We start from the raw sequence: 130,028 nt of genomic DNA on the forward strand, positions 1-130,028 counted from the left end.
GAAAGAGTGGGACACAGAAGCTTGGTTTCTCTCACAGCCAATTACAAAGCAGTGTGTAAAGAGGCGGGGATTCAAATGCTTCCTGCTTCCTCAGAGCTCTTTATTTTATTTTATTTTTTGAATTATAATTCAACTTTTATTACAAGGTACAATGAAATTACAAAGGAAGGTCTCCCAACCTTACAAAAATCTTTAATCCATTATGCAATGCCAAGTCAGAAGCCTAAAATCAAAACCAAGTTATCAAAAGTGCACAGCGCCAACACAGACCAACCAAATTAGGGAAAAGGCAAACAGATCAGACAATATATTTGAAGCTGTAGGTATTGTCACAAGACAGTCTTTTGCCCTTGCAACGGCCACACAGCTCTTGATGGTGGGGCCTCTTGAGGTCGATGTGCCTTTTCCTCTGGGGGCAGGAGCAGCGAGTCTTGGAAAAAAGCTGGCGCTGGATTGCTTCCACCTTATAAGGATTGAAGCCCTTTGGAGACGGGGAAAGGGGACGAGGAGAAGGAAGAGAGGCTGAGGAAGAAAAAGAAGAGCTGCCGGGAGAAGACCCTGGCGAAGAATCCGCCTCGCGGCAGGAATGGAAGGGAGAAGCGGCCAAGAAAGGCGGTGACGGGGCAGGAGGAGAAGGCAAAACAGTCGCCTTCCAGTTCCTGGAGCAGAAATATGGCTACTTCCATAGCAATGACTGTAAGACCAGATGGGAGAGTGCTTATGTATGGTGCATTTCTGGAACTAATAAGGTTTACTTCAAACAGCTCCTCAGAGCTCTTTCTGAGCAGAAGAAAGGCTTTTTAAAACCGAGGCTTGGATTTCTCTCCTTCCCCCCCTTTAGTATTGCTCCGTTTTTTGTTCTTAAAATGCTTTTTTGTGCAGCAATTGGGTTTGGGGAGGAAATTTTCTCTCACAGTAAACTCTCCAAAGTAAGCCAATTACAAAGCAGCATTTAAAGGGGCGGGGACTTGATTTGAGCTTGGAGGCTGCTGGTGCAGAGATTCCTAACAGGAAAGGGTGGGTCCAGTGAGCAACGAACCTCAGGTAAAACTCCCAGGCATAAACGACCTGCGTCCTTTAACTCGATTATCTGTGACAGATAATCTGATTTAAATACCCTAGTTTCAACAATTACCAATGAAGCCAAACTTGAAAGAACAAATGAAAGGGCTCAGCTGGATCATCAGGTTCAATTTTATCCATGAGAAATTTTGTCGTCCCCCCCTTTTTTTTAGAAATGTGTTTGACCCAAATGAATTTGCTGCCCAAAACTCTTCTGTGGTGCAGCTAAATCTGGAACAACAACAACAAAAGGGGGAAATCAAATTAAACTCATTACAAATATATAAATTTTAATATGGGGCACAGTAAAGTTAAAAACATAAGGCCTATAACATAGGCAAGTCATTCACAGTCGATAGATACATGAAACTCACACACATTCGATGTAAAAACTTACAATGACCAAAGTAGGACCCAATAAGGACCAAAAGCGTTTCAGCCTCAAAAAGGCCTTCCTCAGTGGTCAGACATAGAATTTATTTATTAGACTTAGAATTGTAGTCTAGTACACATCCTGTGTGTGTGTAAAGTGCCTTCAAGTTGCAGCTGACTTATGGCGGCCCCTTTTGGGGTTTTCATGGCAAGAGACTAACAGAGGTGGTTTGCCAGTGCCTTCCTCTGCACAGCAACCCTGGACTTCCTTGGTGGTCTCCCATCCAAATACTAACCAGGGCTGACCCTGCTTAGCTTCTGAGATCTGACGAGATCAGGCTAGCCTGGGCCATCCAGGTCAGGGCAACAATATAATAATATTGTTTGAGGTATACACATCCTTAGAAGCCAGGCATGAAATGCAAGGTGGGACACGGGAGCCATGTTCTAGTATACTACAAGACGCCTCATTATACTAGAAGGGCTTGTATGTATTTTCTACCTTGCATTATGATATTATTATATTGTTAGGATGTGTACTAGACTACAATTCTATGTCTGACCGCCGAGGAAGACCTTTTTGAGGCCTAAACGCGTTTGGTCCTTATTGGGTCCTACTTTGCTCATTGTAAGATTTTACATCGAATGTGTGTGAGTTTCATGTATTTATTGACTGTGAAAGATTCACCTATGTTACAGGCCTTATGTTTTTAACTTTACTGTGCAGCTATTTCTGGGCAACAATTTGTGCCGCAAGTAATGCTCTTGCTTTCTGTTTGAGTAAAGTTCTACCCAGGCCAAAGGCCTCCCACGACCCCATTCTGCCAAGAACCCTTTCGCCAGCAAGGAAGTTCCACAGTTGCTTATTCACCTTCCCCATCAGTTTCTGGAGCCCTGGGAGAAGAACAGGGAGGGTGAATCCAAGACTTTGAAAACACCTGGCCTGCTGCCTTTTGCCAGGTATCAGTGCTGGCTATCAACCCTCTGAAGATTTTAAGATGCTGTCATTCAACACAGGGGCCAGACCTGCTTCCAGAAACGGAATAAAGAAATTGGCACTGGAACTCTTCAGTTCGAGTCCAGACACCCTAGAATGCTGCAAGTTTGAGCCATTGTTTTATTCACGGATAATAACTAGTGTTCATTTCATTCTCTGCCCGAAAAAGAAGTAATTTGTTTGTCCTTTTCACCAAAACTTGCTAGAGCTGATTGGGTGACAATCCTTCTGGTACGGAGCAAACAGGTCACATGTTTCTGGCTTCAGCTTCACACCAGGAACCGCAAACACAGATTGTGCTATGGGAACAAACAAACAAACCCAAAGGTATCGTTAGCAACATGGGAAGGCTACACTGGTTGAAAACGTATCGTTAGCAACATAGAAAGGCTACTACGCTGGATGAAACCTAGGCAGTGACTAACATCAAATGTTTCAGAAGGAAAGTCTTTGGTGTAATGAGTAATTACATCTGAGGACCATAACATCTCTAAGATTCTTCATTTGTGTGCCCTGCCCTAGATTGATTGGAAAGGAAAGCGTACACATTTGCTATGTTGCTCCAGTAGCAAGGATACTGGATTACTAGTGAAGGTTTGTGGCAAATGCATCTGTAGTTGTCCCAAATCCCCATAATTTAACCAGTAGACTTATAAGAAGTGCCCCAAAGTGGAAGCCTGAATACCTCATGAATCTGCTGTTTTTGCACATGGGGGGTGGCATGTGAGACTTTTAAAAGTGATGGTGTCAGTCGCTCGCTATGATCCCCGGAGGGAAGAGAGTTGTTGAACTGCTTCACCTGGTTCCTTTTCCAATTGTTTATCAAACTGAACTACCAAGGTATTTGGCCTTTATTTTCTTTTATGGGTTACATGAACACATAAAGCTGCCTTATACGGAATCAGACCCTTGGTCCATCAAAGTATTGTCTACTCAGACTGGCAGCGGCGCTCCAGGGTCTCAGGCAGAGAAAGGTCTTTCACATCACCTACTTGCCTAGTCCCTTTAACTGGAGATGCTGGGGATTGAACCTGGGACCTTCTGCGTGCCAAGCAGAGGATCTACCCCTGAGCCATGGTCCCTCCCCTATGTTGATCTTCCTATGCTGATGGCTCTTCTGGCAATGGCGTGCTGGTGCCCTTCCTGAGGATAAAAGCTTCCAGGTCAGACCCAGCCCTTTGCTTGGGGAAACAGTTTACTGAGGCTCAGTGCTCAAGCACTTCCTTTAGGGAAGGGCTGTGGCTCAGTGGTAGAGCATCTGCTTGGCATGCAGAAGGCCCCAGGTTCAATCCCCGGCATCTCCAGTTAAAGGGACCAGGCGAGTAGGTGATGTGAAAGACCTCTGCCTGAGACCCTGGAGAGCTGCTACCGGTCTGAGTAGACAATGCTGACTTTGATGGACCAAGAGTCTGATTCAGTATAAGGCAGCTTCATGTGTTCATGTGTTCTTGAGAAGAGGCTTCTTGGCCTTGGTCCCTGTCCTGCTTGGCTGCATCCTCATGCTGTTTCTAGGGTTGCCAACTGCAGGTCTTGAAATTCCTGGAGATTGGGGGATAGAGCCTGTGGAGGGTAGTGTGGGGGACAGGAGGGACTCAGCAGGGTATAACACCATAGAATCCATCCTCCAAAGCAGACATTTTCTCCAGGGGACCTAGGATTGCCTACTTCCAGGTACTAGCTGGAGGTCTCCTGCTATTACAACTGAGCTCCAGCTGATAGAGACCAGTTTGCCTGGAGAAAATGGCTACTTTGGCAATTGGACTATGGAATTGAAGTCCCTCCCCTCCCCAAACCCCGCCCTCCTCAGGCGCTGTCACAGATATCTCCAGGTATTTCCCAACCTGGAGCTGGCAACCCTAAGGGAAACTGATTTATGTCATTAGTTGTAGTTCCAGGGAAATCCCCAAGTCCCACCTGGAAGTTGGCAACCAGAGTTGCTTCATACTTCTCCGGGTTGTCAACTGAGCTGTGATCCTGGCAACTCATGACCCCAGCTGTGGTTTTCTTTCAACTTGCCACTTTCATGGAATCCTGGCTATCCTGTGCCATTTCCTACAGGCTATTCTTCCCTGGTTCACCAGATACATCCGGTTGGCAGATGCTATTCCCCCCGCCCCCGGGGGGGATTCTGGTTCTGCAGAGGTGTTTTGAGAGGTTAAATAACACTGGGGGTTACCACACTTTGTATTCCCAGCAATGTATTAAGAATTTGAAAATACTGTAAAAAACATTGCTTTAAAAGGGTTTTTGGATACTACGGCTTATAAATGGTTGGAAGACTTCTTCACAGCTAAAGGGGCCAAACAAAGTGCGAATAATATTTTTTATAACGTTTTCAAACTCTTAATACATCGGTGGGAATACATAGAAAGTGCGAACAGTATTATTTTATAACATTTTCAAACTCTTAATACATTGCTGGGAATACAAGTGCGGTAACAGCCACTGTCAAATACTTCCTGTAACATGCAAAGCAATTGCAGAAAGAAGAAGACAAAGAGTTGGTTTTTATATGCCAACTTTCTCTACCACTTAAGGAAGAATCAAACTGGCTTACAATCACCTTCCCTTCCCCTCCCCACAACAGACACCCTGTGAGATAGGTGGGGCTGAGAGAGTTTAGACTAGCCCAAAGTCACCCAACTTGCTTCGTGTGTAGGAGTGGGGAAATAAATCCAGTTCACCAGATTAGCTTCCACCGCTCATGTGGAGGAGTGGGGAATTGAACCTGGTTCTCCAGATCAGAGACCACTGCTCCAAAGAGGATTCTGATTGCAGCAATCCTATATATATGCTGCTCACATTGAGCCAACTGTCATAATTCTTTGTCTACTTTGGTCTTATATCAGTATTTTCCTAGTCTCATAATATAACGTAGTTCAAAAACTTCCATTCACAAGTTTCCTTTCTCCATTACTTTGGTGTCTCTCTCTCTGTGTGTGTGTGTGTGCAGAATGTGGAAAAGAGAAGGAAAAGTTAGGATTTTCTGACACTGGCTCCTGTCCTTGTAGAATTCTTATCTAGAAATTCTCTTTTCAAAATGCCAAGAGCCCTAGAAAAAAAAATAATTTGGCATAACAGTAGTGGGAATGCAGCCTGCTAATCAAAAGGATTCAAATCTTTCTATGTGCTGCCAAGCTCTCTTCTTCCTACTCAGCGGAGGGCAGGGAGGGGGGTAGACAAAAAGACAGAACCAAGGCCTGGAAGGGGCTCTTCTTCTTCTTCGGCAATCTTAACAAATGCAAAAGCTTCCACTCCACTGACTCCTCATTAACTTACCGAATCTGACAGGCTAATTATCGCAGCTGCTTTGCGCTCCGAATAAATAAATATGAAAGTGGATGTTTAAAGAAAACGAGAAGGGGAAAAATGCCGTCATCCAGACAGTCAACAGAGAGAGTGAGAGAGAGAGTTTGTTTAAAAAATTCATATTCATACACATTTAGAGCATTTGGGGGGAAAGATAATGAGATAGTTGTCTTTCAGCCTAATTGAGTCCCTTCATTTGCGGATGCCTGCCTGTCACCCCTCTCCAGCTTTAAACTGTGCAACTTTTGTGTTCCCCGCTAAATCTGCTCACTGCATCTCTATTTTCGGCTTCTCTGCAGATGGGCAGACTGTGGCGGGGCTCCCATCTAGCAGCTACATGGTCTGTGTGCCCCCAGAATCCCTGTGGGAGGGGCCGTGGCTCAGTGGCAGAGCATCTGCTTGGCATGCAGAAGGCCCCAGGTTCAATCCCCGGCATCTCCAGTTAAAGGGACTAGGCAAGTAGGTGATGTGAAAGACCTCCGCCTGAGACCCTGGAGAGCTGCTGCCGGTCTGAGTAGACAATACTGACTTTGATGGACCAAGGGGCTGATGGTCTAAGAGCAATACAATAAGGGGTCTAGACTCTGTTAAGAGGCTAAACTCCTAGCAGAGACACTCCAGGTGGAAAGGTCACAGCTGAGACACCAGAATAACCCCCTTCAGGGATCAATGGCCGCATCAGCAGAAGATAACAGACAGTTCCAATTGTGATAGGGTTGCCAACCTGATCTCCAGGTGATAGAAATCAGTTCCCCTGGAGAAAATGTTCACTTTGGCAATTGGACTCTATGGCATTGAAGTCCCTCCCTCCTCAAACCCCGCCTTCCTCAGACTCCACCCCAAATCTCCTGGTATTTCCCACCCAGAGCTGGCAATCCTAAATGGTGATAGGGGTGGAGGACTCCTTGAAGGGTAGCTACTGGGCAGCAGCAGTAGTGTAAGGTGACACTGGCGGAGGATCTTTTGTAGACAACGGCAGTGCCACTTCAGCTAATCCTAGTTAGTACTGGTTAGTACATTCATAGTGCCAAATACAACCTAAGCAACATTCCTGAAGAGTGTAAAGACCATGTAAAGAACAGATTTGCATTACTAAGTTCAAGTGAATGTGAACCAGAAGAACTATGGGTTGAAACCAAAGATATTATCAAAGAAGAATGTGCAAAAACTATTCCTGTAGCCAAAAGAAGTGAAAAGCCTCGATTCATGACTGAGAAAACTCTTTAAATTGCTAAAGATAGACGAGAAGCAAAAGTAAATGCGACAGAAACAGAATCAAAAGTCTAAATGCAGTGTTCCAGTGTCTCACACGTAGAGACAAAGAGAACTATTATAATAACCAGTGTGAAGAAATAGAACAGCATAAAAGGAAGAACAAAAGATCTGTTCCACAAGATCCAAGAAATCAAAGGGAAATTTTTAAAGCACAGTTAGGCATGCTGAAAGATTGACATGGAAATACATAAACTGAACAGGACAAAATAAAGAAAAGATGGGAACAATACACTGAAGAACTATTGGTGGAAGGACATCAACAATTTGAGATATGCAGATGACACCATAATTGTATGCAGTTAAGTGCCATCATGTCGCTTCCGACTCATGGCGACCCCATGAATCAATGTCCTCCAAAATGTCCTGTCATTAACAGCCTTACACAACATTACTGGCAGAAAACAGTGAAGTCTTGAAACGATTACTAACTAAGGTTAAAACAGAAAGTGCCAAAGCAGGATTACAGCTGAATATCATGAAGACAAAAGCAATGATTACAGTGGAATTACATAATTTAAGACTGACGATGAAGAAATAGAAATTGTTCAAGATTTTCTATTCCTTGGCTCCATCATCAACCAAAAGGGAGACTGCAGCCAAGAAATCAGAAGGAGATTGAGACTGGGAAGTGCAGCCATGGAGGAGCTAGAAAAGATTCTTAAGTGTAAGGAGGTGACCAAGACTGGGACCTGGGTAACCCAGGTTCAAATACCCACTCACGCCATGGAAGCTTGCTGGATGACCTTGGGGCAGTCACATACTCTCAGCCCTGACCCTGGCTAGTATTTGGATGGGAGACCTCCAAAGAATACCAGGGTCATGACACGGAGGCAGACAATGGCAAACCACTTCCGAACATCTCTTGCCTTAAAAACCCTACGAGGTGGCCATACGTTAGCTGTGACTTGACGGCAACAACAACAAAAAAGCATGAGTGTGAAAGTTGGACAATGAAGAAAACTGACAGGAAGAAAGCTGATTCCTTTGAAATGTGGTGTTGGAAAAGAGTTTTACGGATACTGTAGACTGCCAAAAAGACAAATCAGTGGGTCCTAGATCAAATCAAGCCTGAACTTTCCCTAGAAGCTAAAATGACTAAACTGAGGCTATTGTACTATGGTCACACTATGAAAAGACGAGAGTCACCAGAAAAGACAATAACCTTAGTAAAAGCTGAAGGCAGCAGGAAAAGAGGAAGACCCAACATGAGATGGATCAACTCAATAAACGAAGCCACGGCTCTCGGTTTGCAAGAACAGAGCAAGGCTGTTAATGACAGGACATTTTGGAGGACATTGATTCACAAGGTCGCCATAAGTCAGAAATGACTTGACAGCACAAGACACACACATAGTTCGTGTCCATGACTGGCTATAAACGTACCAGGACTTTCATTCATAGGGTCGCCATGAGTTGGAAGCGACTTGACGGCACTTAACACACACACAAAACATGAAAACCCCAGTTCAATTACCTTTCTCCCATGAATTAACCTGTTGGTTTTAGGCAAGCCCCCTCCCTGTATTATTACTGGCATAATAATGATTTATTATTATTTATTTACGGATTTATTATGAGGATTATTTAAGAAAGCATCTGTGAAACAGCTTTTAAACAACTGTATAAATACTAAATGGTATTAAGTATTCCTAGTGAGATAGAAGCAGAACATATCTTTATGACCTGTCTTTTCGCTTGAGTATTTTGGTTCATCAGAATTTCTCCGTTGTCCACACTTAAGGAGAAGGAATTTCAAATGCTGTTATGGTAGGATTTTCCTCTCCCAGAAAAACAAACACATTTTGAGTCTGCTCCACATGTGAAGCCTACTTAGAAGTCAATCCTATTTTATTCAGTGAGGTTTACTCCCAGGAAAGTTTTCTTAGGACTGCAGCTGTAACTACAAATCACCTTAAGCTTCTCTTTGTGATACTCTTTGACATGTGAAGGTGGATAATACACGCCATGTAACAAGAAAAGAAGTCACATGTGCATGCTAGCCAATGTAGTCTTTACATTCCCATTAAGCATAAACAGATCCAAACTTCACATGTGAAAATGCCCAAAGACAACATTTCACTCCAGCCAGGGCCTTATAGAAGGCAGATCAAAGTAAAACCAAGGCTATGTGGAATTGCATTATGGACCCCAAGGGAGGGACCTCGGGGCCATGCAAAATTTTTTTTTAAGCTTTCTCACTGGTTCCAAGCGGTAATCAATCATCAGGCCAAGTGAAAAGGCAGACAGCACTGATGTTATTATGCTTAAGAGGCGGAGGAAGGCACATGTTTACACAAGGACATGAAGAAAAGTAAGTGAGGTGGTCAGAAAGGAATGTTTGCTTCTTCTATGAAGAGCCTGTGGCCCCTTAGAGTAGACTGTCTTAAAGTTGGGCTGACTATGTAGATCTTGACCGCTACACAGCCTGAGACCTTTCAGATCATTTATGACCTGATCCTCTGAACTGAAGATGCCAGGGATTGAACCTGGGACCATCTGCATGCCAAGCCAGCGTGGTGTAGTGGTTAAGAGCGGTGGACTCTAATCAGGAGAACCGGGTTGGTTTCCCCACTCCTCCACATGAAGCCTGCTGGGTGACCTTGGGCTAGTCACAGTTCTCTCAGAACTCTCTCAGCCTCACCTACCTGGGGAGGGGAAGGGAAGGTGATTTTAAGCCGGTTTGGTTCTCCTTAAAAGGTAGAGAAAATCAGCATATAAAAACCAACTCTTCTCCTTCTCCTCTTCCTCCTCCTCCTCCTCTACCACCACAGCCCCAGGCCAATCTTCATAGTGAATAAGGGCAAGAGTCCAGTCATTCTAGCTGTATCTGAAGAAGCGAGCTGTGGCTCACGAAAGCTCATACCCTACCAGAAAATATATTTTTGTTAGTCTTTAAGGGGCTACTGGACTCTTGCCCTTTTTGACTACTGCAAACAGACTAACACGGCTACCCACTGTGAATTATCTTCATAGTGAATGTAATATGTAGGGTAAGACTCGTACAAGTTGAGCATCAGGTATAAGTTGCTGTTTCATAGCCAATCACCATTCCAAAATAATGAAGTTTTAATTAGGGGGGAGGGATGGCCAAATACTGTGAAAGAAGTTAGAAGCTTTTACAGCATTAACAGAGTTGAGAGTACCTCGGATAGTTTCTTCCTGAGTGATTTTTAAGCGAGAGAAATCAACAGTTGTAGCTTACAGCCACAATTTACTGTTTCACCCAGACTACTTGAGGAGAAAATCATATTCTTGCTGTCTGACTCCAATGAGTATATTTCTCATAGAACATCATTGTTTGCTCTGGCAGCAAGGAAAATAAGAGCTAAGATAGTTAGCTCTAGAGCAGAATCCCACAAATGATGTTGTTTTTGGTGCTTCGTATCCATGTTAACCCTACTAGATTTTATTTTCTTGTACATGTCTTTTTTAAATATTGTATTACTTTGTGGACGATGTTTTGTGAAGGCCTATGGACACATACAAATAAATTTCTCTCTCTCTCTCTCTCTCTCTCTCTACTTGAGGAAAGCTCACATCAAAGTCAGACTCTCCAATGAACAGACCATTTGAGGTCAGCTTGAATTCTGACAGGATAGGGAATCAGTTCCTCATCTGTATACACTTAACGTAGCTGTAAAAATGGCTTTCTTTCAACTGTTTTAGTCCAGAAGAGGGGCCCCTGCTTTGATTCACCATTGCTGCTGCAAATGCAGGCTCCAGAACTCCAGAAAAGGAAAGTTGATCGCCAGCATCCTCCCCATCAAGGTTGGATCCCCATCTTCTGAGGTACCATGGCACCCAGAATTCTAAACTTATACAATTAAATCAACTCAGATGACCCTGGAAACCAGAGGCCCTGCATGATTCAAAAGTCGAGTCAGATATGCTGGGAATTATTTTGAAATTGCCACATTTTGGGGGGGGGTAAAGCTTAATGAGTCATTCATGAATAAGAGCTTGCTGAAGCGGTGGAACGGTGGAGTCTGATCTGGAGAACCGGGTTTGATTCCCCGCTCCTCCACATGAGCGGCGGACTCTAATCTGGTGAACTGGATTTGTTTCCCCACTCCTCCACACGAAACCAGCTGGGTGGCCTTGGGCTAGTCACAGCTCTCTCAGCCTCACCTACCTCACAGGGTGTCTGTTGTGGGGAAGAGAAGGGAAGGTGATTGTAAGCCAGTTTGATCCTACCTTAAGTGGTAGATAAAGTCAGCATATAAAAACCAACTCTTCTTCTTCTTCTTGAATCAGAAATCGTAACCATTTCTGCCTAAAAGGCAGGAGGTTGGCTGTCATGCAAACCCAACGTCCCTTCTAGTTCACGAGGCCCCACTGGTTGCAGTGGGGTGAAATATCAGATGTCATTTGTGGGAGGGGGGAATCCCAGAGTGCTAATATTCCAACCCAGGGGGACCGGGAATAAATTCCTCAGATGGAAATGATCCCTCTCGTCCCGCAGAGTGACACGGTGTTATGCCAATCTGGTGTCTCCTTCCCTCTCTCCCTTCCCTCCCTTTCTCCTTCAGCCTCTCTGCTCTCTGTACCTGTTTTATTTTTCCACTCTCTCTCTCTCCCTTCCCTGCCTTTTGGCAAGGCCACTTTCATCTCCTCCTTCGGGGATTGGAGATGTCACCGCAGGAAGTGCTTCTCTGCCTCTCTGGCAGCGGCAGAGCCCCGCAGCTTTGACAAACCTCGTTTAATTGGGAGGAAGTCGGGAGGGTTTGAAAGAACTGAAACCATCCAGGAAACTCCTTTTATCAGGCATAATTTAAACTCTGCATGGGGAAAAAAACCCCTATATGTATAAAGAAAAGTCAACTTCCCTCCTGCTGCGAGTCCTTCCCTCCTCGGCTCCCTCCCCATCCCCCGGCTCTGGCAAGATTCCATCATTTCGATTTTCTAAAAAGTGTCAAAGTTGATCCTGTGCGCTGTGGATGGCTGGGCAGAAAGGGAATGTAGATTTTGCAGTCTTTCTCTTCCCTCATGCGCCATGAGCACCCATGGACAATCGATCCTGACACGACAGTGTGTTTAGAGCTTCGGCTCTGCCCCTGGTCGAGTAATGGCGGTCCAGTCTGAACCACAAAAGGCAGAACTTTTCCCTTACATAACATAAAAACATAAGAAAGGTCCTGCTGGATCAGACCGAGGCCCATCATGTCCAGCTGTCTGTTCACACAGTGGCCAACCAGGTGCCTCCGGGAAGCCCACAAACAAGACGGCTGCAGCAGCATTATCTTGCCTGTGTTCCACAGCACCTAATATAATAGGCATGCTCCTCTGGTCCTGGAGAGAATAGGCAATCCTGGAGGTTGGCAACCTTACTCTGCATGAACCTCTGTGCCAACTATTTATTTGTTTATTTGATTCATTTCTACCCTCCCAAAGCAGCTTACGTCATTCTCCTCTCATTCTTTTTATCCTCGCAACAACCCTGCGAGGTAGGTTAGGCTGAAAGAGTGGGACTGGCCAGAGGTTACCCAGCGAGCTCCCATGGCACGAGTGGGGATTCGAAACCTGAGTCTTCCAGATACTAGTTCAACACTCTTAACCACCACTACCCATTAGGCAGCTCCTGCTTACTATGCTACCTTCTAAAAGTGTTCATTCCCCCGTGGCCCTTTGCTGTCGCGGCCCCCCTGCCTTGTAGAACGACATCTTGGAAGGAGTTTTTATTATGCGTAGTGTAGTGAAAGCTAGATTAGTCTCCTCCTTCCTGACCTAATACCATAGATATTTTTGCTCAGAGATTTTTTTGCACCTAAGCAGAGTATAAAGGAATGCGTTCTTGTACGGAGACTATACGATGTGCCCGTCTGCACATTTGAATAGGCTGTTATTTTTACAGTAGATTACTAAGCTAGTGATGAGATCATTTGACCCCCGCCCATCTGTATAGCAGCTAAAATGCTACAAGGATGGGAAATGATCAAGTAGCCAGAGTCTGTAGCTTATAAGAGCTTTTTTGTGTGTTTAAAGTGTTTTCTTTAGAATGTTTTAACCAAAAAAAAAAAAAAAAACACAACCTTACAGGAAGTTGTTGGCATTGTAATTTTATACATATGCTTTGGGTGTGTCCAGTAATTCGGTTTTTCTGGGAAGAGGTTATTACTCATAATTTTGTATTAGAATGTTCATTAAGTTTTGAGGATGTTTATGTACTTTTAAATGATCTGCCCATCTCTTGGAGGCTAACCAATGGTCAATGAAAATGGACCATCTGTGCCCTTACTACAGCTTGTATTATGACATTGGAAAGATAAAAGCCTACCTCCACTAAATCAATGAATTGGTACCTTAGAACTCTATAAATATATGAACTAGGGTTGCTAGGTCCCTCTTCGCCACTGGCGGGAAGTTTTTGGGGCAGAGCCTGAGGAGGGTGGGGTTTGGGGAGGGAAGGGACCTCAATGACATAGAGTCCAATGGCCAAAGCAGCCATTTTCTCCAGGTGAACTGATCTATATTGGCTGGAGAGCAGCTGTAATAGCAGGAGATCTCCAGCTAGTACCTGGAGGTTGGCAACCCTAATATGAACTCATGGTACACAGACAATTGCGTATGGACTTATGTCTAGATATTAGGAAACTTTTTATAGAAACTTATGTGTAGATCTGCCACCACTGTTATATTTTTGTCTCTAGGCACGTCTTTTCCCCCCTTTCTTTTTAAAACTCTACTCAGTTGCTGGATCTTATGTTTTTTTCCCTTGTCCCCTCCCCCCAATTTTAAACAAACAAACAAACAAAACAAAACAAAACAACTTGCAGGAAGTAGGTTGAGATACCATTGCAGTTAAAATGGAAAAAGGTACTTCATACCATCAGAAAGCTGGTATAGCTGAGAGGGCAAAGGACGGAAGAAGTGATGAACTAGGGCCTCTTGTGCAGAGATCCTCTCCCGTGGACAAATTTTTAACATTCTTGCTACCAAATCTTCAATTTCAGGTTCCCTTTCCAGCCTAGAATACAAGAGAAATAATCAACACTGGAGCAAGAGCTTTGAGCCACAGACAAATAGAGAAATACACACACACATACACCATGCAAAATAGTGAATTTCTGTTCAGAATGGGATGGGTTTGGAAATTCTTTATTTGGGAATTGGTTCAAACCAGTTTCCGGCACTTCTACTTCCCATCTTTAGAGGATTCTGAGGAGAGGAAGAAATGCAAAGCTTCTTGAACAAATTCTCTATTTTCATTTGGCCTTACTGTAGACCCCGATGTTAGCACGCCTAGGATGCAGATATTGCAATTTTTTTAGCTGTATGTATCCATGTATTAGGGTTGCTAAGTCCCTCTTCGCCACCAGCCGGAGGTTTTTGGGGTGGAGCCTGAGGAGGGCAGGGTTTGGGGAGGGACTTCAATGCCATAAAGTCGAATGGCCAAAGCGACCATTTTCTCTAAGGGAACTGATCTCTATCGGCTGAAGATCAGCTGTAATAGCAAGAGATCTCCAGCCGATACCTGGAGGTTGTAGTAGTTGTAAAAAAGACTCACTATACTGTTAACATCAATATTGTAAGAAAAAATTTAAGTTGTACTGTTTTTTTCTTACGATACCTGGAGGTTGGCAACCCTACTATGTATGTACGCACACACGCGTGTGTGTGTGTATTTCTCCCAAAAGAAAGTTGTGTTGCTCAAACAACTGTTTGAAACCCCTTGCAGTTAAAACTGCCTTAAAAAAAAACTTGGTGATTATTTGAATGCATTGGATTGAACAGCTAGATTTCTACGTGCTACACAAGGGCAGGTTCTACTAAATTAGAATCATAAGCCATTTATGCATGGGAGGTTTTGCCTTGGATTTGCTGCTCTGTAGATGCACATTTTCCCCATCCAAGTTATCAAAACTCAACAATAAGCCCCCATGCAGGGTTTTGAGAATTCGGATGGGGAAAATGTGCATATACAGAGCGGCAAATCCAAGGCAAATCCTCCCATGCATAAATGGCCATAGAGTTGGAAGGGACCACCAAGGTCATTCTAGACCAACCCCCTGCACAATGCAGGAAATTCACAACCACCTCCCCCCCACACCTCCAGCGGCCCCTACTCCAGGCCCAGAATATGGCCAAGATGCCCTCCCTCTCATCATCTGCCTAAGGACATAGAATCACCACTGCTGACAGACGGCCATCTAACCTCTTCTTAAAAACCTCCAGGGAAGGAGAGCTTACCACCTCCTGAGGAAGCCTGTTCCACTGAGTATGAGTCCAGGGTGGGGGGAGGGACACGTCCACAACAGGGCCAAACTACCAAAAAAGACTACAGTGAGGAGTTAAAACTTGGTGCCCTAACCTGGATGACTAGCCTGATTTTGTCAGATCTCAGAAGCTAAGCAGGGTCGGCCCCAGCTAGTACTTGGATGGGAGACCAGCAAGGAATACCAAGGCTATGCAGAAAGTGGCAATGGCAAACCACCTCTGAATGTCTCCTGCCTTGAAAACCCTACAGGAGTTGGCACAAGTTGGCTGCGACTTGACAGCACTTTACACACACACACACACACACACACACACACACACACACACACACACACACGATAAAGCTCTAAACTCAAGCTATTTTCCAACTGTAAGTTTCTATTGACAGCTACTGACTCAGAGCTAAGCTTGTTTAAGATTTCTGGCAGCTGATGACTGGATGATTTGATAGGTTTCAAATCTTCCCATGAAATGGATTTCGTAATAAGTTATGTTTTTGACTCCGGATCTCATTCGAACTGCCTGCAGGCCGCGCCGTGGCCTTCTATCACAATTAACTACGCCATCGAAATGCGCAATTCTATTGTTTGTTAAGGCTGTTTTTTAGCCTATTGTTTTATTGTGATTTTGAGGTTTTATTGTATATTTATTATTATGTGAGTCGCCCTGAGCCCAGCTTCTGCTGGGGAGGGCAGGCTATACGAATGACGAAACAAACAAACAAATAACCATCATTGTAAGCTGCCTTGAGTCCAGCTTTGGAGAAAGGTGGGTTAAAGATGTCTTAAAATACAAGTATTGTGTTCTTTACAGTAGATTTTGTAACGCTAGACTCCATATCTGAGACCTCTAGTGAGTTGGAATACAAAGATAGGAAAACACTCTCCAAAGGAGCCCAAGTACAGGCAGAAAATCATGCCATGGGTCCCTAGCAGTAGAAACATCATTTTATCTATAGCTAGGGGTGCCTGCTCCGGGTTGGGAAATACCTGGAGATTTTGGGGGCAGAGCCTGAGGAGGGCAGGGTTTGGGGAGGGACTTCAATGCCATAGAGTCCAATTGCCAAAGCAGCCATTTTCTCCAGGGGAACTGATCTCTGTCAGCTGGAGATCAGTGGTAATAGCAGGAGATCTCCAGCTAGTATCTGGAGGTTGGCAACACTACCTCTGAGAGAAAGAGAACTCATGTGTTTCTCAATGGTGCTGCCAAACTGACAGAAAACTGGGAAGGTCGGTTTAGGAGCACTCAAATTAGCGGGAAGTCGTCCCAGGTTGGTTTTTTTAAGGAGAGTTTTGGGAGTCATTTGGCGAAAGCTCTTACCCATGTCAACGTGGCTGCTCGCCAAACTGCCTCACCAGAAAAATCAGTTCATGCTGACTTCATTTTATCATTACCATATTTTAATGTGCGTTTGTTTTGTTTTGTTTTTTAAAAAAACCTTCATCGCTTCCCGAGTTCCACGGGGTTGAAACGCCAAAAACATGTTTTGAAAGCATCGTTTCTATGAATGGGGCATAGTTTGTTGTTCCTGCTGCACCCTTGAGGTCGGCCATTGATGTACAACAGCTTTCATGTCCACAAATGTGTGCGCCGCCCGCATCCCCTCCCCTCCCTCAACAATGTCTGGCAAACAAGAACCCAATGCCAAGTGTCCGGCTTCTGGGAAATTGGGAGGGGGGCCCAAGCAAGCAAGCAAACAAACCACCGCTCTTGAGTTTTATAGCTTTTAATCGGCTTGTTTGTTCCAAGTGTCGGGTGGCCCATTAGAACCCGGCCTGCTGTGTTTCTGCTCACACCCACCCCCGGCGCATTTCCCTTCCTGGCGACATCACCCTGCCGGGATCTGCTCCCGTTCGTTCTCCATCTCCGAGGCCAACACGCGTAAAGCTGGGCTTGGAGTGGAGAACGAATAAATCCCACCAGTTCCTTCTTTAGAGGAGGTGGGAAGGGAGAAAAGGTGACAGGACCCACTCGCATGCAGAGGACGCTGACAGCATCCTAACTCCTAACGTCACTGCAATGTGATGTACACCTGAGCTAATGCGCTGGGAATCCAGGTGTGGCAAACCGAGACCTGTCACTCAGCGTTAGTAAAGCTGTAACCACATTGGGACAGGAAAAGAATAAGAAAGGTCAGAGATGGCGTTGTCAACCTCCAGGTGGTAGCTGGAGACCTCCCGCTATTACAACTGATCTCCAGCTGATAGAAATTAGTTCCCCTGGAGAAAATGGTCGCTTTGGCCGTTGGACTCTATGGCATTGAAGTCCCTCCCCTCTCCAAACCCCACCCTCCTCAGGCTCCACCCCCAAAATCTCCAGGTATTTCCCAACCTGGAGCAGGCAACCCTTGTTTATAGGGTCGCCAGGTCCCTCTTCGCCACTGGCAGGAGGTTTTTGGGGCGGAGCCTGAGGAGGGTGGGGTTTTGGGGGGAGGGACTTCAATGCCATAGAGTCCAATTGCCAAAGCAGCCATTTTCTCCAGGAGACCTGATCTCTATTGGCTGGAGTTCAGTTGGAATAGCAGGGAATCTCCAGCTGGTACCTGGAGGTTGGCAACCCTACTTGTTTAGATTCATTTTTGGATATGACGAGAAGCTGTTTGTTTGCCTAGAAAAGAAAAGCAGCCTAATAATGTCAGTGTTTACTTTTGTATGGATAAGTCCTTCTATGTGCCTTAGGAACGGTTCTCCCCACAATTGAGGAAGGGCTTCCTCCCGCATCAAAGAAGGAAGTGCAAAGTCCTGGGCATCTGCGTGGGGTGTGCAGACCCTCGAGCAAAGGAGACAGACAAATGGGGAAGGAAATCGCAGCTGTTCCCTTCTCCCGCACACCCTCACACCACAAGTGCGGCTGAAAACAAACGGTCCTGACAGTGTATAGTCTCTGACTCAGTGATGTAATCTCTGGCAATGGAGTAAGGGGGGTTACTGTCTGGTGAATGGGAAGAAGAGGCCCATAGAAAAGGCACAAAAATCTCAAGGGATACCTGGGGTGGGGCTGGGGTACTTGGCTCAGCTACTTCTTCTCTGCCATATTTCTGTTTCCTGACCCCCAGCTAATGGAACAGGTAACCTCAAAGACTTATAAGATCACCGCATCTGTACAAAGGAACCCAGGAACTCCCCCGCTCTCCTCAAATCCAGTTATCGTATATCTTATTCCAGAACATGTCCCTGCCCTGCATGTAGGGTCGCCAACTTCCAGGTACTAGCTGGAGATCTCCTGCTATTACAACTGATCTCCAGCCGATAGAGATCCCCACCCTCCCCAGGCTCCACATCCCAAATATCCAGGAATCTCCCAACCCAGAGCTGGCAACCCCATGAAGTGGGTTAGGCTGAGAGTACGTGACTGGCCCAAGGTAGCTTACCTTTCACAGATGATTCTGAGTTTTCGAGGTCTACTGGTGAAGAACCTCCCTGTAAAGTTAATACGCAGTAGCTGGATTAAACAAAAACCAAGGAAGCAGCCAGTAAAGTGTGCTTGGAATTTCAAATCATCCTATAGCATCTGTCACTCCAGTATTTATAAAAAGTAAATGTTACGAACCACTGATGATAATATCATTCTATAGTGCTGTTTAGTTATTCCTTGAATTCAAGAAATTCTAAATACTGCAATCAGTTCTCCCAGATTCTGCAACTGGAATGGATTGTGCCAATTCTGTATCCAGAAGGATAATTCAAGTACGGTAGTTCTTAATCCATTACTCACTCCCCAATACCTAACAATATCATGGAAATACCAACCTAAATGCCTTTATTAATTAACATATTTATATGCCACCTTTTCCTCGAACCCACAGCAGCTCAAAGTGGCTTACAAAAAGAATCCATCTATACAACTTTCCCTTAAATTAATACTATCCTTATAAACATAACTACAAAATGCCCACCTAAAAAGAACACATATCTTGTCACATTCACCATACGTTGTTTTTTAAAAGGGATATCTGTGCACACTTGCACAGTGCTCTGCTGCTAGAGAATTACAAATAAAGAAAAAATAAATGTTTTAAAATACCACAGAAGGGGAATTGTGTCGCTCATCCCTCATCATTTTACAGGTATTATCCAGTAGGAATTCATGACACTCTTGCACATACACACACAAACCCTACTATCGGGGGGAGGGAGGAAGCAAGAGGCAGCCTACGAAATTGGCTGTCGCTGCCTTCCCCATGCAACGCTGGGATCGGGTGGGCCAGATAGAACCCTTCCGGCACTGGGCTGGCATGGCCCAGGTAGGGGGGAGGCCATTGGCCCACCAGGAAACATCCTGGTACATATAACATCCCACCCACCCCTGGCTGCTGGTCCCAGATGAGGAGGTCTGCCAGGTCCCTCTTCACCACCGGCAAGAGGTTTTTGGGGTGGAGCCTGAGGAGGGAAGGGTTTGGGGAGGGGAGGGACTTCAATGCCATAGAGTCCAATTGCCAAAGCGGCCTGATTTTCTCCAGGGGAACTGATCTCTATCGGCTGGAGATCAGTTGTAATAGCGGGAGATCCCCAGGTACTACCTGGGGTTGCCTTAGCTGGCTCGCGGGCAGTACAAGAGCTTTCAAGGGGCTGGATCTGGTTCACGGGGCTTATGTGTGACACCCCTGTCTTAGTGTATGCTTACATAGGCTGTTGGTAAAATTGCTCCAAAATTCCCTTGGAGCTCTCTGAGGTAAATGAAGAAGCTCTTTTGCATCTGCCAAATTGCAAGACACTATGACTACTGCTTGGAGATAAGTGATTTTTTTAAAAGAAAAGTTACCAGACAGGATAGATACGATAAATTATATCTGTGAATTTAAAATGTCTGATAAAAAAGCAAATCACAGCTCTGTAAATATGCAGATGGCAGAGGGCGTGCGTACAATCACACACTCATCTGTACATGGGTTGACTGTCAACACAAGAATTACTCAATGCGTGTATAAAGAAAAACATATCAAGCGTACACTGTAAAAGGATTGTACGTGCGTTCCCTAAAACTTGTGAACAGGGCAACTGTTAACTCCTGACCCATGATTAGAAGAGAAATATATGATTGGAAGAGAAATGTATATGTAATAAGAACAACAGAGAGCCTATACATATGCCCTAACTGCCCAAAGGCAAGGTCTCTGACTGTTAGGGTTTCCAACTCCGTGTTGGGAAATACCTGGAGGTTATGGGGGTGCAGCCTTAGGAGGGCGGGGTTTGGAGTGGGGAGGGACTTCAATGCCATAGAGCCCAACTGCCAAAGTGGCCATTTTCTCCAGGTGATCTCTGTCGGCTGGAGATAAGTTGTGATAGCAGGAGATCTCCAGCTACTACCTGGAGGTTGGCAACCCTACTGACTGTAGGACAGCTTGATCATCTGTGCAGTCATGCCAAGTGGTAAGGGGAATGTTACCAATTGTAAGGGCCAGATGTGTAGTAGAACATGGAAGAAGGCTGATGTGCCTGAATATGGGCCTCTACCTTGATTTCACTGATCTGGCCACCGGGATCCATGTCATGGTAGCACTTAGTCTAGACTATTATAACACACTCTACATAGGCCTCCCCTCAGAGTTAACTCAGAGACTCCAGATGGTCCAGAATGCCACGGCTCAGTTATTATCAAGAGCGAGGCAGACTATTTATATTTCACTGCTGCCACTCCATTGGCTGTCATCAATGAGTGAATTAAACTTAAGGTATTGTCTATCACACTGGTTCCCAACCAGGGGTCTGTGGACCCCCAGGGGTCCGCAAGAACTAAATTAAGGTCCACGAAACAAAGTTATAAACCCATAATAAATTAATATTTTCAATTAAAAGTTCTCTGTTATAAATATATATATTCAAATATTATTCTAAGCTTAATGTTTAACTAACAGTTATGATTAAAGTTTATTTTCAAATTCTCCGAATTTTTATTTTGAACCTTGGGGTCCCTGCACTGAACAAAAAAGTCCTAGTGGTCCCTGGTCAAAAAAAGGTTGGGAACCACTGGTTTATCAGATACAAAGCCTTTCGTGGCCTTGGACCCTCATAGCTGCCGGCCCCCTCTTCCCCTATGCTCCACCAAAACAGCTTTGCTTATCTCCACAGGGCCTTCTCAAGGGGCCACTCCACAATAGTGCAAGATCATGGCCACCACATTATGGAATGGGGCAAGTGGGGCTTTTGCCCAGCAGGGCTTCTGATTGGCCACTGGAGATCGAATTGACTATGCAGATTATAGGAGCTTTGGAGGACTCCATGGCATCCAATGCCCACTGAGCTCTCTCTTCTCCCGAAACTCTGTCCATCTCACCCATCCATCCACCCCAGATCTCCATGAATTTCTGAAGTCAGAGTTGACCCACCCTAAAGTTCATACACACACGCCCCAACCAATCTGGCTATGAACGCAAACCAGGTGGCCAGAATGAAACGAAAGGAGGTTAAACAAACGGAACTAAAAGCAGCTAAAGGGCACCAATAGGGTTGCCACGTCCCTCTTCGCCACCAGTGGGAGGTTTTTGAGGCGGAGTCTGAGATGGGCGGGGTTTGGGGAGGGGAGGGACTTCAATGCCGTAGAGTCTAATTGCCAAAGGGGCCATTTTCTCCAGGTGATCTGATCTCCATCGGCTGGAGCTCAGTTGTAATAGCAGGAGATCTCTAGTTGTTTCCTGAAGGCTGGTGACCTTAGGCTCCAATCAATCCTCCAACTTTTAGAAACAGACAAATTCTTCCACCAATTGGTCTTGGGCAGCACGCTAACAGAGTAATACTAGGCAGAGTATTCCAGTCCAAAACAACTGGAGTAACTCTGCCTAGGATTGTGCTGCCAAGATACTTTTGGGGAAAAGGATGGGCTCGCCACTGATCTTATTAAACAAGACTGCAACTAATTTTCGGTGAGGAGCACACAGCCCTTTGGATTTTTGGCATGCTGCCGGCGATTGTGGCAGGGGCTGAAACAAGTTCCACAGGATTGCGCTGATAGAGGGTGTTCTACTCTGGGCCAAGAACAACGAGCCACCCAATTATTTTGTCTGTCGAGTGTGAACCCGCAAGAGAAAATTAACTTTGGGGAGAGCATGAAAAAAAGGACAGAAAAATAAAGTTTTCGAGCAAACTGGTCTGTAGATAAAACGTTTGCTGCTGAATCAAGCCAATACATTTTTTTAAAAGACTGAATAATACCTTAGAACCAACCCAAGTGTTACAAAATAGTCAATAAATTTCCTTTCTTCTTTGGGCTTACATTAAAAATAGCAAGGGGGCGGGAGTGGGGTTGGTGTATAGAAAAAGAGCCCGAGTATGGGCCATGGTGTAATTTTAGAAAAGTATAAAAGATAATTTCAGAATTATGGGATCATCTCATATGAGTGAGATGGGGGTTGTGTTACAAATACTGAGACCCCAGAAAGGATGCTTAGCTCCTGCACATTCCAGAAATGTCTGATCTGGCCTGCTTCCCTATTGAAGACAATTTTCTGTGTAGATCTTTCCGCTGCTATGAATGCAGAGGTATCTGCATCAGCAATGGCATTAGAACACTCACATTATAGCTTTGCATGAACTTTTCTTGCCCCGAACTCTCTTCAGCTACCATTTCCCCCATAAAGCTCTTTCTAAATAATGAGAATCATTTTGAACTCTAAAGGATTGCAACGTTATAATGATCTGTTGGCATGATCTACTCATTTCCAGCTTTTATTCATCAAAAAGGCAAGCCTCTGATCCTTTTCATTACAGAGTTATAATGGGAAATATGTAGTCTGCACTTCCCCTTGTAACTCCGTAACGAAAAGGGCTAGAGACTTACTTTTTAGAAAATGAAAGCTGGGCAGTGGTAGATTGCATCAATAGAGTGTTCTGCTTCTTTTACAGCCCTCTGATGTAGGGCAAATGGCAGCTGCAGAGGCTGGGGCAAAGAAAATGGCATCAATGAGGGCAGGACCTCAAAAAAATGTCCACCTTTCCACCCCCTGGTATCAAAAGGCCATTTGATCTGACTACAGTCTTTCCAGAAAGATTGTACCAAACCATATTTGGGAAAGATCACAGCAAAACAGAGAAATGACAGTGGACAGTTAGAGGATGACATCATATAGATACTCCTGAAAACAAATCAAGATGGAAGGAATCCAAGGTAAAGCACAACCACCATATTGCTTAGAGCATGGGTGTCAAACTAAATTGTTACGAGGGCCAGATATGACATAAATGTCACTTGGTTGGGCCAGGCCATGCTTCACCAGCCCAGATTGAGGAGGAGGAAGAGGAGGAGAAGAAGAAAAGTTGGTTTTTATATGCCGACTTTCTCTACCACTTAAGGGAGAATCAAACCGGCTTACGATCACCTTCCCTTCCCTTCCCCACAACAGACACCCTGTGAGTTAGGTGGGGCTGAGAGAGTGTGACTAGCCCAAGGTCAGCCAGCTGGCTTTGTGTGTAGGCGTGGGGAAACCAACCCAGTTCACCAGATTACCATCCGCCGCTCATGTAGAGGAGTGGGGAATCAAACCACCGCTCTTAACCACTACACCACGCTGGCTCTCGGGCCAGATAAGAGCTCCCAAGGGGCCGGATCTGGCCCGGGGGCCTTATGTTTGACGCCCCTAGCTTAGAGTGTCAGTCTTGGATATGAGAAACCCAGGTTCAAATCCCCACTCTGCCTTGGAACTTCGCTGGGTAACGTTGGGATAAAATGGAAGAGAAAGAAAAACGGAAGAGAGAACAATGTAAGCTGCTTTGTGTCCCTGTAGGGGAGGATAAACAAAACACCTGTGTGGAAACAGCTTTCCATCCCAACATGTCAACAAAACTATGATGTTACGTTTTAATAGTAAAAACAAACTGGGGAAATGTCAGTTTCAGGCGTCTGTCCCTAGCATCCCATAAGCAAACTCATCCAGGCAGGTAGCTCCGAAGCAGTAATACTTTATTAGGAGCAAAAAGACAGATAAAAGGACTGACTGCCTACAGGCAGGTGAGGCTGGTAATGGGGAACACAGGCAGGTTACATGCTAAAGACACTACGGACTGAAAAGGTAAACATTGCTAGGCAACCCCGAGATAAGCGGTTCCCAGGAAGACAGACTAAACATTACCACAGCTGCAGAAAACAGAATGAGCGAAACTGTACACAGACGTTCATAGGCATGAGAGCCAAGGACTTGACGTGTGGCCAGAACTGGGCCTGACTCATGTCAAGAGCCTTTGCTCCAGCAAAAAAAGGCAAAGGCCTGACAGGAAACACCCAAAATTTTAAAGATCACATCAGTACTCAAATGACTTTATCACGGGTGCTACGTGAGCTCCGATAATGGTTTCATTTAACCCACACAACAACCTTGCAAGGGAACGTGGGCTGAGAGACAGCTACTTACTCAAGGCTTCACCATGAGTTTCATGGCGGAGTGTGGAAAGATCCGACCTGGAACTTCCTACAGCCAAACTACCGATGGTTGATTATTTTAAATAACAGGAATGGAAAGCTTTTTGTGTTTGCCACTGCACAGTGTAACTTTGTGTCCATCCATTAAATAAGACTTCCCCTAGACCAAAAAGAGAGCCAGTGTGGTGTGGTGGTTAAGGTGTCGGACTAGGACCTGGGAAACCCAGGTTCATTGAATCATAGAATCAGAGTTGGAAGGGACCACCAGGGTTATCTAGTCCAACCCCCTGCACAATGCAGGAAATTCACAACTACCTCCCCCCCACACACACACCCAGTGACCCCCTACTCCATGCCCAGAAGATGGCCAAGATGCCCTCCCTCTCATCATTGCTGACAGATGGCCATCTAGCCTCTGCTTAAAAACCTCCATGGAAGTAGAGCTCACCACCTCCCAAGGAAGCCTGTTCCACTGAGGAACCGCTCTAACTGTTAGAAAATTCTCCCTAATGTCTAGACGGAAACTCTTTTGATTTAATTTCAACCCATTGGTTCTGGTCCGACCTTCTGGGGCAACAGAAAACAACTCAGCACCCTCCTGTATGTGACAGCCCTTCAAGTACTTGAAGATGCTTATCGTATCCCCTCTCCATCTTCTCCTCTTCAGGCTAAATATAATCAGGTTCGAATCCCCACTTGCGCCATGGAAGCTTGCTGGGTGACCTTGGGCCAGTCACCCACCCTCAGCCCTGACCCTGGCTAGTATTTGGATGCAGAGGCAGGCAATGGCAAACCACCTCTGAAGGCCTCTTGCCTTGAAAAGTCTACAGGGTTGCCATAAGTCGGCTGTGACTTGACGGCAAAAAGAAAAGAAAAGAAAAAAGGCCACAGTAGATAGCCAACTCCCATGTTGACACGCATACACCCACAATGGCTATGGTAGATTTTAGACCCAAATGCTCTTATGACTGTGGAGGTGGGGAATACATGCCCCACCTTCCTCTGATTTACAGGATGGGGGTTTTTTTTGGGGGGGGAGAGGTGCAAGAGCACTCCCGTTGTGATGCTGACGCTTCTGGGGTAAACCCAAAGTGAAGTCATTGCGTCACGCGTGTGAGATCGCCGCTGCGAGCAGCCCGGTTAACTGGCGGGCAATCGGATGGCGGAACCAGCAACTTGGTAAGCCTACCAGGGGACGGCTCCCTCTCCACAACAGCCGCCAATCAAGGAGGACACCACCTGGACCCCCCCTCCCAACAATGGCAAGAAAGATTTCCTTCCTTCTCGAATTCCGTTTCTTTCTCCTCCATAGAGATGTCTTTTAAAACGAAGCATCAGTACTGAAAAGCAGGTTCAAAATCTTATGCGGCGTTTGTTTTAAAATGCCCTCTTGTTGTTGGCAAGGCAGTGCTTGCTGTTGGTTGCTTCCATCTGCTGGTAGAAAATAAAAAAGCCAGGAGGGGGACTGAAAAAAGAGGTTTGATTTACCTCAACTATGGAACAAGTTGATAAGGACGTCTTCAAAATTCCTCTTTGGAGCCTTCACATTTATTTTCTTCTAAAGGACCTCTGTGCGCTTTTTTTCTTTGTGGTTTTCAAACTACCCAGAGAGAACTTTTCCCCTGTTGATTTCTCTGCAGAGAAACTCCTGTGCATTGCCCAGGAATCTCAGTGGGGTATCCTCGGGGGGGGGGGCAAAAGGCAGGGTTGCCAACCTCCAGGTACTAACAAAAACAAACACTCCTATGCTGAACTTACTCAAGTTATGGAAATAGACAGCACGTGGGCTCAAACTGTAGCACACCTACTTTATGTTCACAAAAAACTACCAAGCACAATTTAGAGTCCCTGATGAAGGGAGCTTTGAATCTTGAAAGCTAAAATCTTATTGGTCTTCATGATGATACTGGACTCCTCTCCTGCAGACCAGTACAGCTGCCCTCTGAAACCATCTTTAAAAACTGGGGGAGGGGGGGGCTGCTGTAGCACATGCCATTAGCTTTTAAAAGAAATGATAAATACAGGCATCATTTCTGCCAGCAAGGTCATTGGCGATTCCTTGTCGCTGCCTAGCAATGCTCCCACATTTCATGATTTTTAAAAATATGAGCTGGTTCCCAAAAGGTTACACTGGGTCATTTATGAATGGGCACTTGGACTCAAGTCAGCCCCGGTCTGACTTGGTTGTTCCTTGGAGCTCTGCACGAGTTCTCCATCCATTAGAGATGACTTCACTGCCAGCCCTTGTAATGGCCGGGTCTTCCCATTCCTCTGTTGATCTGGCTTTTCCCTCTAACCTGAGCTCAGCCAGGCTGAAATCTCTTGTGCAGATGGCAAAACCAGGCCACAAAAAGATTTTGGTTTCTCTCACAGCCAATCACAAAGCAGCGTGTAAAGAGGCGGGGATTCAAATACTTCCTGCTTCCTCGGAGCTCTTTCTGAGCAAAAGAAAGGAGTTTTAAAATGGAGGTTTGGATTTCTCCCCTCCCCACTTCCTTTCAGATTGCTCTGTTTTTTGTTGATTGTTCTTAAAATGCTTTTTTATGCGGCAATTGGGTTTTGGGGGAGGGAATCGTCTCTCACAGTGAGCACTGCAATTACAAAGCAGCATTTAAAGGGGTGGGGACTTGGAGGCTGCTGGTGCAGAGATTCCCAACAGGAAAGCGTGGGTCCAGCCAGCAACGAACCTCCCATGCATAAATGACCCAGGAGAGGCTTTGCCCACTGTCTCTTCTGTTTCGAACCAGAGTGTACATCTCCTCTGATTTTGCTTAAAATGGGAGTACTGCAGGAATTGGGATGGGAAGGGAGATGCCAGCGCAGACCCTGGCCTGCTGGAGAATGCAGCACGTTCTCACTTCAGGCCGGTTTGATTAATGAGTCTCGGCTAATTGTGCGAAAGATTCCAGGCCTTTACAACGCAAGTTCTGCTGATTGTTTCGCTAATCGCGGCCAGCATGTGAAAGTGAGAGATGCTTAGTGTCCAAGCGCTGGAGCCAAAAGAAGGCCGTTAGGAGCAAGGGAAACGCCCACTTCTTTGAAACACCCACTTCTTTGAAAAGGCGTTACTATGCTCTGCCAAACCTATAACCTCTGACTGAAAATGTTCCCCCCTTTCTTGTCTCTCCTGGTTTTCAAACAGATCGTATCCACCCCCCTCCATCTCCCCAAGCAAAGGCAAGGCATGTTGGCTAGTGTGCAGCTGGACAGACTGCACATTTCAGGGTTTTAAATATTTCACTTTTATAATGATTTCCCAGAGAACGATCCTGCTGAGAGGCTGAGGAATGGTGCTTGTTCTTCCCTCCACCCCACCCGCTCCGACACTTGGGTATACGACTGAAAGGTATCCCGTGAGAAAATATTAAACAATATGGGGGGAAAGGAAGGGGAAAGGAAGCCTGCTTTTCAGAGGATGCTTCTCATTCTGCCCACCACTTCAAAATGAGACACAACCGGCCCTTGGGAGTTCAGGACACAGAACTCGCACCCCGTCTACTTGGTAAGCAAAGAAACTGGCTTTATAAATCACACGTGTGGCTGTGCATTCACACAACACATGCCCAGAGTGTTTTTGTCTTGGCCACCTGACAATCAGGAGCAGAAGAACATAAGAAAGGCCATGCTGGATCAGGGCCATCAAGTCCAGCAGTCTGTTCCCACAGTGGCCAACCAGGGGCCTCCAGGAAGCCCACAAACAAGACAGCTGCAGCAGCATCGTCCTGCCTGTGTTCCAAAGCACCTAATATAATACACATTCTCCATTGATACAGGAGAGAATAGGTATGCATCATGACTAGTGTCCATTTTTACTAGTAACCATGAATAACCCTATCATAAGAACATAAGAAAAGCCCTGCTGGATCAGACCAAGGTCCATCAAGTCCAGCAGTCTTCTCACACATTGGCCAACCAGGTGCCTCTAAGAAGCCCACAAACAAGACGGCTGCAGGAGCATTATCCTGCCTGTGTTCCAAAGCACCTAATATAATAGGTTATGCTCCTCTGATACTGGAGAGAATGGGTATGTATCCTGACTAGTAGCCATGGATAGCCTTCTCCTCCATGAACATTTCCACTCCCCTCTTAAAGCCTTCCAAGTTGGCAGCCATCACCACATCTTGGGGCAGGGAGTTCCACAATTTAAGGTTTTAAGGGAGTTTATAACTAGAGACAACACCCATAAGAAATGTACACTAATTACAGAATTCTGAATAAAAGAGGATACGTTAGACCTGTATAAGGTCTGCGGGCTTGCTATATCTGTAGTACCAAAGACAATCAAGCACAAACCAAAAGATAAGATTGGCACAAACATACAGGAACTAGCATACAGCATCCTTTGAAGCTCAGGGCACTGGTGTGCAATTGAAACGTTCAGATCTGGACATCTAAGGTTGCCAAGCTATGCCTAGCAACTACTGGGAGCTTGAGGGGGGTGGGGACATGAGATATGACAATGCTTCCAGGAAAAACTGAAAGCGGTGTCATGTCGCTCTAGGAACTGCCAAAAACTCTATGGCAAAACTATAGAATTCCTAGTGATTCCTAGAGAAGTGAGATATCACTTCCATGCTTTCCCCAGAAGTGCTGTCACGCTGTCCGTGATGCCAGTGTTTAAAAAAACAAATCTTCCAACCGCTGCTCAGAGTGGCAGCAGGCAATGAGGGTTGCCAATGGGATATCTTCCACCACAGCGGGAAACCTAGTAACTAACCCTAGTGACATCCATCTGTTGACTCTTGACAGTATGTAATCCCTGCAGAATAGAGACAATGTGCCAGTGTGCTAGGGTTGCCAACTATAGCTTGGGATGTTCCTGGAGATTTTGGGGTCCTATCTGGGGAACTTGGGGAAGGGACTGAGTTCAGCAGAGATGTAATTCCATGGAATCTGTTCTCTGAAGCTGCCATATCCCTCGGGAGACTAATCATTGTAATCTGGAGATCAGCTGGAATTCTGGGAACACTCCAGGACCCACCTTGAGGTTGGTAACCTTACTGTGTGCACGTGTACAGAGCCTGGCAAAACAGCTCCGTAATCTATGGAAGGGGCAGGCCATGCCCCCAGCCTGCCCGTGTGTTAACCTTCCTGACCTCCCTGCCTAGTGCAGTCCCACACTGCCGCCGTGTGTGGCGTGTGACAATCGGCCTTTTCCAAAAGGAAATGGAAAAGAAATAGGGTTGCCAGCTCTGAGTTGGGAAATACCTGGAGGTTTTGGGGGTGGAGCCTGATAAGGGAGGGGTTCGGGCAGGAGAGGGACTTCAATGCCATCGAGTCCAATTGCCATAGCGGCCAGGTTCTCCAGGTGAGCTGCTCTCTATTGGCTGGAGATCAGTTGTAATAACAGGAGATCTCCAGCTAGTACCTGGAGATTGGCAACCCTAGGCCAATGGCATGACGTCCTTTCTGGGAAAAACCAGCATAGAACTGCTTTCAGAAGGGGAACCTGAGAGCTCTTTAAGTGTCCTGAACTTTAGGAAGCCGTGATGGATTTACTCCTGTGAAAAGCAGTTTCGATTAGCATTCCTGGGCTGTTAGCACTTTGAAGTAGCAGCCAGTCTGCCCATACCTGGCCTGTAGTGGCGAAGCTTCGAAACTCCAGGCCAGGTTTTCTCCGTTGGGACTCCCAGTACCTGTACAGAGGCAAGAGAGAAAAACAAATAAAAAAATCAATGTTGCTTCTAAAATCATGAGTGTAGATTCCATTCTAGTCCTGATTTACTCCTGGAGAGGGACTCTAAAAGCTTTTTGTATCAGGGAAGCTGGGAATATAAATCCACTTGACTGGCAGCTCTGACAGGTGCCATTTCCAATAGATCTGTGGCGGCCCAAACCACCCCACGCTCTTATTTACCGCCAAGGCTCTGCCCTAGAGACCAAGACGGCAGCGACGAGTGATTCTCTACGGTCGCAATTCCCCCCCAAAATGATAGGCATTCGGAAGCCGTGCACTACTGTGGCTGTGATCCAAACCCCTGCTGCTATGAGATGAAAAGGAATAGCGCGTCAACGGATCTTCTGACAGGTGTTCAAAAACAATTCAGGGCACAAGCCGGAGTCGCAGGGGGCCTGAGAAACGCTGCACCACAGTGAGGTGGTCTGAGCTCACCGCAGGACTATGCCCTCGAGCAAACAAATGCTGGCCGGGGAAGATGAAACGCCCCAAAGCAAGATTTTTTGCCACTGGCTGAATGCAAGGTACTCTTCTCTTTGGCACTGGAATTGCAGTTCTTTGCATCAGTGTTTGGCAATCATGGCCCTTTCTTGAGTGCCCAGGGAGTGCCAATTGCCACTTTGGGGTCAGGAAGCAATTTCCCTCCAGGCCAGATATCCTGGAGGGTTTTTTTTGGGCCATCTTCTGGATGTGAAGTAGGGTCACTGGGGTGTGAGTGGGGGAGGTAGTTGTGAATTTCCTGCATTGTGCAGGGGGTTGGACTAGATGGCCCTGGAGGTCCCTTCCAACTCTATGATTCTGTGATTCTATAAGTCTATTTTAAGGTTGGTTCAGCAAACTCTTGCTGCAGTCCTGTGGATCTGTATCGACTCTGGCATTGCCAGCCCCCAAGTGGGCCTGGAGAGCTCCCAGAATTGCACCTGATCTGAGAGCCAGCGTGGTGTAGTGGTTATGAGAGGTGGTTTGGAATGGTGGACTCTGATCTGGAGAACCGGGTTTGATTCCCCCACTCCTACACATGAGTGGCGGAGGCTAATCTGGTGAACTGGATTTGTTTCCCCACTCCTATACATGAAGCCAGCTGGATGACCCTGGGCTAGTCACATTCTCTCAGTCCCACCTACCTCACAGGGTTTCTGTTGTGGGGAGGGGAAGGGAAGGTGATTGTAAACCGGTTTGATTCTTCCTTAAGTGGCAGAGAAAGTCGGTGTATGAAAAGCAACTCTTCTCTTTCTTCCTACAGAGATCAGTTTTCCTGGAGAAACTTGCTGCTTTGGAGGGTGGATTTTACAGCATTACATCCCGCTGCAGTCCCCCCCCCCACCTCTCCAAACTTTGCCTTCCCCAGACTCTACCCTCAAATCTCCAGAAATTTCCCAACCTAGATTTGATAACCCTAATTGACTCAAATGGACTTGCTGGGATATTATTATTTTTTACGCTTATATCCCGCCCTCCCCTTTCATAGCAGGGCTCAGGGAGGCTAACAACAGTGTTTACAATAAATACACATGAAAGGGGCAGTGGTAGAGCATCTGCTTGGCATGCAGAAGGTCCCGGGTTCAATCCCAGCATCTCCAGTTAAAGGGACTAGGCAAGTAGGTGATGGGAAAGACCTCTGCCTGAGACCCTGGAGAGCTGCTGCCGGTCTGAGTAGACAATACTGATTTGGATGGACCGAGGGTCTCATTCCGTATAAGGCAGCTTCGTGTGTTCATGTGTTTAAAAACAGACTTGTTAAAATACAATAATTCAAAACATTACATCTTAAAAAAAACCATAGTGATGGTGCTTAAGGATCAAAAATCAGAACAGCATCCCCACCTAAAAACATAGTATTAAACTGCAATGGAAACCAGGGTGCACAGCAACCAACAACAGCCAGTTCATAACCGAGAAGAGCTGACATGGGACAGGTGGAAAGGGAAGGGGGGACCAGGTGGCAGAAGCGGAGGGAGGTCGCCACAGTCCGGGCCACCAGTCGATTTTAACCATTTTAAACCATGGTGATGGAAAGTGCCGTCAAGTCACAGCTGACTTATAGTGACCCCATAGGGGTTTCAAGGCAAGAGACCTTCAGGAGTGGTTAGCCATTGCCTGCCTCCGTGTGGGCCAAAAGAGTTCTGAGAGAACTGTGACTGGCCCAAGGTCACCCAGCAGGCTTCATGTGGAGGAGTGGGGAATCGAACCTGCTTCTCCAGATTGGAGTCCACTAATCTTAACCACGACACCACGCTTGCTGTCTGTTTTAAACCATCACTGTCCTCAACTATAGGCCTGGCAGAACAACTCCATCTTGCAGGCGCAGTGAAATTGAACCAGATGTTTTATGGCCCGGACCTCCGACAAGCAGGGTACGGCCAGATGAGACAGGACCTTTTATTTAGTACACGTACAATTGCCATTGACTTACATGGATGCATTTGGGAATGATTTGGAGGTCTAAATCATTCCCAAATGCATCCATGTAAGTCAAATGTTTGAAACAGATTGTGTGTGTGTGTAAAGTGCCATCAAGTCGCAGCTGATTTATGGCGACCCCTTTTTGGGGTTTTCATGGCAAGAGACTAAGGGAAGTATATTTCATGCTGCATACCATATACTAAATAGTTCCTATGATCAGAAATATTCCCGCTTAGCCACAAAGCTCATTGAATGACCTTGGACCAGTCTCTCTCTCTCTCTCTCTCTTAGCCTAACTTACCTCACAGGGTCTTTGGGAGAACAAAGAAAAGAGGGGGAAATTACCCAGCTCTCCTTGGTGGAAAAGGTGGGACAAAAAGTAGATAAGTAGTATGAAACTTGAAGCAAGGATTCAGACCAAACTATACAGTGGAGGATTATGAATCACGCACATCAGTTTGGCCCTCAAAGTTTTGAAAAACAGGGATCCAGTTTTCAATGGGGCTTTTGAGTGTATCGCATCCTGCTTGATTATTTTATCTTTTTAATACTTAATGGATTGCAATTTTATTTAGTGGGCCTTGATTAATGTTTCTTAATGTGCTGCTGCAGATTGGATGTGTGTTGAGAAAGCAATAAAGTAAAAGTTTAAAATATGAGCTCCTACATATACAGGGCTAATATTGCTATGACGTGACTACTGACAGGAATAAGGATGTTTCCTGGGATTGTTCTCGAGGAAGCACATAACAATCAATGATGCTGAACGATATTAGTCGCTCTTCAAGAGAGGCCACAATTCCACTTGAAGTGGCGTAACAAGACTTGAAACTTCTCTGTCCCTCCTTCAACTCGCTGTCAATCTAACTGGCTTTAAATTTTGGATGAGACAAGACAGACATCAAAGCGAAGTCCCTTTGATTGATCTTAGTGTTTAAAGGAAAGTTGCCAAATATAGATTGGCTTGTTGGATAAAAACCCTAAACTTAACACATTGGATTGGGTTGGAGGATTTCGATCAAACTCTTTTTTTGCTGGGCCCAGCCGCCGTCATCACAACTTACCCCAAAAGGTGTGTGTGTGAGGAGGGGGGAACGTTAGCTGACCCTTTAAAATGCAAATAATTTTTAATTCCATGTTCCTGATATATCATTATATTTACCTCCCAGATTTTCTCCAGCTGTTCAAAGGTGTTGTGAACCCCTGGAAACAGTGGCTGACCCTGAAGCATCTCAACAAATATGCAGCCTGCACCCCTGCAGGGGGGAAAGGGGTATTATCTTCATTTACTCATTCATGCAATACAGATATTAAACATGTAGAGATACATACGTACATACAGAGCGAGATAAAATAAAATTACATATTTTCAATCGAAAGCAAAAGTGTATGTGAAAACGTTGGTAGATGGCATGTGACAAGTATCCATTTTGCCATAAGCTTCCCACAAGTTTATGGCAGCGCTGATGGTTACCTGAATCCCTACTCTTTGTGCTGGCAGAAAGTGCCATCAAGCCACAACCAACTTATGGTGACCCCATAGGGTTTCCAAGGCAAGAGACAAACAGAGGTGTTTTGCCATTGCCTGCCGTGTAGCAACAGTGGACTTCCTTGGGATTCTCCCATCCAAGTACTAACCAGGGCTGACCTTGCTTAGCCACTGAGATCTGACAAAATTGGGCTAGACTGAGCTATCCAGGACAGGGCAAGAGACAAACAGAGGTGGTTTGCCATTGCCTGCCTCTGCATAGAAACCCAGGGCTTCCTTGGTGGTCTCCCTTCCAAATACTAACCAGCACCAGCCTTGCTTAGCTACTGAGATCTGACGAGATCAAGCTAGACTGGACCATCCAGGACAGGGCAAGAAATGAACAGAGGTGGTTTGCCATTGCCTGCCTCTGTGTTCCAACCCAGAGCTTCATCAGCTGTCTCCCATCCAAGTACTAACCAGAGCTGACCCTGCTTAGCTACTGAGATCTGACAAGATTGGGCTAAACTGGGACATCCAGGACAGGGCAAGAGACGAACAGAGGTGGTTTGCCATTGCCCGCCTCTGCGTAGCAACCCAGGGCTTCCTTGGTGGTCTTCCTTCCAAGTACTAACCACGGCCGGTCTTGCTTAGCTTCCGAGATCTGATGAGTTCAGGATAGCCTGAGCCATCCAGGTCAGGGCTCCTCCCCTTAAGGGTTATTTAAGAAATGCAGGCAATGGTTGCAATAGAGCTGCTCCCCCACCGTGCCTTCTTGTGCCGTCGTGGTCCTCGCGAGGTGGCCAAAAAGGGGAGAAGCCCTTTCTGTGGCTCACCATGCAGACACCACCACTAGCCAAAGTTGGCTCTCACCAGATATCCACCTCGGAAGAATACTCAGTGGCTCCCATCAGCACTTCGGGAGGCCGATAGCCCAGTGTCACCACCTCAGCAGAGTAGGTCTGACCAGGAATGGACTTGGCACGAGCAAGACCTGCCAGGAGAGGGGGACAAAATCAGTCACCTTTAAAGCTCATACAACATTTCAATTCTATGGTTGTTTATGCATGGGTACTTTCACTAGGGTTGCCAACAGAGTTCCCCTGGAGAAAATGTCTGCTTTGGCAATTGGACTCTACGGCATTGAAGTCCCTCCCCTGAGGAGTCTGAGGAGGGCAGGGTTTGGGGAAGGGTTTCTTCATCTTGCTTCAAGGACCTTGAGTCTCATGGACTATCGTTGCAAACTAATATAGGACCGTACGAGGTTCATTTTTTATATTTGTGACTGTATAATTGACTTAAATGCTTGTTTACTTTACTGTTTGTGCTTATGCTTGTGCATAGAATACAGTTTGAATATACGCACGATTGCGTTTGCTTTTTGCCATAAGTGCCTGAGATTTTCCAGTAACGACCTGGAGGTTGGCAACCCTACTCACAGGGTTGTTGTGAGGATACAATGGGAGAACCATGTAAGCTACCCTCAGCTCCTTGGCAGAAGGCTGAGATTTAAAAAATGTACTCGGCAGCAAGGAAAATTCTCATTTTAAGTGAATTGGTTTCATCTTGCTGTGCCTGGAATCATTTAAATTAAATTATCTGTGTATCCTTTTACAGAAAGACTCCAAAGATGGGCTACAGCAGGGATGGGGAACGTCAGGCCCGGGGGCCGTTTAAGACCTGCGAAATCATTTGGTCTGGCCCTCTGTGGGTCCTGGCAGATCTCTAGCTCAGAAGGATCTAAGACTGGCAATCCGCCCCCTCTCGCGGACAGGAATAGCCTCTATTCAAGGCAGATGTGAGTTTGTTTTGCCGGGAAAAGAAACCTTCTCCTCCCCCCTTGCAGAAGAGTTGTTAGCTATGGAGTGGCTAGGACCGCCCAAGACACTGTGTTAACCCTTTCCCACCCGGGCCACGGAGAAACGTATTCCCTCTGTACTACAAGAGGACTGGGGGCAGAAGTGGCGACAATGGAGGGGTTAAAGGGGGCAGGGCCAGAATGTGCAGGGGGGGGGGAGTTCTTAGCCAGTGTGTCCTCATTTCATTCCCGCAGGAGGAGGTAGCAGGAGCCGGCTGTAGAATCCGGCCCCGACCATGCGGAGCATGAGCAACTCCGGCGTGCAGCTGGACGGCTACGCCCGGCTGGTGCAACAGACCATCCTGTGCCACCAGGTGGGCGAGTGCGCCACTGGTTGGATGCCTGCCTGCTTGCCCATGTGTGTGGGGGGTCATCTGGGGCAACTGCCTGCTTGGGGCTTGGTCGACTAATTTTTAAGTTGATAATTTTGTATGGCCCGCAAATGATGTTGCAAACTTCCAAGTGGCCCTTGGCGGAAGAATGGTTCTCCACCCCTGGGCTACAGGAACATATCCCCGCCCCCCCCCCGCCCCCCGCGACAAACACTGCACATTCGATGAGAGAAAAGCTGGGGGGGCTTTCCATTCACGGTCATGCAGAAGCCTGGCTGAGACTCACCGAAGTCCGCTAACTTGAGCTCTCCAAGGCAACTGAGGAGCAAGTTTGGAGGTTTCAGGTCCCGGTGAAGGATGTGGTGTTGATGGATATAAGCCAGGGCTCTCAGAAGTTGAAACATAAAGAGCTGGGGGTGCGGGAGAGAGATAGAGAGGGAGAAACCAGACGGCTGGGGTTAGCGATTGATCAGTTACCACGGCATGTCAGGGAAAAGCCTCCGATATGAAAGGGAGAGGTAGGCAGGAGAGGTGGGGGGGAAGCATCCTTAAAACTCCCTTGCAATCAACAGTGCAGGCCAGAGAAGCAGATTGTTGCGGGCGGCTTCACACTGGAACAAGTGAAAGGATTTTAAGCATGGCTCCGCTGGGAGTTTGGCTGCCTGCAGCTTCTCAACAGCATTTCAAAACCTCACTTTATTAAAAAAGAAGAAGAAGAAGAAGAAGAAGAAGCCAACCGATAACTTGCAAATGTTTGTAATAACTAGCAGCTCAGGCAGGCAACCTGGCACAAAATGGAGCGCACCAAAGCCTTATGCTGTCTTTGAAGCATTTGCTTTATTTCAGGCAGAGAGGCAGCCCCTCTGGACAGCAAATCTGCTTCCCCACCTCAGACCCCGAGAGAGAGAGAGAGAGAGAGAGAGAGAGAGAGAGAGAGAGAGAGAGAGAGAGAGAGAGAGGTTGCATTCTCAGAATCCTTCAACTAGGCTTACAGGCCCTGCCTGTTTGCTTCTGTCTGGAGAACCAGCATGGTGTAGTGGCAGACTCTAATCTGGAGAACCGGGTTTGATTCCCCACTCCTCCACATGAGCGGCAGACTCTAATCTGGTGAACTGAGTTGGTTTCCCCACTCCTACACATGAAGCCAGCTGGGTGACCTTGGGCTAGTCACAGCTCTCTCAGCCCCACCTACCTCACAGGGTGTCTGTTGTGGGGAGGGAAAGGTGATTGTAAGCCAATTTGATTCTCCTTCTCCTCCTCCTCTTCTCTAGGAATCTGAAGTGTTTCAGACACACACACCCTCCCTTCAGCTGAGAGGATCACATCTAAGCCCCTCAGGGTGTCAGGTTGCTACACACTTTCCAAAACTTGTATTCAGCAGGGTCCACTCTCTTGACACAAATGTTAATCAATTAAAAACAACATCAGAACCAATATCCATTTGCCCAACCTTGGCAGAATTGTTTTCTATCAGCAGGTCAGAAGAAACAAAGAGGATGCTGAAAGAGGAGGTTTTCAAATTCCCACAGTGTCTGAATATGTTAACAGGTGTAAAGGTAAGGCACCTGGTTCTCTCAGGCCATTTTTGCATGGTAATTAGCAGCGCGTTCCAGGCTGGATTGCCCCGCATTTTTTTAATTTTTCACGCTGAACCGTCATTCCGGAAGTGACTGTGAAGCCAGTGCTTACCTGCTTTGCATTACTAGAGAGCACATTTAACGCAACCTTTGGTGTTTGCCGTGAAGAATCCCCCTGAAGGAACCATGCAAAATAACAGCGGCGGGTTAGCTATGCACATGCGAATGGCTATGCAAACAGGAAAAAAGGAGCAGGCGAGTGGGGGTGGAATTTCTCCTTTTGCGTCGGGACCGCGAACGGGCATTTTTGAAGTTGCATTTTTAAAAAAGCTTTGAGCGAGCATCAAAATTGACCATGCATAAACGGCCTCAGAGATACAGGACACCTGAGGGATGTTTTCTGCAGAAATAACTGGAAGTGAAGGCCAAGAGTTAAAGAGCTTCCTGCATTGAGTGTGTGTTTTTAGGGTTGTTTAAAACGACCAAACCAAAAATGCTAACCTTTGTATTGTAGTTTATTTTAGTAGCTGCTATTTAAACAGAAATTAGAACCTAGGTTTCTTAAGCCCAACCATCTGTCCCAGGGGTGTCGAACTCAATCATTACAAGGGCCGGATATGACATAAATGTCACTTGGTCGGACTGGGCCATGCCTCGCCAGCCCAGACTGAGAGTGGTGTGTGTGTGGCTGCCTTGGCTGGCCGGATAAGAGCTCTCAAGGGGCCGGATCTGGCCCGCAGGCTTTGTGTTTGACACCCCTGATGTATCCACTGCAGCCTTCTGGCTCTTGGAACCTGATCTTTGCATACCGAAGAAGTGTTTGGCCCTGCAGGGCTTACCATGGCATTATGAAAATGAATCCCCCCTGGATGCCGGGACATGTACTGAGCCAAGTCTGTGTCCTAAACAGGCATGGAAGAGAGAAAGAAAAACAGAAAATCTAGTCCTCTGAGAGCTTATCCACAGGATCTGATCATTAGGTTCAACCACATTTTAGAACAAGAGACCAACAAAGCTACCCTCTGAAATGATTTTAGAACACATACAAGATTTCCACAAGCCCATTGTTTATTTAAACAGCACAATATTCCGTCTTCTGACAAGGGACGGGGGAATAACCTTCCTACAGGAAAGTCAGACATCCAACCATGCTGCCTCTTCCCTTTGAAAAAAATGTCTGGCCAGGTGTGTGCCGCAGGGCAAAGGGTTAAAAATTGGTAGGGCTCAGTTGTGGGAACAAGGGAAGGGGCAAGGCTTGCTAGACCTCACACTGGAGTCAGCTAGCAGGGAAAGCACAACCTCAAGTCACAGGTCTTTGACCACTGCTATAGGCTCTGTTGTGACGTGTTGGGTCACAATCTGATGACTGGTGGCAAAAAATCCTATTGAATTCAGTTAGGGTTGCCAGGTCTGTCCTGGCAACTGGTGGGAGCTTTGTAGGTGGCAGGGATCCACACTCCTAGGGTTGCCAGGTCCCTCTTCACCACTGGCAGGAGGTTTTGGGAGCAGAGCCTGAGGAGGGCGGGGTTCGAGGAGGGGAGGGACTTCAATGCCATAGAGCCCAATTGCCAAAGCAGCCATTTTCTAAAGGTGAACTGATCTCTATTGGCTGGAGATCAGTTGTAATAGTGGGAGATCTCCAGCTAGTACCTGGAGGTTGGCAACCCTATCCAGAATCAATCATAATTCCAGATCTCTAGGCCCAACCTGGAGGTTGGCAAACCTAAGTGGAATGGGGAGAACAAGCAAGAAGCACCAGTCATGATAATGTACTCCTTATACCTCAATTATAGTTTAAAAAACTTCACAAGATTGCAAAAATGTACATGGTATTCTCATTGGCTTACAGATGTTCACAAAGTGTAGACAGCAACTCACCACGTACTCCAAAACCAACGTCAGGGTCTCCTTCGTCTGGATAATGTCATGTAGCAGCACAATATTGGCATGTTTTAGACCCTTGAGGAGGGAAGCTAAAGAAACACAGTGAACGGCAGTCAGGTCAAGAGCTGCTGTGTGAAAGGAAATAGCTTAAGGCCATGGTTTCTGCAGCAGTGTCAAGGCAATGTTGAATTCAACAGTTTGGGATTAACAGCCTGGGATTCGGAGCGAGGGCCGTAAATGACAGGATTTGTGTTCTTCCCAACAGAAGTTGACAGGGAAGTTAAAATTATGAGTGTGCGTCCCCCACCCCCAACACGGTCTGCTTTTCTTATTGGCATTACAAAGTGCAGGTCATGCCCTTAGAGAGGGTGAACAGTTGCCTGATAAATTCTAGGACAGGCCAAAGATCAGTTCAGATGCTGGCATGAAAGAATGCCTCGACGACTAACTCTAATTTATATTAGAATCCAATCCCATTCTTAAAAACTCGTTGTCCTGGTAGAGTGTCTGTTTCACCCAGGACCACTTTGAAATGCAGTTTTTTTTGGGCGGGGGGATTGAGACACAATGGGCATTTAAGTCTATAGGCTGGCCTGGTAGGCAGGCAGTTGTTTTACACACTCACACATATACACACACAAGCCCTCCTTTCACCTTAGTGTGGGAAAAGATTAGTGTGGCCCACTGGGACCTCAAGGCAGACTAAAGAACTAGTCTTTGTAGTAAATTAAACAAAGTGTTTTGGATATTACATTTGTCTGGATCATCTATCCAAAGGCCTGATGGGAATATGCTTGAGCAAACGCGTGAATCAGAGACATCAAGAGAACTTCAGACATGTTGTCCAGTACTGTGACTTTTCCTGGCCATCAAAAAAAGAGCAGAGGGGGAGAATGAGGAAAAGAGCATCCTCTAGGGTTGCCAACTCTAGGTGGGGAAATTTCTGGAGATTTGGGGGGGTGGAGCCCAGCTGGAGAGGGAAGAGTGGGGGAGGGGAGGGACCTCAGCAGGGTTTAATGCCATAGAGTCACCCCTCCAAAGCAGCCATTTTCTCCCAAAGATCTGATCTCTGTTGTGATTCTGGGAGATCTCCTGGAGATCTGGCCACTTCCATAGTCTGGAACTACTGGATGAATGTGTTAGTTTTCTAAAATCAAGGGAAAAATGAATTGCAAAAGTTAGCAATTAATGCAGTGTAGTGTGCACATCTTGAATTCCCCCCGCAATCAAGTCTCAGCTGACTTATGCTGACCCCGTAGGGTTTTCAAGGCAAGAGGTGTCTTGTCATTGCCTGCCTCCACATCCTGACCCTGGTATTCTTTGGAGGTCTCCCATCCACATACTAGCCAGTGTCAGGGCTGAGAGTGTGTGACTGGGCCAAGGTACCGTAACCCAATGGGCTTCCATGGCGCAAGTGGGGATTTGAACCTTGGTTTTCCAGGTCCCAGTCTGACATTTTAACCACTACTGGCGCTAACTCTTGATGGGTATGGGTACTTAATTTCTAACAAGACAGAAAAAGAGAGGAAGGGAAGGGCACTCTCTACATTCCCAGAAGTAGTTTACTTTTACAGCTAGGGTTGCCAGGTTCCTCTTCGCCACCATTTTTAGGGCGGATCCTGAGGAGTGCGAGGGTTGGGGAGGGGAGGGACTTCAATGTAGGGTTGCCAACCTCCAAGTAGTGGCAAAATATATATATACAGCTCTTATGGCTAAATTGTAGTCAAACACAAACACAGAAGCTATGTGTTTTACTACAATTTAGCCATAAGAGCTTTATATATTTTTTGCCATAGACTTTCAAACCTCCAGTTAGTAGCTGGAGATCTCCTGCTATTACAACTGATCTCCAGCCAAGAGAGATCAGTTCACCTGGAGAAAATGGCCGCTTTGGCAATTGGTCTCTATGGCATTGATGTCCCTCCCCAAATCCCCCCTCCTCTGGCTCCGCCCCCAAAAACCCCACCGGTGGGGAAGAGGAACCTGGCAACCCTACTTCAATGCCCTAAAATCCAATTGCCAAAGCGGCCATTTTCTCCAGGGGAACTGATCTCTGTCGCCTGGAGATCAGTTGTAATAGCAGGAGATCTCCAGCTACTACCTGGAGGTTGGCAACCCCATTTACATCCCATATTATAGGATCCAGGCCCCAGTACTAGGGTTGCCAACTCTGAGTTTGGAAACACCTGGAGATTTGGGGGTGGAGCCTGGGGAGGGCAGGGTATATTGCTACAGACTCCATCCTCCAAGTCAGCCATCTTCTCCAGGGAAACTGATCTCGGTCGCCTGGAGATCAGTTGTAATTCCAGGAGACCTCTGGACCTCTGGGCTCCACTTGGAGGCTGGCAACCGTACCCAATACTAAAGATGGATTTGTACATTGAAGCCCTGGCACAGATTAAGCCCTAGTGCTTCTTACCTTCTCTTATGGTTGTAAAAGGCACCCCTTCTTCAGTCTTCAGTCGGATGACTTTCAAAGCTACCAGCTGTCCATATATCCTAATGAGACAGATGACAATGGCGTGCGCCACTCAGTGTATGTACGATCCAAAGTCCTCATGGCTACCACAAAGACGAGATTAATTTACTTCATTTATATCCTGCCCCAGTGGGGACTCAAAGCAGTTTACATCATTCTCCCTCCTCCTTTTTATCTTCACAACAACAACCCTGTCAGGTTAGTTAGAATCATAGAATTGGAAGGGGCCAAACAGGCCATCTAGTCCAACCCCCTGCTTAATGAAGAATCAGCCTAGAGCATCCCTGACAAGTGCTTGTCCAGCCTCTGCTTAAAGACTGGCAGTGAGGGGGAGCTCACCACCTCCCTAGGGAGCTGATTCCACTGTCGGACAACTCTTACTGTAACAAAAAGAATTTTGCTAATATCCAGCTGGTACCTTTCCATCTGCAATTTAAACCCATTATTGTGAGTCCTATCCTCTGCTGCCAACAGGAACAGCTCCCTGCCCTCCTCCAAGTGACAGCCCTTCAAATACTTAAAAAAGAGGAACCATGTCCCCCCTCAACCTCCTCTTCTCCAGAGTAAACATTCTAAAGTCCCAAGGCTGGCCCAAGACGACCCAGTGAGCTTCCATGGCGGAATGGATATTGGAACCTGGGTCTCCCAGGCATTAGTTAGAGACTCTAACCACTACACAATGTTGTCTCTCCTTTATAATCTGTGAATCAGCCTTCATTTCATTGTGGTCAATTGCTTCCTGGCACATTGAGTCACCATCACGGTCTCAAAGTACAGCTGTTTCCTGTAAAAAAACAACAACCACCCACCTGCTGATCCCCTTGTATACAGTAGAGTAAGAACCTTCATTCAGCTTCTCAAGATTCAAGTAGGATGCAGCATTTCCAAAAGAGAGAGCCCTTCTTTGCTTATATGGGATGGGGAGAAAAGTATGAATTCAGTTCTACTTTTACTAGAGATCATTTCCACAACGAGAAGAAAGTGTTATTATCCAAGAATAAAAAATAAATGGAAATTTGTTACTGGATCAGTTTGACTTTACACAGAAGTTAGCAGTTTCATCAGCAAAACTGGACAGGCAGATAATATTCACCAGATTAAAAGATGTTTATTTATTAATTTACAAAATGAAACGTGAAATGGACTAGCATCCAGGAAGGGTGCTAGTACTGTTGATCTTTGTTACACTGTTCAGTTTTTCATAAAGAAGTATGCTAACTTTAAAGAGGACATGCTGGTGATTACATTTGTGGACTTCAAGGATGCTTTTGTCTCAATTCCTAGAAAGAGGATCTGGGATAAATTGAGGAATACTTCTACGGCTTTATTTTGCTGTTAAGTCAACAGCTGACTTATGGCGACCTCGTAGGGTTTTTAAGGCAAAAGTCATTCGGAGGTGCTTTGCCATTGCCTGCCTCTGCGTCACACCCCTGGTATTCCTTGGAGGTCTCCCATCCAAGTACTTGCCAGAGGTGAAGCTGAGAGCGTATGACTGGCCCAAGGTCACCTAGCAAGTTTCCAGAGTGGGGCTTCCTGGCCGCCGCAGAGGGGGGAAAGCCTTTTTTCCGATATAAAAATCTGCCTCAGCCCCATAGAATCTACCTGCTTTGGAGGTCTCCCATCCATCATACCCTGTTACGTTTCCTCCCCTCCCCAAAACTCACCCTCCCCAGGCTCCCCCAGATCTCCAGGAATTTCCCAACCTGGAGTTGGCAGCCCTGCCTCTGGTGACTCAAGTAACCAGCAAGGGTCATACATACAGGTGGATAGGTAGGGTTGCCAGGTCCTCTTCGCTACTGGCAGGAGGGTTTTGGGGTGGAGCCTGAGGAGGGTGGGGTTTGGGGGAGGGGAGGGACTTCAGTGTCATGGAATCCAATTGCCAAAGCGGCCATTTTCTCCAGGGGAACTGATCTCTATTGGCTGGAGATCAGTTGTAACAGCACCACATTGTTATTTCAGCACTGATGGCTATTAAACACTATGATTCATATAGTATCATTCTAGTCTACCGTCAAGTGCTCCAAGCCTTTGGGATTGGTTTGGATACTCATTCAGATTCAGAAATGACAATAAAACTAAGAACTCATTCTATGCACTTCTCACTCACCCACTGGAATCTCTCAGGAAAATCTTGCTCTTGGGACGGGGTGCTGAAACGGCGTTGCTTTATGCTTGTACCTTTTTTAATCTGGAGCGAATGGAACCATTGAGGCTCTGAAGAACTCTCAGGCTGTGATATTCTCCGTGGCTCTGTTAACTGGCAGGGTGAAAAGGCAACCAACTTTAGAGCAATGATATCTACCATTATATCCCTATCCTGTCAGATTTCAGCTTAAGTTTATAAAGAAGACGAAAAAGAAGAGTTGGTTTTTATATGCCGACTTTCTCTACCACTTAAGGAAGAATCGAACCAGCTTACAATCACCTTCCCCTCCCCACAACAGACACTTTGTGAGGTAGGTGGGGCTGAGAGAGTTCAGAGAGAGCTGTGAGTAGCCCAAGGTCACCCAGCTGGCTTCATGTGTAGGAGTGGGGGAAATCCACCCGATTCACCAGATTAGACTCTGCCGCTCATGTGGAGGAGTGGGGAATCAAACCCGGCTCTCCAGATTAGAGTCCACCGCTCCAAACCACCACTCTTAATCACTACACCATGCTGGCTCTCAATACACCGGTTCAGGGTTTCTTCAGCCTCCCTGCGATCAGCTGGAAGAGCAAGATAGAGCTGAATGTCCTCCATATTTGGGTAACGCAGCTCAGATTTCCAGAAGACCTCTCCCAGCGGTTTCATGTAGAGGTTAAAGAGCACAGGGGACAAGATGGAACCTTGCAGGACTCTACAGGTCAAAGGCCAAGGAGCTGAGCTGCAGTCCTCCAGCACCACCTTCTGAAACATCCTCTTAGGGCTGAAACCTCTGCAAAACAGTGCCTTCCCAATCCTAGCCCGGAAAGGCAGTCCAGAAGGATCCATGATCGATGGTATTGGAAGCTACTGAGAATTCCAGGACAATCAGCAGAGTTGAACTCCCTCAGTCTATCTCCCAGCACAGGTGATCCACCAGGATGACTGATCCAGTCCCTTGGCAAGGCCTAAAACCAGTGTGGAAACGATCTAAACAATTTACCTCATCCAGAAAAGCTTGAAGTTGTCCAGCCATCACCTGTTCAATCACCTTGGTAAAGAAGAGAACATTTGAGACTGCTGGTCGATAATTATTGATATCACCTGGGTCTAGGGTAGGCTTCTTTAGAAGTGGATGCACCACAGCCTGTTTCAGGGTTGGGGCAAACACCCCCCCTCTCAAGAGTCCAGGAGTCCCATAACATTAACTGCCTCTCAGCCTGGAGATCTCCCATAATTACGGCTGCTTTAGAGGGTAGATTCTAAGCCATTATACCCTGTTAAGGTTCCTCCCATCCCCAAAACCCACCCTCCCCAGGCTCCCCCAGATCTCCAGGAATTTCCCAACCCAGAGTTGGCAACCCTGCCTCTGGTGATTCAAGTAACCAGCAAGGGTCATACATACAGGTGATAGGCCTAGGGATGCCAACCTCCAGGTACTAGCTGGAGATCTGCTATTACAACTGATCTCCAGATGATAGAGATCAGTTCACCTGGAGAAAATGGCCGCTTTGGCAATTGGCAAATGGCACTGAAGTCCCTCCCCTCCCCAAACCCTGCCCTTCTCAGGCGCTGCCCCAAAAACCTCCCGCCAGGGGCAAAGAGGGACCTGGCAGCCCTAGATAGGCCTCAGACCTCCAAGGATCCCGTCAAAATCCTCCGACTGAATAAAACGAAAAGTATCCCAAACAACTGGATGGGTAGGAACCCTGACTCTCCTAACGTAGAGTCCAACTCAGAACAGCCGTGAGTTAGTTTGTTAATTCCAGAGGACTAACCCCCCACGCCACTCTGCCTCATCATTGGACAAACTTAAATAACACAGAGGCCAAAGACTTGATTAAAAACTGATCTGTTAGTGTATGAAAGCTCTTTCCTTCAGAGGCCCCACTAACACCAAGTCCCTTCCAGAAGCAATACAAGACCTTTCATTTACGGTATTCAAGAATTTAGTGGCCATGGCTTCTGTGGCCATTCTTTCTACTTAATTAATGCTGTTATCATTTTTGCAGTGCTCTAATCAACTCCAAGTCTTCAGTACTAGGGCAGGTAACAATTCTACCTTCAGAAACAAACATATCCAGCAGTGCTAGGAGTGAACTGGTCCAGCAATAGAATGGGTTGCCCATGTGATCGGTGAAAGCCTTCCAAAAGGACTTGTGTAAACATCCAATGTAGCCAAGCCATAAAGTTGGCTTGACAGTAGAAAGTTCTAGCCATACCTTACTTTCCTGACATTTCTGTTTCTTTGGAACTAATATTGGTACTGAGACTCTAATCTGGAAATCTCTGTATCTTCCATGGAGAATTTGACTCTTATCCCAAAAGAAAACCAGATTCCGGCATCTGGCTGGAGTAATACACACCTTCCTAAAAGATTCTACTCCCTCAGGCCGAACCGTGTCTTGTTGTGTTGAGTCTTCAGTCTCTTTGCAACGTTTGAAAGCATTTCCACAGAGAACGTCTCCCATGTTCTTCTGTCCTCTGACTGCCGGATCTTTTCCCTCCCTCTTCTGACTGTTTCCTCGCAGTTTGCGAGACTAGAAATGCATGAATGCTCATATGACTTGCATGAGGCCTCTGCCCCAAGTCCCATGACTCAAGAACAGTTTTTCTCCATATTCCCATGTTTCAAATTCATCCAAATAAACACAGAAAGAAGCTTATTATAAGGCATTTGTTCAGGTCCTCATGAGTTCTCAATGACCAGCAACCCCCAACCTGGTCATATGGCACCAGGGTACTGATATTTTTTTCCTATTGTCTGCTTGCTACCTCACTTCCTGACCTACCATAATCCTTTTCAAGTTACTTTCTTCACTAGGCCCTCGTTCTTGTTCACACTTCCTCTTCTGTCAATCTTTTGTATTCCTACCTTCCGCTTCCTCTTGAGTCTCTCTGTCCTTCATTCCTAGCTTATGCGTTTTTTAGGTGTGCTAGATGTGATGGGAAGAAAGAGATTGTGCTGGTGTGATGGGGGGGGGTCAGGAGGCACGGAGCTCAGAATTAAACAGTTTTTATTTTTCACATTTTATTTTACGCCTCTGTAAAATAAATGTTGAGCGCATTTCTTTCCTGCTTACTGCTCAGACATATTTTGCCTTTCACGGCGATACAGTATTTTCCCTTGTACATAATGCATATGTAATATGAACACTGGAAGCATTTTTTATCCTAGTGTCTCAAAGTGCAGGGAGATGCAAGAAAGGTTCTTCAAATGATCACAAGCCTTCCATGACTTCTCACGTCACAAAGCAACGAGGGGCAATAATGCACAGTCATAAATGACAGCAAAGATACTGTAAAGACGTTGCCCACCAGAGCCACTGACAGCACAATTCTCAACAGATTGACTGATCCACTGAAGTCAATGAGCCTAGAAGGGTGCAATTCCACTTAGGAGCGCACTGTTGCCTGACAGGAAAATATGAGTAACTACCAGGCTTTACTGCGTCACAGCCTTAAACAAGTGTAAACTGCTATGACTTCCTCTAGGCAGCTACGGAAACTATACCTGGGGATAGATCACGATGGGTAGCCGTGTTAGTCTGTCACTAGCAGTAGAAAAGAGCAGGAGTCCAGTAGCACCTTAAACAAAATTGTCCAAGGTACAAGCTTTTGTGACCTACACTGCTTGACGTATCCACATCCTTAAGAGCCCGGCATACAACAGAAGGTGAGACAGTGAAGCCAGGTTTTAACATATAAGAAGTAAAGAAATTTACAGGGAGCTTCACTGTACTAGAAGGGCTTTTAGATATTTCTTACTGCCCATTAGGATATGATTGTATTATTAGGATGTGTGATAAGTTATAATTTTATACTGACCACTGAGGAAGGCCTTTCCAGGCCGAAACGCGTCTGGTCCTTTTTGTATCTCATATTGGTCAATGCAAGATTGTACATCGCAGTTGTACATGTTTGTATATATTGAATGTGTTAGTTTTTGTCTTTACTAGGAGTTTTATGCTTTTAATCTATATGTGCACCTTATTAAAATTTATATATTTGTAATTTTAAAAAGCTTTTGTGAGCCAAAGCTCACATTTTCAGGTGAAAGGAAAATCCTTCTTCCGGGCAGGATTGATAGGTATTCTTTCTTTATTCTTTCACGTAGAAGGCTTAGACATGTGTTACTAGCAGTACAAATTTTTCGGGCGTTCTTTCATCCACCATGCCTCCTGTCATGAAGCTGTCCAAAGCCGAGCAATCTTACTGCATGGGCATGCTGGGCTTTTGCCCGGGGGGCCCACGAGCATAGGGGCCCCATGCTAATCTATGTATCTTGTGACTTCCTGTCAATGAATAAATACTATACTAAACTATAAATATTTGTTATTGGAATATTTGTTATTGGAAGTGTGTGTTTTGAGTTATCATTTATATGTTGAAATTTTTTGTTTTTTTCAAGGCTCATGTTATACTGTTCAAACGTTTGTGTTGATTAGTCTTTAGCAGACCACATTTTTAGATGTTTAAACACTAAGGCTGCCAACCTCCAGGTCCTAGCTGGAGATCTCCCACTATTACAACTGATCTCCAGCCAACAGGGATCAGTTCCCCTGGAGAAAGTGGCCGCTCTGGCAATTGGACTCTATGGCACGGAAGTCCCTCCTTTCCCAAAACCCCGCCCTCCTCAGGCTCCGCCCCAAAATCCTCCTGCGGGTGGCAAAGAGGGGCCTGGCAACCCTATTAAGCACTGATTTTGTTGGATAATTCACAGTGGGTAGCCGTGTTAGTCTGTCTGCAGTAGTAGAAAAGGGCAAGAGTCCAGTAGCACCTTAAAGACTAACAAGAATATTGTCTGGGAGGGTGTGAGCTTTCGTGAGCCACAGCTCACTTCTTCAGATACAGCTAGAATGTGAATCCATCCGTCTTTAAGTAGAGGAGAGTGAATTCAGACAAGCATTAGTATGTAAATGTTAACAGTATGTAAATGTGAATAGCAGGTGTGATGGGATTGTGTGTGTGTTAAGTGCCGTCAAGTCGCTTCCGACTCAAGGCGACCCTATGAATGAAAGCCCTCCAAAATGTCCTGTCTTTGACAGCCTTGCTCAGATCCTGCAAATTGAAGGCTGTGGCTTCCTTTATTGAGTCATGATGGGATTAGGTGTGCTAATCCCATCACGCCTGCTATTCACATTGACATACTGTTAACATTTACATACTAATGCTTGTCTGAATTCACTCTCCTCTACTTAGACAGATGGATTCACATTCTAGCCGTATCTGAAGAAGTGAGCTGTGGCTCACGAAAGCTCGCACCCTGCCAGAAAATATTCTTGTCAGTCTTTAAGGTGCTACTGGACTCTTGCCCTTTTCTACTACTGATTTTGTTGGAAGCAGCAGTAAATAGATCTTGAATTTTATCCACCATTTACCTTTATATTCCTGTGAGTGGTTGAGTAGGAAGGGGCCCCGGGCACTGATTTCCCCGGGGGGGGGGGCTATAATGCTGTTAAGACGGCCCTGGTCCAAAAGGCTCTTGTTTTTGCCTGAAGCCGTTTGAATCGTCGCAAAATGTGACATTTGTTTCCATAGCTTTAGCCGCTTGGGAGGCGCCTCAGCTGGCTGGAGCTGTGGCAAGCGCCCCAGACAAGGCCCGCCAAGGCAGGCAGGCACGGCCTTGCCAGCCAAAACGACGCGGACCTGGAGCCGCCGATGCCACCCCGCCTGGCAACCATCACCCACACAGAAGAGGCCGTTTCCCCCCCCCCCGGCAGTTTTTTTTAACTTAACGCTTTTTGTTACATTTGTCCCACTCGAGGCCCCGTCCGCTCGCTCAACTCGTCCTAGTCCCTCCCGCGCGCCTCTTTACAGCCCGAGGCTGGCCGAGTAGCTCCTCCCACTCGCTCCGACAGGCCCCGCCTCTTTACGTGAATCAGCTGATTTGAGCGTCCCTAGAAGCCGGCGAGGATCTTGGCGGTTGAAGGGAGGGCGCGCGGCTGCAGGTGAGACCGGGGGGGGGGGGCGGCGGCTGGGGGGAAGCGCGGGATTTCGAACGGTCGGGCTTCCATCTGCCAATCACCTTCTCCCCTGCCCGCCCCTCCCCGCGCGGTCTTGGGGGAGCCCCAGCTGGGGAGTGAAACTTCAGTCACGTGCTTCTGTCCGGGGGGGGGGTGTCGCCTCGTACTTGGAGCAGCCTCACCTGTGTGTCGTCATCGCTGCTGTCAGCATCCCGCCTGGCGCTCTGGGCTGCCTTGTCGCGTCTTGTCTCCTCAGCCTGGCTGTCGTACAGCCTCGTTATATGACATTATGTGCATATGCTTTTGCATACTGTCACCAAGGGCAGGGCTCTCCCGCCCTACCTTGTTTTCCTTCTAAACTGAAGCAAAAAAACCCCCCCAAAACCCAGCATTGTGTCATTTGACCATTTTGTCAGGGCTCAGTTTGTAGAGCATCTGCTTGGCATGCAGAAGGCCCCAGGTTCACTCCCCAGCATCTCCAGTTAAAGCGACTAGGCAAGTAGGGGATGGGAAAGGCCACTGCCTGAGACCCTGGAGAGCCACGCTGGTCTGAGTAGATAATACTGACTTTGTTGGACCAAGGGTCTGATTCAGTAGAAGGCAGCTTCATGTGTCTAAGGCACTGGTTCCCAACCGGGGGTCCATGGACCCCCAGGGGTCCGCGAGAACTAAATTAAGGTCCGCAAAACAAAGTTATAAACCCATAATAAATTAATATTTTCAATTAAAAGTTCTCTATTATATAAAAAAAATCAAATATTATTCTAAGTTTAATGTTTAACTAACAGTTATGATTAAAGTTTATTTTCAAATTCTCTGAATTTTTATTTTGAACCTTGGGGTCCCTGCACCGAACAAAAAAGTCCTAGTGGTCCCTGGTCAAAAAATGGTTGGGAACCACTGGTCTAAGGGGAGAGGCCGTGGCTCAGTGGTAGAGCCTCTGCTTGGCGTGCAGAAGGCCCCAGGTTCAATCCCCGGCATCTTCAGTTAAAGGGACTAGACAAGTAGGTGATGTGAAAGACTTCAGCCTGAGACCCTGGAGAGCTGCTGCCAGTCTGAGTAGTAGACAGTACTGACTTTGATGGACCAAGGGTCTGATTCAATATAAGGCAGCTTCATGTGTTCATGACCCATCTTGAAAGGGGGAGGGGACACACACACGCGCAATAAACTGTTTCTTCAGTCTCTCCCCCCCCACCCCGGCAATGTTTATGACAAGCTGGAGAGGAGGCTTCCCCTGATTGAAAATATGAGTTTAGCTTAAAAAGCATGTGTGTGTATGTGCATATATATGTTTCAGAGGGTAGCTGCCTTGGTCTGGAGTAGAACAGCCAGATCTGAGTCCAGTAGCGCCTTAGAGATGGAAGAGGTTTTGGGGGGATGAGCTTTCGAGAGTCAAAGCTCTTTTCACCAGATACTGTGAAGGGAGCTCTGACTTTGGAAAACTTATACCTGAAAATCTTGTTGGTCTCTAATGTGCTACTGAAGTCAAATCTTCATCACACGATGAAGGCAACAGGTAACGTGCAATTACTGCTTTGCTTTGACCCATAGCTACAGGTGTAGCCATAACTGGCACTGCCAGGACTTTCAAACAAGCAGCTGCTGAGCTTTTTAAACCAACCAGCAATACTCAGTATATTGTCGAAGGCTTTCACGGTCAGAGTTCATTGGTTCTTGTAGGTTATCCGGGCTGTGTAACCGTGGTCTTGGAATTTTCTTTCCTGACGTTTCGCCAGCAACTGTGGCAGGCATCTTCAGAGTAGTAGCACTGAAGGACTGTCCTTCAGTGTTACTACTCTGAAGATGCCTGCCACAGTTGCTGGCGAAACATCAGGAAAGAAAATTCCAAGACCACGGTTACACAGCCCGGATAACCTACAAGAACCAATACTCAGTATGTGTGTGTGCTCATACCTGTAGCTTATGGGTCAAAGCAAGACAGTAGTTGTACGTTACCTGTTGCCTTCATCGTTTTCTTTTTCCTCATAAGCCTATGATTGCTAACTGCCCGGAGAAAAAAAATATGTCCTGCCCCTTTAATAGAGGACTAACAAGATGTTGTTTAACCGGGTGATGTTATTTGTCTCTTTGTCACGAAGAGCTTCAGCTGCCCCATTTCCACATATTAACTTTCTATTAAAGGGACAGGACTTTTTTTCCAGGCAACTGTACAGAAGCCAAATGTATTTGACAGTGTGGTGTAGGTGCCCCCCCCCCATTAACACAAGCATAAACTGGCAAAGTATCAACAGGTGTGTTTAGATCCTTTTTATCAGCTGTGGCTACGGGCCTTTCCAAATGGAACTTGTTTTTTCCAGAGTGACTATTTGCTATTTTACTGACAGTAGCCAGAATGGATGCTACCTCTGCCCCCAGCCTTATTGCAAACCTTACAAACATATTTTGCAAAATATATGAGGCCCACCACTGGGCACAGTTTCCAAAAAATTCAGAATTTGGCATAACTGTAGCAGGATGCAAGGAAGGATCTGTTCTCACGTTTTACATTGTCCTGGGCTACATGGGACTTCTCTTCCTCATCAGCTTGACTGTAGCTTTCCAAGCCAGGAAGTTGCCAGATAGCTTTAACGAAGCCAAGTTTATCACCATCAGCATAATCTTTTGTAGTGTTTGGGTGTCTTTTATTCCAACCAATCAGCACCAAACGGAAATTCATTGGAGGTTGTAGAAATCTTCTCTATCTCAGCTTCCAGTGTTGGGTTACTGGCTTGTATCTTTTCACCTAAATGCTATATTATTTTCCTAAGACCTGAATTGAACAATAGGGAACTGCTCGTAAAAAGAAGGAATAAAAGAAATAAATAGTGACTATTTAATTGACTTATACATGGTTGTGTTCATACTGGATGTGAGCCTCCTGGAGCCCAGCCTTGGTTGGGGAGGGGTGGGATATAAATTTAATAAACGAATAAACAAACAAGAAGAGGGTCTTTAGACGGTGACGCCATGGGTGCCATCTTGCACAGTGGTGCTCATTCTGTGACTCATGGAGAGCTACATTCACCATCAACCAAGAGAAGAAGAGTTCGTTTTTATATGCCGACTTTCTCTAGTGCTTAAGGGAGACTCAAACCGGCTTACAATCACCTTCTCTTCCCCTCCCCACAACAGACACCCTGTGAGGTAGGTGGGGCTGAGAGAGCTCTTAATAGAACTGTGACTAGCCCAAGGTCACCCAGCTGGCTTCATGTGTAGGAGTGAGGAAACAAATCCAGTTCACCAGCTTAGCCTCCGCCGCTCATGTGGAGTAGTGGGGAATCAAACCCAGTTCTCCAGAACAGAGTCCACCGCTCCAAACCACTGCTCTTAATCACTAAACCATGTTGACTTCCACCTCCGGCCTGAGGTCTGTGTTTCATGGAGGCTCCCAGCTTACCCATTCCTCTGGCAGCTGCTGTTTCAAGGTGGGAACCCCCTGCCAATCACAAGCCCTGCCAGGCAAGGGTCCTGCCTGCTCACCTGAAACATGGGGCTGGTGCCACATTGGGGGACGGTGCTCAGAACAGCCACAAGTGATGTCAAAGAGCCGTATGCGGCTCACGATCCACTGAGTGTCACTGAGCTAGCAGGTATCTGTGATTAGCACACGGCACGTGCTCTTGTCCTTTCAGCCCAGCCGGAGCAACAGTACTGCCTGTTGCGTCCAAGAACTGATGGCGCTACTGCAAAATTATTGATGTGGTGTTGAGAAAACAAGCTAGTTTCTCCAGGATGGTAGGAGTCCAGGAGAGGGCTTGGGGGGGGGGGGGTGCTGCTGCTTCCAGTTTGTAACCCCCCCCCCATCCCACAGGAGCTGAGGAGCTGTTTCCCTGAAGGTCTTGTGGATAGGTCTGAAGCACCTTTGTGTATGATTGGTGTTGCCTCAGGGGGAAGCAGACAGTTGGCACCACTGAAAATTGCTCGATTTGTGATGTCTTGAAATGGTGTTTAATGATATATCTTACTGAGCATTTTGTAAACTTGCCTTGGGGACTTTGTTTTTTAGTTGAAAGGCATCCTGTAAATAAACAGATATATGCATGTCGTTGGGGTGATGGAATCATTCTAAACAAAGTTGTCACAGAACAACCACGGTATCTCAGAAGGCTGTTAAACCCAAATGTTACAATCATGCGGTCTGATATTCACAATAACAACAGGGACTTGGGATTTGATATCAAGTTTCTGATTGGCCTTCTGATGATAGTCATGTGTCCCACGGTGCTGTTTGACCTTTCTCTCCTCATTTAGACATATACCATTAGCCTCTACCTTTGTTTTTTAAAAAAGTTTCTATTCAAGTCCCCACCTGCTTTAAGTGCAGTGCTACTCTCTAGCTTCCCCTTTATTTCCGTCTGAGGCTTTCAAATTCAAAAGACCAATCCTCCAATTTTTGGCACAGCTGTTATGTTTTGTACCGGAGGGTGGGGTTAGAAATTTTTTTGAGACAGGCCTCTCGATTGCAAAGGCTGACTTGATTCAGTCAGCAGTGGATGTAATGCTGCCTACAACCCACACAAAACTTATTTTGCCTTCAGTGCCTTATGAAAGTTAATCACGTTGCTCTAATTCTTTGTGTTCTTGTGAAGGCTGTATCCCCATGTTACCTTTCCTTGGTTGTCATTTTAAAAATACGAGTAGGGAAATTGCATCTTGGCCATCTTCTGGGCATGGAGTAGGTGTGTGTGTGTGGGGGGGAGATAGTTTGGAATTTCCTGCATTGTGCAGGGGGTTGGACTAGATGACCTTGGTGGTCCCTTCCAACTCTATGATTCTATGCTGAAGGTGCCCATCTTTCATGTTAGAACGGTGCTATGCTGCTGGGTAAAAATGGAGAAACTTGGACAGAGAGAAAGCAGGAAGTATCAATTTGCTAAGTACCTTGGTGACCCTTGTGAGGGCTGAAAGGTGGGATATAAATTTTGTAAACCAGAACAGATCAGAATCAGTCACATTCTACATTTATACTAAAAAAAATATCAATCGCAGTTTAAAACTCTTCTCTATAATGATACGGCACCCCTAATGTTGTCGCTGGATAAAAACTTCAAGGGGATGAGAGTGGGAGACCCAGGCCATTTATGCAGGGCTGATTCCCTTACGGTCACCCCGCAGGCTGCTCCGGTACTTCGTTTTGATTATGCATGCCTTTCCCGACCATCAGAGGTCGGCTCGCTCTCCCCACACTTTTCCACTCATTTTGCCTGTGTTTTCTGGATGCTGTTTTAGTGACAGAAAACGTGAGCGAAAAGCGTGAAAATGCACAGAGAGAGCGAGGCGACCTCTGACAGTCAGGAAAGGCATGCATAATCAAAACGAAACTCCAGAGCAATCGGCGGAGATGTCCGTAGGGAAACAGCCCTGCATAAATGGCCCCAGTGAACGAATGGAGATACTGTATTTCTCGACCGGGTCCAACAAGGAAGCAGAACCAATGGATTGACATTAGATCAAAAGAGTTTCTGTCTAAACATTAGGAAGAACTTGCTAACAGTTAGAGCGGTTCCTCAGTGGAACAGGCTTCCTCGGGAGGTGGTGAGCTCTCCTTCCCTGGAGGTTTTCAAGCAGAGGCTAGATGGCCATCTGTCATCAATGCTGATTCTATGACCTTAGGCAGATCATGAGAGGGAGGGCATCTTGGCCATCTTCTGGGCATGGAGTAGGGGTCACTGGGTGTGTGTGTGGGGGGGGGGAGGTAGTTGTGAATTTCCTGTATTGTGCAGGGGGTTGGACTAGATGACCCTGGTGGTCCCTTCCCACTCTATGATTCTATAAGGAAAGGTTAAAGGGAGGGGAAGAAGGGAAAAGAAGAAAGGGAAAAGAGAGAAGAAACAGTGGAGAGAGGAAGAAGGGGGAAAGGAAAAGGATGGAGGAAAGAGGGGGAAAGGAAACTTCCATGCACGTGTAAGCCTTGTAAAAAAAATATTATTATTTAAATGTGTGCTGCGTGTTTTCACCTGCATAGTTGTCCCTATCCTGGAAACACCGCAGGTGTGGCGCTACAGAGGAGGCAGGGTGAATGGTTGCCTGGCAACAGGTCAGGGGGGATGAGGGAGAAATTCCAAGAGGGAGAAGCGGCCAAAGAAAGAAGCTGGGGCGTTTTTTCTCCCTCTCAAACGTTGAGAGAGTGTGGCTTCTCACTATCTGTGAGGGACAGTGGCTAGAAGACTTCCTCCTCTTTTCTTGCCCTAAGTTTGGGGCTGCCTTTATAATTTTTATTCACTTTGATCGTTAAAGCCCCCAGTCTGACCTTATTGTTTCCCTCCCCTTTCAATAAACGTTACTTTTTAAAGTGTCTTCAGGTTTTGAATGGGGGCATCCACACCTATGTGGCCACCAAACTGGCCCTTTTACAACTAAAAGGGTTACACGGGCATTGTAGGGATGCTGTGTTGCCTACGGCTTGCCCCGCCATGGCGCACAGGTGTCGTGAGAAAGTGTGTGTTGTTCTCTTGCTTGCGTTGCATGAGGACACGTGGAGCTGCCATATACTGAGTCAGACCCTTGGTCCATCAGGGTCAGTATTGTTGCCTCAGACCGGCAGTGGCTCTCCAGGGTCCCTGACAGAGGTCTTTCTCATCACCTACTACTTGATCCTTTTTAACTGGAGGTGCCGGGGATTGAACCGGGGACCTTCTGCGTGCGACGAAGGGGCTCTTCCACTGAACCACAGCCCCCTCTCTCTTGACTTCTCTACAGTTCATATTTTCTGCTTTGCAAGTAGACTCATATTTATGAAAATTGTGAGATCCAGCCCTATATATTGTTCTTGTGGGCTTCCTAGAGGCACCTGGTTGGCCATTGTGCGAACAGGCTGCTGGACTTGATGGGCCTGGGTCCGATCCAGCAGGGCTTTTCTTATGTTCTGCTATGGCAGAAGGGTCAAAAACAATGTTGTTTTTCTCCGTGAAGAAAACGTTGAATGAACGTAACTCTTCTGAGCGTTTCAGCAATTTTAATTGCAGGCCTTTTTTGCAACTAATAATAGGAGTGGTGCTGGCTAGAAACGTCCAAAAGTATTGTGGGTGGTTTCTGTTGCAAACAGCTTTTGTTCTAACAGCGCCGGGGCCTATCACAGGACCTGTGGGCAGACTGAGTCTTACTGCTGAGCTCTTGTTTGCTAGTTTGTTATAAAATAGTTGGGATATTTTTTTACACATTCCACTGTTGTGTGGATGTTCATTCAATTAGGTATCTGGAATGACCGCTGTTTCCTTGTCCTCTTCAGTGATTCTGCACCACAGAAGCATCAGCTGCTGATTTTGTCTTTTGCTGCCAACTTGATGGTGTTAAAACTATTCAATTCTCGGAGGAATAATTTTGTGATGGGGTATTTTTACTGACTAATGGACTCAACGGAGAAAAGGTAAGGCCGTCCGATGATGAATCTGTATAGATTTTACATAGTTTTGAAACTTAATAAGGATCTTGTAAATATCCGTTAACATATGGCACTTGTAGATCCAGGCAATGGGTAGTAGATAAATAGAAAACAGCAACAGAAACCGACTAGTAGCTTGGCAGCAGCCTTTTTCTATGGTCATAGGGATCATACCACTCCAGTCTTGTTCCATTTATACTGGCTTACAGTTTGCTTTGGGGCTCAATTCAAGGTATTGGTATTATGCTGGGGTCGCCATAAGTCGGCTGCGACTTGACGGCGCTTTACACACACACACACATGCTGGAAAGTCCTGACTCGGATGGCCCGGGCTAGCCCAATGTTGTCTAAATCTCAGAAGCTAATTAGGGCCGGCCCTGATTAGTAGTTGGATGGGAGGCCACCAAGGAAGTCCAGGGTTGCTAGACAGAGGCGGACAATGGCAAACCACCTCTGAACGTCTCTTGCCTTGAAAACCCTACGGGGTCGCCATAATTCATCTGGGACTTGATGGCACTTTAAACACACAGGTATGCTTGTGGCATATAGTTTAGGGCTTTAAAAATCAAAACCAACATTTTAAATTGGGCCCCAAAACAGACTGGAAGACAGTGGAACTGTATCAGAAGCAGCTTGTCCCCCCCCTGTAACCAGGCAGCTTCTTTCATATCCACTGACATTTCCAAGAACTTTTCGAAAGTAGTTCTGCAACAAAAGTCCAATCTGGAAGTCACCAAGACATGTGCAACTATGACGTTGCCTGGCTTCTCCAGAAAGCTTGCAGAGGAGGAAAATTACTTGCATTCATTTAAATCTGGGCAGGTGGACTTGGGGAAAAAAGAACCAGAGTATAGAGAACAGGGGCTGCACAGAATTTCCACCCACCTACGGGTTCTTTAGCACTTGGTCGAAATGGAGAACTTTGCTTCTCTTCATACTCTTTCTGCTACAGTGCCCTTTACACAGACTTCTGTATCTTGGCTGTGTATTCAATAGTGAATGCTGGAAACAGGCACACTGGGCTCTTTCCAGGTTTGCATTGACGGGTGGTGGGGTCATGCAGACGTAGGCTTGGACGGTCCTACAACTGCATTTTGTGATTGATTACTTGACATTAGCCATGGATAGTGAGCAATGAAGTGCAAATGATGTGTGTTAGTGTGTGTGTGAGAGAGAAAATATCAGTGTAACTTGTGTGTGTGTGTAGAAGAATTAAGCTGTGCGAATTTATTTCGGCTTCTTCAACAGCTCATCAGAGCAAGAAGGAACGAGAGAGAGGGGCCTGGTCTATATGTGGCAGGCCGGCTGCTGTTGTCCAGCTCCTGAAAGCCTCCCTGGTTGGAGTGGAAAGTCAGTATTGCAGGTGGCACTTGGTGCAAACCATGGTGTGCTTCTGTCAGAAGGTATGGAATAATTATTATCCTTAAATGAACACCAATATTATTTGGGGGGAGGGTTCATATAGGATGAAAAATACAAACAGAAGAGGTCCTTCACAAACATCTCATCACATGTTTTTTCTACATTGTTTATTTCAGCGTGTGTGTTTTTCTGCTGTCTGTCCATGGCAAATGTTCAAGGCAGCTCCCAACAGATTCCAGCCAGCAGAATTAAAGCCCAGGAATAAATAGGCTGAGGCCGGAAGGGCTGTAGGCAAGGGAGCTAAATTGAGCTTATGGGTAGGGAGTTGCAAAGATTGAGGGCAGCCACTGAGAAGAGGAGTTGGTTTTTATATGCTGACTTTCTCTACCACTTAAGGAAGAATCAAACTGGCTTACAAGCAGCTTCCCTCCCACTCCCCACAACAGACACCCTGTGAGGTAGGTGGGGCTGAGAGAGTTCAGAGAGAACTATGACTAGGCCAAGGTCGCCCAGCTGGCTTCATGTGTAGGAGTGGGGAAACCAACTTGGTTCACCAGATTAGCCTACGCTGCTCATATGAAGGAGTGGGGAATCAAACCTGGTTCTCCAGATTAGAGTCCACTGTTCCAAACCACCGCTCATAACCACTACACCACACTGGCTTTTGTACGGTTTCTCACTAAGTGCCCCTGTCATGGCTTTCCACAACAGAGTCCCATCAAACAGTCTGGGAGCAAGAGATGGGGCGAATGAGTGGAGGCTTAAAAATGTAGAAGGATTGAGAACTTGGATCGAGGACCGCTGTTTCAGCTTCCCTAGAGTTAATAAAGTGGACTTAGATGAAAGAGTGGCAAATGTGTATTCATTTAATGAGATGTGCAGCATTGTACCTGACCTCTTCAAAACTTTGCTTTAGTTTTGTGTGGGATTTTTTCCTAGACATACACTTTACTGTGCATTGTAAGCCATATACATTTTGCTGATGGTGGGGGGAGTGTATTCCTCTCTGTGTTGCTTTCTGCCTCTGAGGGTCCCTTTATCTCTGGAAATGCCCTTTTAGAAGGGGTGGGGTATACAGGAGGCTGTTAGGGAAAAGGGAACATCTGCTTCCACTAGTGAAACATCCGTAGAACCAGAGGGTAGCCGTGTTGATCTGCAGTAGAACAGCTGGATTCGAGTCCAGTAGCACCTTAGAGACCGACAAGATTTTTGAGGTATAACCTTTTGAGAGTCAAAGCTCTCTGATAAAACCCCCCCAAAAATCTTTTTGTCCTCTAAGATGCTACTGGGCTAGAATCTAGCAATCCGTAGTACCATGCTTTGGGGCAAATTAGTTCCCTGTATGTTTGCCTTCGAAGTTATGACAATTACTGTATTAGTCACTTAGTCATGTAATAATTGTGCTTTCGTATTGCACTTCCATGTTAACATGATATTTTTTTTCCTTTCTAAATTTATGACATTTCTTTTTGGCTTTCTTTTTCGCCTTCCAGGTGGTGAGGTTTACAGCTTTGGCAAGCTTCCCTGGAAAGTTGGGCTAGAAGACACCTGTACCGATTGCCCCATCTTGGAAAAGGCTTTGAGCGGGCAACGCGTTGTCAGTGTGGCGGCTGGCAGCTTCCATAATGGGGCAGTGACCGAGAACGGCGGGGTGTACACGTGGGGGGCGAATTCCGCCGGCCAGTGTGCGGTGGCCGGTCAGGCCTCCGTTCCTGAACCGAACCCCGTCAGTATTTCCGACTCTGAAACTAGCCCTCTGCTGCCAATAAAGATCTTGCAGCTGGCATGTGGGGAGGAACATACCCTGGCGCTCTCGCTGAGCAGGGAGATATGGGCTTGGGGCAGCGGCTGCCAGTTGGGACTCATAACCACCGCTTTCCCCGTGACCAAACCCCAAAAGGTGGAGCACCTGGCAGGGCGGGTCGTGCTCCAGATTGCTTGTGGGGCCTACCACAGCCTGGCTCTTGTCCAGTGTCTCCCCAACCAAGATATGAAGCCTATCCCGGAGCGATGCAACCATTGCAGTCAGCTGCTGATCACCATGACTGACAAAGAAGACCATGTCATTATTTCTGATAGCCACTGCTGCCCTTTAGGAGTGGTCCTGGCCGACTCCCAAACTGGAAGCCTCGTCTCTTCCTCCTCGTTGGAAACATCCGATGGGAAGAACGTAACGGGCAGCCAAGAGGAGGACTGTCAGAAAGCACTTGCAGGAGAACACGCGCTGGTTGGTGCAGAGTGCGATGCGACCAGCGTGTGTTCCAACAGCGATGGTCAGGAAGACAGCGGCATTTCCAGCCCGGGACACCCCTTGGCGACGGACAAAATGGCATCAAAGCAACACTCGGTGGGTCTTTCGGATCATCCGTTGAATGAAAGCGGGGAGAAGCAAATCAGCACAGAACTCGAACAGGTACTTGCTTCTGTTGGGTTGTATTTACTTTGCTACTGTTTGTACGGTCTTGTGATTCTCTTAGGCCAGGGGTGTCAGACATAAGGCCCGTGGGCCGGCTCCGGCCCCTTGAGAGCTCTCATCCAGCCTGCGAGCAAGCTGAGGCAGCTACACACACTCCACACTTGATCTGGGCTGGCGAGGCATGGCCTGGCCCGACCAAGTGACATTTATGTCATTATCCGGCCCATGTAGCAAATTGAGTTCAACAGCCCTGTCTTTAGGCTCTTACAATTCTTAGGAATGTAATTTTAAGCCAGAGATGCAGCTCCAAAAAAGCAGAGTTTCAGTCTTGCTCTTAGGCAGTAATCTAAAGGTACATACGTAGATTGGAACTGTGCCTCCTGCTGTAATTTTTTTGAAGATTTCATTGTAGCAGTTCCCATTATCAAAAGAACTTTAAACAAACAAACCATGAACAGAGTCTTTTCCTGACACTTTGTCGCTCATTTTCAAACTTCCTGCCTTTTGCAAACAGTTTTTATAACCGCTTACTTGCACGTGAATCTTTGCCCACCTGCCACAAAACCCCAGCATGTTTCAGAGGGCTCTACAAAAAGCTCCACTCAGTTCATGCGAGGTCAGGTCTGTTGACCTTGCAGTTGTCCTGATTTGAACGGTTAATGCCATCTGGTACGCATGCTTCTGCACTTACCCATTGCAGGGGAAGATCAGTCGTTCTGGGGACAGCTGCCTTTCCTTCATAACTGATCATATGATCAATGAGCTCCTGATAAGCTTATGAGGAACCCCCGGGAGGAGTTTCCTAGAATGCGTTTCGAAAGCACTGCTTTGTGCGATGCATGCAGTCTGTGTTCACCGAAGTACAGAAAGTGTGTTGTGACTAACTAGTGCAGTCTCCTGATCAATGTTCAATAGAAGGCGGCTGAGGGGAGACATGATAGAGGTCTATAAAATTATGCATGGTTTGGAGAGAGTGGACAGGGAGACGTTTTTCTCCCTCTCCCATAATACTAGAACACGGGGTCATCTGCTAAAGCTGGAGGGTGAGAGATTCAAAACAGATAAAAGGAAGTATTTTTTCACACAACGCATAGTTAAATTGTGGAACTCCCTGCCCCAGGATGTGGGGATGGCTGCCAGCTTGGAGGGCTTTAAGAGGGGAGTGGACATATTCATGGAGGAGAGGGGTATTCATGGCTGTTAGTTAGAATGGATACTAATCATGCTGCATACCTATTCTCCCTAATATCAGAGGAGCATGCCTATTATTTTGGGTGCAGTGGAGCACAGGCAGGATGGTGCTGCTGCACTCGTCTTGTTAGCGGCTTTTTAGAGGCACCTGGTTGGCCACTGTGTGAACAGACTGCTGGACTTGATGGGCCTTGGTCTGATCCAGCAGGGCCTTTCTTATGTTCTTATGTTCTTAATATAAATGCAGCAGCTCCCTCTTTATTGCCTGAGTTGCTTTGTTATAAACTGTGAAAGTGAAGGAGCAGACGGATAGCTTAATTTGGGCTTACCCCAGAATCATAGAGTTGGAAGGGACCACCAGGGTTATCTAGTTCAACCCCCTGCGCAATGAAGAAAATTCGAGGGCTGTGCTGGCACCGCAGTCTGGGGGCACCACTGTAAATGCCCCTACGCTGGCGTCCATGCCAGTTTGCATGGCGCAAGTGGCACAGCCGCCAGCGTAGGGGTCATAGTGCCTTCTAAGGTGATTCGGCCCCCAACCTCAATGCACTGTCACTTTTCACTTAGGAATTCCATATAGATTACAAACGCAGGGTGTGGTTGGCTATCCTTACAGTGTTATGGCATAGACCGTTCAGTGTCAGAGGGAAAAGAGGTAATCTACACTGTCTTGCATATCTGAAAAGGCATTCCACTTTCATTATGTCTGGCTGGTAGGCTAGTTAATGCTCTTTTCTCCTTTCTGATTTAAGCCAAAACCTAGGAATTCGTTAGTCTCATGGCACTAAATCTGGGTAATTCTATCTACTTTCAAGATGCAGTGTTAGGAACCGTGTCAGGCTTGCTTTTCTCTAACGACGAGAGAGTAGCAACCTCCTTCTAATACCTGTTCTCTTGATGTGCTGCTAATGCTTCCGGCTGTGAGGAAATTAGGTTGACCTATTCTGTAAGGATGTGTTCGAAACAGTTTTTCTTGGTGGAAAGGCCATTGCAGTTTAACCTGCCCTGCTTCTTACTGCGAAGAGTCTTGTGCTGTGTGTTATGCTTTGTGCGCGGTTTGAGGGTTCCCCCCCCCCAGCTGCAGTTGTACATATGCAATTAAGCCACATGGGCCGTGCGTGATGTTCAGTATAGGGCAGTGTGGTTCAATCACCTGCAGATCTTGTTTTACACTTTGGCTTGCTATCGGGACGTCGAATCCCAATATAGCTCAACAGTTTTTCAGATCAGTGAATGATATTGCCTATTCTGCACGTAGCTGGCACCCCTAAAACTATACTTCAAAGATTAGTGTGACACTGGATTTCATTCTTCTGATACAGTAGTATCTTCTCTATATTTAATTGGGATGACTATCCTTACCTCCTTGGGATTTTTATGCTTATCCAAAAACCCTGTAAAGTTACCGGAAGTATTCCTCTAATGAAACACTTTCAGGAAAAGATCTACACATACCTCCCATATAAAGAGGCCTTCCCTCCAGATACACATGAACACATGAAGCTGCCTTATACTGAATCAGACCCTTGGTCCATCAAAGTCAGTATTGTCTACTCAGGCTGGCAGCGGCTCTCCAGGGTCTCAGGCAGAGGTCTTTCACATCACCTACTTGCCTAGTCCCTTTAACTGGAGATGCCGGGGATTGAACCTGAGACCTTCTGCATGCCAAGCAGATGCTCTACAAACTGAGCCACAGCCCTTTCCCAAAGTCAGTATTGTCTACTCAGACCGGCAGCGGCTCTCAGGCAGAGGTCTTTCACATCACCTACTCGCCTAGTCCCTTTAACTGGAGATGCTGGGGATTGAACCAGGGACCTTCTGCATGCCAAGCAGATGCTCTACAAACTGAGCCACAGACCCTCCCCATTTTGCTACGGTCTGATACAGTCTAGCTATGGTTGAGCCTAGCCATGGTTGAGTTGTATATTCACTACTACTACTAAGAAAACCCCAGTGAAGGATCCTGAGGGTATGTGGAACTGTTGAAGAGAGAGTGTTCTTTAAATATAATAATCGCTCCAAGTGCAGATAGCTTGTTTTCTTCAAGATGAGGAATTAATCTCTTCCTGTAACATCCTCCACCTGGAACTTTGTTGGAAAACTGCCTCTCTTTCCCAGAAACATGAGGTATAACATCACTTGACTAGTAATACTAGTCCACATGTCCACATACCCATGGTTTCCCCGCGAGCGAGGTAAACAAGCGCGGCATCTGGGTACAAGGAAATATGAGCTTTGCAATGAGACACCACTCTTGGTGGGGGGAGAGAGAGGAATTTGGGTTTGTTATTTTATTTTTGGTTTTAGCTGGGGATGTTTTACCTACTATTGTAAGCCGCCTTGAAGAATGAGGGAAGGCCAGGATATAAATGTGTAAATCAATAAATGGAACTCTTTGGCGACTGAGATTTTTCATTATTACGGTAATTTAATTCAGAGATAGTTGTAATTTCAGAGGTTTTCCTAAAGCAATTTCTGGGATGCATTCTTCTAATTCCCTTTGAATGTTGTCTGAAGCCCTAAAAATGCTGACAGTGTGTTTAGCTGACAGGGTATCAGTAGTTCATTTTTATTTGTCTACAATGAGCCAATGAATATAGCAACTGGCTCTCTAATAAAACGGAAACTTTAATTTGATTGGAAGCTAAACTTTTAAGAATAAGTGGGTTAAAATGTAAATAAACAGATATTGTGGTGTATAATCAAAACTTAAACCCTTCCTTTTATTTGTATGGATACATAACATGATTGATGTATTCAGTTTTGGGTGCTAGCTGAAGAATATGGCGCTGATAGTTCTGGTGACGTAAAGAAAGACTGATGATCTTTCTTACTAGAGGAGAAACTCATAAGGAAGGGAAATTTGCTTTTCCTCTGCCTCTTTGCCCCACCGCCTTTGGCCTGCCTCCCCTCTACGTCCTTGTTGCTTTAGCTCACCTCTCCCAGCCTGCTTACGGTTTCCTCTCTCTGTATGATCGGTAGTTCCAGGGTCTCCTGCTGCTGCTTTTTTGCTTGCCATTTTGTGTTGCTATGGCAACACATAATGCTGCCTAGACTCCACATTTTTAGGGATTCCTCCCCCCCCAAAAAAACAAAATCAAAGATATTTCTGCCAACCTGGGAATTCTGGTGGATTTGTAGGATCCAGTTTCATAGCCCCAAGTGGCCTATTGCCTAGATTTGTGTATCCACAGAAGGTCAGGCCTTGGATAGCTTACATACCCAAACATTAATCTTCTGACTTCATATTGTTAATAAAGGCTACCTCTGAGTAGGATTTTTTTTTTAAATGTACAGATTTTCTTCTGCTCAAAGTGTCATACGAAGTAAAATATACAAACAATACATATACAACCCACCAGGCCCCAGTACAAATTTAAACCAGGTAGAGGGACCATGGCTAAAGTTGCCAGGTCTCCCTTCTCCAACAGCGGGAGGTTTTGGGGGGCTAGGCTGGGGCTGCAACTGCACACATGGCTGCGCACGATGAGATTACATCATTTCTGGGGGTAAACCCAAAAGCGCCGCATTGCAAAGGGACACTGTCACTCAAACCCCTAGAATGCTAGCAGAAGTGACGTAATTGCATTGCGCGCAGCCGTGTGTGCAATCGCTGCTCCAAGCAACGTGGAGGATTGGCGGGCAATTGCCTATCAAAAGCGCCAGCCTGGCAACCCTAGGCCATGGCTCGGTGGTTGAATATCTGCTCAGCATGCATAAGGTCCCAGGTCCGATCCCTGGCATCTCCAGTTTAAAGAATCTGACAGTATGTGATGTTAAGGACCTCTGCATAAAATCCAGAAGAGCCGCTGCCAGTCTGAGGAGACAATGCTGACTTTGATGGACCAAGGGTCTGATTCAGCATAAGGCAGCTTCATGTGATCAGCAGCCTGTGGCCGCTTCCGATGGCGTGACTTGTGCAGGGTCCCAAGTTTCAAGCTGTGGGCTAACAGCAATGAGCTCTTTGGTCCTTGTGACAATTGCCTCTGGGCTAGCCCAGGCTCTAAATACCTGCAAAAAGGGGAGGGGACAGGTGCTCAGCTCAGATCTTATTCAGCTTGCTCAAATGTTCTGAGTTTGGCTGCAGAGAGCATGTCTTCCATTGTCAGGAGCGGTCAGTGGTATCCACATTGGCAAGACCATGTAACGTCAAACAATAGGGCATTCCTTTTATTGGCAGATAAGTTATAAATAAGCAGTAGAGTGCTGGTAGATTTCTGGGTAGATGTTTACCCAAGAGTTGGTAGCTTGAAAGTCAGGCCCTTTGTTGCTTGGGTGGAATGCTTGTGGTAGCACCAACCCAAGTGCAGCAACAGAAGCGCTTTGCTGAGAGGAGTCCAGTCCATGGGTTTTGTTTAATTAATGTAAACTTTTGGTTAAATTAAGTTTTTTTTAAATAAAATTCTGCTCTTATACTTGTGAATCTGGTTACAGTGTTGGTGGACAATCCTTCTGTCAGAACAATAGGCATACATTACAGAATGCAAGCAATTTAACCGAATAGCTAATCCTCCAATCTGGCTTGGAAATGTTATGAGAAGTACACATGTGCATCTAGGTATTATTTTTATTTATTTATTTGCTGTCAAGTCACAGCTAACTTATAATGATCCCGCATGGCTTTTCAGGCAAGAAACATTCAGAGGTGGTTTGCCATTGGCTGCCTCCACGTCATGCCCCTGGTATTCCTTGGAAGTCGCCGATCCAAATGCTTGCCAGCATCGAGGCAGAGTACGTGTGACTGGCCCAAGGTTACCCAGCAAGCTCCCATGGCTCGAGTGGGGATTTGAACCTGGGTTTCCCAGATCTTAGTCCGGCACCTTAACCACTACACCACTCTGGCTTTCATTTTTTTATATTATAGTATCATAAAATCAAGCAGTAGCCAGAGTTGTCTGACCTTGTTTTGAAACTCCCTGATTCTAGGTTGCCCAGTACAAGAGACTTCTTGAGTTTCTTTTACTATATTTCTAGCAATCTCAAGAAGAGGATCTCATCGCTTGCTTACCTGGCCCAACCGGTCCCGGTACATCTGCCCTTAACAGCCTGGTTGTCTCTTGTGCATCAGCAGTTGGTGTGAGAGTAGCTGCTACCTATGAAGCCTTGTCTCTGAAGAAGGTAATTAACTTCTATGGCACAACCCCTGGTGATGCAGCATCTCCATCTAGCAGTGGTTCTCCAGGCCCAGATGGGCTGAAAGAGAGCCGAGAGGAGCAGGTCAAGCTGGAGTCCATGCAGGGTAAGAAGAGTTCCAGCTTGGTGGACATTCGAGAAGAGGAGTCCGAAGGAGTCTGTCGCAGGCTTTCCCTACCTGGTTTGTTGTCGCAAGGTAAGGTATTTGGAGATGGTTCTTTAAACAATTGTGCATTTGGTGGTGGTGGAAAGTACTCTCAAGTTGCAACCGACTTATGGCGACTTGGGTTGCCTACCTTCAGGTACTAGCTGGAGATCTCCCGGGATTACAACTGATCTCCAACTGATAGAGATCAGTTCACCTGGAGAAAATGGCCACTTTGGAAAGGTGGATTGTATGGCATTATACCCCATTGAAGTCCCTCTGCTCCCCACACCCCACCCTTCTCAGGTCCCGCTCCCAAAATCTCCAGGTATTTTCCAACCCGGAGCTGGCAGCCCTAATGGCGACCCCCATGGGGTTTTCAAGGCAAGAGACTAACGGAAGTGGTTTGCCATTGCCCGCCTCTGCATAGCAACCCTGGGCATCCTTGGGGGTCTCCCATCCAAATACTAGCCAGAGTCAGGACTGAGAGCGTGTTATTGGTCCAAGGTCACCCAATGGGTTTTCACGGTGCAGTGGGGATTTGAACTTGGGTTTCCCAGGTCCTAAACCGACACCTGACCTGGATGGCCCAGGCTAGCCTGATCTCGTCAGATCTCAGAAGCTAAGCAGGGTCAGCCCTGGTTAGTATTTGGATGGGAGACCACCAAGGAATACCAGGGTTGCTGTTCAGAGGAAGGCACTGGCAAACCACCTCTGATAGTCTCTTGCCATGAAAACCCCAAAAGGGGTCGCCATAAGTCGGCTGCGACTTGACGGCACTTCACACACACACACAAACCGACACCTTAACCACTACACCATGCTGGCTCTCTAAATCCAAGTATTTAATTTAAAACAGTGAAATCTTGCCTATGACTTCTAAAAAATTAACTGGATTGACTATGTGTGATCAACAATTTTGCTCTGATAATGCTGAACCCTTTTGTAGCTGAAAAAAGACTCGTTTGCTGGACGTAGGCATTTAGCTGTTAACAGTAAGGCCACACTTTGTAAAGTAGGCCACACAACTCCTTTCAAAACTTTATCCTTCCTGACCAGCATCATCCCTACCTTGTCACTCTGCTAATTATGTTTTCCGTTCCAAAACACAGATGTGTGTGTGTTAAGTGCCGTCAAGTCACTTCCGACTCATGACAACCCTATGAATCAAAGTCCTCCAAAAGGTCCTATCTTTGACAGCCTTGCTCAGATCTTGCAAATTGAGGGCTGTGGCTTCCTTGATAGAGTCAATCCATCTCTTGTTAGGTCTTCCTCTTTTCCTGCTGCCCTTAACTTTTCCTAGCATGATTATCTTTTCCAGTGACTCTTCTCATAACGTGACCAAAAACACAGATAGCTAATGTGAAATATGATTGTCCCTCCTCCTACAAATTCCATGGAAGAAGGCTTCTGTTTTCAGCCTGGCTGGATTTAGATTGTAGCCCATTTGTGTGGTAGCCTGTTTACACATGTTGTTCTGGGGACATTGTGGAGCACTCTTGGCTCTGATCTGGTCCTGGCCTTCCCAAGACTAGCAGGTGTCATGGAAAATAGCCCTTGATGGGATCTGAACTGTGGATTTGAGAAGTTCTGGGGACTCTTTAAAAATGCTTCTGTATTCTGGCTTAGTTGATCTGGAAATGCTTGTCAGGTGAAACTTTGTTCTTCCTTTCTAACTTAGATAAACTAAAATACTGTAGTGAATTACTTACTTTTAAATTACTTTAATGATACTGTTCATATGGCCAATTTGGCCCTGAATAGTGTTACACTAAGATCAAAATCACCACCAGTGTAGTATTAAAATCCACCCCTGCTAAAAGAACCCTCCGATTATGCAATTCACAGACAGATTCCCAGATAAAAGGCTTTATCCATCCGTCTCTAACTTCGTCGAGCAGATCGCAGCTAAACAAGGAATGCTGAAGAGTGTCTGTTTGGCCAGAACCACATTGACACAGTCCCTTACAGTTCCAGACCCTATTTAAACGACCCATTAACTCCCCTGATGGAATGGCATTCAGTCTAGCAGACATAAATAATCATCTGTATCATGGGATATTATAGTGAATTGCTAAAATGACTGCTCGGTAATGGGCCCAGCCACAGATGTTCTGAGATGTTGTGATGGCTCTGGGGGTCCTTTGTATTTGGCCACAGAAATAATTTGGATTTTTTTTTGTGTTTGTTTGTTTGTTTGCTTCCTTTTGTAAAAGTTTCCCCGAGGCTCTTGAGGAAAGTGGGACGGGCTAAAATGAGGACGGTGGCTCTCACACCGACCTACAGTGGTGAAGCTGATGCGCTTCTCCCGTCCTTACGAACGGAGGTGTGGAGCTGGGGAAAGGGAAAAGCAGGGCAGCTAGGACATGGCGATGTCTTACCAAGGTAAGGAGTTCCTGAGGAAAGCTGTTCCATGCCAGGTGTTTTCAGTGCCCAGTGGTCTGGTACAACCTTTGTTGTTCGTAAATTGGTATGTTACCTGTTTTACCTGTGCTGGTCATTGACCATAATAAAGTATTTGTATTTGTAACCTTTGTTGTTGATGGGATATTAGCTAAGAGCCGCTGGTGAGAGCCATGGGGAGGGGTTGTGGCTGGTGGAGATCCTGTCCTCTTATCCCATGATTGCTAAGTTTACTCAAAAGCCTTTGGTAAGGGACCTTGGTCAAAAGCCCTTTTGAAGTCAATAGGGGGAAGGGGAAGAAAAACAAGCGAAGAATAGGGTGAAGGTGAGGAACACCTATTATGTGTAGGTTTATTATGTGTGTCTTTGCTGTGGTTCTTTCATACTATTACATCAAGGGGAAGGGCTGTGGCTCAGCGGTAGAGCCTCTGCTTGGCATGCAGAAGGTCCTAGGTTCAATCCCCGGCATCTCCAATTAAAGGGACTAGGCAAGAAGGTGATGTGAAAGACCCCTGCCTGAGACCCTGGAGCGCCGCTGCTGGTTTTAGACAATACTGACATTGATGGACTCAGGGTCTGATTCAGTATAAGGCAGCTTCATGTATTCATATGTTTACAGAATTCATTATATTAAGCCCATCTGTAATGAGGGGACGACCTGATGTCAAAATGGTCATGACGTTCTCCTCTATGTCACTGATAATATTTTAAATCGTTTTTCGTTAAACACTCGTGCAATGATACGTGCTACATGTTCACATTGAAGAACCTGATTTCATTTTGTGGGTTCACAGGCTCCAACCGTTATGTGTAAAAAGTCTTGATGGTAAAGAAGTAATTCATTTGTCCGCTGGTGGGCATCATTCCTTGGCGCTCACTGCCAAGTCGCAGGTATGTGGATAGAATATTATTCGCTGCTCATGCTTCCATAGCGCTGTTTGATCTCCCTGGGTTCCCACTCCCCTGGTCAAACTCTGACATGATTCCAGGCTTGTGTTGAAAAGAAACTCTCAAGCAACATGCGTAACAGCTTTTGGTACAAATGCGTGTACATCTTTGTAAAAAAGTATAAATGAATGCATTTGGTTTTAAGCTGAAGAATGCACATCTGTATGAGGACATTCCCCCTGACCTGAATAGCCCTCACTAGCTCGATCTCATCAGATCTCGGAAGCTAAGCAGGGCCAGCCCTGGCTAGTGTTTGGATGGGTGACCTCTACTGCAGAAGAACGAAAATGCCCATTTTGTCCGGATCAAATAGACTCCCTAGCCCACATTGTTTTAGCATGTCCACAAAATAATATTGCATGAAATAAATACATCACTCCCTGGATAAAACAGCTAAAGACACTTTCTGAAAGGCGGATGCTGCGTTGTCTGCTGTCAAATAGTTTGGTCAGTTGCGTGAGAGATGTGGCAACTTTTCTCTATATAGTGTCAAGGGAAAACTAAATTTCATTTCTCCTTTTTAAAGTGTGAAGTGGTTGATGGGTAGCCAGTGGCTGTTAAATCCAGGGAAAGGAGAAAGGATTGGTGACCTCCAAGGAATTCTAGGGTTGTGAGATGGAGGCAGGCAATGGCAAACCACCTCTGAACATCTCTTGCCTTGAAAACCTTATGGGGTCAGCTGTGACTTGTCAGCACTTTCCACCCCCATGAGGACATTTCACTGAAATGTAGACAGCATGCTCCTCTTAAAGTGAGGAGTGAAGAGCATTTGACGGCTTGTGGGCAGGATCTGGACTGTTTCCAGGCAGGAGTGTCCCTGCCTGTCCCCTGCTCCTTGATCGAGTCATCATGAATTCATTTCTCTCCAGGAGATAAGTCGGCCGCAACAAGGAAAGGAGAGGCAAAGTAAAGTGAAAGGGAAAGAAATGCTAAGAAATAGAGTGGTAAGGGTTACAGCAAGTGCAGAATGTGTGGGTGGGGGGATGAAAAGCTAGTAATGCCAACGATTCCCCGATCATTGACCAAAGTGTACAAAGGAGTGGGAAGAAACAACATGCAAGAAAGATGTGCATGCCTAAGGAGCAGAAGAGAAAAACAGATATGGAAAGTTGTACTGAAGACACTAACCAATACTCTTAAGTCCCAGGAGGCCTTCCAAGTAGTCGTTGTGAGGCTCTGGTGGTGAGGGAAGGGCAGTCTATGCATCTCCCCCCCCCTTGGTGCTACAGAGCACATAAGTGGACTGACATTGAGGTCAGAGGTGCCAAACTGAGCATCAGAAAGTGGTCATGTCTGAAGAACAACCCTCTGTAAGAGGGTGAGAGATTCAAAATAAATAAAAAGAAGTATTTCTTCACACAACAGATAGTTAAATTGTGGAACTCCCTGCCCCAGGATGTGGTGATGGCTGCCAACTTGGAAGGCTTGAAGAGGGGAGTGGACATGTTCACGGAGGAGAGGGCTATCCATGGCTACTAGTAAAAATGGATACTAGTCATGATGCATGCCTTTTCTCTCTAGTATCAGAGGAGCATGCCCATTATATTAGGTGCTTTGGAACACAGGCAGGATAATGCTCCTGCAGCCGTCTTGTTTGGGGGCTTCCTAGAGGCACCTGGTTGGTCACTGTGTGAACAGACTGCTGGACTTGATGGGCCTTGGTCTGGTCAAGCAGGGCTTTTCTTATGTTCTTAAAACCTAGAAAATATATGAGTAACAGTTGGGTGGCATTGATTGAGATGTAATAATTCACTGTCTTGGAATTAAATATTATGAAGTAGCTGTTCTTTTCCCCCTTCTGCCCATGTTTTTGACACAGGTGTATTCATGGGGCAGTAATACTTTTGGACAACTTTGTCACTTAAATTCTCCAACCACAGTCCCTCGTCTTGCAAAGGTACTTCTTATGATTTAATTTTTCTGTTTGCTAATTATATTTAGCTAAATTTGAAAGCTAGGGTCATCTCCACTTTTTTTAAAAAAAAGTAAAAGGCATTTTCCTTTGCATCATAGATGTTTCCAAGTAAGCATAAATGGTGCAATAGTGTATCGGCTGTATTAATCCAATTTAAGTCAGTCTTATTTAAACAGCATAACTGTGTGGAAGATTGCAGCTTAAAAAATATTTCCAAATTCTTGAATGACAGGTGTTGAATGACCCATGTTATATTTCTGCAATCCTCAGGGTTCCCCTATGTTTGCAGAAATATCCCACCTATCAGAACATGGCCTTATTTTGCACATTTTTCAATCCGCATCGTAGGGCAATTGTTCAGAATTACATATATGATATTTTGACAGCTGAGTCTTATGCACTTGAGGGTGATATGCTAATTTCTTTATTTTTTTTAATTAGGAAGGCTCCTTACTTTAATTAAAAGCGACAGAGAGAAGCTTTCAAATTTCCATGTGCAACAGAAGAAATCTGTTTTAGATAAAATCTTCTATAAGCCCTTTCTTTATATCATCAAGAAGTCCCCTTTATCCTTCTAATAGGTATTTATTTCTCCTTTTCTGTGATTTGTGTGTGTGTGTGTGTGGCTTCCAGGTAAACAATGACAAAAACGTCTGGCATACTGTAGCAGGTCCAGATTATTCACTGTTTCTGGTAGATGGAGAAGATTTCCAGCCTTTATTATATTATAGTGGTCAAGAAGAAAGAAAAGAAGGGGGTGTCTCATCTGAAGATAACTGCTTAAAGAGTCCGACACTGTTGCTCTCCTGTAGTAAGGTATGGATTATTTTTCTGCTTGGTAGCAGTAGAAAGTTTTGCGACCTGGTAGTAGTCTTTGGAAATGGAAACTTCTTGCCTCCAAGGAACCCGTTACAAATTGAGCTCCAGACCCTATAAAAGTTCAGACTCACTTCATAATGGGCTTGTATTAACACCCTTCTCTTCCCTCATCACTTTCTTTCCAGTTTAAACTTACCCCAAACCAGCAGGAAAACCTTCTGTTATGGCCTCCCATTAGGCTCTTGACCCTTCTTCAGCAGGTACAGAAAGCATGGGAATTGTAGTCCTTCTCAGGAACTCTGGGAATTACCTTTCCCATGGTTCTTCATGGACCTGTGGTGCTGATTTGGAGGGCTAAACAAGGGGTTTATCACAGGGGTCATTTATGCATAGGTGTTTTACCCGAGGTTCGTTGCTCGCTGGACCCACGCTTTCCTGTTGGGAGTCTATGCACCAGCAGTCTCCAAGCTCAAATCAGGAAGTACTTGAATCCCCACCCCTTGAAATACTGCTTTATATTTGGCTGTAGTGAGAGAAAAGTTCCCTCCCCCCCGAAACCCAACTGCTGCATAAAAAAGCATTTTAAGAACAAAAACAAAAAAACGGAGCTATTTGAAAAGAACGGGGAGAAACCCAACCCTCGTTTTTAAAAGTCTGCTGCTCAGAAAGAACTCTGAGGAAGCAGGAAGTATTTGAAGCCCCACCCCTTGACATGCTGCTTTGTTATTGGCTGTCTACTTGCTGTGAGAGAAACCAAGCTTCTGTGTCCTGTGCTTTGCTTTATGCATGGGGATTTCAAGCGAGCTGAGCTCAGGGGAGAGGGAAGAACTGGCTTAATAGAGGGATGGGAAGTCCCAGGATTTGTGAAGGCTGGCAGCGAGGTCATCTCTAATGGAGGGAAAACTCATATATAACTCCAAGGAATCACCGAGACAGATGGGGGGTGGTGAACGTGAGTGAAAGTACCCATGCATAAATGACCACGGTCTCCTACTTGATGCTGCCAGATAAATGTGGAGGATGTAGTAGTAGGCTAGAAATTATGAAATTCATGAAGATCCGCATCTGTATGTTTTATTCTATAAAGTAGAAGATGCCTATAGCATCCTGAATAGGCCTGACTAATCCAAGCTCCTCAGAGCACGGAAGCTAAACAGGGTCCACCATGGTTGGTATTTGGATGGGATGCCAGGGGAGACATGGGTTGCTGTGCAGACGAAGGCAATGGCGGCAAACTATCCCTGTTCACCTCTGGCCTTTCAAATCCTACTGGGTTGCCATAAAATCAGCTGTGTCTTGACAGCACATAATTGTTATAATTGAGAAGGTAAAAGGTAAAGGTAGTCCCCTGTGCAAGCACCAGGTCATTCCTGACCCATGGGGTGACGTCACATCCCGACGTTTACTGGGAAGACTGTGTTTATGGGGTGGTTTGCCAGTGCCTTCCCCAGTCAGCTACACTTTACCCCCAGCAAGCTGGGTACTTACTTTACCTACCTCAGAAGTAAGGAAGGCTGAGTCAACCTTGAGCCAGCTACCTAAAACCGACTTCCGTTGGGATCGAACTCAGGTTGTGAGCAGAGCTTTTGACTGCAGTACTGCAGCGTACCACTCTGCGCCACAGGGGTCCATAAATCAAGAAGATATATATGTAAATTAGAGTTAACTGTAATTTTTTCCTTAGGTTTTTAAAAATAGTTTGTCTTCCTTTCAGCTGGGGTATATAAGCAGTGTGGCGGCAGGGGGAGCAAACTGTTTGGCACTGGTGGATAAAAACATTATGGGCTACATTGCCAGTCTGCATGAGTTGGCTTCGACAGAAAGACAATTCTACACCAAACTGAGTGCTGTAAAATCGCAAGTCCTTAGACCTCTCTTGGGAATAGGTAAGGCGTTTCTTCACAGCGTCATCTTCTGTATCTGACTAACTTTTAAAATCTAGCTTCCTTTTTTGTCTTAATGAGATTGCCATTGATAATCTTCTGCCTTAATACCAATTAAAACCTCTCTCGACGGGTATCCCCCTCTTACGTCAGCCATGCGCTGCAGTTGCTGAGAGGTTCAGATAAGGGGAAGACAGCAAGCTGCCTTTGCTCTCCCTTTTTAGCATGATGCTAGCTCTCCTGCTGTTTCAGGACATAACACAGCTTCTGTAGTGTTTAATATACCAAAAGCTTCCCTGCCAGGCGAGCCGCTGGGTTCAATGGGTATGGCTGCACTATAAAAGTAGCAGCAGCAGAATTCCAGACTTCTGTTGCTCGTTCTATGGCTGACCCCTTAGCTCTATGCTACATGCTTGCTTTCTTCATGGCCACCCAGATTCTCCCCAAGGATCCCTCAGGCATCCTGATCTCTTGCTTCTTTCCCAAGGAACCCTCCTTTATCCAGGCAAATGGTGTATCGCCCGAGTCTGCATGGCAGCTAAACTGTTTTGTCCTGCTAGTATATAAAGTGCTAGTATATAAAGAAGCTAAAATGACTAAACTAAGGCTATCATATTTTGGACCATTATGAGAAGACAAGAGTCACTGGAAACGACAGCCATGCTAGGAAAAGTTGAGGGCGGCAGGAAAAGAGGAAGACCCAACAAGAGATGGAGTGACTCAATAAAGGAAGCCACGGCCCTCAATTTGCAAGATCTGAGCAAGGCTGTCAAAGTAGGACATTTTGGAGGACATTGATTCATAGGGTCGCCCTGAGTCAGAAACGACTTGACGGCACTTAACACACACACACACACAGTATATAAAGTGCAGTGGCGGTTGATAATTATTTTTCTGTCTGCAGCACATGTGTTCAGGTAGGAGAATCAACATTTGTCCATTAGTTAAATGGCATTCTTTGAAATCATGCCTAAAATTAGTATTTGGTGTGTTAGAAGAAGGAGAGTTGGTTTTTATACCTCTACCTTTAGGAGTCTCAAGGCTTACAATCACCTCCCACCCCCCGCAACAGGCAACTTGTGAGGTAGATGGGGCTGAGAGAGTTCAGAGAGAACTGTGTCTGGCCCAAGGTCACCCAGCAGGCTTCATGTGGAGGAGTGGGGAAACCAACCCGGTTCACCAGATTAGAGTTTGCCGCTCTTGTGGAGGAGTGGGGAATCGAACCCATTTGCCAGATTAGAATCCACTGCTCTTAACCTCTACACTACGCTGGCTCTCAATAGAAACCGGAATTAGTCTAGGCTGGTGTATATAAAACCAGATTAGTGTTAGAAACCAGAATTAATCTAGGATGGTGTATTGAAGCAGTAGTGTTCCTACCTGCTGGTATACCTGTGCACCGTTACCTGGTATAATGGTGTGTTTTTTAACCTGTGCAGATAATTTAGGTGCTATATCAGCGATCCAGCTATTGCAGGAAGTGGCAAGCATGTTTAGCAAGCTGTGTTACCTGACCGGCCAGCACGGAGCCTCTTTGACTAGCTTTCTTCAGGGATCAAAAGAGGCAAAGAACTTGGCTATCGTGAAGCATTCAAGCCTTTTCTTGGAAAGTTACACTGAGCAAGTATCTAATTCTGTCTTTGTATTATGGGGAGGCAAATTGTATAGCGGAAAACGTTATAACGGAGGGAAAAAACTGAAATGTGAAAAAATACTTGAAGCCTTATGCTTGTTCAAGGTTCAAATTTATTGCGTATGGCCAAAGGCTCATTACAAAAATTAATCCCAAAACTCTATAAATCCAGGTAACAAAACTTTTTTCTAATTAAATGTTTATTTTCCAAACAACACATACAACATACACTCCATATACATAATCAATGCTCCATGTCTGAAACAAGATCTTCATCCACAACGCTATGAGCAGAGATACATCGTTCTATACTATCTAGCATTAATTTTTAAATCTTAAAAGTAAAAAAATATTTGAACGAAACGAGGGACATATATAATTATCCTCACACCTCAAGCAAATTAACAACATTACGAAACTTGATAGCTATTGCATAATACTTGTATCATTTACTATATCATCTACTATAATAGCTAAAAAGTGAGTATACAAATTTGATATTGTTAACTCTGAACAAATTATGCATATACATATATAAGTTAAAGGTAAAGGTCGCCTGTGCAAGCACCGGGTCATTCCTGACCCATGGGGTGACGTCACATCCCGACGTTTCCTAGGCAGACTTGTTTATGGGGTGGTTTGCCATTGCCTTCCCCAGTCATCTTCCCTTTACCCCCAGCAAGCTGGGTACTCATTTTACCAACCTCGGAAGGATGGAAGGCTGAGTCAACCTTGAGCTGGCTACCCAAAACCGACTTCCATCGGGATCGAACTCAGGTCGTGAGCAGAGCTTGGACTGCAGTACTGCAGCTTACCACTCTGCGCCATGGGGCTCCTATATATATACCAGATAATGAACCTTGATAACAACAAATATGTTTCTCTAACCTGCCGAAATAGGTCAAAATGCTGAATATAAAACATTGTTAAAAATTTAACATCTAAAATTATCTAAAATTCAAATGACTACCGGTAACTGAAATTGACTGACTTGCAATAACCAGCAGAACCACTCAGAACTTGGCATGCTTTATGCTTGTTATCTACAAGATTGCCTTGTATTCTAAAACCTGTGAACCAAACTACACATTCAACAAAATGGCAAGCTAGGACTTGCTAGTGGAGGAGTTGCCTTTTTTTTTTTAAGGCTTTGTCGCTAAGTTAGCGCTGAAAGGAAACCACTGGGCCTTTTGAATCTTCAGAGACAAACACTGACATACCGCTGGATTGAAAACAAAAATGGAATCTTAATGCGGCTGCTCCTTCCTTAAAGATGCATCCCGCCAAGCATCCACAACGTGAAGTTTCAGTGTGGCTCATCAAAGTCATCTGTGCAAAACTTGTTTGAAATGGGCATTGTGTAAAAGGAGCGCTTGAAAAAACGTACATTTTTACTAACTCTTCCATCACCGTTGTACACACTGTGACCCTCTCGTCACATTAAATCTTGTGCGCAAGCGGATGCTGCGTCGCTGCTTCAGTGGGATGCGCTGGGCCACGTTGGGAGGGCCCCTGCAGTGGCTTGGGTCCTAAGAAGTGTAAATTGGAGTCCCACTAGAGCATTGTTTCTCAACCTTTTTTGCTCCGTTCCCCCCTTTCACCATTGTTCAGAATATAATTCCCCCCCTTCCCAAGATAGTCATAAACTTTACTGAATGTCTCAGATTAAATTAAAAACAAACTACAATTTTACAGATTGTACATAATCTACAGGACATCACGCTTTGCTGAATAGTGGTCCCAATTCCCCGCCCCCCCGGAACCCTAAAATCCCCCCCCCTGTTGAGAACCCACTCACTAGAGCAAAGCTTCTTAAACTGTGGGTCACGACCCCGTATGGGGATGCGTAACTGAATGTGGGGGGGGGGGGTTGCGAAAAAATTGTATGTATACCAAAGAATTGTTTTAAAATAAATGTCTTTATGATTATTATCAGTAAATATTTGATTTGTATACCTATTTTATATACCTATATACCCAGCGTTGCGTAAAACTTTCTCGGGCAAAAAGGGGTCGCGAGTGGAAAAAGTTTAAGAACCTCTGCCCTAGAGGAAGGTCCCTGGTTCCCCTCACACACACACTCTGCATTCCCCCCCCCAGCATCATGTTCTGCAGTTTTCATAAAGTACCGTATCTTTTGTTCTCAAAGAGATGCAGGAAGGTGAATTCTCAAATTACCAAAGTAATGTTAGTGGCGGAGAGAGGGAAGGCTGTCTTCCACTTTTCGTATTGTTTCAGCTTTCCACCCTTATCCAGCATAGGCTTGCAAGCTCTGGGTTGGGAACTCCTGCAGATTTGGGGTTGGATCCAGGGGAGGGTGGTGTTTGGGGGGAGGGGAGGAGCCTCAGCTGGGTATAATGCCATGAAATCTACCCTCCAAAGAAGGCATTATCTCTAGGGGAACTGATCTCTGTGGTCTGGAGATCAGTTGTCATTCCAGGGGATCTCCATGCACTCCCTGGCGGTTGGCAACCCTAACCCGACAAGTTCTTGAGGGTGTTTTAAATTTTGAAATCAATTTGTTTTAACTTTTCCTTCCAACTTCTCTGGTTTTAGGTATTGTACTTCCTTGACAAACTTCCTAGTGATGGGAGGATTTGCGCTTCTGTCCAAACCAGCAATGTAAGTTAAAGTTTCCTAATATTGATGATGATTGGCGTAATGTCTATAAACCTCTTAATTTGAATCCCTAGCAACGTGCCGCAGTTCGTTTTAGCACTGCACAGAGCCACCTAGAGGAGGTGGAAAAAAACACTTTGCACTCCCACAGACTCATTGCCAGCATTTCCTGGGCTTGCCTGGGTTCCTGGTTTGGTGAAATGATAGAGGCAGCACATTACTTCTGTGCATGCTTCTTAAATGTTCTGACTTTCATGTTCTCTTTGGCAATAGCGGAGACGATTCCTCCTGTACTGTGTATTCCTTTCTTCTCTCCAGGTATTCTTCAACGTGGTGTAGTGGTTTGGAGCGGCGGACTCTGATCTGGAGAACCGGGTTTGATTCCCCACTCCTCCACATGAGCGGCAGAGGCTAATCATCTTATGTGTTTTGAAAACCACTGAAATGTTTGTCCCATTATGGATTTCAAAGCCAGCAAGAAACATTTCTGTGGGTAACGCTTTTGTGTTTAGCATGACTGATTCAGATGGTGAAACCTTTTCAGCAAGATAGTGATTGTCCGTGGTTAATGATACCAGATGGGCTTCTCTGACTATTCCTCAGGATCTCCTTTTAAGCAATTCGGCTTCAAGGGGAAGAAGTAACTCACCAGGATTCCTCATTGTCAGGGAACTTTTGCAGGGTTTCCTTTTGAGATATTAGCTGAGACTTGGTCTTACGGCATTTCTGATCCTCCTTGATGCTGATTTTGTGCCTTCCAAGTTTGCTCTCAAAGCGCTTTAAAAATGCAAGCTATCCAGATGGTTAGTCTTAGCGGCAGAGAAAAGGAATTTTCTGATAGAGGATCCTTTTTTCCCCCCACTTCGAGCTGGTTAGAAAATGAGGAGTCAAGAAACTAGGCAAGGTACCTTCGTTTGATGTTTCCGTGGCAGCGCCTCGTTAATCATGTAGAGTGGCCCTGCTGTTTAGTGCGCTAAGCTTCTCCTTTGTTCCCAAACCTTTGATTTCCCTGCCTTCTGTACCTTGCTTGTTCCTTTCCAAATTAAAAAAAAAACTTATTTCATCACCGTATAAATATGTCGATAGGGACACATTATCATTGCAAAAGGCGATGGAGAGGAATAAAAAAATTAGTACATTTTGTGTTTCACCTTTGCATTCCGGTGTAATCGCCTTTGAACATCTTTCCCGCTACTTTGAACTTACTGCCTCTTGAAAAGCACACTGAAAAGTTAATAAGTCCGGGGGCGGGGGGCGCACGATGGCCTCCTAATTGGAACTTTCTTGAACTTTCTTTCGCGATACGGTAAATATACTCGGACATTTATTTATTATTTGCCTCAAGGTTCCCAGCCCGCTTTTCAGCTGCTGTTCCCAAAGCGTGTGCAAAGCCATGCCATAAAATCACACATTAAAACTGAGGTTTTAGAAAATGGATGTAGACCTAAAAGAACACCAGTGAAAGTAGCAAAAGGGCTAAAAGCCACAAAGAATGGCCGTGGACGCATGAAGCTGCCTTATACTGAATCAGATCCTTGGTCCATCAAAGTCAGTACTGTCTACTCAGACTGGCAGTGGCTCTCCAGGATCTCAGGCAGAGGTCTTTCATATCACCTACTCACCTAGTCCCTTTAACTGGAGATGGTGGGGATTGAACCTGTTACCTTCTGCATGCCAAGCAGATGCTCTACCACTGAGCCATGGCCCCACGGCCATGAGAGGGGGAGCCGAAGGGTCACTCCTCCTGAGAGTACTGGAGTGAAATCTCTGGGGCGGAGTTCAATAGAGTTTGTGTGTCAATGGAAACCAATGTTGCATTTCCTGGGGATGGAACTTGAAGTATGGTTTAAGTGGGAGGCCTTAAAATTTTAGCTATGGGCTAAACCTATGGCTGAGGGCAGCGACGATATCCATCTGAAGCTGGTTTCCCTTCCCCTCTTCCCCTTTTTCCTTTCCCTTTTCCTACCCACCCCTTCCCAGTTTTTCCCTTCCTTTTCCCCATCTGTATCTTTTCCTCGTGTTGATCTTGTCTTCCGTCTCTTTCCCCCTGAGGTATGACATCAAACAGAATGGTGGAGTGACCGTTGCCGAAACAACATCTCTTCTTATAGGGAAAATTAATATGGCACCATTCATAGATACATTTGTTGTTCAGCTTTGGTCTGTTTTAAAAATTGTTTATATATATATACTCGTGATGTTAGCCGCCCTGAACCCGGCTTTACTGTGGGAGGGCGGGATACAAATAACATTTCTATTCTAAATGGAAATAAGTGTAGTTACTTCTCTTTTCAAGGTATGGCATATTGTTTCTCACCTGTTACCTTTGTAGAAGTTGGCTCAAATGGAGGGCAGATAAGTCACCCGACCCTATATCTCACTTAAACATTGTTCTGAAGAAACATGATGCAATTCCTCTGCTAAAATGAAGCATACCAGGAAGGGAAGCAACCTAGGAATAATATGTAACTGCTCTGAGGTCCTTGGAGAAAGAACAGAGAGCAAATGAAGCACACAAATAGCTCTTCAGAGTGACTGTGTTGCCAGCATAAAACCCCATCGAACTATTGCCTTACTTTTTACTTAACAGGAGAATGAATTCTTCGCCCTCTTTGGATTTGTCTCAGTCTCCAGTGGTTTATGATTCCACAGAACAATAATGTCTCTGTTTCAGCACTGAAAGCGAGCCTTCTAACTCACGCCCATCTTTTGCCTACAGGGACTTCATAAGTAAAAACCAAGCATTACTTCAGGATTTGTCGGAGACAAATGAGGAAGCTTATCCTTTGGTGGAAGTGCTGAACGCTTTATTTTTCCTGCCCATCAGAAGACTTCAGAATTATGCTAAAGTTTTGCTAAAGCTTGCTACTTGTTTTGAAGTGGTAAGTTGCTAGATGCAAAAGCTTTGGTTGGGATGTAATTCTTTGGTTACTTGAGGGCTAACAAAGCATGACCTTTAATGCTAGCATTCATAGTACCGTTGAGAGCCAGTGTTGCATAGTGGTTAGATTGTCAGACTAGGATCTGGGAGAATCCAGGTTCGAATCCCCACTCTGCCATGGAAGCGTGCTGGGAGACCTTGGGCCAGTCACACCCTAACCTACCTCACAGGGTTGTTGTGAGGATGGCATGGAGGAGAGGAGAATGATGTAAGCCACTTTAAAGTCCCTCTGGGGAGGAAGGTAGGGTGTAAATGAAGTAAATCAATAAATAATTTTAACCTTCTTGTGTGTGTGAACATAAGAAAGGCCATGCTGGATCAGACTAAGGCCCATCAAGTCCAGCAGTCTGTTCACACAGTGGCCAACCAGGTGCCTCTAGGAAGCCACAAACAAGACGAGTGCAGCAGCTTTATCCTGCCTGTGTTCCACAGCACCTAAGATAATAAGCATGCTCCTCTGATCCCGGAAAGAATAGGTATGCATCATGACTAGTATCCATTTTGATTAGTAGCCATGGATAGAACTCTCCTCCATAAACATGTCCACTCCCCTCTGAAAGCCTTCCAAATTGGCAGCCTTCCAAGTTGGCAGCCTACACCACATCTTGGGGCTGGCAGTTCCACAGTTTATGCGTTGTGAGAAGAAATACTTCCTTTTATTGTTTTGAATCTGTCACCCTCCAGCTTGAACAAATGACCCCGGATTCTGGTATTACGAGAGAGGGAGAAAAGCTTCTCCCTGTCCACTCTCTTCATACCATGCATAATTTTATAGACCTCTATCATGTCTCCCCTTAACAGCCTTCTTCCCAAGCTAAACAGCAAAAAAAAAAAATCTGTTGTATCCTACCAGCGCACACAGCTGGGGGTGGGGAACACATTCCATGGATGCAAAATGCATTCCACCAGTGTCTGAGGCTCTAGGTCAGGTGGGGTGGAACATGTGGTGGCAGAATATGCTAGGGACTCACCCTCTTCACCTCCACGTAGTGATAAAATACAACCCTATGTCTTTAATTACGCATTGAGAGAAATACAAGGGTAAGGGAAATTGCACTCCTTTTAATAACTAAGCATGTTTTATCCTTCACAGGGCAGGAGATAAGTGCAAATCATTAAAAAATTAATTATGTAAAAAAACAACCCTTGAATTTTAGGAACCTCATTTGCATGGCTGTAGGTTTTCAGTTGCCTGTTTAACTATAAATGTTAAGTGCCTTAGGTATCAATCTGCGCTAATCATACTAATTACCGCAAGCTGTTAAGCAACTTGGCCTTACAATTAGTTGAACTTCTTGAATCAAGATGCTTAACTTACCATGTACCACACATCATGTGCTGTGACTTGATTGACCTTATCGCACTCTTAAAATATGTCCCTTTCCCAATATAGGCAATATGAACTCTTTGTAATAAAATGTTGGGATAAGTCTCTGGAAATGATCTTTTTTTCAATTTTTCTTCCTCCGCAGACATCTCCAGAATACCAGAGCCTTCAGGATTCCAGTTCTTGTTATGAGTCCCTGGCTGTCCATCTTGGCAGGAAAAGAAAAGAAGCCGAATACACTCTAAGCTTCTGGAAAACCTTTCCTGGAAAAATGACAGTATGTTGACAGCAGCTTCCTGTTCTCTGCTAGCACAACCCTGGCACCTCGTGCTTCCATTAGTTTTAACGCAGCAATTTCCTTCCCCTTCCATGCCTTCTTATCATCTGGCAGTACTTCCAGTTTCAGAAAGGAAAAAATCTATCAGCCTAATCAGTGAGTGAAAAATCCACTGAACACGTTGGACTTTAGTTTCAAGAGAACATTAACAAGTTAGGTGGGCTCTATTGTTTTAATTTAAGGTCTTGTGTTCACAGTCATTGTCACGTTTAAATGTTCTGGACTGCAATTGTAAATCCATTAGGAAAGAAATCTCACTGAACTCAACGGGATTTACCTCCACGTAAATATGATTAACAGCGCATTCCTGAAATGCACTGGCAGCACTTACCAAAGCCCCTAGGAGGCCAACGAAGGCCTCCGCCGGTGCAGGGGCCCACACCACCGGCACCTGGATGGCACACGCCAGCGTGAGTGGCCCCAGCACTGGCTTGCAGGCCCGGCCGTCGGTCCCCAGCTGCCACCATGGCAGCGCTGGGCCCGGCCGCCGCCTCAGACTCCTGCCAGCACAGGCTGCGGCGGCAAGCCGGGAGGTGTTCCGGCATCCCAGGAGGTTTTTCCGGGGCGTTCCGCAGCCAGCCAGGGGGCGGGGCCATGTTAGTCAGCCTCCCGAGCCATTTCAGCTCGGGAACGCCCCTTTTTGTTTTTCTAAAGGGTTTGCACGGGTTTTTGAGGGTTTGCATGGGTTTTTATGAGGGTTGCACGGGTTTTTGGCACTGGGTAAAGGTTTCATCGGTGCCATTGCCTCCTAAGCCCAGTGCAGGCATTCCTTTCAGGAATGCGCTGTTAGATTAGGAACCCGGAGCCTTTGCCAGAGGACGTTTCTCTCTTTCCCTCTTTAAATAAATTAGCTCTTCCTCTATCATATTCTTTACCACTGAATTATTGGTGATTGCAATTGGGCATTTCACACAAAGCAATTGCAAGGTGTCCAAGTTCAGCCATTGTCTGCACGCATAATTTGAGTTGATGATATCAGGCTTGTATTCGTCTGTCTGTCATTGATAAGCTGATTTGCGGTGGTCTCTTTCACTTGATGGTAGGATTCCTTGAGGAAACCAGAACGACGATTAATCTGTGAAAGCAGCAATCGAGGATTGTCTTTACAGCATGCTGGGAGATTCTCGGTGAACTGGTTCATCCTGTTTAATGATGCTTTGGTCCATGCCCAGGTGAGCTCACACTTGGCACCTGTGTGGGTGTCAAGTGCTGTCAAATCGCTTCCAACTTATGGTGACCCTATGAATTAATGACCTCCAGAACATCCTTTTGTTAACAGCCTGGCTCAGGTCTTGCAAACTGAGGACCGTGGCTTCCTTTATACAGTCCCCTTTCTGTGTGGGAGGGGCACCCAGAAGGAAGGAGCTTCGCCATGTAGACACAACTAAGAGAGCAGTTCTAAACAGGCAGTTCTGCTCAGAATCTGCTGAATGGGGCTTATTCCCAGGAAAGCATTTTTAGAATTGTACAGTAAAGATCTGTAATCTGGTTCTTAGCAGAACAAATAGTGAAAGAGTATTTATAATGAGTGAATCTAATGTGCAGTTTTCCTTCCTTCCTTCTTTTCTTCTTCTTCTTCCTCTTCTTTTTTTGGTAGTTCTCAACTCATCACATTTTTTCCTTGTCCACACTGTGGGTTGAGCCTGTTTCTGAAGAGCCTGGCAATATGTAAGTATTTCTAGACCCTCTTTCAAGTGTAACTTGATTTGCAGAACCTTTTTCTTTCTTTTTTTTAATAAAAGCCTACTTTCCTTGACAATGTAGCCCTGTTGCATCTTCTGGGATGTCAGAATAATATCATTTGACGCCAGTATATATGTTTAAATATAATGCTTTGGGTTAGTGACGCGACGCTGTCACAGCAGCAGACTTGGCCTTTTTAGAGCGTTTATTGGTTGGTGCAGCAACTCTTAAGGAGAAGTGCCAGTATTTGTTGGAGACCTTTTATAGATGACTTATCAGTAGACTTGCTACCATTTTAGTTATATTTTGATCTGTTTTTTTATTTATTTCCGTTTGGGGGTTTAAATAGAAGTTTAAAAAACTAGAAAAATAAAAGGAGTAGTGCTGGTAGGATGAATCAGTTAAATCTTCTAAACCATTATTCTTTATAGAAGTCATATTGAATTGTTCTGTAGCTCTGAATGACTTATATAAAGAATAGTGTTACGACAGTTTCTTGTGTCTAGATAAAGGGTGTCGAACACATTTGTTACAAGGGCCTGATATGACATAAATGTCACTTGGTTGGGGCCGGGCCTCTCCAGCAGGCTGGATAAGAGGTCTCAAGGGGCCAGGTCTTATGTTTGACACACCTCGTCTAGATAAAAATAAGACAGATTCAATAATTTATGTACATAGGATAGAAAATCGTAAATTTTGTATTGGGCGTCATCCTCAACATCCTGAGAATGCACGCGTTTGGAGCTCATACAAGTGTGAAGTTAGTTCTGCACATAAGCGAGCAAAGCTTGGTGAATTCTCAGAAGCATGAGGAGCGGCTGAATAGGAATGAAAGATTCTAGGGTTGCAAGAGAAGTAAAATATTCTGTTTCCTCTGCATTCTTTGAACAAAATACTTTGTCCAAAATAGAGAAACCAAATTGGCTTTTGGACATTGATCAAATGGGCACATTTCATCTTGGCCAGATTCAAGAAGAAAGAGGGGTAGAAAGTGCTATTGGAGGCCCATAAACTTGCTTTAGTATACATTTCTTCCTGTACTACAGTAGTTTTTTGCCTTCCTCTGGGCATAGAACAGGAGTCACAGGGGGAGTGGGGGGGCAGTTGTATATTTCCTGCGTTGTCTGGGGGGTTGGACTAGATGACCCTTGGGATCCCTTCCAGCTCTATGTTTTTATGTTTCTAGTTCTAATTTGTTCAGTCATTTTTAATCTTTTCTTGCTATGTGTGTGTGTTTTATAAACCAAATTAAATTAGTTTATTTCTCTGGATTAGAGTGTTCTGAACATGGATGATTTATTTTCTGTTTTCCTATTAGAAACGGTTTGCGAATCACTACACCTGAGGAGCAGTTTATTCTTATTTCGTCAACGCCACAGGAAAAGGTAGGCAAAGAGACTGATTTGTCATGCTAGCCCGATGGGCTAATGACCTAAGGAGGTGGTTACTTTCCCATAGAATACAGATGGGCTTACTTCCCAGAGCTATGTCAATCATTTTCCTTAGCTACTATTTTGATAGCTAAAGGGTGGGGTGCTTAATAATCTGATCTCTGCTTCTTCTGCACTATAATTGGGCTTATTTGGTAGGGGGTAAGTATGTAGTGTGGATGTTGTTGATATTCAGTCTCCTGCCACAGGAGAAGGATTGGACTAGATTGTTGGTCTTCAGATGATGGTTTGTGACCCATAACCAGGTACTCGTTGACCTAAGATCTTGCATCAGTCGCATCACTGCTAATTCCTTCTTTTAAAATGGGTTTAAGGAATGTTTAATTGGGATAAAGATGGAAAGAGACGGAGGATATATATGGTAAATAACATTAAATAACATTTGATGGTCTTGAGATTTCTGCAGTCCTGTGATCTTTATTGTGGTTGGATCCATGATTAGTCATATGTAGGTTTATGGGGCAAACTTGGTATTGTTCCTTCATCCTTGGAGCTGTGGACTCTGGTCTGGAGAACCGGGTTTGATTCCCCACTCCTCCAAATGAGCCGGCAGACTCTAATCTGGTGAACTGAGGTGGTTTCCCCACTCCTCCAAATGAAGCCAGCTGGGTGACCTTGGGCTAGCCACAGTTCTCTTAGAGCTCTCTCAGCCTCACCTACCTCACAGGGTGTCTGCTGTGGGGAGGGGAAGGGAAGGTGATTGTAAGCCGGCTTGATTCTTCCTTAAGTGGTAGAGAAAGTCAGCATATAAAAACCAATTCTTCTTCTTCATCCTTTCTATAAGAGTAACGGGGGGGGGGGAACAGTTAACAAGGTAACACAAAGAGTAGGCAAGTATATGAATACTTTCACTGAAATTGTTTCAGACAAAGTGGTTGAGATCTATAACTCAAGCAGTGGATCAGGCCTTAAAGGGGACAACTGACTTGCCGCCTTACGTGAGTGGTGGAAATATTCAGAGGCAAGAGCCCCCCATCTCCCGGAGCGCAAAATACACTTTTTACAAGGATCCTCGGCTTAAGGACGCCACGTACGACGGACGTTGGCTTTCTGGGAAACCACATGGAAGGTGAAAATTGTATTTATGTATGAATTTGATAAGAGGAAATTACCTACACTTACATCAGCTAGTAAACAAAAGCGGGGGAATGCTCTTAGGAGCTCGCTTGACCCCGACGCTGACATTCATGCCACTTGCAGCATGCATACTGTCACGGACACCAGTGTAGAGCCACTTAAGTCGGTCCTCCTGGACCATGGTGGCAGCATGACCCTTGGGTTCCCACACTGGTGTCCCCGGGAGGCGTTCCAGGGGGCAGAGCTGCCTTTAGGCAGCTTCCTAACCCCATTTGTGCTGGGAACGCCCCCTAACTTGTTTGTTTTTGAAAGCTGCGGTAATCCTACATAAGCTGTGTTAGGCGGCTCTGAATGGTCTATCTGTTGTGCTCCTATATGTTGCAGAGGAGTCTTAAAATGGTCGGATGGAAGGATGTATTCTGGCATGTTCCGGAATGGCCTGGAAGATGGGTAAGGACAAAGAGCAAGACCAGTTGAGGGATGGAGAGGAGGGAACCTATTTACTGTTAAATAATTATTTGGCATCACCTAGGTGCTAAGTGATATGCCTGTCCCTGTGTGCAGGAAAAAAAATCTGTGTTGATTCTAGATGTTTTGTGGTATAAGTTCATACTATTAGCCTGATTTTTGTTATGGTGGGACCAGAAGTAAATCTTGGGCAGGTTGTAAAGTATATTTGGCATTGCAGTATAAAATGAGACGCTGACTTTTTGCGTCTCCCGTACTTTTTCTAAAAACTGTTCAGTGGATGGGAGTTCTTTGTCGACTTCAGCCTAAATGTTGAGGGTATTTACTCTCTTGACATAACTGATTTGTATCCTTATCAAAATATACATGACATTTCGTATTGCTTTTTTTTCTAGAACGTGCTACCAAAAATGCAAAACCCCTCAAAACTGGCATGAAACCAAAAAATTACAGATACATATTAACTTGCAATCAGTGTATACTTGTATTTATATACCCACCACTTTCAACTTCTTGGCTAGGAAAGTCACTGGCACATTTTATATGTGGTGCTGTGGCTCAGTGGTAGAGCACTGCTTGGCATGTAGAAGGTCCCAGGTTCAATCCCCGGCATCTCCAGTTAAAGGGACTAGGCAAGTAGGTGATGTGAAAGACCTCTACCTGAGACCCTGGAGAGCCACTGCTGGTCTGAGAAGACAATAGTGACTTTGATGGACCAAGGGTCTGATTCAGTATAAGGCAGCTTCATGTGTTCATGTGTTTATATGCTGTCAATCTTTTTTCTTCAACAGTAAGACATGAACTAAATTTTCAGTGCTGTCCTGTACACCTATGTATATCTATCTGTATCTGTCTATATATTTTTTCTTGAGGAGGGGAGATCCACTGAACTCAGTAGTTCTTGCTCACAGGACTGCAGCCGGAGTTTATAGACATGATTGTAGGACGTAATCTTGGGTTACTCCCTGAACTTCATTTTTTTTCTCTTACTTGTTCACGTCTGTGGTCTTCACGTCGGCAGGCACGGCGAATATAAAGTACCAAACAAAGCGCTGAACAAAAGCGACCGCTATGTTGGGTATTGGAAGGAGGGTAAAATGTGCGGCCAGGGAGTCTACAGGTAAAATGCGGACAATGCATATGTGATTTGGAAGGATGTTCTGTACTGTCAATGAGAGAATAGTTGTTTGTTTAAATTATTTATATTATCCCCTTTCAGCTGAGACTTCTAAGTGAGACTTCATTTCACAGTATTCTTCACAATATTCTTTCCCAGCGTGGTGTAGTGGTTAAGAGCGGTGGTTTGGAACGGTGGACTCTGATCTGGAGAACCGGGTTTGATTCCCCGCTCCTCCACTTGAGCGGCGGAGGCTAATCTGGCGAACTGAGTTGGTTTCCCCACTCCTCCAAATGAAGCCAGCTGGGTGAACTTGGGCTAGTCACAGGTCTCTTAAAGCTCTCTCAGCCCCACCCACCTCACAGGGTGTCTGTTGTGGGGAGGGGAAGGGAAGGTGATTCGTAAGCTGGTTTGATTCTTCCTTAAGTTGTAGAGAAAGTCGGCATATAAAAACCAACTCTTCTTCTACTACTACTTCTATCTGACAAACCGCATGAAATGGATGCTTAGATAAGGCAGTTGCTTACATGGGAATTTCTCCATATTTATATATGGCAGAAGCTACACTTGGCCCTGTGGGTCATCTACGTGCCATCTTCATACTGGTTTCTGCAGGGATTCATAATTGTCCTCCCCAAGGAGGCTATTGATGTGGGAAGTACATGGAGTTGGACCCAGTGATGCAGAAACATAGACAGACTTAGTGCGGTTCCACTTGTGTGAGATCTTGTACACAACACCTAGCTCTAATGTCCGGAGTTGGTGTGCATGAGATGTTGTGCAAGCAGAAACGCAAGTGGGGATACAATGCGCTTGACTTAGCGCGAGCGTCTGGTGGTGGAAAGTGCTGTCAAGTTGCAGCCGACTTACAGCGACCTGGGAGGATTATCAAGGCAAGAGACGTTCAGAGGTGGTTTGCCATTGTCTGCCTCTGCATCATGACCCTGGATCTCCTCAGTGGCCTCCCGTCCAAATACTAACCAGAGCCAACCCTGCTTAGCTTCCGAGATCTGGTGCCTGGGCCATCCAGGTCAGGGCACAAGTGGCTACCGTGGCATTTCTCTTACGTTTCCACTTGCACAAGATCTCTAAAGCAAGAGGAAATTTTGTCCTATATCAAACCCATAACCCTCAGCACAGTAATACAAATCCAGTAGTGATAACCATCACTCATATTCATTACTGAAAATAATCTACCTCAGTTTTTACATTCCTGCCAAATATGTTAGTGTATCTATGTGTATCTGCACATGAGTTGTCTCCATATCGATGGTGCTGCGGCTCCCTTTCATTTATGACACTTTCCCTTGAAATTCATCCCATATTTTTTTCATGAGGCGGGTGGGAGTGAGGAAGAAAGGAAGCCTTTAAAGAAGAAAAAGTAAATAGTGAGCAATCAAATGGCCCTTCTGTCACTCTAGTTTCAAGTATGGAAGCAGTTTTAAAGAAAATGGGGGATAATGTATTCCCTGTCCCCCACAAAAATCTTCCAATTCCATATAGAGAGTCCAAAACATTATTTCTTGCAGTTATGCCACTGGAGAAGTGTATGAAGGTAGCTTTCAAGACAACATGCGTCATGGCCACGGGCTCCTGCGCAGCGGGAAACTGACCTCTTCCTCTCCCAGCATGTTCATTGGTCAGTGGGTGATGGATAAGAAGACTGGCTACGGAGTGTTTGATGACATCACGAGGTAAATGCATCCCTCACATGGCCTCGTGGAACTCCCTTTCCGGGATCTTAAAGAATTCCACAGGATCTGTAAAACGGAGATATTCCGCCAGGCCTATAGTTGAGGGTAGCAACGGTTTTCATCAGAGCTGGCCTCCCGACCCCCTCTATGCTGTTTTCAGTGAAAATTGGGGGGCTCTGTCTGTTTTTCCAGGCCCACTGTGGCCCTGTGCTTTAGTGCTGAGTGCCACTTGTTTTAATTATAGATTGATTAATATTTGGAGAGTTGGTTTTAAAAAAATTAAGGTTCATGTTTATTGTAGTTTTATTGTATTGGATGTTGTTTGATGATGTTAGCCACCCTGAGCCCATCCTAGGCTGGGGAGGGGTCGTGGCGCAGTGGTAGAGCATCTGCTTGGCATGCAGAAGGTCCCATGCTCAATCCCCAGCATCTCCAGTAAAAGGGTCTAGGTGAGTAGGTGATGTGAAAGACCCCTACCTGAGAACCCGGAGAGCCTTGGAGAGGGACTGTGGCTCAGTGGTAGAGCCTCTGCTTGGCATGCAGAAGGTCCCAGATTCAATCCCCAGCATCTCCAGTTAAAGGGACTAAGCAGGTAGGTGATGTGAAAGATCCCTGCCTGAAACCCTGGAGAGCGGCTGCCAGTCGGAGTAGACAATACTGACTTCAATGGATCTGATTCAGTATAAGGCAGCTTCATGTGTCCACAGCAAGGTTTGACAGAGGGCAGGATGTAAATAAAAAAACAGAAACAATCAAGTATGCCAAGTAACGTAATATGAAGGACAATACCTGGTTAGAAGCTTTTATTTTTGTGCAGGTTCTAAAACTTTTGCTGGCTTCACTTAAGGAGTCTGCTAAACAAGAGATTTTAGAAAGTTGTTGCTTTATTAAAAAAGAGATCACAAAACAATGGCGTGCTTATTCTCATGAAGATAATACAAAAAGTGCTTATTTTGTTTGTGAGAACCATTCCTGTCTAGGGTTGCCAGCCTCCAGATGGGGTTTAGAGATCTCCTGTAATCCAACTGATCTCCCAACTACAGAGATCAGTTCCCCTGAAGCAAATGGCTGCTTTGGAGGGTGGACTCTATGGCATTATCCCCTGCTCAGGTCCATCCCCTTTTCAAACCCTGCCCTCCCCAGGCTCCACTCCCAAATATCCAGGTATTTTCCAATCACCTGGATTTCTCCACAAATCCAGGTGATTCAAGTGGCATAAGCAGATTCTTTTGAACTTGAAAGGCAAAGGTTCCATCTGAAAGAATATTTCAGTCATCTGAATAATTCATTTGTTTATGCATAGAAAGTCTAATTTCTGCTTGAGACAAGGATTTTGTTACCTGTTTTTTTTTCTTCATCTTTTTTCATACTCTAGATTGGTATATCTTTTATCTCATTTTATTGTAAGCCACGTTAAGGGGTGGAATGGTCAAAAAGATGAGGTAAAATATATGAATTGTAAATACTCATGTTTGTGAAGATGACTTGTGTCCAGGTAATTCCTTCCGTTCAATTCAGTTCAGGATTGCAGCTTTGATTTTAAAAAGGGTTTTAGCAGAAATGTCATAGCCCAAAAGCTAGATTCGTGTCCACTAGCACCTTAGAGATCAACAAAATTTTCAGTGTATGCGCTTTCTCGAAAGTTCTTTTTGGGAATGTGGCAAGACGAAAGTTTCTCAAAAGCTCATACCCCGAAAATCTTGTTGGTCTTTAAGATGCTAATAGACTAGAATCTAGCTGTTCTACTACAGACCAACATAGCTACCCTCTGAAAAGTCCAAGTTTAATTTACTCATGATTTCTAAATCTATGCGTGGATTCTTTTCAGGAGCTAAATTCAGTGTTTTCACCCTGAAGATAACAATTTCAGAATGAATAGAGGACTGTGTTTGGCCATCTACCATCATCAAGAAAATTATGTACTCACATGCCGTTAAAACATGCAGTGGTTTGTGGTCATTGGACGCAAGACAGCTTTTTAAAGGCATGATCCTAGTAATTGGCGGAACAGGCTTGCTTAATGGTGTGTGGCAGAAGACCGAAATCCACCGCAAAACACTTGAGTGGCCCAAAGAGAAGATAACACCGTGAGCCTTAAAAAAAATAAAGCTCCCTTGGACAATAACGCCTTCTTGTCTTTCCAGGGGAGAAAAATATATGGGAATGTGGCAAGATGACCTTTGCCAAGGCAATGGTGTGGTGGTGACCCAGTTCGGGCTGTATTATGAAGGAGCCTTTAACAACAACAAAATGATGGTAAGTTGCGTCCAAGCTGTCTTTCTTTGCAATTCACAATGTCGAAGTAAAAATGCAACTACTTCCTTAAAAGTTAACGTTTATACTGACTGTTCGGGAGCTTTGGGTCGTGACTCCTGGAACGGTGCGCACCACCTTGCCATTTTTCTTTGCTGATGTCAGCCAACGTGTATATGAAAGCTGCTTCTAACACGCTTTGTATTGATTGTGATATCTGTTTGATGCAGGGGACTGGAGTCTTGCTTTCGGAGGACGATACAATATACGAAGGGGAGTTTTCAGACAATTGGACCCTTAACGGGAAGGTTGTAATTTTGTATTTTGGGGTGTTTACTTCCTTATAGGCAAAGAGTTTATTATGAGCGATTCCATTATTTTTACTTGCTTTTTCTCCCCTCCCCCCTTGTCTTCCCCCAAGGGAACTCTGGCTTTGCCAAACGGAGACTGTATTGAAGGTACCTTCAGTGGAGAATGGGGGTCTGGGATAAAGATTACTGGAACCTACTTTAAACCCAGTGTATATGATCATGAGAAGGACCGACCCAAAACTCTGTGAGTGGATACAGCTCTCTTAGAGCTCTCTCAGCCCCACCTACTTCACAGGGTGTCTGTTGTGGGGAGGGGAAGGGAAGGGGATTGTAAGCCAGTGATTGTAAGATGGACTAGATGACCCTGATGGTCCCTTCCAACTCTATGATTCTATGATTCTTCCTTAACTGGTTATGAAAGTCGACATATAAAAACCAACTCTTCTTCTTCTTGTCCTTGTCCTTCTCTTCCTTCTCCTCCTCCTCATATAAACAAAACTGTAAATGTATATTTGTCATAAAAAAGTAGCTCCAGAAACACATTTGATCCAAGAGGAATACTTTCAGTCACTCCTGTAAATCATTGGAGAGCTACTGTTGGGGAATAGGTAGCATGTCTAACCCGTCCATCGTGCATGATTTGTCACTTCGAAAGAGCTTTGGTGTGACAGTTGATTTAAATCATAGCCGCGATTGTTTTATTATTAAGCAGAACGTGTATATTTCTATGGGCCATACAACCCCATATGGGTTTTTTTTTCTTCCTGGCTTCTCTTTATGTTCTCAAAAACATTTGCTGTTACATTAATTTGTTTTGACATCGCTGACTCCCGCACTAGGGTGTGAAACAGGCTTCCCTGCTGAACTGAACACAAATTCTGAGGAGCTGCTTCTCACACCACTAGGGGGTCTATGAATAAATGCATGTAGGTGTCTGTGCAGCTGTAATTGTTAAGCATCCTTAAGTTCAGAATTATTTTTTTGTGAGCGGTTGCCTTTTTTTTCCCTTAAGGAAAGGACTGGGCTCAGAAATCTAGGGCACTGAGGTTACTTCAGAATTGCGGGATAAGATGGTGCTGGTTTTAATTCTAAATTTATTTGATCCTTTCTAGTTCGTCTTTCGTCCAGGGTGAAAGTGCTGCCTTGGTTGTTGACAGGAGAAATAATTTCATGGTGTAGTGGTTAAGAGTGGTGGTTTGGAGTGGTGGACTCTAATCTGGAGAACCGGGTTTGATTCCCCACTCCTCCACATGAGCAGCAGACACTAAATCTGGTGAACTGGGTTGGTTTCCTTGGGCTAGTCACAGCTCTCTTAGGGCTCTCTCAGCCTCACCTACCTCACAAGGTGTCTGTTGTGGGGAGGGGAAGGGAAGGTGATTGTAAGCTGATTTGATTCTTTCTTAAGTGGCAGAGAAAGTTGGCATATAAAAACTTTCTCCTTCTCTTCCTAGACCACTACTAAAGAGGATGAATAAAATTAAGCTGATAAAGCTCTAAGCAACCCAGGTCAAGCGTGTATTGGGGAGCACCTTTCTTGCATGTGAGCCTGCCAAACTAATAATGTTGACTGAGGAAGTCCTAATCCAGCTATTTGGTCATGACCTCTAGCAGAATTTAGGAGCAGGGCATTCTCCACAGTGGCCCCGTCATTGTGAAGATCTTTCCCTACCAATGCCAGACCACATCACATGAAGCTGCCTTATACTGAATCAGACCCTTGGTCCATCAAAGTCGGTATTGTCTACTCAGACCAGCAGTGGCTCTCCATGATCTCAGGCAGAAGTCTTTCATGTCACTTACTTGCCTAGTCCTTTTAACTGGAGATGCTGGGGATTGAACCTGGGACCTTCTGCATGCCAAGCAGATGCTCCACCACTGAGCCACGGCCCCTCCCATCCTCTGCTCAGGAAGGCTTTATAGATGCATGTATGTGTAAAGTACCGTCAAGCTGCAGCTGACTTATGGCGACCCTGTAGGGTTTTCAAGGCAAGAGGCATTCAGAGGCAGTTTGCCTGCCTTTGCATAGCGACCTTGGACTTCCTTGGTGGTGTCCCATCCAAGCACTAACCAGGGCTGGCCAGGCTTAGCATCCGAGACCTGAAGAGATTGGGCTAGCCTGGGCCATCTAGGTCATGATGGCAAACTACTGGGTATTCTTATGTTTTTAATCCCTTTTCCTTTATCTATTTGTTGTACTTGGGAGCTTCGTCATATAGTACCATTGTGGCTGAGAGAGACAGAAAAAACCTTTAAATATGTCCTACTGTCGCCACTGGCAGGACTCATTGACAACCAAGCTGTTCCACCAGGCCTACGGTTGAGGGCAGCTACAGTTCTTCCAACATAGCTGGCCACCCTTCCCTTCCTCCTGCTGCTTACTAAGACCTGGATTAGGAGACCTGGCTGCTTTCAAGGCCGGCCTGACCCTTGGCCTCAGTGTACTATACTGAGAGCCGTCTGGCTTTTAATTTGAGATTGATGGTTTTAATTCAAATAATTTTATATGTTGTTATTTTTATGTTGTTTTATCTGTTGGGAGCCGCCCTGAGACCGGCTTCGGCCGAGAAAAGGGCGGGATATAAGACTCAAGATAGATAAATAAATAAATAAACTACAGCTTATGGGGAGTAGCAGAGGTGGACTGCATCTTCAGAAACAATATTAACATAAGAACACAAGAAAGGCCATGCTGGATCAGACCAAGGCCCATCGAGTCCAGCAGTCTGTTCACACAGTGGCCAACCAGGTGCCTCTAGGAAGCCCCCAAACAAGACGACGGCAGCAGCATTGTCCTGCCTGTGTTCCAAATTGCACCTAATATAATAGGCATGCTCCTCTGATCCTGGAGAGAATAGGTCTGCATCATGACTAGTATCCATTTTGACTAGTAGCCACGCATAGCCCTCTCCTCCATGAACATGTCCACTCCCCTCTTAAAGCCTTCCAAGTTGGCAGCCATCACCACATCCTGGGGCAGGGAGTTCCGCAATTTAACTATGCATTGTGTGAAGAAATACTTACTTTTATCTGTTTCAATATTCTGCATTTAGGGAGACTAACATACTTGAAATTAAGCTTACCAAGCACACCTGCTAGTTAACGTGCCACGCTAATTATTTCCAATAATTTTGTTGTGGGAAAATTGTAGCTTTGAAAAAGTAGCGTTGAGAAACATACAGGAAAGAGTCATAGCCTAAGACTCTGTAAACTCGTGCTGTGTGTTTGCCCAGTGCCAAAGCTGACACTGGCATTGGTCACAGAACACAGCATTCTGGAGCAAGCATGCATGATAAGATAATTCCAGGAGTTGCAATTATTGCTAAATGTTACCAGGCGGAAGCTTGGGCTCCTTGCCGTCCCCGCAGATGAGAAGTGGAAGGCGGTCTTCGAAGAATGCTGGCACCAGTTAGGCTGTGAGCATCCTGGCCAAGGGGACAGATGGAAAGCTTGGGACAACATCGCTGTTGCCTTGACAACCAATCGGCGTCAACACAAAGACAGGTCAGTAGCTAAAAAAGCAAATGCGATCTTGGCCTATATCAACAGAAGTATAGTGTCCAGATCACGCGAAGTGATGGTATCGCTTTACTCTGCTCTGGTTAGACCTGACCCGGAGTATTGTGTTCGGTTTTGGGCACCGCAGTTTAAGAAGGATGTAGAGAAGCTGGAACGAGTCCAGAGGAGGGCAACAAAGATGGTGAGGGGTCTGGAGACCAAGTCCTTTGAGGAAAGGTTGAAGGAGCTGGGTATGTTTAGCCTGGAGAGGAGACGACTGAGAGGGGATATGATAACCATCTTCAAGTACTTGAAGGGCTGTCATATAGCGGATTGTGCTGAGTTGTTTTCTGTTGCCCCAGAAGGTCGGACTACACCAACAAGTTGAAATTAAATCAAAAAAAATTCCGTATAGACATTAGGAAGAATTTTCTAACAGTTAGAGTAGTTCCTCGGTGGCACAGGCTTCCTCGGGAGGTGGTGAGCTCTCCTTCCCTGGAGGTTTTTAAGCAGAGGCTAGACGGCCATCTGTCAGAAAGAAAGGCCATGCAGCATCTTGCCTGTGTTCCAAAGCACCTCATATAATAGGCATGCTCCTCTGACCCTGGAGAGAATAGGTATGCATCATGACTAGTAACCATTTTCACTAGTAGCCACGAATAGCCCTCTCCTCTGTGAACATGTCCACTCCCCTCTTAAAGCCTTCCAAGTTAGCAGCCACCACCACATCCTGGGGCAGGGAGTTTTGTAAGATCATGGAATTCAGCTGTTTTAACCTGACAGTTATTTAAAAAAAAAATCTTTGGTTGCTAGGAGTTTCCTTGGGACATATACTGGACTATGCGCAACTTCCTTTCATTTATGCATGAGTTGTTGCTTTTTTAATGTCCCTTGTGCTTTCAGAAGCTTTGCCATTCTAGGATGATATGAAATTACTGATAGAATACAAGTATGCCAGTGTAAGGCTGGACAGAGGAAATTAGCTCAAGGTTTCCCAACGTGGTGTCTGTGGGCAACGTGCTGTCTGTGGGCACAGTGGTGCCTGCCAAGCTATACTGCTGATGTGTTAGAAACAGAAAGCCATATATTTACTTGCCTCTCTCCTGAGATAGGAATCAGAGGACCTGCCCTGTGTGCCCCACATGCTGAAGCTAGGGAGGGATGCATTACAGTCAGGGCCTTTTCGGTGGTGGTGTCTGCATTGTGGAACTCCTTCTCCACAGGCACTCACCTGGCACCAAGTCTATATTTCTTTAGTCACCCAAGTGAAGAAGTTTTATCCCCCCTCCAAGGGATTTAGATCACTAGAGTTGGTTTTGGACCTGTTCTGGTCACCGAACCCCCTCTCTCTTTCTTTTTTTGTTAACACTTTTAATGCTGGCTCTTTTTTTAAAAATGTATTTAATTACTTGGCAAATACCAACCTTTTGGTGGTCCCCGGCCCGAGGAGTGTCCGTCTGGCCTGGGCCAGGGCTTTCGCTTTCCTGGCCCCTGCCTGGTAGAACAGCCTCTCTGGTGAGACCAGGGCCCTGTGGGACCTTAAAGAGTTCCACAGGGCCTGTAAAACAGAGCTATTCCCCCAGGCCTATGGCTGAGGCCAACTATGGTCCCCTTATGTATAAATGCTGGCCTCTCCTAACCCCCACTGCTACTACTCTCTCCCTATTCAATCGGGTTGTTATCCATCTGTTCGCCTAGATGCAGCTTTATGTTAACATTTTAGAGGCGCCTTTAGAAAAATTAAGACATTATTGATATGATAGTTTTATAGGGCTTTTAAATGGTTGTTTTAAGGTTTTATTTATGTAACAGGATGCTTCCCCTGTAAGCCGCTCAGGGCCTGGCCTTTGGCCAGGATAATAAATTGAAATAATAAATAAATATATTGGCGGCTCCTTGTTTAGGTTCTTTTAGACTTGACGGTGTGGGTGTGTTAAGGATTTTAGTGTTATAATTTTCAATATGTTGCAAGCAGCTTCAGTTACCATTTTGTAAAGGAGTGGGTGTAAATATTTTAAATTTAAAAATAAAAACGTTGTTTTGTGCACTTAATCTGTAGTGCTGTGATTTTTTAAAAACTATAAATTGTTGGCAGAGGGAAGGAAGTGCAGTGAAAGCTGTAAAACTATGACTAGATGATGGAGAAACGGTATGTTTAGGGTTAAATCAATTTCTCAAGTACATGTTTTTTGTTTTTCCAGATCATTTAGCTCTTAAGACATGCAGTTTTATTCTATATGTTTTTAAGTTTTTCATTTTTAGCTTTTTGCTGAAAACGTTTCTAGATACTTGGTCCATGTATGTATCTGTGCTTTCTGTTGTTATTTACAGTCCAGAACTTCTGAGTAGATCACATACTCAGACACTGGAAAGTCTGGAATTCATTCCGCAACATGTTGGTGCCTTCACACTGGAAAAATATGAGAACATTAAGAAGTATCTAATAAAGGTACCTTGACTGTGAATTAGTAAAAAAAGGTAAAGGTCCCCTGTGCAAGCACCAGGACATTCCTGACCCATGCGGTGACGTCACATCCCGACGTTTTATAGGCAGATTTTGTTTGCGGGGTGGTTTGCCAGTGCCTTCCCCAGTCATCTTCCCTTTACCCCCAGCAAGCTGGGTACTCATTTCACCGACCTCGGAAGGATGGAAGGCTGAGTCAATCTTGAGCCGGCTACCTGAAACCAACTTCTGTTGGGATCGAACTCAGGTCGTGAGCAGAGCTTGGACTGCAGTACTGCAGCTTACTACTCTGTGCCCGGGGCTCCTCATTTGTGGTATTAGCATTCACATTTTGCCCCGTTCATTGACTGAGCTGATCTCGCAATCAGTATTAAAGTACAATAAATAGTTGTTGTCCCTGAGAGAAGTGTCCCTGTGAGAAAAAGTTCCTTTCCAGGAGAAGTCCTACCCTGAAATCCTGTCAAGTGCCCTTCTATGTATTCTAACTCAAATTCTTCATCTTGTGCCCATTGCACACTACTGATTATAAGAGCACCATATCTAGTTCTTCCCCAGCCCTGCTATGAATTCTTAAGAATTACTAGAGTTTGATATAACAAGAATATTAATTTAGAACAGCTGGGTCTGATTTAGGTGACCTGAATATGTGATATGTCTGCCCATCTTAATAACTGTGGAATGTATAGTATTTAAGAACCCTAAATGTGCAGTTTGCAATTGCAACCTCTCTTCTCTATGTGACTGTCTGGGTCTTTAATATTCCTCATTTTTTTTCAGGCATGTGATACCCCTCTACATCCTTTGGGAAAACTTGTGGAGACTCTAGTAGCTGTGTACCGAATGACCTATGTAGGAGTAGGAGCCAATCGGCGGCTGTTACAAGAAGCCGTCAGGGAAACTAAATCGTACCTCAAGCGCATATTTCAGTTGATCAGGTAAGGAACGACAGGGGAGATTTACAATGCAGCTTCTTAAAATTTGTGGCTGTCCCCCCCCCCCCCTTTGCAAAGAGTTGTGTACTGTGCAAAGGGGGGGAAATTGCAACTCTTTAATGATTCTCACGATTGTGATTTTGGAAGTATGGTTACAGTTATGTATGCTTTGGTTTCAAGATTCCTCTTCCCTGACCTCCCTGAGGAGGGCAGCACAATTCCGCTTTTGGTAACTGAGACCAAAGGAAGGCGATCCTTCTGCAGTGGAAAAAGCAACTCCAGGCCAGAGTCTCCAGAACCGGGGTCTGTAGATTTTAAAAATATGTCTATATTTTTGTTAGTTGAGAGATGGGCTCAGTGGGAACCCAATTTTAGTGAGTAATTTTGGAGCAAGAGTTTGACAAGACAGATCTGGGAAACAAAATTGGGTCATTGTTTCTCCCTCAGGATGCCTCACCTCCTCCCTCACGTGTGCTTTAAATAGGTACAGGAGTGCCTAATTCTGTCGAAAAATTGTGGTTTTGTCAGTTTGCATCAAAAAACAAACCCTCAAGCTCAACCAGTAGAACTTTGAGGCTTGTGAAGCACGGGAAGCCCATTCCTGAGCCTAAAGTACTTTGGAGGCCAGGAAGGGGCTGTGCTGGCATTCGGGGCCCTTGTGCCAGCATTACTTACGCCTGCGGGGATGGTCTCCCGGTGCCGCCCAGAGATGCCAGTTGGGCCTTCCACCGGTGTCCCACTGGTACAAAGGCCTGTGGCAGCATCCCAGGGGGCGTTCCCAGGGCGTGCTGGGGGGTGGAGCTTCCTGTCCCCTTTTGGCCCGGCACACCAACGGGGAGAACAGCATTGCTGCGCCTGCCTTGCTGTTCTCAGTGGGGCAGAATGCCCCATTTAAAATTTTAAAACCTGGCGAAAGTCTTTTTAAAGCCTTTCGGCTGCCGGGAAACAGTTTTGGAGGCGCCGTGGCAGCGCCTCTGCCACGCCGTCCCCGGCCACTGAAAGGTAAGAAATGGGCTGTAAGTCAGTGAGCCTTCCTTGCCTATTGGCTGAGCTATTGTGAAGTCAGCAGAGTCCAGGTGACCAGTGATAAACCTAAGTTTGTTGAAATGATCCTCCTCCTCCTCACAGGCTTAGGTGATGTGGTGCCATGGAATGCTCATGAATATTCAAACAATTCAGGAATAACTTGCTAGTACACAATTTCAGTGATGTCAGAGTAATTTGCTCTTGTTGGAGTGAGGTGCAGAAGATGGAATTTCTGATGTCCTTCGTTTTCTCAGTGTGTGCTGTGCCTGACCAGTTCGTGCTGTTGATAGGCATGAGCGAATATGTTTAAACTGTCAGTCTTTCTGTGAGTTTTCACAGGCTTCTGTTACATTCAGTGTAAATCCTAAAACATTTTTATTCAATTTTGTCCTTTTAAGCTATGTGGTCACCAGCTCTGGGTTGCTTCTTCCTGTGTTACTACCCCGGCTCTACCCTCCTCTGTTTATGCTGTACGCCTTGGACAATGAACGAGAAGAAGATGTTTATTGGGAGTGTGTTCTGCGTCTAAACAAACAGCCAGACGTGGCTCTGTTGAGCTTTCTGGGAGTACAGATGTAAGTGTTCCTTGAGATGCCATCGAAAATATTGATTGTAACACTAAAGCAAGATGCAATATTTCCATTCTTTAGTTGTACTGTTCTTCATTGTGTTGAGGCCAAATGCTGACTCTCGGCTTTGAGAGCAGTCATTTTCTGGGGTGATTTGGTTACAAGATTGACATTTCCTTGCCTCAGAAGTTTCCTTATGATTAGACCCCTCTCTCAGGCCTGGTTATGGAAGTTCAGCCTGGCTCTTGAGACTGAGAAGCAGCTTCTGTAGAATCAAAGGCATCTGTTGTGGCGGGAGCAGTTCTGGGGGTCAGAGGTTGTGCCAAGAACACCCTTGTATCCCTGAAATACCTCCGCTACTCCGATGCATCCAGTGCCAAATCTTGGAGAGCCAGCGTGGAGTAGTGGTTAAGAGAGGTGGTTTGGGGTGGTGGACTCTGATCTGGAGAACCGGGTTTGATTCCCCACTCCTCCACATGAGCAGAGGAGGCTAATCTGGTGAAGTGGATTGGTTTCCCCGCTCCTATGCACAAAGCCAGCTGAGTGACCTTGGGCTAGTCACAGCTCTCTCAGCCCCACCTACCTCACAGGGTGTTTGTTGTGGGGAGGGGGAGAGAAGGTGATTGTCAGCCTGTTTGATTCTTCCTTAAGTGGTAGAGAAAGTCAGCATATAAAAACCAACTCTTCTTCTTGGTCTCACAAGCTGGTTCACTTCCTTGCACAAATTGGGCCTTCAAAAACGAGTATTTTGTTTGCTTTATAAGTTTGTGGAGGGGATTTAAAGCCCTTTCTTCTGTGACAGATCTATCTTTAACACTACTTATGGTGTGTCTTTTAGGAAATTTTGGCCAACAACTGTGCCCGTCCTTGGTGAAAATAAAAAGGTATGTTAAATTTCATTTACAGGTTTCTTACCTGAGTGTTACCTTTGTGTGATAAGCCTTTGAATTGAATAGCGAGACTGGACAGGTATAAATAAATTTGTTGTTTTTTTTTGTTAGTATGCAAGATGTTTTCTTTTAATTTTATGTCAATCATTTTTTACATTATACAGTTCTTCCAGTGACACTTAATTCATATTTCCAGATTCATGGCTCCAAAAACATGTAATATTTATAATTTTCTCCCGTTTTTAATCTCATTTCTGTAACTGTTAAATGATCCTCAGATTTATGTGCTTGACCTAATCACACAATCTGAAAAATTGTTACTTTTGGTGAAGGAGATGTCCCCTCTCTGTGTGTCTGTACACATTGGCTGTTTCGTTTTAAATGTTAGCGTTCTGAGAATCGATTAAAGGCTACATCCTCTCTCAAAAGCCCAGGAGCCTGCCCTCATGTATGGAGGCTGGAAAGCGCAGGTGTGCCGCAGGTGCCCCATCTCCATGCCTGATCTGGTCCATGGCATTGTCACTTAGCACTGTGAGAAAGGGAGGAAGGCTCAGCTGCACAGTGAAGATGCTGCATCTGTAAATTGGATGCCTTTGGGCTGCAGTGTGGTGTAGAGAGCCAGTGTGATGTAGTGGTTAAGAGCTGTGGTTTGAAGCAGTGGAGTCTGATCTGGAGAACCGGGTTTGATTCCTCACTCCTCCACATGAGCGGCAGAAGCTAATCTGGTGAACCGGGTTGGTTTCACCACTCCACATGAAGCCAGCTGGGTGACCTTGGGCTAGTCACACTCAGCCCCACCCACCTCGCAGGGTGTTTGTTGTGGGGAGGGGAAGGGAAGGTGATTGTAAGCCAGTATGATTCTCCCTTAAGTGGTAGAGAAACTTGGCATATAAAAACCAGCTCTTCTTCTGCAGTGCCCAATGACATCCTCACTTTGCTGGAGGCAAGAACACCTGTGGTCCTGTCTAGCTCCCCCCCCCCCCCCGGCCTCTGGCACTGCTTAGTTTCTGGATTTATACACAAGCCCTTTTCTCTGCCAAGCCAGTTTTGCCATTTGGTTACCGGTACCCAAGCCAGTGTGGTGTAGTGGTTAAGAGCGGCAGGACTCTAATCTGTCGAACCAGTTCAATTCCCCACTCCTCCACATGAAGCCTGCTGGGTGACCTTGGGCCAGACACAGTTCTGATAGAGCTCTCTCAGCCCTGCGGAGGCAGGCAATGGCAAACCACCTCCAAACGTCGCTTCCCTTGAAAATCCTACAATGTTGCCATATGTCAGCCGTGACTTGACAGCGCACACATAACCAGTACCCAGACTCTGTGGGCAGCCATGCACACTTTAGGCTGCAGTTGCATAGCCCAGTAGGCAGTGATCTCAGCCAATGATCCAGGACTGGCAGAAATATCTGTGGCATTGTGTCACGCTAGGGTGCAGCAGAATGTGTACAAGTGGCTCACTGCCAATAGTACATGGTGATGGAAAGTGCCGTCAAGTAACAACTGACTCCTGATGACCCTGTAAGGTTTTCAAGGCAAGAGGCATTCAGAGGTGGTTCACCATTGCCTGCCTCTGCGATGCAACCCTGGGCTACCTCAGTAGTCTCCCATCCAAGTACTAACCAGGACCGACCCTGCTTAGCTTCCGAGATCTGACGAGATCAGGCTAGCCTGGGCTAACCAGGTCAGAGCAAATAGTACATACCCAGACCCTGGCATGTCACAGCTTCATCAGAAGAAGAGTCGGTTTTTATATGCTGATTTTCTGTACCACTTAAGGAAGAATCAAACCGGCTTACAATCGCCTTCCCTTCCCCTCCCCACAACAGACACCCTGTGAGGTGGGTGGGGCTGAGAGAGCTGTGACTAGCCCAAGGTTACCCAGCTGGCTTCATGTGTAGGAGTGGGGAAACCAATCCAGTTCACCAGATTAGCCTCCGCTGCTCATGTGGAGGAGTGGGGGAATCAAACCCGGTTCTCTAGATTAGAGTCCATCGCTCCAAACCACCGCTCTTAACCACTACACCATGCTGGCTCTACAGAACAATGATACTAATTTTAAAATGTTGATGGTCTCAATTCTGTTTCATGTAGACAATGATCCATTAGCATTTTTAAAAATTTTCTCATCTTAGATTTTCTTTGACAGTTGGCAGGGATTGAAAAAAAAATCAAAACCAGGACACATAATCACTTAAAAAAAATTTAGTTAACCATCTGCTTTTAATACATTTGAATTACTCATTAGCAAAACTTCAGTTTTAGTGGCGTCTGGGTATACTGAAGATACAGCTTGCTATTCAATAAATAAAAGCTATCACTTTTAATTAGAAGAATTCATCTGTTTTTTTAAAAAAAACCTCTAAAAACATATCAAACCAAAATAGTTTTAAAAGCTAAATGTGCCCTCAACTCGTAATCCTGCAGATGGTTCAACTATGGTTTAGCTGATCTGCCAAATTAAAATTTAAGGCTTTGCAGTTCTAATCAAAACCAATTGAAATTCCCACCTTTTGGCCTCTCCAAGGTATTCTATCAGAATTGGGATTTACTCAATAGTACAATCATGGTGTGTAGAAGTGGAGATTTCTGGTGATCTTAATCCACTTTTCCTTATTTCTGAAACGGTTGTGGTTCAGCTACTTTGATAGCTCATCTAGCAGTAACCATCAATGCTCTTCCTTTCGTTTAGGTCTTGCCAAATACAAAAAATGCCTGTTTTGCTTCAGCAGTGGAGTGTTTACAACAGATCAGGTAATCTCAAAGTTGGACTCCTTGCCTTGCCTTCCAGCCCTTATAGACATCAGTCGGATGGCCTCAAACTGCTGAACTGAGAACGGTGCATGTAGTGTTAAGTGGCACTCAAATGACATTGTTAAGAATTAGCTTTGAATGTGGCTCTTTGGCGTCCCTCTTGGTTTGACAAATTAAAAAATTGCAAATTTATCCAGGTGAGGTTAATTAAAATGGGGTGGGGCTTGGTGCAAAACGTCTCATAATTCTGAAAAAAAAAAGCCTGGTGAAAAATGTATTGGCTGAAAGGAATATGCCTGCAGTCATTATTGGATATTGGTCACATTATGAGAAGACAAGAGTCACTAGAAAAGACAGTCATGCTAGGAAAAGTTGGGTCTTCCTCTTTTCCTGCTGCCTTCAACAAGCGATGGATTGACTCAGTAAAGGAAGCCACGGCCCTCAATTTGTAAGACCTGAGCAAGGCTGTCAAAGATAGGACATTTTGGTTGGAGGACATTGATTCATAGAGTCGCCATGAGTCGGAAGAGACTTGACAGCACTTAACACACACATACATTATTGGAACTCACTGAAATGATTATATAGGGCCTGTTCTTCTATGGCTACACTGAGCTTCCAGGCTCAATTCAACATGCTGATCTTGAACATCAATTCCCTTAAATAGCTTTGGCCTCATGGACCTTCTCCAGTATCAACCAGCCCAAGCGCTCTGATCACTGAGTGAGGTCTTCCTGCAGTAGCCTGCATTGTCCGAGACAAGACTGGCTGGGGGACAAGTAGCAGGGCCTTTTTGGTTGCTGCCCCCAGGCTGCCGAACTTCCCCCTCTGGAAAGCGAAACTGGTGCCATCAGTATAGGCCTTAAAGAATAAGTTCAAAAGATGCTGCTGTTCTTGGACGTTGACTCATCCTCTTTCACCGTATCCAGGGGATGATTTTGTGACTATGAATGAATGTTAGCGGCTTTATTGTTCTTATTATTGGAATTGGCTTCCTTGGGGACCCAACAGCAGCATGCAAATGACTTAAATATCTTCGTTTTGCTCTCCCATCCCCACAACAGTACCACTTTTACACCGGCTGACAAACTAAAGGTGATCCAGCAGACCTTTGAGGAGATATCGCAGAGTGTACTGGAGACTCTCCATGAAGATTTCCTATGGTCCATGGACGATCTGTTTCCTGTGTTTCTGTATGTGGTGTTGCGTGCCAGGTGGGCAGCTTCAGTTCGAAAAGCACTGCAAAACCCTATTATTAGTGAATGCGGCAACAATCCGATCCCAGGTTCACTCTCAAATCAAACAGAACTTTGGATTGGGCTGTATTCAGGTAAAGGTGAAAAATTCTTTAGGGTTTGCAGGAAGTTCTAAAATCGTTAACAGATTTTCCACCAGCGTGGGGAGCCAGCGTGGTGTAGTGGTTAAGAGTACACATGAACACATGAAGCTGCCTTATACTGAATCAGACCCTTGGTCCATCAAAGTCAGTATTGTCTGCTCAGACCGGCAGCGGCTCTCCAGGGTCTCAGGCAGAGGTCTTTCACTTCAGTATATGACCCATGCCATGTATAAACATTATTTTTCCACCCTGGTGAATATGGTGAAATATGACTTCTCACTGAAGGGGGGGGCGTTCTGGCCAAGATCTTGTGAAATAGCGTGCAATTAAATTGAGTGTGTTTTCCCTTTTGTGGCAGGATAAGGAATTTAGGGTCTGAAGTACATTTGATTGAGGACCTGATGGATCCCTATCTCCAGCATGGCGAACAAGGCATCATGTTCACTACTCTGAAGGCAAGCCTGGAATTATCGCATCAATTAATTGTCCACCTTCTGTCATTTATTCTCTGTACAGTGTCATTCGCCAGAGATGCTCGCTCACCGGAACAATTCCGTTTATTTTGTTTTGGTTACTTTATTGATAGTCCGCCTTCCTCACTTGGACTCAAGGCAGATCACAGTAGAGCGAGTCGATACAATCAACAGGATGGGGCGTTCAGTGAACAATGCAGTAGGAATTTAGGGTTGCAGAACCAACCAGAAGTCTAAAAACAGAACTAAAGCATAAGCTTTAACATGACGCATTAAATGATGCAGAAATTACACAGTGGGATCTTAGTTTCAGCAAGCTGTACACAGTAGCATTGACCACAGTCCCTAACAATTTATCCAAGTAAATTTGTGGACTAATTTGTACAGTGTAACCCTGTTTACCTGCACAGAAAAGCCCTCTTGAATCATTCAGTTTTGCATAGTTTGCAGAAAGCCAGGAGAGTGGGAGGCCACCCTGACCTCCTCAGGCAGGCCGTTCCACAAGGTGGGGGCCACAACAGAGAAGGTGCATGTGCGGGCAGTGGTTGATTTTGCCCATTTGCAGATTGACACCTACAGAAGCTCCAGCTCCGATGAGTGAAGGTGTCAAGCTATCTGCGAACTGCAACCGGTGCAATTCAGCTGTCGACAAATAGTTTATACATGCACACTCTCAGAGTTGTTTCCTGTGGCCTTCTCTCCTGTTCCTGCTATGGCGAGAGCCTTAGTGTATGTAGGACAGCTAAGTTTCCTAGCAGGTGGCTTGCTGATATGAGGTGTCTCCCTCTGCATTTACCACTGTCTGGTCTGGTGTTCATTAAGAAGAAAGGCAGGCAAACTGTCCAGGCTGAGAATCATGGGGGCAGGTGTGTTCTTGCGAGCCTTTGTCATACCTCTCCCTTTATCAAAACATTTTCTGCCCGAAGAAAAATGCTGCCCAATGCCGGGGGTGTCCCAGCGTCCTGGGAGGCATACCCGGGGCTTTCTGGGGGGCAGGGCTGCCTATACGCATCCTCCTGTTCCCTTTCGCCCCGGGTACACCACCAGGACGAACAGCGTTGCTGCATGTTCTTTTTAGTAGGCGCAGCCTTGCTGTTTTCAGTGGGGCGAAAAGACCCATTTAAAAAACAAGCCTATAAGAGGCTCTTTTCAAGCTTTCGGCATCTGGGAAACAGGTTAGGAAGCGCTGCGGCGATGCCTCGTCCATGCTGTCCCCAGCTGTCAACAGCTCAGGAATGGGCTGCATATGTGAAGGAAAAGAGCATAGAAGTTCAAATTGTATTATATTTTCACAGAAAATAATGCATTGTGCTAATTTTTTAAAAATTTGCATCCAGGCATGTTATTACCAGATTCAACATGAAAAGCTCACTTAAGGCATTCCCTTGCCACCTGAATGGAAGACCCTGCTGAGAAGAGCTTGATCCTTGTTCCCTGGGATGGCACCTTAAAACGGAGAGAGTATTGATCGCGCTGTGGATGTTATTCGTAGGCCTTCTCAAAGGACAGAAAACCCCTAAAATCAGCTGAAAACAAAACAAAAAAGACAGCAAAGGCAGCTTTGCTGGGCAACAAAAAGAAATGCATTCTTCGAAGTGACGAGATTGATTTATTCTTCCCCAGATAGCAACGATGCTAAAATGACTTGGCAATACCATCGACGTGGAATTCACATGCAAGCAGGCTCGGGGGAGGCACCAAGAGGCCCTGAACTTGCGTGCCACTGAAGGATCGTGATGCACTATAGAACCACTCAGTGTCTTTCTGCATTCAACTGCCTAAGCTAAAAAGAGGAGAAAAGTTCTCCTTAGTTGCCTGCTGCACGTCTCACTCAAAAAGGTTAGAGAACTCTTCTCTGTGTAGGTAAAGTTCCAGGCGGCAGCCAGGAGAACTGCTGTGCTCCTCTTGGCTGCGTGGTTTCGTAGTGGTAAAGACATAGGAGCCGACAGCAGTTCTTGTTTCATTTGTTTGCTAACTGTTCACTAGCAAAGCACTGGCCACTGCGAACTTCAACACTAAAACTGGTGTTTAATATGTTTACAGAACTCACGGTTTTCGTTCTTCCGAGCCTCGGCTGCCCAAGATGAATGAAAGATACAAGCTATTAACGGATCAGTAGCCTTGTGTGACAGCCAGGCCTGAGTAAATGTGTGCTAGGTCAAAATCATGACATAAGCTTAATATCGAGAGACGAGCAGCTCCTATTTCTTCTGTAACTGTTCGGCAAGAAGAAAACCTTTTTAATGCTATTTTTTTGGAAGTATTACGTATACGTCGCACTCAAAATGCTCATGTCATTGTTCTAGTGTGTCCTCCTGTGACTTTTTTCTTCATTTATACAGATAATGTTTGCTGATGTCTTGAATAAAACAGGTGCTGTTCTTTATTATGCCTGTCACAGATGAGTGGGGAGATACAGAAAATAGCCTCCTGGCTAAAATTAACTTGGGTTGGTATAGCCAATGCAAAGGGAAAAAAATCACTTCTGGAGATTTGAATCATGGCTTATGTGTAACTTCTTTATTTAAAAAAAAGTGTTGGTTGGAGCTGTTAACTGCAAATGGAACAGTTTTCATAATAAAGAATATTGCTAATTCTGTGGTTCTGCTGTGAAAATCGCTACAAATCCCATTATAATGCAATTCCCTGATCACTCCAGGGTGGTTCTTCTGCAGAGAGAGCAGTAATTTATTCTGTTGTTAAGTTAATATGTATTTTAAAGGGTATTTTCATTCAACTCTTTTAGCAGCAGCCTTGCACTTCGAAGGTAGTGTAATAATAAGGAGGAGGAAGAGTTGGTTTTTATATGCCGACTTTCTCCACCACTTAAGGAAGAATCAAACTGGCTTGCAATCACCTTCCCTTCCCCTCCCTACAACAGACCCCCTGTGAAGTAGGTGGGGCTGAGAGAGCTCTAAGAGACATGAGAGGGACAAACCAGTGACACCCTAGCCATGCGTTAATGGCCTAAATCACACGTCTACAAACTGGAGTGCTGGGTTTTGATTTCATCATCTTGTTACATTCTGTATTTTAATTGTCTTGTAGTGCACCAGTTGCTGGAAATACCTTGAATGTCTGTCTAAAGCCCATCGGGGCGGATTGGCCCTTTCACTTCCAGGGAAATTTCCTGGGCGGGGGTGGGCATTGCACTAGAGAGCCACTGGTGGCTAGGAGCGAGTACAGCCAAGCCCCAGCAGTGGTGCCAATGCCTCAGGGGCCCACTTGGCTCAGGCCCTTCATCAGCAATGGCATTTCACAAATTGTCCCCTCCCACAACGCCTCCATCGCTTGGGGGAGGAATAGAGTTGTTAGCTTCACGCTGGAAATACCTGATGATTTTGGGGGTGAAGCCTGAGGAGGGTGGGGTTTGGGGAGGGGAGGGACTTCAAAGGGGTGTAATGACATATAATCCACCTTCCAAAGCTGCCATTTTCTCCAGGTGAACTGATTTCTGTCGCCTGGAGATCAGTTGTAATAGCGGGAGATCTCCAGCTACCCCCTTAGGGTTGCAAGGTCCCTCTTCGCCACCAGCGGGGCAGAACCTGAAGAGGGCGGGGTTTGGGGAGGGACTTCAATGCCATAGAGTCCAATTGCCAAAGCTGCCATTTTCTCCAGGTGATCTGATCTCTATCGGTTGGAGATCAGTTGCAATAGCAGGAGATCTCCAGCTAGTACCTGGAGGTTCAACCCAAAAAGCAGTATAGGAAAAGGTGTACCAAACTTCCAAAAATACTCCAAAAGTATGCACAAAATATCTATAATGATTTTCACATCACAATACAACAACAAAATAATGCTATGTCATATACAATCATATTATAGAAAGGATCCAATCACTTAACATGAATAACAATTTACAAGTTTACTGTATATCGGTCACAAGAGTCAGATGCACTCAGAGTGGTATAATGTCCACAGGTAAAGTGCCAGTTGAACTGTTGTATCCTTTTTGGGTTGTATTTTCATTAGTATAGAGGTGTGGTTTTGAATAGTACCTGGAGGTTGGCAACCCTATACCACCTGGAGGTTGGCATCCCTAGGGAGAAAGCAACGGGTCAGCTAATGCCCATTTTTGACGCTGCTGAGTTGAGTGACCCCTGCAGTGTTGACTTATAGCTCTGCAGGGGCTACTAACTTGGATTACTCCAGGGCCATTCGCATTTCCCCATTCCCTCCTACAGTCTGTCTTCTTAAGGTGTAATTATTAGCTGAAGAGAATCCCATAATTAAGTACACGTGGATTTGTCTGAGCAAACTGAGCCGCTCAACAGAACATCATTGATGCCTTGGCATTCCTGGCTATCAAAGAAATGAAATGACAATAACCTTAAGCTCTTATTTCTACCTATCTTAATTGGAAAATGGGTGCGTATCGTAAGAATGATTTCTTGAATGCATAAGTTTTGAAATGGAAAGCAGCCTTTGCAATATCTTTAAATACAGGCAAAGATATTCAAGGGGCAAGATTCAATGTTCCGACCAGGGAGATGCCATGAAAGGAAGAGAATTTTTTTTTAACAATTTAATTTTTATGGCAAGCAAATGGATTAAGTCTTGCTGCTTGATAAGAGAGCTCTGCTGAACTACGTTTCTCCAGATTACAAAGGAAAGGATATCCATAGATTAGCTGAAGCAGAGTGGTGACCTAGCCTACTAATATCCAAGCGGTAATTCTCCTTGGCAATTCCGACGATGTTGGACCATGTTACATATTCTGATTTTTAAAATGTTTCCCTGCATGATAAAGGAGGGCATCGCATAGAAGTGTTTTTCACCATCAACCGTGAACTTTAGCAGCAGCTTAATACTGGTAAGCTGATTTATGTTTCTTCAAGACCGGATTGTAGCTTAAAGATGTCTAGCTAATCGTGCATCTGTTGTGTTTTTTATTTTATTTTTAAAATAGTAATTTTATACATTAATGATAAAGTAAAATCGTTTCAACTTAATTTTGACAGAAGCAGCACTGTAGATATTTAAAAGCTCTCTGTACAGAAGGGTAACATTCTGCAATATTTTATTCCAAGTTTCCAGAGGATCTGGGACTGGGAATGGCCAACCACCTCTGCTTCTCCCTTGCCTTGAAAGCCTCTTGCTGGGGTTGCCATAAGTTGGCTGTGACTTAACGGCACTTGACACATACAGACGTGGACATGCCCATCTGCTTAGTCCTTTTCTGGCACTACAAATCTCCATGGTTGTTGTTTTCTCCTCAATATTTGTGTGTGTGTTAAGTGCCATCAAGTCGCTTCCGACTCATTGTGACCCTATGAATCAATGTCCACCAAAGTGTCCCATCCTTAACAGCCTTGTTCAGATCTTGCAAATTGAGAGCTGTGGCTTTATAGAGTCAATCCATCTCTTTTTTTTTATATATAAATTTTATTGGGTTTTATGATAGAAATTTTCCATTGCATTAAACAACATCTATAACAATATCGAATTTCAATTCTAACCTAAAGTTGTTATAATTCCATATCATATAATAAAAAAGAGAAAAGAAAAAAGAAAAAAAAAGAAATGGAAAATTTTTTGACTTCCCCATCACCTCTATCTGCCTCTTAATAAAAAGTTCATCCCGTCATAGGTAATCTAATCTTGATAAAATATCAATACCATATATAAAAAACCATAACCTGTTAGTAAATATAATTATGCTTATTCAATATAAAAAAAAAATCAAAAATAATCCTCTGGATCAGATTAGAAAATATTCTTCCATTCTTCCCAATTTTAACTCATATTCACAATAATGCATCCACGCCCCCCATTCCCCCAAAAACCGAACGTCATTTTCTTCATTTAGAATAGCTGTGAGTTTTGCCATTTCTGCCACTTCAAACATTTTAACAATCCAGTCTTTTTTCTCGGGAGTTTCTAGCCCTTTCCATTTCGCTGCATAAAGCAGTCTCGCAGCTGTTGTGGCATAAATCAAAAAGATTCTTTGTGTTGCTAAGTCGTCTGGAATCATACTCAATAACATCATTTCTGGTGTTTTGGGTATATTCTTTTGTAGTATTAATCTCAATTCATTATAGATCATGTCCCAGAAGTCTTTGGCTTTGTCACAGGTCCACCACATGTGATAAAAGGAACCAATTTCTTTGTTACATTTCCAACAAGTAGGGGACATCGTTTTATAAATCTTTGCAATTTTCTTGGGTGTTAGATACCATCTATACATCATTTTATAGATGTTTTCTCGCACTGACTGTGCTTTTATTCCTTTTAAATCTTTAGACCATAATCTTTCCCATTTATTTAAAACAATATCATGTCCCACATTTTGAGCCCAATCGATCATAGTTGGTTTAATCGTGTCCTGCTCACAGTATATTGTTAAAAGGAGATTATACATTTTAGAAATCAGCTTTGTATTATTGTCTAGTAGAATCCTTTGAAAAGGAGATTTTTCTTTAGAGAAACCTTTTTTTACATCTTGTACAAAAACTGATTTGATTTGGTAATATTGAAGCCATTGTAAATCATCCTTAAGAAGTTGAAAGTCTTTTAGTGAGCATTTCTTTCCTTCCCAATTAATTAGATCTTGATAAGTAATAAATTTGTCTGGTCTAAGTGGGCGCAAAGTTAGCATTTCTTGGGGCGATATCCACATCGGTGTTTCTGGTTCCAAAATGTGTTTATATCTCATCCAGATACGAAGTAGAGAGGACCTGATTATATGATTACGGAATGTTGCTTGTAATTTAATTTTATCATACCACAAATAACCATGCCATCCACTTAAGTTATTATAACCTTCCAAGTCTAACAAACGTACATTTGACAAATTCATCCAGTCTTTTAGCCATACTAAAGCTACCGCTTCAGCATAGAGTTGAAAATTAGGCAGTGCTAAACCTCCTCTAGTTTTTAGATCCACCAAGTATTTATAAGCAGTCCTTGGTTTTTTTCCTTGCCAGATGAAGTTTGAAATGTCTTTCCTCCAAGTTTCAAAATATTTTGTTTGTGATATTATTGGTAAATTTTGGAATAAGAAGAGCATCCTCGGTAAGACATTCATTTGGATCGTTGAGATACGTCCCATTAATGACAATTTTTTGTTTGACCATATAATCATATCAGTTTTAATCTTACCCCATAACTTGAGGTAATTGTTGGTTAACAGATCTTTATTCTTTGCAGTGATCCAAATTCCCAGGTATTTAACTTTGTTAGCTTTCTCCCAGCCAGTATATGATATAAATTCCTGTTGTTGTATTTCCGATAAATTTTTAAATATTATCTTTGTTTTTTCTTGATTCACTTTAAAGCCTGATACTTTTCCAAAATCATCCAAAGTCTCCTGAAGTATATTCATTGACTGTGTTGGGTTTTCCAAAATTAGCAGTAGGTCATCCGCGAATGCTCTCAACTTAAATTCATGTTTTTTAATTCTTAGCCCGCGGATGTCCTCCATACTTCTTAGTTTCACACATAGCGGTTCCAACACCAACAAAAATAAAAGTGGAGACAAGGGACATCCCTGTCTAGTCCCTTTCGTGATTTGGCAGTTATCTGACATTGATTCATTAACCAAAATTTTAGCTTGTTGGGAGGTATAAATAGCCGATATACCTTTCTGAAAACGATCTCCAAAGTTCAATTTATCCAAAATCCGTTTCAAGAAGTTCCAAGAGACCATATCAAAGGCTTTTTCTGCATCCAAAAATACAAAAGCCGCAGTTTGTTGAATATTCTGGTCATAATATTCCAGTGAATCTAGTAAAATTCTTACATTGTCTTTTATTTGCCTTCCTGGTATAAAACCTGCTTGGTCCTCATGTATAAGATCCTTAATAAATTGCTTTATCCTACATGCCAAAACCGAAGCAAAAATTTTGTAATCCACATTTAAGAGCGATATAGGTCTGTAATTAGATGTTTTTTCTGGATCTCTTCCTTCTTTGGGTATCAGTGATATAAATGCGTGTGACCAAGTCTCCGGGGATGTTCCCTCGTCCAAAATTGCATTGTAAAGTGAACCAAAAAATCCAACTAAATTGTCACTAAATGTTCTATAAAATAGTGCAGTAATTCCATCTGGTCCAGGTGTTTTATCCGTTTTTTGTCTCAGTATTGCTTCTTGTATTTCTTCCCTTGTTACTGGAGCTTCAATACATTCTCTCTGGGTCATTGACAAAGCTTTCATCTGTATTGAGTTTAGAAATTTATCTATTTTCTGTTTTGGAGTATTTTCTTTCTGATATAACTTAGAGTAAAATGAAACAAATTCTTTCTGAATTTCTGAAGTTGAATAAACTGGTCCTTTAGCAGTTTGGATTTTTGTTATAATCTTCTTTTGAAATGAGTCCTTCAGTTGTGTTGCTAAAAATTTTCCTGGTTTATTTGCATATTCAAAATACTTTTGTTTAGCAAGTTTCAGATTTTTATTCATTTCCTCCATTATTACCAAATTTAATTGGTGTTTAGATGCAGAAATCTGTATTTGAATTTCTCTTCTCTCCTCTTCCTGTGTTACCATTACCAATTTCTGCTCCAAATTTTGTAAATTCCAAAGTATGTTGTTTGTAAATTGCAATTGAGTCTTCTTCCAGGCCGAGTGTTTCTGTATCATAAAACCTCTCAGAACAGCTTTGAATGCGTCCCAAACTGTATTTAAAGAAGTTTTCCCATTAAGGTTAATTTCAAAAAAGTCTTTCATTAAAACCTGTAATTCCTTTTGTATCTTGTTGTCTTTTAAAAGTTTATCGTTCATTCGCCATCTAAATGCTTGTTTATTGTTCCAATCAAAGGTAACAGGATTGTGATCAGAAAAAGTTCTAGGTAAAATATGAATTTTACGTAGTTGCGCGAAAATTGATTTACTGGCCCATATCATATCGATTCTGGAGTGTGAATCATGTCTTGCTGAATAAAAGGTATATTCTTTAGCTGTTGCATTCATTGTTCTCCAAATGTCTTGTAATTCTAATTCTGAGGCCATGGCAAAGAAAGTTTTAGGCAAGCATCCATCATTGATATCTTTTGCTTTTGATTTTTTGTCCAGAGATGGGAGAATAATTCCATTGAAGTCGGCCATCAATAAAATTTGGTCTTTTGCGTACTGGGCTATCAGATCGTGTAATTTTTCATAGAAGGATTTTTTCCCTTCATTGGGTGCATAGATTCCAACCACTATTGTCCTTTGTCCCAATATTTTAGTTCTGATAATTACAATTCTTCCTTCATTGTCTTTATATACTAGTTCTGGACAGAGACTGGGGTGGGCATAGATTACCACTCCCTTTGTTTTAGTTTTAGCAGAAGCAATAAATGCTTGTCCAAGCACCTGTTTCTCCAAGTATTTTTTATGCTTTGAAGCTATATGGGTTTCTTGTAGGCAAATTAGGGAGTATTTATATTTCTGTAGATATTTGAAGATTCTGGCCCTTTTAGTTTTCTCATTCAGTCCATTTACATTCCAAGAAATTGCTTTTGCCATAATGTAGTGTTTTTTAGCAAAATAAAAAGTCTATAGTTTGGTACCACCTTCTGCACCCTGTACCTCTTCTTCTTCCTCTTCTTCTTCCTCCTTCTCTCCAGGTAATTCTTTAAGGTCCATTTTATATTTTCTCAGAAATTTCCCCACATCTGCTTGGGATAGAATTGTCGTTTTCACTTCCTTATAGGTGAAAGCCAAACCTTGTGGCATAATCCAACGGTATTTGATACCATTAGCTTTCAGTATAGACACAAAGTCTTTGTAGTTATTCCTCTGTGAAAGTAGATGCCTTGGAATATCCTTCAGTAGTATAAGAGAGGAATCTCCTGCTGACACTGGATTTTCATAATGAATCTTCATAATCTTATCTTTAACTCTGGTGTCATAGAACACTATCATCAAATCTCTTGGCTTAGATCTTCTCATTCTAGCAGGTAGTGGTATCCTGTATATTCTATTAATGGCTTGTTTTAATTCCTGTTCATCTATCTGAAATAAGTAGGCCAAATTTGGTATTGCAGATTCTTTATTGTCTCCCATCATATCTGGAAAATTGCGTATACGAAGGTTGGTCTCTCTCACTCTCATCTCCATCATTGCCATTTGATTTTTTGCCGCCATCTGATCCGCTTGTATTGTTTCAATCTGTTTTTCTTGGCTTGTTAATTTTTTCTTTGTGTCCTTGTGCTCATCCATCACTTTCTTAATTGATACATCCATCGCTTGCATATCTGTCTTCATAACAGTCATTTGAGTTTTTACTTCTTTCAAGTCTCCAGTGACCACATCCAACTTCTGATTAATAGCTTGGGATGCTTGACCAAGATTTGTCATCATAGAAGTCAACTGTGCCATCTGTGTAGACATCTGTTCAAACTGTTTATTTGTTGCCTCAGTTTGTTTAGTTAGCATATCCTGTAACTTTTTTTCCATGGTCGAGGTTTGTAAAGAGTCCCTTATTTTAGTATAGGCAGGGCTGTGTAGTGAGCCAGAGCGGGGTCGAGACATTTACATTCAAAAAAAGCTGGTAAAATACATGTCCACCGACAGGGCCTTTAAGGTGCTGGTTAAAAGATGATAGTTCAAAGATCAGCCTAATAATTTTTTCGGGTTGAAAAGAGTCGAAATTGGCTTTAAAATTGCATTTTAAAGTTTTAAAATACCAGTGAGTTTTTTCGGTCGCTCTAGATCGGGTTAATCAGGAAGTAAACAGGAAGTTACTAGTGCTGCAGACCTTCTATCGCCTCTTCTTGATGGTTATTCCTTCAGGAATGATTTGAAAGTAACTCGAGTGCGACGGATATTCAGTCCCGCGGCTACTTCCTGTTGTTTTAGTTCCAATGATAGAGAGGGTGTTATAGAGAGTCTTCCGTTCCAGGCACTCCCTTACTGCAAACGTGGCAGGAATTTGCCGGAAAATCAGGAAGAGAGATCACCCTCCCCTTCCTTCGGACCTTCTCATTGGTGATAATTCTTGTCAGTCTAAAAGGTATCCTTCCGACTCTTTGTTATGGTTTAGGCTGATCGATCCGATAAGGCTCCTGTCGCTAATCCCGATGACTAACTCAGATCAAACTTTTTCAGTTCGGATTATGGAGGGGTGGGGGTCCCAGAAATATTCTTATCAGCCCCCCGTCTGTTCAGATTTCTAGTAAGTAGACGAAGAGTTCTTTTGTACTCACTTGGGTGTCAAGAGGTGAGGTTCTTTTCTTTATGTAGTCCTTATGTTGGTATTAAGGCGGTGGAGGGTAGAGCTTGCTGCCAGAGTTGCGTTTTGGCGATGTCCTTCCCTAGTGCCCTCGCAGGACCGGCGTCTAGGACTCCGAGGGGCTTAAAAAAGCCCCCTCAGAGTACCTAGGAGGTCAAACCGCGTTTGCGGGCTGCAGGGAGTTCCTGCTTTCCAACCCACTTGCAAGGGTCGGATTGGGGTATCTATGTACCCCAAAAATAACGCAAACTTGGATTTCTCCCAGGACAGCCTGGGGAAATGGAGTGCTCTCTCCAACGGCACCACCGGAAGTCTCTGAGTCAATCCATCTCTTGTTGGGTCTTCCTCTTTTCCTGCTGCCCTCAACTTTTCCTGGCATGACTGTCTTCTCCAGTGACTCTTGTCTTTTCATAATGTGACCAAAATATTTTTACAGTGCTGTATATATGGGCAGATGATCTCCAAAATGTTTCTGATGCTCTTTACCTGGACCAACTGTGGTTCTCAGTTGGAGTCCAGTTTCTAATGTTATGTGATCAAAAGCATTCCCTCATGGTTTTTCTGAATAATTTGGAGGGGTTTTTTTGGGGGGGGGGAACCATTCTTCAGAAAACAAGAGCACATTTGTTTTGTTTGTACCACTTTCTCTGTTTTAATGCAGCCCACCTTAAGACTGGAGCTGCCGGGAAAACATTTGCGGGAAGTCCTCCTGACTGTAGGGCTATTCTGTTTTAGCCAACTGGTGAACTGAGTTGGGTGACGTTGGGGCACAGGAGAGGCATTTGAAAGGCAGGTTGGCCATCTTCCTGGGTTTCCCAGAATGGGGTGCAATATGATCTTGAACCTGTGCTGGCAGACCTGGTCTGGGTGAGGAACACATGAAGCTGCCTTCTACTGAATCAGACCCTCGGTCCATCAAAGTCAGTATTGTCTGCTCAGACCGGCAGCGGCTCTCCAGGGTCTCAGGCAGAGGTCTTTCACGTCACCTCCTTGCCTGGTCCCTTTAACTGGAGATGCCGGGGATTGAACCTGGGACCTTCTGCATGCCAAGCAGATGCTCTACCACTGAGCCACAGCTCCTCCCCAAATTTCCTTGTCCATGTTGATGAACCATTCTTGCGGCGCACATTCATGCACCAGAGTTACCTGCCAATTCCCACGCCTGCCCACATGCCACATCAACGTACGTACTTTGTCAGCGGACCAAACTTTGCATGGCGCAAGAGGCCTCATGGAAAGCCCTCCCAAAGATGCTTTCTCGGTTTTTCCCAAAGGCCCCCTTTCCCACTTCTTCTTGCTCACAGGTTGGTTTTCTCACGAGTCCTCTGTACACTGGTTTGCATAGGTGGATTACTCATGATACTCAGGCCTAATTTAGATGTGTGTAGCGTTCACAGCTTTGGTGAGGAATAACAGATAACAGGAACAGCTGGAGCATCATAAACACTGCTAAGATCACAAGCAGCTCAGGTTGACCTTGTACAAAATGACTGAGCGTTACGTAGTGACGTAGGGATGGCCAAAACACACCTCTTGTTTCAAAGTGGTCCTCCTCCAAGGATGGCTGCGCAATCGCAGTGCGAGTTTAATTATACACGATAGTAAGCTGTTTGCACGCTTGAACAATAATGAGCACTGCGGCTCAGTGGTAGAGCATCTGCTTAGCATGCAGAAGGTCCCAGGTTCAATCCCGGCATCCAGTTAAAGGGACTAAGCAAGTAGGTGATGGGAAAGACCTCTGCCTGAAACCCAAGGCTGCCGGTCTGAGTAGACAATACTGACTTTGATGGACCAAAGGTCTGATTCAGTATAAGGCAGCTTCATGCGTTCAATGAGTAGATGTGCCAGTTAGTAATGTGCTTTCCAAATATATATAAAGGAAGGAGGAAATGAAATGCCCTCTGTTGTTTGTGATTGGGAGTGACGGTGTGCTTCTCTCTTCAACAGCCCCTTGAACTGAGGGAAGGGGTGCCTTATTTGTGTGTGGTTCATTGGCTCAACAACACCAGGGTCAAACCTGTTTATGGCAACACTCAGGAATACTAATAGCGACCTGGGATGCCATCAACAGGCTAAGCTGTGTGGCAGCATCTTGTGGGAGCGAAGATCAGTGCTCAGATTAGGAGGGTGATGACGGGAAGAAGGAGAGGCAACAGGGTAGGTAGCAGAGCATGTGTATTGAAGCACACCCTCTGACCCAAAGCTGTTCACGTGCCCTGCCCTTCTGAAAGTGCTACGGAATGGGGTAAGCCCTGGATGAGCTTAGCCCGGGGCTACTATGTACGTGGATTCTGGTGTGCCTGGGGTTCCCTCGGAATTAGACAGCTCAGCCCTAAAGCTGTTTTCTTCTGTGTATATAAGGGTGCTATCACACATACTGAATAATGCACTTTCAATCCACTTTCATTGCACTTTAACTATCGCAAGTGGATTTTTCCATTTCACACAGGCCATTTATGCAGGGGTATTTAGTTTGCAGTCCCTGCTGGAATGCTTCAAGGCTTCTTTTGCATTATTCATGATTTTACCGATCTTCAGAGTAACTTCACTCTGGCCTCGTTCTTCCCCCTCAGTCCTAGGATCCTGTTTTGGAACAAATTTAAATACTGCTTTGAGGCAAGAGCAACACAAATTCCCCCCATTTCCATGCATATTCTTAACTTTCGTTTTCTCTCCCCATGCCCATTTTGGCTTCTCCCTTCCACATGTCTGTCCCTCCCATCCAACCCCTTCCCTCAAAGTAAACACAAAAGAGGGAGTTAAACCTTCATGAAATATGCAGGAAGACATCAAAGAGAGTCTGCAAAGGTTGAAAGGCAGTTCCTGGAAGGTGGGGAGGAATACCCAGCAAAAGCACACACAGCCTCTTTAAGAGCTGACCCGCCCCCTCCAAGTAAAGTGCAACAAGGCTGCGTTTTCAGGGGGAGGGATTCAGAAGCTCCATGATTCACTGGGGATGCCTGATTAATCACAAGGTACTCCTGGAATTGGGGTGGGGGTGGGGGAGAATCCCTCGTGCATATGATGTTTGAGAATTCAGAGCAGAAAACTGTGCAGCAAGCCAAACACAAATTTCCCCTGCATAAATGACCACAGTAAAATCCAGCAGCAAAGTGCATTGAAAGCGGATTGAAAGTGCGTTATTTGGCATGTGTGAAAACACTCCACAAATTATTATATTTTGATCCTAGTAAGGATTTCAAGCCATAAAGGACTCTCGTTAAATGCTGAGAAAACTTGCCCATGAATGCCCGGTGACTTCTTCTAAACTTTCTTCATTGAAGAAGCTTGTGTTAAATTTTTTTTTTTTTGCACAGGCATTTGAAATCCTGGTCTAACTAGTATCTATTTTAGCTTCTTTCTCCTTTTGAAACCCAACACTATGACTTCTTCAAAGTAGTATATGATCTAAAGCACATTATATTCCGCAGTAACTGGGCAGACTTGAAATAGCCTCTTTCTTTCCAGTTCCTGCTTCTTTTGAGAGACGTACAGCAGAGGAATTAACATGGGATCTTTTCTCCTTGATTGCTCTGCATGCTGGGTAGTAAGAAGGATCCATGAATCGTTAATGAATGGAGTTCGGTTACAAACATACACACTTGAGCAAACTAAAAACCAAGTGAATATAGACTGTCTGATAATAAGTGGTGGTGTATTTTCTGCCTGCCATCTGTGGTGATCAAAATGAAGCAGTCAACCTAAAATATTTAAAATAATTTGACGTTCTCTTGTTATTGTCCATTTGAAGAAGAAGAGTTGGTTTTTATATGCCTACCACTTAAGGAAGAATCAAGCCGGCTTGCAATCACCTTCCCTTCCCCTCCCCACCATAGACACCCTGTGAGGAAGGTGGGGCTGAGAGAGCTCTAAGAGAGGTGTGACTAGCCCAAGGTTACCCAGCTGCCTTTATGTGTAGGAATGGGGAAACCAACCTGGTTCACCAGATTAGAGTCCACCACTCATGTGGAAGAGTGGAGAATCCAACCCGGTTCTCCAGATTAGAGTCCACCACTCCAAATCACCGCTCTTAACCACTACACCATGCTAGCTATTGAACATCCAATAATATTTTATGTTGCCATTTGACAAAATGTCCTTCGGTAGATTACGCCAGTAAAATGGGACAATTCCCATATAAGAATTAATGCATACATGGACGGTATTGAAAATGGAAACATGCAGAAAGAAACCAAAGGGATGGGATTTTTATCTCTAACAACATTTCATTGCTGTCCTTAGGGGCCCTGCTGTCTAATCTTGTGTATGCTTATCCTGAAGTAAGTCCTACTGAGCTCTGGGGGACTTGCTGCCAAGTAATTGTGCACAGGAACGTAACCTTACAATAGCTCCAGAAAGCAGTTGTAACAAGACTAGACAAGCAGAGTCCTTTAATAAACCTGCTGGCACATTTTTCAGGTTTTGGATAACTTCAGCATTTTCCTTCTCTAAAAACTGTTCCCTTGTTGGCTGGGAGTCAGAGCCCGGAAGCTAATCAGGGTCAGCCATGGTCAGCACTTGGATGGGAGACCTCCAAGGAAGTCCAGGGTCACTACGCAGCCGCAGGTAATGGCCATAGGATCATAGAGTTGGAAGGGGCCGTACAGGCCATCCAGTCCAACCCCCTGATTAACGCAGGATCAGCGTAGAGCATCCCTGACAAGTGCTTGTCCAGCCTCTGCTTAAAGACTGGCAGTTAGGGGGAGCTCACCACCTCCCGAGGTAGCCGATTCCACTGTTGAACAACAACAAAAAATTCCATTTTATGAGAGATATGCATAGAAGAGAATGGTAATCATTTCATGAGAGACATGCATAAAAGAAGAGATGCTGATAGATATTAGTAAGAGTTGTTAAACTAAACATTGGAAAACAGTAGAGCGGGGCTCTAAGAAGCGGCTATTAGATGTAGTTACAAGGCATAATGGTTTATAATCATAAGATAGTCTATAAGCTTGCTGATTGGTTGATTAAAGTTAACTTACATAACCAAAACGAAACGAAAATGTATGAGATTAGACCAGATTTATTCAATATGCTATATAATTCTTTAAGAGACTAGGGTTGAGGTGGAGGTTAAAAATGTGGGCAACTACGGGCACGGATAATGAATGGAACGAAATGCCAATACCTCCCCTATATGTTTTTTCTCCTTTTTATTTCTGTACCCCATAAATAAATAATTAAATAAATAAATCCCTAATATCCAGCTGGTACCTTTCCTCCCACAATTTAATCCCATTATTGCTGGTCCTCTCCTCTGCTGCCAACAGGGACAGCTCCCTGCCCTCCTCTAATTGACAGCCCTTCAAATACTTAAAGAGAGCAATCCTGTCCCCTCTCAAACTGGTCTTCTCCAGACTGAACCAGCTCTGATTGCCCCTTGCCTCGAAAACCCCTTGAAGGGGGTTGCCATAAGTCGGCTACAACTTGACCGCACTTTATTATTATTAATGGGATCCACTGTACATTTAGTACCTTGGCAGGCGAGTTATTGTTGTGTTCCTTCTTACCTTTAGGCTTGGTTGACAGTGACAAACATTACACTTGACATTGTTTGGCTGTAACATCTAGTGATGACAGGTCGGCTGATTCATTCACGCATGTAGAACTTTTCTATTGTACAAATGCCATGTTTTTCCGTCAAGAAGAAGAAGAAGAGTTGGTTTTTATATGCCGACTTTCTCTACCACTTAAGGGAGAATCAAACACTTACAATCACCTTCCCTCCCCCTCCCCACAACAGACACCCTGTGAGGTAGGTGGGGCCGAGAGAGAGTGACTAGCCCAAGGTCACCCAGCTGGCTTCATGTGTAGGAGTGGGGAAACCAACCCAGTTCACCAGATTAGCCTCCGCCGCTCATGTGGAGGAGTGGGGAGTCAAATCCGGTTCTCCAGATTAGAGTCCACCGCTCCAAACCACCGCTCTTAACCTCTACACCACACCGGCTCTCTAGTCATTAAGTATGGTGACACAGAGTGATACGCATGTCTGAACTGCCCCATGGTACTTACCAGAGTTGTGCCCTTTGAATAACTGTGTGTGTGTGTTGGTTGCCAGGTCCCACCTTGCAACCTGCGGGAGATTTGGGGAGGAGGGGTTGGAGGCGGCAACCAGCATCATCTAAACAATGACGTCACAGTGTAGCCGGAAGTGCCGGCATGAGGCTTTCCCTGCCCCCTCCTGTTCCTATCTTAAGTCTCCAACCAGCAGGTCTTCCTTCCCCCCACCCTACCGCCCCTCAGTTGTTTGGTGGCGGTGTGGCCTTTCTTTTTGGCTTTGCCGCTTCTCCGCTGGTTTCCTGGTGCTCCAGCGTGCCAGCTTTCTTTGCCGCGCTCTGCCCGGTATCCCAGGTTTCTCAGGCAGCTTTCCTCCCCGGCTGCTTTTCCCCGCGGATTCTCACGAGTGCTAGACGCATCACCTCCTACCAGATCGTTTTAACTGGAGATGCCGGAGATTGAACTGGAGATCTTCAGCATAACAGATCATTTTAACTGGAGATGCCGGAGATTGAACCGGAGATCTTCAGCATACCAGATCATTTTAACTGGAGATGCTGGAGATTGAACCAGAGATCTTCAGCATGCCAAGCAGATGCTCTACTGCTTGGCATGCTGAAGATCTCCGGTTCAATCTCCGGCATCTCCAGTTAAAATGATCTGGTAGGAGGTGATGTGCAAGACCTCTGCCTGAGATCCCAGGCAGCCAATGCCACTCTGAGTAGGCACTATAGGGCAGATTCGTGTGTTCATGTATTCAAGTCACACAGATGTGCAGTTGGGCAACCATCTGCCATTTTAAGAGATCCAACGGGTCCAAACAGATAGGAAGACAATATTTCAAAAGGACAGTCGGGAGCTGGGGGTAGGGTTGCCAGCTTTGGGTTGGGAAACACCTGGAGATTGTTGGGGCGGAGCCTGAGGAGGACGGGGCTTGGGAAGGGGAGGGACTTCAATGCTGTAGAGTCCAATTGCCAAAGTGGCCATTTTCTCCAGGCGAACTGATCTCTATCAGCTGGAGATCAGTTGTTATAGCAGTAGATCTCCAGCTAGTACATGTAGGTTGGCAACCCTAAGCTGGGGGTTAATAGAATTTTACCAAACCTGAAGCCTCTACCACCTCTGAGGAATCTAGTAAAATTTGCTATGTCACTTTTGTCTATCAGTCTTTCAAAATTTCTTGGAATTAAGATGTCAGAAGAGTTGTCAGTCTAATGCCATCGTTCCTTCTCTTCAGCTTCTTTACAGGAAGTGTAGAATCAGCCACAAAGTACCATATTGGTTCTCCATGCTCTAGGGTTGCCAGCTCTCTCTTCGCCATCGGCAGGAGGGTTTTGGGGTGCAGCCTGAAGGGAGCGGTGTTTGGGGAGGGGAGGGACTTCAATGCCATAGAGTCCAATTGCCAAAGTGGCCATTTTCTCCAGGGGAACGGATCTCTATCGGCTAGAGAGCAGTTGTAATAGCAGGAGATCTCCAGCTAGTACCTGGAGGTTGGCAACCCTACCATGCACGCACCCCAACTCCCCTCCTCAGTTTCTACCTCCTTCCTCTTAGGGACACGCTTACATAGGGTTGCCAGCTCCGGGTTGGGAAATACCTGGAGATTTGGAGGGGTAGAGCCTGAGGAGGGCAGGGTTTGGAGAGGAGAGGGGCTTCAATGCCATAGAGTCCAATTGCCAAAGCAACCATTTTCTCCAGGGGAACTGATTTATGTCGCCTGAGTTAGTTGTGATAGCAGGAGATCTCCAGCCACCACCTGGAGGTTGGAAACCCTACACTTACAGGACCAGGCGGCTCCCTGTTCTCCTCCCTCTCTTCTCTCTCTTGATGTCACATGCCCCCATCTTCTTCTCTCCAATCCACGACTAGGTACCGATTTGCCATCTGACGGCGTTAACTTCAGGCACTGGCATACCCCGTGAATGCGCCGTGCACGCTCGTGAAGTCGTGTCTCTTGGATTTTATTTTGCTTTTCCCCCCTGTTCTTCTTAGTTACCTTTTCATCCCCGACAGAAGAAGAAAGACAGCAAACTCTAAATATAGGCCCTAAGCAGGGCAGTAAAAGTGACAGTAATTCCTTTGCCTCTGGTATAAGAAGATTGAGGTAATACATCTCCTGCTGTAGTCGACAAGTTTCCCATCTGCAGAACAATCCTAGGGGGGAAATGGCTGCTGTCTTGCTGTGGTGACTCCGGAGACGACAGCGCATTATATTCCCGGTGGGTATTTTACTTACTTGTACGTGTATGTCTTTTAGTGCAAACAGATGTATAGTTTCTACTTGTTATCGATATACTTTACACATAGGCTTTCTTTTGTTATTGTATCCCCCCTCAAAAAAAAAATTGCATTTGTGTTTAGCATACCTTTGATTTATACTAATTTTCAAGTAAGATAACATAATTTCATGTAAGACATTTAGCTGTCTAATACCAGCTTTTAATTAACAGAAAAGCATTTGCTTGAAAGCTCAAACTGGGTGATATTTCACGGAGGACTGGAAAGCTGCTAGTCGTACCGCTGGTGCCCTAGATTTTTCAAAGACGATGCTAGGCATGAGAGAACCTAATTTTTTTTTGGGGGGGGGCATGGCTTTTTGTTGTGATCCAGCCCCCCACCCTTCCAGGTGTCAATCCTGACAGTCTCTCTAGCAGCATTTTAATACCAGCAGCAGGACTGATCATCTTTCTGTATAGCGTTTCTGTGTATGGTGAAAAGACAATTGAAAAACTTCATCGAACTTTTTCAAGTAGTGCAATTCATAATTGTATGGCATTGTTAGGGCTGCCAACCTCCAGGTGGTAGCTGAAGATCTCCCGCTATTACAACTGATCTCCAGCCGATAGAGATCAGTTCACCTGGAGAAAGTGGCCACTTTGGCAACTGGACTCTATGGCATTGAAGTCCCTCCCCTCCTCAAACTCCGCCCTCCTCAGGCTCCGCCCAAAGACCCTCCCGTCAGTGGCGAAGAGGGACCCAGCAACCCTAGGCATTGTCCTGATGATTAAAATGCAGGGTTTGCTTTTAGCCTAACACAGACCGCCTGTAATAATGACCTTTGTCGCCTCTTTTCACATATATATTCATGTTGTGCCAAAGTCAATTCATGTAGGTTATTTTTTAGACATTTAAATCATGCGACTTAATGTTCTTTAAACTTTTTAAAGAAATGCTCACTTTTTAAACAAATGCTCATTTTGTTCCAGGGGATCTTATCCTCCCCTCAAGGTTAGTACAGGGTAGGGTTGCCAGGTCTTTCTTCACCATTGGGGGGGAGGTTTTTGGGGAGGAGCCTAAGGAGGGTGGGGTTAGAGAGGGGAGGGACTTCAATGCTATAGAGTCCTATTGCTAAAGCGGTTAGATGTCCCAAGGAGGAATCCATGAATCTTGTCTAGCTCTGAAGAGCAGAGGATATGATTTTTATACTACCCATGTGGAGTTTTGAATAAAAAAAATGAAAATGTGTAATTGAAGGAATAGACCAACTTGTATTATCAAGGGTTTGAAGAGGAACCGAAGAAGAATGAAACGGCCGTCTTCCTCTTCTACCTGACATCTGAAATAAGAATACAACAAGCTTTAGTCTCCTATAGACAATATACTGTGAACAAATAGTGATATTAACAACACTGTAATACCTTTTATAAGATAGATCTGATACCAATTTGACTGTTGGATATATGTGCACAGTTGGTGTTTTGTACTATTTGGTGATGTATATATGAGAGTTGACAATTTTGTAATAGAGAATTTGCATTTAAATAATATTGTGACTGTATTCTTTGGCTTGTAACCACCTGGAGGTTGGCAACCCCAGCTCAAGGTGGAATGTTGTGTTTATCCAAATGTGGTTGTTTGCTGCTGGTGAAATGAGATCTTTTCCCTTGGCTGGTTCAGCCATGGATCTTGCAATTTCTGTTTTGGAATATGGATGTGCAAATGTCACAAGTCCCTATTGGATAATAGCTATGACATCACTAGCAATGATGGCCCCACTTTCCTTTCCCCACATCTGTACTTTCCCCTCTCCTCCGTTTTCTCTCCGTACTTACGAAGTGGACAAATCTCTTGAAGATTTTGG

General features: G+C 45.0%; 2 protein-coding genes across 2 annotated transcripts; one reads left to right on the plus strand and one right to left on the minus strand.

Moving 5' to 3' along the window:
• Positions 1 to 2,613: 2,613 nt before the first annotated feature.
• On the minus strand, positions 2,614 to 44,560 carry CDK15 (cyclin dependent kinase 15). Its single transcript, XM_056861218.1, has 12 exons — positions 44,363 to 44,560; positions 43,065 to 43,162; positions 42,196 to 42,275; positions 39,771 to 39,865; positions 38,732 to 38,794; positions 36,602 to 36,725; positions 34,999 to 35,119; positions 33,820 to 33,913; positions 30,150 to 30,213; positions 18,600 to 18,648; positions 13,840 to 13,979; positions 2,614 to 2,730 (listed from the first exon to the last, which is right to left on the minus strand). The coding sequence occupies exons 1-12, from the start codon at positions 44,558 to 44,560 to the stop codon at positions 2,621 to 2,623; spliced, it is 1,236 nt and encodes a 411-aa protein (XP_056717196.1). The 3' UTR covers positions 2,614 to 2,620.
• Positions 44,561 to 57,643: 13,083 nt separating this feature from the next.
• ALS2 (alsin Rho guanine nucleotide exchange factor ALS2) lies at positions 57,644 to 110,213 on the plus strand. Its single transcript, XM_056861387.1, has 33 exons — positions 57,644 to 57,712; positions 58,976 to 59,130; positions 60,583 to 61,502; positions 67,671 to 68,025; positions 70,191 to 70,359; positions 71,172 to 71,268; positions 73,145 to 73,222; positions 73,874 to 74,056; positions 75,774 to 75,945; positions 77,382 to 77,562; positions 80,132 to 80,197; positions 82,914 to 83,076; positions 84,608 to 84,739; positions 85,843 to 85,971; positions 86,397 to 86,467; positions 87,801 to 87,867; positions 88,800 to 89,002; positions 89,395 to 89,460; positions 90,500 to 90,598; positions 92,125 to 92,289; positions 94,434 to 94,545; positions 94,773 to 94,850; positions 94,964 to 95,097; positions 98,187 to 98,354; positions 100,680 to 100,797; positions 101,590 to 101,747; positions 101,925 to 102,047; positions 103,169 to 103,345; positions 104,178 to 104,223; positions 106,918 to 106,979; positions 108,044 to 108,193; positions 108,677 to 108,773; positions 110,129 to 110,213. Exons 1-33 carry the CDS (start codon positions 57,693 to 57,695, stop codon positions 110,165 to 110,167), a joined length of 4,953 nt encoding a protein of 1,650 aa, XP_056717365.1. The 5' UTR covers positions 57,644 to 57,692; the 3' UTR covers positions 110,168 to 110,213.
• Positions 110,214 to 130,028: the final 19,815 nt, after the last annotated feature.

This window comes from Euleptes europaea, chromosome 15 (assembly GCF_029931775.1).
Source record: "Euleptes europaea isolate rEulEur1 chromosome 15, rEulEur1.hap1, whole genome shotgun sequence".
Lineage (NCBI taxonomy): Eukaryota > Metazoa > Chordata > Lepidosauria > Squamata > Sphaerodactylidae > Euleptes > Euleptes europaea.

Coding starts and splice junctions, on each gene's coding strand:
- CDK15 (XM_056861218.1), bottom strand. CDS start 44,560: ATGGTAGATATCATTGCTCTAAAGTTGGTTGCCTTTTCACCCTGCCAG. Junction 39,866..42,195: donor TTTTACAACCATAAGAGAAG/GTAAGAAGCACT, acceptor GTGTTTCTTTAG/CTTCCCTCCTCAAGGGTCTA. Junction 18,649..30,149: donor GCTTCGCCACTACAGGCCAG/GTATGGGCAGAC, acceptor TTAACTTTACAG/GGAGGTTCTTCACCAGTAGA.
- ALS2 (XM_056861387.1), top strand. CDS start 57,693: ATGGACTCAACGGAGAAAAG. Junction 84,740..85,842: donor CCTTTCCTGGAAAAATGACA/GTATGTTGACAG, acceptor ACTTGATGGTAG/GATTCCTTGAGGAAACCAGA. Junction 94,546..94,772: donor TTAACAACAACAAAATGATG/GTAAGTTGCGTC, acceptor TGTTTGATGCAG/GGGACTGGAGTCTTGCTTTC.